Below are 144,179 nucleotides of genomic sequence, written 5' to 3'. Positions count from 1 at the left end.
AGGACTAGGCAAAGTAGACCAAGATTAAGCAGCAAAGGCGTCAACACTGGTTTGTCAGTCTAAAGATGGGATAGGTGAGGGAAAGGCACACTGGGAAAGGAGGGAACGGGTAAGTATCCAGAAAAGAGCGGAAACGACACAATTTAAGACAGTATATTCAACTGTAACAAAAAGTGCCCATCTACAAGTTAAACAAAGGCTGTTTGTGAGCAAGGATCAAAATGTCCAAGCAGGGCAGGGCAGGGCGCCCCCACAGGGCCAAAGAGCCACAACAGTCTCCTTTTAAATTGCAGGCGATGGGATAACTCGCTTCTACATCAGGTAGCAAAGTGATGAAACCACAAAAGAGCACGCTGAACCTAAAAAAAATGAACTTATATAGGTAAGAGGCAGCCTCCCCTTCCTAATCTGAGGGGGAGGTTGCACAAGTAGGCGACAGCCCCACTACCGGTGAACCACCGCCATGAGGAAATTCATGTACACACTATAAGATGAGCATGACTCCTCAAAGAAGAAAGTCTTCCGGAGCACGTAATTCAATCCGACGACCATTCTTGCGCACCAGCAATTGAAAAGGAAACCCCCAGGAATAAGGGATATTGTTAGCCCTCAAGAGATCTAGCAAAGGTTTAAGAGCTCGCCTTCGAGCGAATGTAGCACGGGAAAGATCTTGTAGGATTATCATAGAAGCACCGTCGAAGTCAATGGATGTGAAATTGCGAGCTTTCCGCATGATCTCTTCCTCTACTGTATAGTAGTGAAGACGGCAAATAATGTCCCTCGGTTTGGAAGGGTTTGGGTTGATAGGTGCCAGGGTCCTGTGTGCCCTGTCTATTTCTAAGCAGTCCAAGACAGGCTCCTCCAATATGGTACTGAATAACCCTTGCAAAGTGGGGATCAAGTCCTCTGTTTTGGTGGCTTCCGGCAATCCTCTTATCCTTATATTGTTTCTCCTATTTCTGTTTTCGATGTCGTCATGAAGGCAATACAATTGACTAATATGCTGATCTCTAACCGCACCTTGCGACAACAATTCCTCCACTTTAGCCGTGGTGTGATCTTGTATGGAGGCAATCTCTTCAACTTTTTCTTTAACAGCCCGCACGGTAGCCTTAACCGCCGACAATTCTTGCTTGTAAGATGTCTCCAGTCTTTCAATAAATCCCTCTATCTCTTGTCGCGTGGGAAGGATTTTTATGTGCTCTTTCCAGTCCCATTGATCTGTCATAAGATCTTTAATCGCTAAGCTATTTTGCTCTGGAGACGATGGGGTCTCAGAGCGAGGCAACGCATCTAGGGAGGGTGAGGTAGCAGCCTTAGCACTCTGGCATTGGGATCTTGAGCTCGACTGGGACATTTTAGCAGGCTGGGATAGGGCGGCAAAAGTACCTTGCTGTGTAATACTCTGCACTGGAGCCGGGGAGGCCCCTTTTACCGGAGATTCAGCAGGTGATCTTTGAGGCGCAGGAAAGAAAGGCGATGCCTCAGCGTTGAAATTAGGGTTAGTTACCTGCCTCTCACTGGTAGGAAGTGTGTGTGACTTTTTCATCACATTTTATTACCTTTTTTTGGGTAAGAAAAGAAATGAAAAAATGGCGAATCGGCCATTTTGACCCTTTTTTCCATTGTGTCATTCGCAGTATCAAAAAAATATTTTAATAGTACAGGCGTTTTCGGATGCGGTGATGCCTATGATGTTATATATGAATGAATATTTTTCATTTATGTATTTTTTTTTATTCTACGGAAAGGGGGGGTAATTTACATTTTAGATTTTTTAACTTTTTTATAGTCACGGCTTTTAAAGGCTTTAACGACCGTGATCGGCTTTATTGCCAGTCACGGTCATTAGCCGTGGGTCTCTGCTGTTTAAAACATGGCGCCCGCTGCACGTGCAAGCGGGCACGATGTTTACCCATCACTCCAAAGGGTTAAAGGTGTATTCTTGTTATATTAAGTTATCCCCTATCTACAGGATAGGAGATAACTATTAAATCGGCGGGGGTTCTACTGCTGGGAACGGAGACCCTGTACCCTGTGAAGCCCCCTGAAATGTGCAGCCACTCCATTTATTTCTATGGAAATTCGCTCTACCCTGCCATTTCCGAAACTCCCATAGAAATAAATAGATTGGGTACGCACATGTCGACCAGCTGCTCTGTTCATTTTGGGGGCTTCACAGGGTTACGGGGCCTCCGTTCTAATGATCAGTTGCAATCCCAGTGGTAGGACACCCATCAAGCTAATTGTCATACCCTATCAGAATACCCCTTTAAGGATGCAGCCTATTGTCCATTGGCACAGCGGTTTTTGTATTTTTCTTAATTGTTTTGATCACTGCATTTCAAAAGCCAAAAGCTTTATAATTTGTCCATAAACATTGCCATATGATGGCTGGTTTTATGCGGGGAACGTTATGTTTTTCTGTTTAAATCGTTTTTCATTTTAAACGGTTAAAGAAAGTACATTACAGTTTGATTTGTTACAGTGTCAGGCAGAATACCATTATAATCAGGTAATCAAAGGAGAATATAAGTTCCAATATAATACAATTATTCAGATAACATTCCTTATTTTATGTAAAGCATCATCCTATTCTTTATTGTGCTTCAATGAAGAAACCTTCTATTTGGTGCTTGGAGCCTGCTTCGTGTGGCTAAAAAGGTATTGTATACTGTATGTATAGTGTAGAAGAAAAAAGAAACTGGAAGATGAGGATAGAGATGAAATAAACAAAAAGATAGATAACTAGAGAGAACTTAGAAAACCTTATGGGTCCCTTATGCAAAGGATAAAATGTACATCACAACCTAATTTAGCTGTCTCAGGTGAATTTGCAAAACATTTTGAAAATTTTGGGGGGTGATAGTTTGAAAAAACAATGCAATTCTGCAATTGTTGCAATTGTTTTCAGGGTTTCATTTTAACTGTGTTGAATTCATAGAAATAATGACATTTTAAGGGCCCATGCACACGACCATATGCCCTCCGAGACATACAGTCCATGAGCGGGCCATATGTCCCGGAGCGGCATACATCGTTTGCACGGGAGTGCACAGCATCATCATAGGTTACTATGATACTGTGCTCATCGGGCCGCCCGCGGGACTATTGTCCTGCACTCATATGCGCAGGCGGCCCAATGTGCACAGTATCATAGTAACTTATGATGCTGTGCGCTCCCGTGCGCACAATGTATGCCGCTCCGGAACATATGGCCCGCTCACGGACCGTATATCTTGGAAGGCATACGGTCGTGTGCATGAGCCTTAAGTCTGTGGGTCAATATGATTATGGAGATACCACATTTATATGGTTTTGTTTTTTATTACTTAAAAAAAGAAATTTAATGCTCTTAAAAAAAGATTCCTTTGTGTCACAATATTCTGACAACCATAATTGTTTTATTTTTCTGCTGACGGAGCTGTGTGAGGTCCCATTATTGTGTAATAATCTTTTGATCTGAAAGGCAACTGTCATCCTATTAGCTCACCTAAGCTGTTAGGTTTGTCATTTATGATAAAACAGCCAACAAGATAAGGCTACTTTCACACTTGCGTTCAGAGCGGATCCGTCTGGTGTCTGCACAGACGGATCCGCTCCTATAATGCAAACGTTGGGATCCGTTCAGAACGGATCCGTCTGCATTATAGTTCAGAAAAAATTCTAAGTGTGAAAGTTAGTCAGACGGATCCATCCAGACTTTACATTGAAAGTCAATGGGGGGCGGATCCGTTTGAAATTGCACCATATTGTGTCAACTTCAAACGGATCCGTCCCCATTGACTTACATTGTACATCTGGACGGATCCGTTTGGCTCCGCACGGCCAGACGGACACCCAAACGCTGCATTCGGATGTCCGCCTGCTGAGCGGAACGGAGGCCAAGCGGAGCCATCCTGATGCATTCTGAGCGGATCCGCATCCACTCAGAATGCATTGGGGCTCTCCGGATCCGTTCGGGGCCGCTTATGAGAGCCTTTAAACGGAGCTCACAAGCTTAAACCCGAACTCTAGTGTGAAAGTAGCCTAAGTAATATAACGTATTTCCAGAACTTTTTTATCCTATAAGTAGACTGTAAAATGACATTTGATGGTGTCTGTACCCTGTAACTGTAAGTATTGTTTTGTAATTTATTCTAATGTCATAACAAAAAGTATTATTGCCGTCATCACCACCATTACCATTATTATTCTTAGACTGTCACGGAAGGAAGGGAAGAGTGCAGCCCTGGACTCCACCCGCACTCGGCTTTGTTTTTCTACCACTAGAGTGAAAGCACCGCCAGCATTAAAAAGAGACCAAAACATCAGCCAGGAAGCATAGGAACTGAGAAGTGGTCTGTGGTCACCACCTGCAGAACCACTCTTTTATTGGGGGTGTCTTGCTAATTGCCTATAATTTCCACCTGTCGTCTATCCCATTTGCACAACAGCATGTGAAATTGATTGTCACTCAGTGTTGCTTCCTAAGTGGACATTTTGATTTCACAGAAGTGTGATTGACTTGCAGTTACATTGTGTTGTTTAAGTGTTCCCTTTATTTTTTTGAGCAGTGTAGTTATTTATTCTACACAGTACTTATCATTTAAAAGATGAAAAACTATTTCAGATTTACTGTTTTTCCCACCTCCCCAAAAAATGAATAAAGGTTAATCAATAAAAGATATGTACCCCCACATGGTGGCATTGAAAAAAGTAAGCTCTAGTCTAGCATAGCTAAGACAGTGCGAAAATTAAATAAAAAAAATGGATCTTGAAATGCTATGATGAAAACATTAAAAAACAGCATTCTAAAGGCTGAAATAATGAATTTGCAATATTTGTATACAACTATAGGGTAGGCCCCCAGAGTCAGTTCTACTGGTGGGCCCTAGGTACCCCAACCGACACTGGGTTTAGGTCAGGTGATTGCTGGCCAACAATGATTCAGTGGTTATTAAACCAGGTATTGGTACCTTTGGCAGTGCGGACTGTTGCCATGTCCTGCTGGAAAAGGAAATCAGCATCTCTATAAAGCTTGTCAGCGGAGAGAAGCATGGAGAGCTCTAAAATCTGCTGGTAGATGGCTGCACTGACTTTGGACTTGATAAAACACAGTGGACCAATTCCAGCAGATGACATGGCTCCCCAAACCATTACTGTGGAAACTTCACACTGGACCTCCAGCAACTTGGAATATGTGTCTCTCCTCTGTTCCTCCGAACTCTCAGAATTTGTTTTTCAAATTTTACTTTTATCTGAAAACAGGGCTTTGGACCCCTAAGCAACAGTCGAGTTCTTTTTCCCCATAGCCGAGGCAAGACTCTTCTGACATTGTCTCTGGCACTGACTCCAGCTACAGTCCACTCCTTGTGAATCTCCCCCAAATTCTTGAATGGCCTTTTCTTGACAATCATCTCAAGGCTGCAGTTATCCTTGTGGTTTGTGCACCTTTTTCTACCACACTTTTTCCTTCCACTCAACTCTCCATTAATAGACTTGGATACAGCACTCTGTGGCTTCACTCCTTGTGAATGGTATCAATGACTGTCTTCTAGACAACTGTCAAGTTAGCACTCTTCCCCATGATTGTGTAGCCTACTGAACCAGACTGAGGGACCATTTAAAGGCTTAGGAAAGCTTTGCAGGTGTTTTGTATTGATAAGTTGATTAGAGTGTGACACCATGAGCCAACAATATTAAACTTTTTCACAATATTCTAATCATCAGCATTAAAAGAAATAGGAGTTTGAAATAGATCACTCTGTGTGTAATGAATCTATATACTGTATAAGTTTAACTTTTTATAACTTTTTTATTTAAATTACAATATTCAAATTTATTGAGATGTACCTGTAAGCAGTGGCATAGCGGTGGCGTTGTCCCGGGTGCCAAATTGTAGGGTGCGCCATGCAGCAGGCAGTATAATGAGGGTGATAGAAGCCTATGGCACCCACCCCCTCCGTTCTGCCAGGCCTGAAGCCTATGAAGCAGTAGATTGGCACAGGAGATCGCGATTACATCACCGTGACCTCCTGCACCGGGTCTCGCGAGATGACGAGATGACGCAGCGCAGGAGGGCACGGTGATGGGTTCTTGACCACCTGCGCCGGGACGCCCGAGCAAAGGCTATAAAAGACGATGAAGAGAGGTGAGTATTTTTATTTTTTTATGTAAGTACTAGGGGCCATACTGGGGGCACTATGGAGGGGGGGCAGAAGAGATACTGTACAAAGGAGGCCATTATATTTAGAAAGAATGGGGACCGTTATATATTATACAGAGGGGCCATTATATATTATAATTATACAGAGGGCCCATTATTAATGGCCCCTCTGAATAATTATAATATATAATGGCCCCCCTGTATAATTATTATATATAATGGCCCCCCTGTATAATTATAATATATACACTGCGTGCAGAATTATTAGGCAAATGAGTATTTTGACCACATCATCCTCTTTATGCATGTTGTCTTACTCCAAGCTGTATAGGCTCGAAAGCCTACTACCAATTAAGCATATTAGGTGATGTGCATCTCTGTAATGAGAAGGGGTGTGGTCTAATGACATCAACACCCTATATTAGGTGTGCATAATTATTAGGCAACTTCCTTTCCTTTGGCAAAATGGGTCAAAAGAAGGACTTGACAGGCTCAGAAAAGTCAAAAATAGTGAGATATCTTGCAGAGGGATGCAGCACTCTTAAAATTGCAAAGCTTCTGAAGCGTGATCATCGAACAATCAAGCGTTTCATTCAAAATAGTCAACAGGGTCGCAAGAAGCGTGTGGAAAAACCAAGGCGCAAAATAACTTCCCATGAACTGAGAAAAGTCAAGTGTGCAGCTGCCAAGATGCCACTTGCCACCAGTTTGGCCATATTTCAGAGCTGCAACATCACTGGAGTGCCCAAAAGCACAAGGTGTGCAATACTCAGAGACATGGCCAAGGTAAGAAAGGCTGAAAGACGACCACCACTGAACAAGACACACAAGCTTAAACGTCAAGACTGGGCCAAGAAATATCTCAAGACTGATTTTTCTAAGGTTTTATGGACTGATGAAATGAGAGTGAGTCTTGATGGGCCAGATGGATGGGCCCGTGGCTGGATTGGTAAAGGGCAGAGAGCTCCAGTCCGACTCAGACGGCAGCAAGGTGGAGGTGGAGTACTGGTTTGGGCTGGTATCATCAAAGATGAGCTTGTGGGGCCTTTTCGGGTTGAGGATGGAGTCAAGCTCAACTCCCAGTCCTACTGCCAGTTTCTGGAAGACACCTTCTTCAAGCAGTGGTACAGGAAGAAGTCTGCATCCTTCAAGAAAAACATGATTTTCATGCAGGACAATGCTCCATCACACGCGTCCAAGTACTCCACAGCGTGGCTGGCAAGAAAGGGTATAAAAGAAGAAAATCTAATGACATGGCCTCCTTGTTCACCTGATCTGAACCCCATTGAGATCCTGTGGTCCATCATCAAATGTGAGATTTACAAGGAGGGAAAACAGTACACCTCTCTGAACAGTGTCTGGGAGGCTGTGGTTGCTGCTGCACGCAATGTTGATGGTGAACAGATCAAAACACTGACAGAATCCATGGATGGCAGGCTTTTGAGTGTCCTTGCAAACAAAGGTGGCTATATTGGTCACTGATTTGTTTTTGTTTTGTTTTTGAATGTCAGAAATGTATATTTGTGAATGTTGAGATGTTATATTGGTTTCACTGGTAAAAATAAATAATTGAATTAGGTATATATTTGTTTTTTGTTGAGTTGCCTAATAATTATGCACAGTAATAGTCACCTGCACACACAGATATCCCCCTAAAATAGCTAAAACTAAAAACAAACTAAAAACTACTTCCAAAAATATTCAGCTTTGATATTAATGAGTTTTTTGGGTTCATTGAGAACATGGTTGTTTTTCAATAATAAAATTAATCCTCAAAAATACAACTTGCCTAATAATTCTGCACTCCCCGTAATGGCCCCTCTGTATAATTATTATATATAATGACCCCTCTGTATAATTATAATATATAATGGCCCCTCTGTATAATTATAATATATAATGGCCCCTCTGTATAATTATTATATATAATGACCCCTCTGTAATATTAGGATATATAATGGCCCCCTCTGTATTATATATATATATATATATATATATAATGGCCCCCCTGTATAATTATTATATATAATGACCCCCCTGTATTATTATAATATATAATGGCCCCCTCTGTATTGTTAGGATATATAATGGCCCATTATATATAATAAAAATAATTCAGAGGGGGCCATTATATATCCTAATAGTACAGAAGGACCATTATATAATATACAGAGGGGCCATTATATATAATAATAATAATAATAATAATAATAATAACTAATAATAATAAAACTCTGCAGAGACAAGACGCGGCTGAAAGAAGATATCAAGACGGTCCCATCTCCGAATGAAGACGTTGAGGAAAGTCTACATCACAGGAGATGTCACTGGATGGATGAGGTATGTGGTGCTGTATTGTACTGTATATTTTGTAGTGATGTATGTAATGTCGGAACACATATTAGTTTCACGGTAGGGTTGGATGGTGGATTGAGAATATGGCCCACCCTGCCGCATCCTGAATATGCAGTCTGGTGGTGCATGCCACAATTATTTTTGCTGTCTTATCTATTTCCTTCTACATTATAAAACTATTGTAAAGTAGAATTTGCCCTAGAGTGTGCATGCATCTGTAACAAAAGAATTGGACATTGGACCAAGAGCCATATAAGCAACAAGAAATATATAAAATACATTAAAATACCACTTTACAGTAAATATGAAACAATAAATGTATATTATTGCAATTATAATCATGCATGTATGTGTTGGATAAGGCACTGAATGGTTAAACATTGTACATTAATTCCACAGGAGAAAACAGTGTAACTACATATAATTGGTTACATAAGGGAATATCTTCTCTACACCATTCTGTGGCCCCAGGTCACAGCAAATTGCATTACAAACAAATTAACAATAATGACAGATTTGTTAAGGGAACAGTCATCCTGGGTAATGTCCTCATAGGAGAAGAGATGTATCACAAAACTGATAAATGTTGTCCCAGAGCGGTCTGTGTTTCCAGTGTCTTGAGGAAGTTACTGAATATTTGAGAAAATAGTAATTTTCCCCAAAAATTTATGTAAAGAAGACTCCCATAATAATAACATGTGCATGTGTTACCAAACAAGCATAAGCTTCTGTACGTAACTTTATAAAAGTCTGGTGATTTAAAACTTGAGAGAAGGCAGTTATTATTGTATACCTATAGATATGTTGTAAATATATAAATATAGTTCTAAACATAAGTCCCCAAATATATATATATATATATATATATATTTATATATATTTCAGAGATGAGCAAACCAGTCGAGATTCATTTTGGGTCTGGTTTGCCGATTTTATGTAAAACGAAAGTTGCTCCAATTGCCCTGAAGGTTGGTGCATAACCCCCTCTAGCCTCCTGAGACTCATATTTTTTTTTTTTTTAAGAAAACTTATCTCTTTTCATTTATTTTTAATGATTTTTTTCCCCATCCCCCCTCCCCAAGTTCTGGAACGCAATGACATCAATAGTAAGTGATGTCTGAGTGAAACTGACATACATAACTATGGGTAAACGCAGAGGGTGTGTCCGGACGCTGACTAAGATGGCCGCTTAAACGCTCGGCTCCTGCCTGCACCACAGCAATCTGGCCAGCGACTCATATTACCGGCCCCATGGAAAAGAAAACCGTTTCCCACAGGTCCGCTCCTCCTCCGCGATCCCCCTAACCGTCCACGACTCTGGAGGAGTGCTGGACATGGGTCCCCCGAATGGCTCTCCCAGCACGGCGCTCCCCGCCATTGCTCCCTCCCGCCGTCCCGGCATAGTGCTCAAACGGGAGTGCGGGAAGACCTACCTGCAGAGAGAAGCTAGCTATCTTCCATCACAGAGGCTGCCTCACTAACCAACGACCCTTCACCCCAGGAGACCGAAGTGGGGCTCTCCCCTGCGGCAAGGGAGTTTCAGCCTGCAGCATCTAGGAGGTCAGGGGACAACATAGCGGCCCTGGAAAGTGGCGTACAGCGCCAGAGCGCGGATCCAGGTACTGTGATGCCATCCCACAGACCCCAGCCTCCTCATGCCCTCATAGGAGCCCACATATGACCCTTTCAGGGGAATCCTGGTCTGAGGGTATCCTCACTGCTCTAGCCACTGAAAACTGTGGCTCCATGTTTCCTGCAGACACCTGGGCTAGCTCTACAAGCCCCCCTCCGCTGGCTGCTATGTCTCTCTCCATTGCTCCTGACCCCCCACATTCCTGGGAAGTGTACTTCAGCCAATTCCCCACAAAGGAAGACTTTCGGATGCTAATATCTGAAGTTAAGGGAGCCTGCAGGGCAGAGATCGCCGTTGTCCGCACCGATATTAAGCACATTTTCGACCGCGTGGACTCATTAGAAAATGCTCATGGTGGCACCAGGCAGTACATCTCGGCCCTTCACATGTCTGTAACATCTCAAACTGCGGCAGGGACATGGGTCGACATTTGGAGGACCTTGATAATAGGGGTCGTAGAACTAACATCAGAGTTAGAGGTCTCCCAGAGGCAACTGGGGATAAGGACCTTTTTGTCACCTTGGAAGCCATCTTTAATATGATACTTAGGGAACTGCCTTCGCATAAGATCAAATTGGATAGGGCCCACAGAGCTCTCAAACCCAAGGGCACCACTGCTCGCCCTAGAGACATAATATGTTGCGTCCACAATTACAATCTCAAGGAGGCTATCATGGCGAAGGCCCGGATCCTACGCATTTTTGAATTTGATGGGGCCCCTGTACAGCTTTTTTCTGACCTCTCATGGATAACCTTGCAAAAAAGGAGACACCCGGAGCCCCTACTCACTTTGCTGCGAGACCGCCAAATAGCCTATCGATGGGGTTTTCCATTTGCCTTGTCGGCACGTCACCAAGGAAAAACAGCTCCTTTTGAGATTTTCAGCCATTCTGTGAAATGTTGGGACTTCAGGTGCCTACCATGTCGGACTGGGAGATCGAAACCCCCGTGCCGCCGCCAACCCGCATTTGGTCTCAGGTTGCAAGGAAGCAAAGCGCAGGACCGAATGTGGGTTCATTATCATCCACGCAGACCTCCTCATCCCCAGGACATCAATCTCCAGACTGATCTCTCTAAACTAAGTAGAGGGAGATGGCCCTGATTCTGCCTTTGAGCTTCCCATGCGAGCGTAGTTATCTAATATTGCGGACAACCTGCATATTTATGTTCCTATTTGCCTTGCTCATTTTCTATTTATCCAGTGTATTATGTAGCCCTTTCATATTTCCACTCTCATGGTGCAGGCCCAACTGAGCACTAGTTGACCCTTAAAGGTCTTGTTAATTTGTGCTTGCTCAGTCAAGAGCCCCTGGAGGTTGACCTCTGACACCGTGACCCCGGAAGAGGCTATATACCCCTGGGAATCGCTGTTAATTATTAGCTTTATGTTTTTAAGTTTTGTCCTGATTTATGTTGTCTGCCCCCTCCTCTTGTTTCCTTCTTCCCTCCTAGCTACATCACACTCTTGGGCCCAAGCTCTTCTGAACCCTGGTCCCGGTGCTGGACGAGAATTTACCCGGCGAAAGGTTTTACAGCTAACAGTCGGGAGTACGCCGAATCCCACCATGTGAATATTGGTCAGCTGTATCCTTTCTACATGCCCCCTTTTTTTTTACACCATCATGGTACAGTGTGTAACCCTAAATGTCAAGGGACTCAACTCTAACGCTAAAAGGAGACTTTTGCTTTTGTAGTTGAAGTCCCTCAAGGCGGACATAGTATTCCTCCCGGAAAACCCACTTTGACGACACTTCCTCCTTTCGCTTTGCAACTCACCAATATCCTATAGCATACTCGGCTACCCACTCTCGCTGGAAGGCTGGAGTTGACATACTTATATCAGCCCACTGTCTCATCAGAATAGAATCTTCAACAATAGATCCTCAGGGGTGCTATATTATTCTGAGGGGTAAACTTGTGGGTCAGCCAATTACGCTCTGTAATTTGTATGCCCCGAATACATCTCAGATTCACTTCCGCAAGGTTTTCAGGTGTCCTGATCCATTAGTCTTGCTGGGAGGCGATTTTAACATTATTTTCTCTTACTCTATGGATAGATTGGCCCTACCAGGCAGGCCCTTACATTCCACACAGCAGCGACTTGCTAGGGACTTTCGTAAACTGATCAGGCGGTATTCCCTATATGATCTTTGGTGAGTTAATCACCCTACAGATGAGTCCTTTTCTTTTTACTCCACCCCCCATGGTACCCACACCAGAATTTTTTTTTTCTTTGGAACTATTTTCACGCCACGTGTGCTGAAGGGAGCTAATATAGGTCAAATCACTTGGTCTGACCACGGCCCTGTAATGGTCAGCATAGATCTTGGTATGGGATACACCCACCAATGTCATTGGCGCCTTAATGATACCCTCCTTAAGCGATCACTACTGCATGATGAGCTAAGGGCTCAATGAAGGGTCGGTGGGGAATGTCCGTTGTTTATGGGAGGCCCATAAGGCGGTAATGAGGGGGCACTGTATCAGCCTGGGCACAAGACTTAAACAGGACTCTGTACCTTCTGCCCAGTCTCTAAAATCACGCTTGCACACTTTAGAGGAGGCAATGTCGGTTCATCCCACCCGCCGTATGCTTGAGCTTATTGTAGACACCCAAGCCCATCTGCACAGGATAGCTCTGGGTAGGGTCGACAAGCTAATGCTATATACACGACAACGGTACTATGCATAGAGAACTAAGCCTCATGCATTGTTAGCTAAACAACTTAGAAGTCGTCCCCCACAAACAGGTCCTTGTGCAGTCAAGGGATCGGACTCTGTCTATGACTATGGAGGAGATAGAGGAGGTAATTGACCATTTACCTGAGGCCAAGTCCCCGGGGCCTGATGTTTTTTCCTAAAGTACTATAAGACTTTTAAACCGGAACTGATTCCCCATATGACAAACCTCTTTAACCGGTTCCTATCTGGTGATACGGTACCCACCGCCATGTCCCACTCATATCTCACGTTAATCCCGAAACCTGGAAAAGACCCCCTTGATTGTCAAAACTATAGACCCGTTGCACTACTTAATTCAGACCTCAAGATTTTTACTAAAATACTGGCCTCTCGTTTAAACGCCTTTCTTCCCTCATTGATCCATAAAGATCAGGTAGGCTTTGTTCCATGCCTACAAGCAGTGATAATACACGACGGAACATTGACTTGCTGGAAGTGGTTGACCACTCAGGGGAGGAAGCACTGCTTTTTAGTTTGGATGCCGAAAAAGCGTTTGACCGCCTAAGCTGGCCATTTCTGTTTGCAGCCTTAAAGGCATACGGTCTCTCTGTCCCCTTTGTTCAGACCATCCGGGGCTTATACTCCTCCCCCACAGCGACAATCAAGCTTCCACATGCCGAGTCTTGACCAATACGTATTGCCAACGGGACAAGACAGGGATGCCCCTTATCCCCCCTATTATTTGCACTGTGTATTGAACCTATAGCGGCTAAAATCAGGGCTTGCCCAGATGTCTGAGGTGTTATGGACAGGGATAAAGAGTTTAAGTTGTCCCTATATGCGGACGATGTCCTGCTCACCCTCACTAAGCTCCATACCTCCCTCCCTAACCGTCACTCCATATTACAGGAGTTTGGACGACTATCGGGGTATAAGGTCAACACCCATAAAACCGAGGCTCTCCCCCTCAATATATCTCAGGCGACCCTCAGCACTCTCAGGGCAAACTTTCCTTTCAATTGGAAGAAAGATTCCTTACATTACTTAGGTGTTAACCTTAACCCCCGTTATTCAGATCTGTACAAGCTTAATTTTCCTCTCATATATAGGGAAATTAGAGATGATTTGATCAAATATTACGGGGCAGCTCAGTTACGCTGTATCACAGCTTGGGCATCTCTGCAACCATATTCTATCTGGATGTAAATATAGAGACTCTGGCTGGCTCCCATCCACCCTAATTCTTTACTATGATCTAGTCCCTATAGCACGTCATCCCCTAGGGAACTTCTGGGGCCCATGACCAGTGTTCCTTGTAAGCTGCACAGACGCACGGCAGCGCAGCTTTCTTTATGCCTCCGCTCAGGACCTCTGCAGGCCCACTCAGTCACAAATGCCCATGTGCCATTACATAATATTTTCACATTTTTACATGTATACGCAGCGCTAGTAATGTGATAAAAACAGCCGGGCCCAGAGTGGAAGGAAGAGGGGAAAGGAGAGTGAGGGGGGAGGGACTTACATCACTGCACAGCTCCTCCAATCAGGTGGCAGCTAAGTTCCCGCCATACCCGCCCCTCTCTTCTTCATCTTCAATAGTATATTCATCCCAGCGTCAGTTTTTTCTTCACCTCGTGGCGTGCTGGGTGCCTTTGAAGAAGAGGCAGGGCAGAGCAGCAGTGACAGCCAGAGAAAGAGTGTGGCCAGCGGCCGCTGCCATGTTAGGCAGAGCCAAAGCTGTAAACAGAGCACCTCTTTAAATACTGACAGTGGGATAAAAACTACACTGTCGCTACATTACTAGTCTGTCTCATAGTGAGACAGCCAGGCCAGCCCCCACTTCAGTTCTGTGTCCTTCAGTGGAAGTTGGAGCATACAGCTGCTGAGCCTGTTATTTAGTGCGCTCCCTGGTATCTGAGCCTCGGTCAATCGCAGCCTATGGACATTTGAAGAAGATTCCCAATCCAGAGTCCACTCCTGTGGCCAGCAGCAGTCGCCAGGGTCCTCTATTCCAGGATTTGCCTGTTCTTTTATTGGAGTCTAGTTGGTAGGTTGAGGTTCCTTATTTACTTACACTTTACATTAGTAAGGCTGAGTTTACATCACCGTTATTTTGCTATTCTTGTCATCCGTTGGAAGAACAGAAAAGTAAAAAAAAAAACAGATCCTGTGCATCAGTTGCACATTTGGCCTCTGTTTATACCATTTCCATCTGAGATCCACTATCTTGCATGCGGTACTTTTAATTAAATATCTAATAATATGTTCACATGAACTTGTTGACCTTTCTAAATAAATCATTGAGGAAGGTCTTTTCCTGACACTTTTAATTACCTATATCCTGGACTTGTTGGAGTTGACTGTCTTCTCCTATCTTTTTGAAATATAGGTTGAGCGGCTTTGATGCTTGGCATCTATTCCCATGAATAACTATTGTTTTGAAATCCAATTAACTTAAACTTATTTGTTTCTGTACCTTCTAAATGGTAAATACATGGTATAACATATATATAAATCGATACATTGTTACCATAGATAACACATTATATGAATTATTGATTAACATATGTTGTAAACTAAATATACCATGCAAAGATATATATAATATAATTATGAATATATAAATTGAACCTCATACAGCAGGGGTGTGATACAGACATGAGTCCTTATCAAGTAACCTTGTTCCCTCCAGACAGACATGTTTTAGGGAGTTGGCTTACTCCTTAACAGATGGTCTCATATCTTTAGCACTAACTTCTAAATACAATGTCCATTTATGTTCCCAATTATTATTCTTTTATATAGACTGAACTTGCCATGAACTCATCTTGGCTTTTTCAGCCACATAACAAAACTTTGGTTCAGGCTGATCTTATTCTTAAAGGCAATGAGATGAGCATTCATTTTGATTATAATGTCATTAGATAATATTGTATATGTATGAAAATGCACAACATCTGGGAAGATGTTGGGTAAGTTGTTTGATAATACGGACCAATGTTTGTATATAATCCGTTTGATGTCTGAACTTAAATGAGAAAATGTGGTGACACACGGGATGCGTGTCTGCGTATGGTCAGATCTGGGATGTTTGGGTTTGAGTAAATCGGTTCTGGACAGGTGAGTGGTTCTCTCAATGTGCTCTTCCAGGACATGTTTTGGGAAACCTCTGTTGAGGAATTTATTTGACATTTCTATAACTCGAGAATTGGTTGTATTGGGATCTGACACAATACGTTTGACTCGCATGAGTTGTGAGCATGGTAAGGAGCGAATGAGCCCAGGAGGGTGTAATGAGTCTTGTCTGAGAAGACTGTTCCTGTCTGTAGGTTTTGTATAAAGATCTGTTTGTAGTGTATTTTGCTTACCATTACTAAGACATCTAGAAACGAAATCTCGGTGTCGCTGCAGGTCAAGGAGAGAGAGATGGAGTCTGTGGCCGAGTCGATGGTTCTGTGGAATGTGTACAAGTCTTCCACTGGACCCTGCCAAATACAGAAGATATCGTCAATATATCTATACCAACATTTCACGTGTTTGTAAAATAGTTCGTTCGTGTAAACAAAAGAATCTTCAAAATGGTTCATGTATAGAACTGCAAAAGTTGGTGCCACATTACAGCCCATGGCTGTCCCAGAGATTTGAAAGTAAAATTGGTCTTCAAACAAAAAATAGTTCCTTTTGAGTACGAATGATAAGAGGGAAATTATAAATTATTGTTCTGAGATAGAAAACTCTGCTTGTAGGCGGATGGTTTCTCTAACACATTCTATGCCTGCATCGGTGGGGATATTAGTGTAGAGGCTACTGACATCCATTGTTGCCAGGAGAATATTGTCACCCTCCAAGTTCAGGCATTGAATCTTATTCAGAAAATCGGTGGTGTCTTGGATAAAGGAGACACCTTGTTGCGCATAGATCCTTAAGAGGTTATCTAGCATTTTAGCTTCTGGTTGGAAGATAGACTCACAACCAGAGACTATTGGTCTGCCTGGGGGGTGATCTATATTCTTGTGAATTTTGGGCAATACGTAAATGACCGGAATGCGGGGATGGGTCGGAACAAGATAATCTGCTGCTTTTTTGTTAATGATGCCATTGTTGAGAGCGGTCTCAACTATACCAGAAAGTTCTGGGTAGGCACTGTGCCCCATACCACCAGAGCGCCTGGTAGGCATCTTCCAGCCACAGCTCCTGCCATGCTAGGAGTTCCAATTCCTTGACCCATTCCTCCCGGGGCTGCTCTCCCAGGAAGGGCATCTGCAGGGCTACTCGCTTCTGCAACCGCTGGTCTTCCGTGGGGAGTCTCTCGTCTCGCATATACTCCACAATACCCAGTACCTGGTACCAGATGCCTTTGCGGACTGCATCTCGGTCATCCATGACACCCTCATCGTACTCCACTGCTGTTTCCATTCTGGTGCTGTCAGGGTCGCTGTACTAGGACATGCATTGCCCTCAAATTGTAAAATCCATGGAATGGTGTCACCTGTAGCTGTCCTTCTGGCTGTGGGAACAATCCCGCCGCTTGCCACCAATGTAACGGATCTCCTGGCACCCTGACCGGGTACCTCCGTTGATAAACGCTCCCAGTGCCTCCCGAGGACTCAAAGCACTCCGCTCGACACTGATACCACCACAGGAACCAGGAACAGGAACAGCTCTTACAAGAGCTAGGAGTAATAGCCAGGGGAGTATACAGCGTATAGCAATCCCCACACACATGAGACGAGGCTTTATGTTGAATGCAAAACATGAACTCTTTATTGAGTGCTACCCGCCCGTATTTATGCAGGTCCCCATCTGGTGGACACACCCCTAGGGGACCAGATGGAAGACTGTGACACAGGACAGATATGCAGCAATTCAGGATACACAGACACAATACATCCCCACAATGCATCATGGTTTCCTCCTCTCTGCCCTGGAGACACCCGAGGAGTAATTCAATTATCTCTCAGGACAAAGGGAAATCGCCAATACACATGTGGCGACAACAGGACAGAAATCACCATTTAAACATACAATGTCACAACCCTTACAGTAAACACAGACATTTAACATATCCCCAGATAGCTCAAGTCTGAGTGCATATTATTAGGTGAATGGCACTCAGACAACATGAATACAATAAAATTAGCTATCTGGGTACCCTCACATAACATACAATACAACTCCACTGACAGATGGTTCTGTCACACACCTCAAAACCCCACATATCCCCATATGGCTTGGATCTGAGCGCTCAGATGCCACAAACATAGTCAAATCGCCCTGGGGTTTAAGTTTTGCATGGGCTGATGAGAGGGCCCATAATCCTGGGGCAAGAGGCTGGCAACCAGGCCCCTCCAAAACCCAGTGGCGAGGTTATTTTCGCCACAGGCATGGTGCAGGGATTATAATGTATTCTGTACAGCATGGTGTACGGATTATACTGTATATTGTACAGCATGGTGTAGGGATTATACTGTGTATTGTACAGCATGGTGCAGGGATTATACTGTATACTTTACAGCATGGTGTATGTATTATAATGTATATTATACAGACTGGTGTAGGGATTATGCTGTATACTGTACAGCATGGTGTATGAACTATACTGTATATTGTATAGCATGGTGTATGAACTATACTGTATATTGTACGGCATGGGGCAGGGATTTTATAATGCATTCTGTACTGCATGGTATAGGGATTATACAGTATATTGTACGGCATGGTGTATGGATTATAATGTGGACAGTATCCTCCAGCCGCTGGTTCAATCCATACCTGGCTATCTGCAGGATACCAGAGCAGTGCTGCAAGCATTCTATGATTTTAAATGGGAACAGCACTTCTCTTGGATCACAGCGGATGTTACATCCTTATACACGGTCATCCCTCATAATTTGGCCATGGTCTCCTTAGCTTGGTTTTTGAATGACTACTCTGATTTTTCTCCTACTTTTCAGGATTTTGTTTGTCGGGTTGTGCTCTTTCTGCTTAAACATAATGTCTTTATGTTCTCGCAACGTTACTTCTTGCAATTGACAGGAGTTTCCATGGGGGCGAAATTTTCGCCCTCCATGGCAAATATCTACATGGCATGGTGGGAATGTAATTTCTTTTTTTTCAGCAGATAATCCTTGGAGCGGCTCCCTGAGATGGTACGGCCGCTATATTGACGACCTGCTGTTTTTGTGGTCGGGCGATTCTGCGGCCGTGCCATCTTTTGGGACCTTTCTCAACAAAAATCATTGCTGTTTAAAATTTACCATTTTACATGACACTACCACCATTGCCTTCCTTGATCTCTCCTTGGAGGCTGCTTCTGCGACTCATCAAGTCCACTCCAGTACCTATCGCAAGGACATTTCAGGCAATACAACTCTCATGGCCACATCATGCCATCCTCCACATGTGGTCCACAATATCCCTAAAGGGGAATTTATTCGGGCCAAAAGAAATTGTTCTAAAGATGACAAATTAAAAATGGAGATGGAAACAGTGGCCATGAGACTTGCGGAGCGTAGGTACCCCCCTTGGACCCTAGATCGAGCAAGGGCCAATGTATTGAACAGACCCAGAGACAGACTTGTTTTTCCAGACAGAGCACAACCCGACCTATCATTGTGTATAAACAGACAATCTAATGCAGCCGCAAAATTTTTTCCCTGTTTTGTCACCAACTACAGTTTAGAATTTTCACAAATATGCGCCATAGTTAGAAAACACTTACCTGTTCTAAATTGTGATGAACAGTGGTCTGACATCAGCTCAGCAGGTGTCAGATGCATTGCACATCGCGCACCAACTATTGCGCAAAAAATCAGCCCTAGTCTTTTCACTGACAGTGATACCAGCAAAAAAGAAAAAAGTGCTTGGTTGAGACACAAAGGCACATTTAAATCCGGCCACCGCATCTGTACGTGCTGCAATTACATTAAAACAGGTTCAGCCACTCATAACTCCTTTAATAACAAACAATATGTAAATTGCAACACGAACTATGTGGTGTATTGCATTACCTGCTCTATTTGCAGTCTGCAATATATTGGATGCACAACCAATAGCTTAAAAGTTTGAATCTGTAAACACCTTTCAGACATCCCATATAGCAGAGTAAGAAATGTTTCAGCAGCCAGTTTACATTTCGCGGTTTCTCACCATGGAGATACCGCAGGCCTTTAAGTTCAGGCCCTAGAAAGGATCTATCCTCCTGCAAGAGGTGGAGACTACAAGCGAAAGCTCCTTAACAGGGAGTCCTATTGGATCTTTCGTATGGGTTCCCGAGTCCCAGCAGGGTTAAATCGCAAACATGATCTAATCCTGCATTACTGATCTTTGCTCATATATACTTTTAAAACAGTTTATGTGTTTTTTTGACTTTTTATTTCTATGTGTATCCTTGCCCCTATACTCACATGGCATTTGGATATTAGGCGGAACCCAATTAGTGTGTTCACTCCTGCTAACCCAAACCACCTGCGAGTGCTAGGAAGTTCAGCTATTTAAGTATATAGCCATTCAGCAACCAATGTGTCATGAATAAGGATCAGTATTAGAGCATCCGAAACATGTAGACCTGCTTGCCGTGTTGGATTGTTTTTATCCTGTGTCATTTTGGAATAAAAAACAACGTCTTTTTTGGAAGCTGGACATCCCGTCTTATTTTCATATAGTTTACAACTAGTGCCCCTTCCAAGCACGAAGCTTCCATCGAAAGACTGACCAGGTGAGCGCCGCCTACGGAACTTTTAAACTTCTGTGCTTCCATGGATTATAATGTGTATTACACAGCATGGTGTAGGGGTTATACTGTATATTGTACAGCATGGTGTATTAACCATACTATATACTGTACGGCATGGTGCAAGGATTATAATGTATTCTGTACAGCATGGTGTAAGGATTATACTGTATATTACACAGCATGTTTCAGGGATTCTACTATATTGTACGGTATGGTGCAGGAGTTACACTGTATGCTCTTTAATGTGACAATTATCTTAGGTTTTCCTATCGCTCACCTTTGATGGCACTGTGCCCAGCTCTCAGCTGACCCTGCTCAGCAGCTGCCATGGCTTACAGGGAACACTGCCCATGACCTGTACTAAATCTGTATAATGGACCTGCAGTAGTAAATACCGGCTGGTGGTCTCCCCCCACTCTTCCAGGACTTCCTTTCTATACCATCCACTACTCCCTGCTAGTCTTACCACTTCAGTGACAAGAATATGATTTCAGCATGGTGTTTTCCACTACGCGGACATAGTGGATCCATTTACTAGAGACCTATTGTCTTTCTCAGCTGTCCAGAAGAAATATAGCCTTCCCTCTTTGACCAATTACTTCTATCTCCAGATTAGACACTTTGCCCAATCTGTTTTCTCTGGGTTAAATGTCTCCCTCCCGATGGCATTTAAGTGCCTCTGTAGAAGAGGGGTGTATATGAGGGGTTAATATTTGAGATCTACACCATTTTGTTGAACCCTTTTCCGGAACAGATAAATAGACACTGTTATATGGTCCGCTGGGAGGAATATCTGGGAAGAACCCTACCAGATGCACAGTGGCGTCTTATATGGATATCTCAGGAGAACCAGTATAAGATACTAATGTATTGGTACCACACTCCTGATCTCCTCCAAAGACTGAACCTAGCAGTCTCGGCGGCTTGCTGGAGATGTGGGACAACCCAGGGAATGCTATATCACGTTTTCTGGGATTGCCCCTTAATGCACACCTTTTGGTCTAGAGTTAGCACCCTTCTGATTGGTCTTTTTGGCTGTAGTATACCCCCTGACCCCATATCCTTTCTACTCAATATTACACCAGAACATATAAACTTAAACTCATAATACAAGTGCTGACTGCAGCTCGCTGTCTGATTGCTCGCTTCTGGAAATGATCTGACCACCCCAAAGATCTCCGACCTATATGCTAAGGTGAAAGAAATCCGGATTTTAGAATATACGACAGCTATGTTTCAGGATAAGGTAGACCTATTCCATGCCATTTGCGATGTGTTGGACACTTATTGGGCTACTAGGCAACCCTGAGATGAGCACAAGAGAATAATATTCCCCCTTCCTCCCTCCCCACCTCCTAATGCGTCTTTGTCTGTATTGTCAAAGTTTTCTTTTTTGTTGTTACGTTCTTTATGATAGTTTTCATTTGACTTACATTGCATATGACATCTGATGCTTCATTTTTGTTTCTTCTGCTGAGTGATTTGTGCATTCTACCTTGTTCACTTCAATTTGTACAATGTGTCAATAAAAATACAATTATTAAAAAAAAACTATGGGTAAACACACATTTGACGGCTTTAACATACAGCGTGTTTAAAAACACACCGCAACAGCTCACGTCTCATGCTTTTTTATGGTCCAAAGCTTCCAAAAATTGTCACTTATCGGGGGCAGCTTATGTTTAAACACACACAGTGTTAGGGTCCATTCACACGTCCGTTTTTTCTTTCCTGATCTGTTCCGTTTTTTCAGGAACAGATCAGGACCAGATCTGGACCCATTCATTTTCAATGGGTCCTGAAAAAAATCGGACAGCACAATGTGTGCTGTCCGTTTCCGTTGTTCCGTTCCGCATGTCCGAAAAAATATAAAACATGTCCTATTCTTTTCCGCAAAAATCGGATCCTGGACCAATACAAAGTCAATGGATCCGCAAAAAACGGAAGACATTCGTATGTCATTACGTATGTCATCCGTTTTATGCGGATTCCGTTCCTGGAAATTAGGCTTCCTCCCCAGTATTAAATGTGACCAGTGCGGCCCCCCTCCCTCTATATTCATTGGTGGCCAGTGCGGCAGTGCGGATTCCCAGTAAGTTTTCTACAGATCTGATTTTTCACTTCGTGAAAAACTCAGATCCGACAGTATATTCTAACACAGAGGCGTTCCCATGGTGATGGGGACGCTTCTAGTTAGAATATACTGAGAACGGTGTACATGACTGCCCCCTGCTGCCTGGCAACACCCGATCTCTTACAGGGGGCTGTGATCTGCACAACTAACCCCTCAGGTGCTGCGCCTGAGGGGTTAATTGTGCATATCATAGCCCCCTATAAGAGATCAGGGGCTGCCAGGCAGCAGGGGGCAGACCCCCCTCCCTCCCCAGTATTAAATGTGCCCAGTGCGGCCTCACCTCTCCCCCCCCCCATCATCGGTGGCCAGTGCGGATTCCCAGTATTAATAAATGTGCCCAGTGCGGTCTCACCTCTCCCCCCCCCCCCCATCATCGGTGGCCAGTGCGGATTCCCAGTATTAATAAACGTGACCAGTGCGGTCTCACGTCTTTCCCCCCCCCCCATCATTGGTGGCAGCGGAGAGTACCGATCGGAGTCCCAGTTTAAATCGCTGGGGCTCCGATCGGTTACCATGGCAGCCAAGACGCTATTGCAGTCTTGGCTGCCATGGTTAATTAGCAATAAATACAAGCATTATACTTACCTGCGACTGCGAGCTGCGATGTGTGTCCGGCCGGGAGCTCCTCCTACTTGTAAGTGACAGGTCTGTGCTAAAAGCAATGCGCCGCACAGACCTTTCACTTACAAGTAGGAGGAGCTCCCGGCCGGTCAGACATCGCAGCTCGCAGTCGCAGGTAAGTATAATGCTTGTATTTATGGCTAAGTAACCATGGCAGCCAAGACTGCAATAGCGTCTTGGCTGCCATGGTAACCGATCGGAGCCCCAGCGATTTAAACTGGGACTCCGATCGGTACTCTCCGCTGCCACCAATGATGGGGGGGGGGAAAGAGGTGAGACCGCACTGGGCACATTTATTAATACTGGGAATCCGCACTGGCCACCGATGATGGGGGGGCGGGGGGAGAGGTGAGACCGCACTGGGCACATTTATTAATACTGGGAATCCGCACTGGCCACCAATGATGGGGGGGGGGGGGAGAGGTGAGACCGCACTGGGCACATTTATTAATACTGGGAATCCGCACTGCCACCAATGATGGGGGGGGGGAAGAGGTGAGGCCGCACTGGTCACATCCGCACTGGCCACCAATGAATATAGAGGGGGGGGCCGCACTAGTCACATTTAATACAGGGGAGGGAGGGGGTCTGCCCCCTCCTGCCTGGCAGCACCTGATCTCTCACAGGGGGCTATGATTCGCACAATAATTGTGCGGATCACAGCCCCCTGTAAGAGATCGGGTGCTGCCAGGCAGCAGGGGGCAGTCATGTACACCGTTCTCAGTATATTCTAACTAGAAGCGTCCCCATCACCATGGGAACGCCTCTGTGTTAGAATATACTGTCGATTTTGAGTTTTCACATGTTTCCGTTTTTTGCGGATCCGCAAAAAACGGATGACATACGAAAACATTTTCAGGAACAACGGATCCGCAAAAAACGGACCGAAAATCGGGATGTAGAAAAATACGGACGTGTGAATGTAGCCTTATGAGATTAAGAAAAATTAAAAAGAGGCTTGGGGAAATGTGATGGTTGGCAAGTGGCATAAGTGACATGATGCAGGCAGCAGCAGCCACATGATGGTAGTTAGGCAGACAGCAACAGTGTCAAGATGGGTCACCGGCAGCAAGGTGATGTGTATTCATCCCAATCAGCCTGAGCTATGAAAATATGTCGGGATTGATTCAATAATGATGTATGTATGCTGCTTAATAAAAATTGATTCCCCCCCCCCCAAAAAAAACATTTCAACCGTGTGGAAACTGTATACACGTAAATAGATGATTGAGGCATTAGTGACATGATGCAACAGTGGCAAGATGGGCACCGCCGGCGAAACAAGGTCTATTCATTCTAAATCAGCCTTAGCCATGAGAAAATGTTGGTATTGATGCAGTAATCATGTATGTATGCTGCTTAACCCCTTAGTGACCAGCCTGTTTTGGGCTTTACTGACCAAGTGTTTTTCTTCCTTTTTTATTTTTCCGTTTATATAGCTTTATGAGGGCTTGTTTGTTGCGGGAAAAGTTTTCGTTTTTAATGGTGCCATTTTTGGGTACACATAACTTTCTGAATAACTTTTATTAAAGAGGACCTGTCACCACTCCTGACATGCCTGTTTTAATAGCTTAATTCATTCCCCATGTAATAATAATTCTGGAGCATCTATTCTTATGACTCTACATTGTGCCATTCCTTTATTATTTCTACAAAATATTATGAATGAATTGCTATTAGCCTTCAGTAAGGGTACAGAGGGGTGGTAACCAGTTGGGGGTGTGTACCTGCACAGTCTGAAAATGGCAGCACTGATTGAGGGAGTCTGTGCAGGTACACCCCCCCCCCCCCCACTTGTTACCTCCCCTCTGTACCCTTACTGAAGGCGAATAGCAATTAATTCATAACTTTTATTAGAAATAATAAAGGAATGGTGCAACATAGAGTCATAAGAATAGATGCTCCAGAATTTTTATTACACAGAGAATGCATATAGTAACTCTTTATAAAAGGGAGATGAGAAAAACAGAAATACTGCCAATATGGCGTTAATTTTTAGGTATAAATAACTAAAGATGGCCTTGCGGTTCGCCCGGCGGTCGTTTTGCGGCGAACTTTGCTCATTCGTGGTTCGCCGAACGGGCGAACATATGGCGATGTCCACCAGCGCCATATTCTTTTACATTGTGAAGAACTTTGACCCATGACCCATGACACCAGGTGGTACAGGACAGCCAATTGAGACGTTTCAGCACATGGACATACCCCGTACCTTATAAATAAACCTGATCTGGCCGCCATTTTACATTCAGTCTTTTGCCAGTGTAGGGAGAGGTTGCTGTGTGGAGCAGAGACAGACTGTTAGGGACACCAAACGCTAGCTAATAGGGCCACAAAAGTCCTTTTAAGGACTGTTATAGGTGTGCTATCGATAGGTGTGACTTACTGAGGGGTGTAATATACTTATAACATACTTTCTAACATAAAAAGTATATTATAGTGCATTTGTATTGTGCAGCAGTTGTGTGCGGTTCTACTACGATACAGCAGATAAATAGAGTGCCAAACGCTATTGGAACAAATAATTTCTACTGGTGTGATATACCAGTTGCCCCCAAAAAAAATCTGATTGAAGCAGGGGTATTATATACCAATAATATACTTTCTGTATAGTGCATTTGGGTAGTGTAGCATTTGTTTTTGGTTTAGCTACGTTACCTCAGCTACACCGAGTGACAAACGCCATTGGAACAAATCATTTCTACTGGTGTCATATACCAGTTGCCCCCCCAAAAAATTGATTGAAGCAGGGGTGTTATATACCAATTATATACTTTCTATATAGTGTAGTTGGTTAGTGCAGCATTTGTTTGCGGTTTAGCTGCGTTAGCTCATCTACAGATAGAGACAAACGCCATTGGAACAAATAATTTCTATTGGTGTGAAATACCAGTTGCCCCCCAAAAAACTGATGAAACAGGGGTGTTATATACCAATTATATACTTTCTATATAGTGCAGTTGGGTAGTGCAGCATTTGTTTGCGGTTTAGCTGCGTTAGCTCAGCTACAGATAGTGACAAACGACATTGGAACAAATTATTTCTACTGGTGTTATATACCAGTTGCCCCCCAAAAAAACTGATTGAAGCAGGGGTGTTATATACCTTCTTCCACAAATACTGCTCTTCTATAGGGACTTTGGTCACAGGGTCATTTTGAAAATGACAGGCAGAGGAAGAGGCAGGCCATTCCACAGGGGTGGTAGGGGTCGGGCAGGTGCACCAAGCCGGATCCTAAGTGGGAAGTTGCAGAATGTGCGTGCGATTACGTCAAAGGACGCACCAGACTTGGTTGAGTGGCTCACTCAGCCTTCCGCTTCTGCACCCTCCTCATCCTCTCTATCTGCACCCTCCTCCCTCTCTGCTGTGTGCACCCCCAAAGACATCACCACCACCACCATTTCCCCTCCGCTCGAGTCAGAGGAATTATTTTCCCATCCATTACAAGACCTTACCGATGCGCAGCCATTACTGGCTTTGGGTAAGGAAGAGGAGATAGCAACAGTTGCCACCCAGCAGTCTGACGACAGTACCCAGATCAGCCCAAGAGGGTGGTCCCTGCTGTTTCTGCCTACTATGAGATCTCTAATGTCAGTGGTGGTGAAGGGGACGATGATGATGTGTCTATGGACGTCACGTGGGTGTCCACAAGAGAGGAAGAGGAGGGGAGTTCAAATAGAGAAACAGAGCAGCAGATAGGGAGGAGAAGGAGGAGAAGCAGGCAGAACTTACAGTGCACAGAAGGCAAAAAGCAGACTGCTAATGTATCTAGAACGAGCCATCCACCATGCATGGTCACATCTGGTGCTCCCAGGATGCCGGCACATGGCGTGTCCGCTGCTGACAATAGTGTTGCCATCTGCAGCCTGTGCTGTCAAGGCATAAGTCGCGGTAAGCCCAACACTCACCTAGGGACGACCGCCTTAAGAAGGCACCTGGCCTCCCATCACCGAGCCCAGTGGGAGCAACACCGCCATAACCCACAAAGACACACTCCTGGTGCTCCACATTCTGCCTCTTCTCCTTCCCCTTCTCCTCTCTCCTCCCATTTGTCCTCCACTCCACCTTTCACCGTGCCGTCGCCTCGTTCATCTGGCAAAAGGCAGGCTTCCGTGGCCCAAATATTCGAGCGAAAAAAGATGATGACGCCGGATAACCCTCTTGCCCAAGGGTTGACCGCAGGCTTGCCGGAACTGCTAGTCCGCCATTAGCACACTGCAATGGAAGGTTTCCCGGAAGGAAATATTTCTCCCAGAAGGGCATCCCGGAGCTATATGGCCACGTTCAGCGGCAAGTGAATGTATCTCTGGCACACAGTGTCGGTGCCAAGATACACCTGACCACAGACACGTGGTCTAGCAAACACGGGCAGGGAAGGTACATAACTTTTACTGCCCACTGGGTGAACCTTCTGACGGCCGTCAAGCATGCAACGTGGCACCCGTGTGGATTTGGTGTTACTGCCACGGATTGCATGCAGGCCTGCCTCTTCTTCTCCTCCTCCTACTCTATCTCCTCCTCGGCTGACTCCTCCTGTTTCACTACTACCGCCTCTTCTGCTGCGCCCCCCAAGCTCCCCAGAACCTATTCGACGTGCCAGGTGAGACGTTGCCATGATGTTTTGCCTGGAAGCCAAAAACCACACTGGTCCTGCACTCCTTTCAGCTTTGCGGTCACAGACTGATCAGTGGCTAACCCCGCTCAATTTGACAGTTGGTAAAGTGGTGTGCGACAACGGTGCCAATTTGCTGAGCGCGCTGAAACGAGGCAAAATGACATCGTACCTTACGCCTTCTTTCTGGAGCTTGCATTGCGTCATGTCATTGATCAAGCTGTCGAGGAGCAGGGGCAGGAAGATGAGGAAGTTGCAATGCTGGATGAATACCCAGGGGGGGCTACTCCATTTGAGACAAGTCAACAGGAGTCTGAAGAGGAGTCAGAGGAGGATGGTGCTGGGGCGGAGTAGGAGCAAGAAGAGCATGCTTTAAACGTTTCTGGGATCCCTAGTGTTGTCCGTGGCTGGGTGGAGACCGAGGACGACATTATCCTGGATGATGAGCAGGAGCCACGCCACTCCAGCGCTTCCAGTTTAGTGCAAATGGGGGCCTTCATGCTCCAGTGTTTGAAGAGGGACCCCTGTATAAAAAGCATATAGGCCAAAGATTAGTACTGGGTGGCAACGTATTTAGACCCCCAGTACAAACACAAAATGGCGGACATGTTACCACCATCACAGAGGGCTGTCAGAATGCAGCACTTCTAGGCTTTGCTTCGAGAAATGCTGAATTCTCATTTTGCGGGTGCTGGCAGAGGAATTTCCACTCACAGAGAAACAGTTGTGGGTACCAATCCAACAGCGCATGCAAGAAGAGGGCATTTTCAAGATGTGTTGTTCACTTCGGATATGAGATCATTCTTGCAGCCAACCCATCGACAGCCGCCCTCCGGATCCAGCCTCACGGAACACCTAGACCGACAGGTGTCCGACTACATCGGGTTAACGGCTGATGTGGAGGCTCTGAGAAGCGAGGAACCCCTGGACTACTGGGTGTGCAGGCTTGACCTGCGGCCAGAGCTGGCACAATTTTCCATGGAACTGTTGGCTTGCCCCTCATCCAGTGTCCTGTCCGAAAGGACGTTCAGCGCAGCAGGGGGGATCGTGACCGATAAGCGCACTCGCCTAGCTCACGACAGTGTGGACTACCTCACATTTCTAAAAATGAATGAGGCATGGATCTCTGAGGAATTCAACACCTGTGACGACCATGTTTAATTGAATTTCCTCATGCCAGCCCACAAATATCCGCCAGAACACAGAACAAATATTGGTCCCTGTCTACAGCGGCATAAAAGGCCTTTTCTGTCTGTTAAATGCCTTTTGGGCCTAGGAGGAATTAAACACCTGTGACGACCATGTGTTTCAACTTCTCATTAAGGGTTTTTTCAAGAGGGGGGATTTCGTTAGCCATGTTTTAAATCCAATTTTATATTTTTAGTTCTTTTAAACATATGTATTTGACCTGTATTTGTACTGGCCTGCAGTAAAATTTATATCCATTGACTGTGTAATATACCTCCGGCCACATAATCACTTGATCTTTTCTGTCATGTGAATGCCTAATGTTTGGGGCCTGTAGTCCAGTGGCCTACAGTAAAATGTTTATCCATTGACCGCATAATGTACCTCAAACCACATAATCAGAATTTCTTTTATGTCAGGTGAATGCCTAATTTTTAAGGCCCGTACTCCTGTGGCCTAAAATAAAAAATTTCTAGGCTCCAACAGGGCACATTTCAGAGAATTTAAGACTCATAAAATTGCCCCATGATTAAGATACCTATTTTTAGTTGGAATTTTTGTCATTTATCCCCCTCTAGTATGTCACTGTCCATGTTGTGGGACTATTTGTACACTTCTACTAAGTATTTGGTGGCTGCAAATATAAGCTGAAGGTTTTTCAGGTTCGCCTGCCATTAAAGTGAATGGGGCTCGCCGCGAACTTGTGGTTTGCGAACATTTGATCGCATTCACACGATCTCGTTCGCAAACCGTCCCGGCCGATGTTCGTCCATAACTATAAATAACATAATATCTTTATTCTCTGGGTCAGTACGATTACAGCGATACCAAATACATATCGTTTTTTTTCTGTTTTACTACTTTTGTTCAATAAAACCCCCTTTTTTAAAAGAAATAAAATCTTTTTGCATCACCGCTTCCAAAGACCCATAACTTTTTATTTTTCTTTCTATGGAGTTGTGTGAGGGCTTGATTTTTGAGGGACGACTTGTAGTTTCATTGGTATCATTTTGGAGTAAATCACGCTTTTTGATCGCCTGTTATTAAGTTTTTTTTAGTGACAACTAAGTATAAATGAGCAATTCTGTCATTAAAAAAATATATATAATTTTACGGCGTTCACCGTAGGGGATAATTTACATGATATTTATGTAGTGTGGGTCATTACGAACACAGCGATACCAAACATATGAAGGAGATTTTTTTGCAGTTTTTGGAAAAAATGCGTATTTTTATTTTTACTGGAATTTTTTTTATTTAATAAATTCGGGTTTTTTTTACTTGTTTTTTTACCACTTAATATTTCCACAAGGGGACTATAACAGACAACATTCTGATTGATTTTAAAATGCAATGCACTATCACTATAATGCATTTTGGAAACTACTCAAGGCTGGTTTGGTACATACATCAGACCCCAGCCAGCCTCCACACACATCCGCACCTCGCGATCACATTTTCGGGGTGCCGATGAGAGACAGAGGGAGTCCGCTCCTTCTGTCAGTGCTTTACTTGCGGTGGGAGGCATTCCTATTGCCTCCCACTCCTGCCGGTCTGGGCTGTTAGAGCAGGACCGCAATGCTTAGACCACTTAAGCCCCTTAGTGACCACCATAAAAAAAAGCATATGGGTGGTCACTAAGGGGTTAAAGAAATGTAACCCCCCTTGCCCCCCAAAAATGTTTTAAATTTTCAACCGTGTGGAAGCTAAATACACGTAAACTGACGATTGAGAGGCATTAGTAGCATGATGCAGGCAGCAGCAACCACATGATGGTCGGCAAACAGACAGCAACAATGGCAAGATGCGGCACCAACAGCAAGGTGAGTTCTATTAATCCGGAATCAACCTTAGCTGTGAGAAAATGTCATTATTGATGCAGTAATCATGTATATGTGCTGCTTAATGAAATTCAACCCCCTCCAAAAAAGTTTAAATTTCAACCGTGTGGAAGGGAATACGTGTAAACAGACGATTTAGGCATTAGTGGCATGATGCAGGCCGCAGCATGCAGCCGTACAGAACGTGATGGTAAGCAGACAGACAGACAACAGTGGCAAGATGGGGCACCGCCAGCAAGGAGAGATCTATTCATCGGAATCAGCCTGAGCGGTGAGAAAATGTCAGTATTGATGCAGTAATTATGTACATATGCTGCTTAATGAAATTGAATTCCCCACCCCAAAATAAAAAAATTTAATTGTGTGGAAAGTGAACACACGTAAATGGATGATTTAGGCATTAGTGGCATGATGCAGGCCGCCAGCAAGGCGAATTCTATTCATGGGAATCAGCCGAAGAGATGTGAAAATCCTCCTGAATCCAGGCTTGGTTCACTTTATACACTTGCAGAGGACAACTTGGTCCGTTTGGGTGTCACCACGACCCCTGCGGTGCTAAAAACCCTCTACGAGATCACACTGGAGGCAGGGCAAGAAAGAAGAAAGAGAGTGCGCTGTGCCAGTTCAGGCCACTGTTCCAGTCTACCTGCCCAGAAATCCATGGGGTGAGGGAATAGGGTATGCGACAGTGACTCTGTGGGGGAAGAAGAGGGGCCTCCCTTTCAGACACGCTGGCGGTAGGTGTCTGCTCGTCATAAGCTACGGCAAGCTGCATACACATTGTTTCCTGCTATTAACGTAATTTGTCCTCCCTTTCTGCAAGAGGAAAACATTTCCCCAATTTGCCTGGTAGCGAGGGTCTAAAATCATGGCTATCCATTAATCATCGGACTGCTTGATGTCAAGGATACGCCTGTCACTGTGCAAGCAAGAAAGTCTACAGGTCGTCATTCTGGCCTGTGTGCCCCAGGAGCTAGTTCTTTTTTTATAATGATTATCATTATTTATTATTATTTATTATTAAAGCGCCATTCATTCCATGAAAAGGGGTGCACATACATAATACAGACAATTTCAATAAGCATGAACAAGACGAGTGCAGAGGGAAGGGGTAGATATATTTATATTGCAACACAGTGAGGGGAATGGTCAGGGAAAACAGGTATTTTCCTCCCAGCGTGTGCTGCTGGGCTGATTTGTAGCCAGGTGGGGTCAAATACCGGACTGGATTTTAATTGCTAGTCCGGGTTTTTGGCAGCACCTGGCTGTCCTTAAATAGGCAGCTGGGCTCAGCAGCAGGATCTCTGTTGGGATCTAAGGCTTGGTGCCAGGTTGGAGGCCTGAGACCCATGGGCTGAGGAAACAGGCCCCCTAAAGCCTGCCGTGGACTGCTGGAGGCAGAACTGACATCAAGGTGACTTGTATTATATGAACTTTCCAATTTGTGTGAAGTAACACCAAGATGTACTTTCCATTGTGTGTGAAGTAAACACCAAGACTGCAAAGTAACACATTGTTTTGTGCATTTGCCTCAAGTGTAAATAAACACTGAAGTTTTAGGTTAAGAACTTGTCTTTTGCCTCTGTACTGCGTCTGCTTACCCTATCTACTAAAGCGAAACCCCACAATATATATATATATCCTCATTATATATATATATATATATCTATATATATATATATATATATATATATATATAAAGAAAAAATGGCAGCACCAATTCACAAAAATATACCGCGGGTGCTATGTCCAAGGGTGTAATTCCTTACCCCAGAGTAATAGTAGAAAAACGGACAGCACATCCAGTGGAAAATCGTGGTTTAATAGCCCATGTGGGACAGTGAAGCAACGTTTCGGCTCGGACACAGAGCCTTTCTCAAGCATAAAACATAAGTGAAATACAGAGTATAAATAGCCAAACATGATTAAGGGGTGGAGCATACAATATACATGGTAATTACAATAAAAACACAATATCATAATACAGATCATTATAAAGTGACATACTATCATGTATGGTGATAATCACAAGAAACATAATTATATGTGGAATTAATAAAATAGTGTTCCTATATTACATAAAAACAAGAAATCCCGTAAGTGATACCATGTCACCATCAGAATTCTGAGAAGCTCTGACAGACGTCCTTCAGAACCTCCTCCTTGAGGTTCCTTTTGTTTTGCTTTCATTTTCTCATCTCGTTAGCCTTTCTCAGCTGTCATGTAGTTGCACTGATTGCATCCCTTTAAATCCCTTCCCATACTGCATCACTTTGCGGTTTATACAACTTCCTGGAGTGGATGCATGCTGGATGCTACTACTGAGTCTTCTACAGATAAGTTTGTTCATTCATTTGTATTTTCCTGTTTGACTGGATCTCAGGTGACCCTGACTCCCTCCGTATCAAGTGTAGGGAGCCGGTGGTCGTGTCCCCTCACTATTATAGGGTGTTCAGGTGTTATACAGTCGAGGTACGAGGATATGCGATCTTCTACCATTGAGAATTTTGCATAGGCTGAGCAGTCAAGGAGAGAGCCAGGTCTGTTGCAGGGCTTCCCCTTTTGTTCCTTAGTTTGGGATCCAGTCAGTCGGATCTTCCTTTTGTGTCTTCTAGTTTGCTGTACACCTTCCGTGACATACCAATGATCATCAGCTGCTGTGTATAATCATATTCAAATTAAAATATCATCAGGTGGAGTAAAGGATAGGATCAAAACATTCCCATCAGATACATCATCGGTCCACATGCAATCGATTGCCAAACTTGGCGTGTAACAACTCACAGTGCGCAAGCACCAGGTTGTGTCCTGATTGTATGATCTCATGCCGTAGCCGGAGTAGGCGTATTGTGAGCCTCCTCCCTTTACAGACATAACAAGACAGGTCGCTGAATCCAACCTTCCAACGCACATGCCCACATGGTAACATGTCAGGAAGCGCCATATTGAATATTGGCAAACTGCCCCAAGTTGTATAACTATTATAGTTACGGCCGGTAAGAAGCAAAATAAAGGAAGGGGAACCCCTTGTCAAAAGGGCACACCATCCCAATAGTGGGCATGCAATGAAAGCCCGACAGGCACTGCCGTGCCGATCGCGCAATTATGCACCGCCCCATACACGCCTCAGAATCAATTTTTAGTAACATGTCTATTTTTTTGGATAAAATCCTGCGTAATCTCTTACTACATCAGCATGTGAGTTTATTATAGATCTTCTCAATATCATTCTGAGGCACAACTATTTTCTTTTCCAGGATGTATTTTACAAACAAATAAGGGGTGTAGCTATGGGGGTCGAACGTAGCACCCACTTATGCTAATATATTCATGAGATGTTTTGAGGAGGATGTCGTCTATGTGTCCCACCACCGCAGCAATATACTGCGGTGGTGGAGATACATCGACAACATCTTCCTCATTTGGACTGGACATTGCTCCAAATTGTTGGATTTTCAGTGTTATTTGAACAGTGTTAACAAGGAGTTACAATTTACCCTGGTACACTCAGACACTGAGATCCAATTTCTCGATACTTCTGTCAAATATCATGATGGACAACTACATACATCTTTATTTACTAAACCGACAGACAAGAATACCCTCTTACATTTTGATAGTAGTCATCCATGTAATATGGTCAAACACCTTCCTTTCTCTAAATTTTTGAGAGCTAAAAGGATTGTCTCTGACCCTGATGCACTTGATGACACACTTGATATCATGGTCAATAAGTTTATACGTAGGGGTTATCCCCCCAAGCAATTGTCGTCACAAATTGATAAGGTACATGCGATTGATAGAAGTAAAATACTGAGGAGGAAGGATGTTAAGGGGTCTCAAACCAGGATTCCATTCATTTCTAGATACACTGAACACAGCAGTGAGATCAATCGTGTCATCAAGAAACATTGGGGTATTTTGTGAGGTTGTCTGCCTCAAATTCCGGAATTCAGGTCCCCTCCTTTGTTTTCCTTTCGAAGAAAAAGAAAAATGTGCGTGACCAGTTAGTGAGAGCTGACATTGGTCCTGGTCCTAAATTATCACAGAGCACCTTGACCCAGCGTAGTCAGGGCTGTTTCCCATGTCTCAGCTGTGTTAATTGTAGATACATTTGCAAGGGCAGATACTTCATACATCCAAACACTGATGTGAGGTATTTGATACCCTTTTACCTCACGTGTAATTCTAATTACGTGATTTATGTCTTAAGCTGCCCTTGTAAACTATTGTATGTGGGAGAGACCTCAACTGATTTGAAAACTCGCCTCAATAACCATCGATCTACCATTAGGAAAAAAGTCAGGATTTGCCCGTTCCCAAACATTTTGTGGAGTTGAATCATCCAGAGAAAGTACTAAAATGTTGGATTATTGATTATATTCCTTTACCTAGACGAGGGGGTAACAGAAATTTGCTAATAAGGAAGAAGGAGTTGTTCTGGATACACACATTGAATACTTTAAGACCAAGTGGTCTAAACATTGATTATAATCTGGGGTTGGTTTGCCCTATAATGTCCCTGTTTTTATGTTCTGTTTTTCCTGTAGTGGTGATTGCTTTTTGAACATAAGTGATTATATAAAAATATACTTAAGATTTTTTCTTTTCCTTTCTCATAGAATCTTGGATTAATGATGTTGAGTAATTTGGAGAAGATACGAACATGCCCTACTGAATAACATTGTGATCCCATGCCATCATTATACAAAACTGTTTTTATGTTTCCTGTGCCATTGTCCCGGTTGTGCCTTGATATAATTTCCTCACTGTATCCCAGTAGTTGTCAGGAGAACCCTGGTGTTGGCTATGGTGGTAGGCGTGTATGGGGCGGTGCATAATTGCGTGATCGGCACGGCAGTGCCTGTCGGACTTTCATTGCATGCCCACTATTGGGATGGTGTGTCCTTTTGACAAGGGGTTCCCTTTCCTTTATTTTGCTTCTTACCGGCCGTAACTATAATAGTTATACAACTTGGGGCAGTTTGTCAATATCCAATATGGCACTTCCTGACATGTTAGCATGTGGGCATGCGCGTTGGAAGGTTGGATTCAGCGACCTGTCTTGTTATGTCTGTAAAGGGAGGAGGCTCACGATACGCCTACTCCGGCTACGGCATGAGATCATACAATCAGGACGCAACCTGGCGCTTGCGCACTGTGAGTTGTTACACGCCAAGTTTGGCAATCGATTGCATGTGGACCGATGATGTATCTGATGGGTATGTTTTGAACCTATCCTTTACTCCACCTGATGATATTTTAATTTGAATATGATTATACACAGCAGCTGATGACCATTGGTATCACTTACAGGATTTCTTGATTTTATGTAATATAGGAACACTATTTGATTAATTCCACATATAATTATGTTTCTTGTGACACCATACATGATAGTATGTCACTTTATAATGATCTGTATTATGATATTGTGTTTTTATTGTAATTACCATGTATATTGTATGCTCCACCCCTTAATCATGTTTGGCTATTTATACTCTGTATTTCACTTGTGTTTTATGCTTGAGAAAGGCTCTGTGTCCGAGCCGAAACGTTGCTTCACTGTCCCACATGGGCTATTAAACCACGATTTTCCACTGGATATGCTGTCCGTTTTTCTACTATATATATACACACTCACCTAAAGAATTATTAGGAACACCATACTAATACGGTGTTGGACCCCCTTTTGCCTTCAGAACTGCCTTAATTCTACGTGGCATTGATTCAACAAGGTGCTGATAGCATTCTTTAGAAATGTTGGCCCATATTGATAGGATAGCATCTTGCAGTTGATGGAGATTTGAGGGATGCACATCCAGGGCACGAAGCTCCCGTTCCACCACATCCCAAAGATGCTCTATTGGGTTGAGATCTGGTGACTGTGGGGGCCATTTTAGTACAGTGAACTCATTATCATGTTCAAGAAACCAATTTGAAATGATTCGAGCTTTGTGACATGGTGCATTATCCTGCTGGAAGTAGCCATCAGAAGATGGATACATGTTCTCATTCTGTTTACGCCAAATTCGGACTCATCAGACCAGGCAACATTTTTCCAGTCTTCAACAGTCCAATTTTGGTGAGCTCGTGCAAATTGTAGCCCATCCGGTGGGGTCTTCTGCTGTTGTAGCCCATCCGCCTCAAGGTTGTGCGTGTTGTGGCTTCACAAATGCTTTGCTTATTTCAGTCAACGTTGCTCTTCTATCAGCTTGAATCAGTCGGTCCATTCTCCTCTGACCTCTAGCATCCACAAGGCATTTTTGCCCACAGGACTGCCGCATACTGGATGTTTTTCCCTTTTCACACCATTCTTTGTAAACCCTAGAAATGGTTGTGCGTGAAAATCCCAGTAACTGAGTAGATTGTGAAATACTCAGACCGGCCCGTCTGGCACCAACAACCATGCCACGTTCAAAATTGCTTAAATCACCTTTCTTTCCCATTCTGACATTCAGTTTGGAGTTCAGGAGATTGTCTTGACCAGGACCACACCCCTAAATGCATTGAAGCAACTGCCATGTGATTGGTTGACTAGATAATTGCATTAATGAGAAATAGAACAGGTGTTCCTAATAATTCTTTAGGTGAGTGTGTATATATATATATATATATATATATATATATACATATACATACAGTGGATATAAAAAGTCTACACCCCCTGTCAAAATGTCAGGTTTCTGTGATGTAAAAAAATGAGACAAAGATAAATCATTTCAGAACTTTTTCCACCTTTAATGTGACCTATAAACTGTACACCTCAATTTAAAAACAAACTGAAATCTTTTAGGTAGAGGGAAGAAAAAATATAAAAATAAAATAATATGGTTGCATAAGTGTGCACACCCTTAAGCTAATACTTTGTTGAAGCACCTTTTGATTTTATTACAGCACTCAGTCTTTTTGGGTATGAGTGTCACGGATGATATGCAGATAGCTGGAAGTTATGGATAAACATCCGACTGGCTTGATCCCAAACTAAGGAGCATAAAGGTGACCCCTGGAAAACCCTAAGAGCTCACCCTGACTGCTAAGCTCATACAAAGGTCTCAGAGGTAGACAATTGCATGCCCTCGTACCTAGACTGTGTGACACCTGAAAACCCTACAATAGTGAGGGGACACGACCACCGCCTCCCTGCACTTAATACGGAGGGAGTCAGGGTCACCTAGAATCAAGCCATCAAGTAAACACAATACAAGAAAGGACTTATCTGAACAAGCAGTAACAGAAGTCTCCAGCAGTGATCACTTCAATCCAGGAAGTAATATAAACCGCAAAGTGAGGCAGTATGGGAGGGAAAATTAGGGGAGGCAATTAGTGTGAATAGGTGACAGCTGGGAGAAGGAAAGGAGATGAAAAAGTGAAACCAAAACAAAGAACATCATGCAAGGTACAGAAGAACGTCTGCCAGACCTTCTCAGAGAGCTGGCGGTGACAATAAGTCTATCAGCATGGCACATTTTGACTTGGCAAGATTTGCCCACTTTTCTTTGCAAAAATACTCCAAATCTGTCAGATTGCGAGGGCATCTCCTGTGCACAGCCCTCTTCAGATCACCCCACAGATTTTCAATCGGATTCAGGTCTGGGCTCTTGCTGGGCCATTCCAAAACTTTTATCCTGGTGAAGCCATTCCTTTGTTGATTTGGATGTATGCTTTGGGTAGTTGTCATGCTGAAAGATGAAGTTCCTCTTCATGTTCAGCTTTTTAGCAGAAGCCTGAAGGTTTTGTGCCAATATTGACTGGTATTTGGAACTGCTCATAATTCCCTCTAGCTTAACTAAGGCCCCGGTTCCAGCTGAAGAAAAACAGCCCCAAAGCATGATGCTGCCACCACCATGCTTCACTGTGGGTATGGTGTTCTTTTGGTGATGTGCAGTGTTGTTTTTGCGCCAAACATATCTTTTGGAATTATGGCCAAAAAGTTCAACCTTGGTTTCATCAGACCATAACACCTTTTCCCACATGCTTTTGGGAGACTTTAGATGTGTTTTTGCAAAATGTAGCCTGGCTTGGATGTTTTTCTTTGTAAGAAAAGGCTTTCATCTTGCCACTCTACCCCATAGCCCAGACATATGAAGAATACTGGAGATTGTTGTCACATGTACCACACACCCAGTACTTGCCAGATATTCCTGCAGCTCCTGTAATGTTGCTGTAGGCCTCTTGGTAGCCTCCCAGACCAGTTTTCTTCTCGTCTTTTCATCAATTTTGGAGGGACGTCCAGTTCTTGGTAATGTCACTGTTGTGCCATATTTTCTCCACTTGATGATGACTGTCTTCACTGTGTTCCATGGTATATCTAATGCCTTTGAAATTCTCTTGTACCCTTCTCCTGACTGATACCTTTTAACAATGAGATCCCTCTGATGCTTTGGAAGCTCTCTGTGGACCATGGCTTTTGCTGTGGGATGCGACTAAGAAAATATTGGGAAAAACCAACTAGAGCAGCTGAACTTTATTTGGGGTTAATCAGAGGCACTTTAAAGGATGGCAGGTGTATGCTGACTCCTATTTAACATGATTTTGAATGTGATTGCTTAATTCTGAACACAGCTACACCCCCAGTTATAAGAGCGTGTGCACACTTTTGCAACCACATTATTTTAGTTTTTTTGTTTTCTTCCCTCCACCTAAACGATTTTAGTTTGTTTTTCAATTGAGTAGTACAGTTTATAGGTCACATTAAAGGTGGAAAAAGTTCTGAAATGATTTATCTGTCACGGGTAGAGTCACGGGAATCAAGATAGAGAGGAGGTGCACCCCCTGAGCTACCACCCGGTCCCCTGTCCCTGCCTACTTTCATCGCCTGCCCTAGGTGATGGAGCGCAACTGGGCGACAGTCCCTAACCTACTAAGTGCAAGCAGAGAGAAAGAGACAGCAGGGAAGAGGACAGCCACTGAGAAGTAACAATAAGCGGACAAGAGGTAGAACAAAAACGGAAGGCGAGGCGGGTCAACTAGCTGAGGTCAGTCCAGGAGGTCACGTCAGAACAAGGGAAGAGGCAAAGACAAATCCGTAAACAAGCCAAGGTCAAAATCCGAGAGGTAGCGTCAAGGTACAGGGAGCAGGCAGAAGAGGTGTCAAGAGGCGGATTGAGGTTCAATTCCAGAGGTAGCTTAATAACAATAAAGTACACAGCCTATAGGACGAAAATCACAGGCAACCTGTAGCCAGCAGGCTGCCTGTATTTATAGTGGGCAGTGAGTGTCATGTGACGTGGCCAGCGTCACATAACCGACAGACAGACAAGTCGGGCACCGAGTGATCAGCTCGGTGCTCAAGGCAGACCTAGGAGCAGGGAGCCTCCCAGCTAGCAAAGCCGCCCTGGGAACGAGGCCAAACACAGATCCTCGCTCCCGAAGCTAAGCAGCAGGTCTGCGGCTGATGGGAGACCGAGTGCGCCTTCGGCGCCCCGTTACAGTACCCCCCCCCCCTTTTTATGAGGGGCCACCAGACCCAAGGATTGTGGATGAGGTATCTCAGGGTGTTCCCGGTGAAATTTAGTAATTAACCTGGAAGCATGCATCCTAGACATAGGTATCCAGGACCTCTCCTCAGGTCCAAAACCTTTCCAGTAGACCAGGTATTGAAAGGAATTTCTAATCTTTCTTACATCTATTATTTTAGAAATAATGAATTCCTCCTGACCCTCAAGGTGGAGGAGGAACCACTGGTGACAAATATTTCTTAAGTAACGACTTATGGAACACATCATGTATATGGAGGGAGTCGGGTAGCTTAAGTCTAAAAGATACTGGGTTAATAAGCTCAATAATATTGTATGGTCCAATGAAACGCGGCAAGAATTTCTTAGAACATTGTTTCAAAGCAAGATTTTTAGTCGACAACCACACCTTATCGCCAAGTACAAAATTTACGAACCTGTGCCCAGACTGTGCACAGTCTAGAGGTAAAAGAATCTGCCTGCAGGTTGAGTGAGGATACAGAGGGATTAGAACTGAAGCGAGGATGTAAACCAGTTACAAAAAAAAGGAGACACCCCCGTGGAAGAATTAACCCGATTGTTGATGGCGAATTCTGCCAACGGGAGGTATCTCACCCATAGGAGTTGTTTATGCGATACATAGCACCTTAGACAAAGCTCCACTGCCTGATTTAACCGTTCCGTCTGCCCATTGGTCTGTGGATGGAAAGCAGACGAAAGTGACAAAGAGATGTTGCATCTTCTTCAAAAAGCCCTCCAAAAGCTAGAAACAAACTGAACGCCTCTATCAGAGACGATATTCTCAGGGACACCATGCAGACGTACCACATGTTCAATGAACAAGGATGCTAAGGTCTTTGCATCAGGGAGCTTACTTAAAGGAACAAAGTGCACCATCTTGTTAAAACGGTCAACCACTACCCACACCACTGACTTCCCTTCAGAGAGGGGCAGATCAGATATAAAATCCATGGAGATGTGAGACCATGGCTTACAGGGAATGGGTAGTGGTTGTAGTTCACCAGCGGGATGTGTTCTTGGGGTCTTAGACTAGGAACAAACATCGCAAGCTAAAACATAAGACCGTACATCTTTAGACAAAGTGGGCCACCAGAAAGACCTCAGCAGCAATTCCTAAGTGGCAGCAATACCTGGATGACCACAGAGCACGGAGTCATGACATTCACCCAATAATTGAACATGAAATCATTCAGGAACAAACATCTTATCTGCCGGTGTTTGTGGAGGAGCAAGTTGCTGAGCCTGTTGAATCTCAGAGGAAAGATCCGCAGAAACTGCTGCCACAAAAATGTTTGTTGGCAAGATGGGTTTCAGGGGGGTATCAGGAGGTTGGACGGCATTAAAACTCCGGGACAACGCATCTGCCTTAACATTTTTACTTCCTGGTCTGAAAGTAACAGAAAAGTTAAAACGAGTAAAAAACAGGGCCCATCTGGCTTGTCTAGGATTAAGGCGTTTGGCCGCCTCAAGAAACACTAAGTTCTTATGATCAGTGAGAACAGTAATACGGTGTCTAGCCCCTTCTAAAAAATGCCTCCACTCCTCAAATGCCCATTTAATGGCCAGTAACTCGCGGTTTCCAATATCGTAATTTCTCTCCGAAGGAGAGAACTTGCGAGAGAAGAAGGCGCATGGCCTTAAATTAGTAAGGTTAGAGGACCCCTGTGAAAGGATGGCCCCCACACCATCCTCTGATGCATCAACCTCCACCACAAAAGGTTCCTCGGTATCGGGCTGAACCAAGACTGTAGCCATTTGGAAACAATTTTTTTGGGGTATCAAAGGCTCGACAGGCCTCCAACGACCAGTTAACCAAATCCGAACCTTTTTTAGTTAGATCCGTGAGGGGTTTGGCAATAACAGAAAAATTCTTTATGAATTTACGGTAAAAATTGGCGAATCCTAAAAAACGTTGGAGTGCCTTTAAGGAGGATGGTCTTACCCAGTCTTGGATAGCCTGAACCTTATTGGGATCCATTTTAAATGAATGAGGAGTAAGAATATAGCCAAGATAGGGGATCTCTTTAACTCCAAATACACATTTCTCTAATTTAACAGACAAATGGTTCTCCCTGAGGATTTTAAGAACCAGTCTGATGTGAGACACATGAGAATCCCAGTCAGGTGAAAAGACAAGAATATCATGGAGATAAACAATCATAACTTTGCCAATAAGTTCTCTAAAAATATCATTCATGAAATTCTGAAACACAGCTGGGGCATTGAAAAGACCGAATGGCATAACCAGATACTTAAAGTGTCCCTCTGGACTATTAAAAGCAGTTTTCCACTCATCTCCCTCCTTAATACAAACTAGGTTATAAGCTCCTCTCAAATCAAATTTAGAAAACCAAGAAGCACCCAAAATCTGGTTAAACAAATCAGGAATCAACGGGATGGAATACTAATTCCTAATAGCAATTTTATTCAAATTTCTGTAGTCAAGGCAGGGCCTGAGACCACTGTCTTTCTTTTTATCGAAAAAGAATCCTGCTCCCAGGGGAGAGGTGGAGGGCCTAATATGTCCCTTCTTGAGACTCTCCTGGATGTAGTCTTTCATGGACTTGCGCTCAGGACCGGACAGACTATAAATCCGTCCTTTAGGAAATTTGGACTCAGGTATCAAGTCAATAACACAGTCATAAGACCTATAGGGAGGGAGAGTATCTGTCTCAGTGGTGGAAAAAAAATCTGAAAAATCAGCAATAAAATGAGGAATATCTGATGAGACCCCAGCTTGAACTACGGTTAAGCAAGAATTACAGTTAGGCCCCCATCTCTCTAACTCGCCCAAACTCCAGTTAGTGACCGGATTGTGTTGCTGAAGCCAGAGCATACCAAGGACTACCTGAACTGGAAGATTCTCTAAAACAAAGAAGGAACATTTCTCAGAGTGGCAGATCCCTACAGATAGGGTAACCTCCGGAGTACGGAGTTTTACTGTGCCCCCTAGCAGGGGGGTAGAATCGATGGCGACAACCTGGATCGGGGTGGGTAATTCTAGTATAGGAATTCCCATCTGATCAACAAATTTTTAATCAATAAAACTAAAAACTGACCCTGAATCCACAAAGGCATTTTCTGACCCCTTTAAGACCCCAAAGGCAATAGAAACCGGCAGCAATAGTTTACTTCTTACCACCTCCGGGAGTACCTTGTCCTTGAATCCCTTAGACTTGGATGATTTTCCAGAAGGCGGAACTTTAGGACACTGACGGATCCAGTGTTCGGGATCCCCACAATAAAAACAAGAGCCGTGACGACGACGTAGTTCTCTTCGCGTCATCCCGAGTTGCATGGGCTCGTCCGAGTGGGCTTCCATCCTGGGTTCAAGGGGGGGAGTCTCAGGTTGAAGAAGGGTATGAGGAGAAAACAAATGCTACCGCTGTCTCTCTCTGATCCGTCTATCTAGTCTGATGTCTAGCGTCATGGTCTCCTCTAAAGAGTCAGGACAGGGATAACAAACCAACATATCCTTTAACTTTTCAGTCAAGTCTGCCCTAAATTGACATTTGAGCGCTGGATCGTTCCAGCTCGAAGGAACACACCACTTGTGAAACTGCGTACAATAATCCTCCACGGGACGATTTCCCTGAGTGAGGGCCTTAAAATTGGATTCTGCCACAGAGGCTCAGTCAGGTTCATCATAAAGAACCCCTAACGCCTGGAAAAAGAGGTCCACAGAGCTAAGACAAGGGGAATCTGGTGGTAAAGAAAAGGCCCATTCCTGGGGGTCCCCTTGAAGCAAGGAAATTATAATACCAACCCTCTGTGGGTCAGGGCCGGAGGAGTGGGCCCGTAGTCGAAAATAAAGTTTACAGATTTCCTTGAAAACTAAAAAACTTCAGCGGTCACCCGAAAACCGATCGGGCAACTTAATGTGAGGTTCCACCTGAACGGTGGCGGGAGCAAGAATAGGGGGAGTTTGGACGGTCTCCTGAACTTGTAGTCTCTCCCCAAGTTCCTGTACTATTTGAGCAAGACCCTGCACATGTTTGAAAATCCTGCACATGTGGTCCATTGCTAACAGCAATCCCCAGCACATATGCATACAATGGAGGATGCCCACAGCGAACCACATGTATCACAAGGACATCCTAAACAGGATAGCCAAATGTGCATATTTAATTATCTCTTTTAACTTTTATATGATTTTTTGTACTTTTCTCACCCCCTTCCTAAACTTTTAAGGCTGAAAACCCTCTCTGAGATGACACTGGAGCTTGGGCAGGAAAGAACAGAGAGAGCATACTGGGACACTGTTCTAGCCTGCCTGCTCAGAAGTTCATACGGTAAAGGGAACATGGTGAGCACCAGAGAAAGGCCAGAGTCGAGGTAGGACTGAACCTGGGCGTTGGGGCGGTAGGTCTCTGTTTGCTGATTGGCCTCAGCCTGACACGATATGTGAAAGAAATGTTTAATCATGTGGATGAGACTGAACTAGCTGCTGTGGCTTCTGCTGCTTGTGGCAGCAGAGATGGAGGGAGATGCGTGGCCTCCCTTTTGGTAGGAAGAAAACATTGCCCCATTTTTCTTTGATAGCAATGGTCTAAAAGCATGGCTATCCAGTAATCATGAGACTGCTTCATGTGAATTATACGCCTGTGAGTGTATATGTAAGCAAGTATATAGCTTTCTATTCTGGGCAGCATGCCCAAGAACTAGTTTTTTGCCTCCACTGAGATGATTGGGTGTGGTGGCAGGTGTCATTATCATCATCCTCCTCCACCTCCTTCAATGGCAGTTCCTCAACCTCACAGAGACAATTGCAAGGAGCGGCCCACATTCTCCATCACATGTGAGTACAAGCAAGGATGGCTTTTTGGGAGAAATAATACCGGCTAGTTATCTTCTATCGAAGCTGAGCACACACCATCAGATCCCTAAAGGAAGCAGACTCTAATAAATGGTGCAGCAGTGACTGTACCGCTAGCAACTTGGCAGGGTTGGAGTAAAGCTTATGCACTGGATTGCTGGGCTTGTAGAGTTGTTTACTGGCCACACATTCCATTATTGATGGCTGGCGACGGAGTGGAGGAGTCTGAGCGGGAAAAGCAATTGAAGATGATGATCATGACAGGGCAATGCTATTGTCTTCTGGTAGTGTTGGAAAAAACTGTCTGATGGGAGATATGCATAAAAAGCTATTAGCAGCCAAGGTCAGCACATTTTGGGCCGGCTGCACCCACAGTATCAGTGACATCACTAGTTCTCAAAGCAGACCCGATCTTGGCAGTTCATTGGGAGGTTCTGGCCGTATGTTGCCTCTGCTCTTTATTGCTGCCACTGCCACCACCCTCCTCCTCGGATGTTACCTCCTGTTAAGTAACCCGATCCGGCTCCCAAGTCCAGTCCTCAGCCTACCCGTCACTTTTATCTGACTATGATATATCATGATGGGCTCCTTGGCCTCCCTACTATGTACTTGCCCAGAGTGCTACTGTCGCTATCACTGGGCCCACCACCAATACCATGGCTGCTATTACCACCACCAATACCATACCACTATTACCACCACCAACACCAACACAGTTATGCATGGGGTCCACTGCATCCCCCTTAACCACCTTCTCAGGGACGTCCAAATGCTGACTGCTCTCACAAAAGTCATCAATAGGGAGACTCTCTTGACTATGTGCCATAGGGTGTGGTGGGGTTTTGCTGCCTCTTAGGAAAAAAGAAGACTCTCCACTAGGAGGGGGAAGTGAAGACAGAGAGGACACCACTGAAAGGCTTCTCTGGGGCTGCAAGGAGGAATGATGTGACCCCTGGCTTCAAGGCACAATTTTAGACTCAGAAGTGACCTCCACGTCATCCTGCCGCTGGCATCATGGTGGCTCAGTGTTTACCACTGGTGCCTCACAGTGCTGGGGTACTAGGTTTGAATCCAACCGTGGACAACATCTGCATGAAGTTTGTATGTTCTCCCTGTGTCTTTGTGGGTTTCCTCCCACACTTCAGACATACTAACAGGGAACTTAGATTGTGAGCTCCATCAGCAAGCAATGATAATGTAAAGGGAGAATATTAATTACCAATATTTATGTAAATATCAGTAATTAATATTCATAAATGGGAGGAGCCGTCTACCGATGACTCCGCCTATTTATACCTTTATATTAATAACACTTTCACTTTGCCTCACGCTAATCACTAAACTAGCTGCATGCGCCTTACTGAACTAACTATCGCTAATAACCACACGTTACACAGATAGTTACAAATAAAACAAGATATTTATTAATACCTACAGTACACTACGCACGCAATACACTAACAACACAGTACTATAAATACAGCACTAAACTACACTACAGGGTTCCCAAATTCCACCCACAAAGCTATCTAATACAGTACACACACACATATATTAGCAGCCCACCCCACCTGGTTCTAATCCTTTCCCTAGGGGAATAACGAGGGTTAACGGTGGCGCTGCAGGGGTGAATGCAGGCCACAGAAAGAGAAATACAGTCAGGGGTACAGAATAGGGAGCAGGGATGCTCCTGCAGGGTTTGGGTAGGGGATTGATGGTAACTGAAGGGTAGGGATACAGCAATGCAAGGGTTAATACCCTGCAAGTGAATGCTGGGGTACAGGGGAATAGTAGGGGTTAATGGTAGGAACCGGGGTACAGGGATAAGGGTATATCAGGGAGAGTGGGTAGAGGTAGGGGTGATCGTTGGTGGTGGGGTACAGCAGGAATAGTGGGGGTTAGGATCAGGGAGAGGGATGGTCGTGGTGGGGTGGTGGAGAGGGTAGATCGTTGGTGGGATAGGGGTATGGGACACAGGGTAAAATAAGGGTTAATCGTTGGTGGGATAATGGTATGGGCACAGGGTAAAATAAGGGTTAATCATTGGTGGAATAGTGGTACTCAGCCCTCCAGGTATGCTCGTTGTCCAGGGGTGATCCTCTTCAAGCGGGGGGGGGGGGGGGGGGGGCGGCTCGGCTCTCTCCCCTAGTGCCGGGGCCGCCGGATATTTATGTCCGGCCGCCCGCACTGCCCACACTGTGGCGCGCGGGCGCACGCCACCATCAGGTGCACGTGGGCCAGCGCAGTGCTGCTTCCTGACAGGCGGGAGAATCCTTTGATCTCCCGCCTGTAACACTTCCCATTCCGGACAGTGCGATAGTAATTGCGCTGCCGGAATGCGCATAATAGAAGGAGGGGAGATAATTGATGCAAAGGACTCATTGATACATTAACCAGATGGCATCAGTGTGAATGCTTGGGGCACATTCACACTGATACCTCTGGTTTTAGGTGGTAAGGGGACATCATATATAATATATATGTATATGGATGCTTGGGGCACATCCATACACATGTATACACCATATGGACAGGATTTTGGGCTATGAGGGGACACATAGGGGATACATATATATATATACACCTAAAGGAACATATAAGGGGGCACAATTTCCCACAGGGGCCGCAATGAGTCCCTGTGGACCACTAAGGGCAGATGTGCGCAGATGCTGGGCACATCAACCTATAATGTGGCTATTTCACCCACAATTTCACCCACTTTTCCTTCAATGATAATGTTGCACTTTTCCGAAGCTACAGGTTGAACTGTGGCCTACTAATATTTCTAGCTGGTGCTGCTACTACCCACATTCTGGCTCTGGGAGGACAAGGCCTGGGTCTTTCATTTTTAACGCTTCTGTATTCCAGATATTTTATTATAAGGCCTAATGTAAACTCTTCCTAAATGATTATATAATATTATTATAAGGCCTAATATAAACATATTTCCTAATAGAAAAATTATGGAATGGTTACAGCAAAATTACAAGTGTTTTTTGTAACGTAAAAAAATGTAAAGACAGAGGCACAATAAAATTTCCTTCCGTTACTTCAAAAGCAGTCAATGCAACTGTTGACAATTTACATTGGGGATAATGCAATATTGGAGCTGGTAAGACTTCTGGCTACATAGTTTCAGAAAAGACCTTTCTCTACTCTAAAATAGGCATTGAAAAACTTGTAATACGATTATTCTCCCACCCATACCAACAATATAACGATGCAGAAAAGGCAGTCATATTACTGTCTACAGTGTAATTTGCGTTTACTTTCACTGGCATAAAAAGGCTTTTGCTATAATGCAACGTGTTTAATAACACTAGACAAATATAATCCACTGAAAACAAATTTGCAATTGCTTAGCAGCAGAATGCTGATGTAGAAACTTGCAGTTTTTGGAAAGGATAGCTGTTTCTCTGTTCAAATAAGAAATTTTTATTTATTTATTTCTTGCAGGAGGCTGGTTTTGTAGCGCAGAGAGGATCTGCAGCAGCTGTATTACTGTATTAATCACTGTGCCCCAGCCCCTCACTCCCTCCAAATGCTTTCCCTGATCAAAGTATCTAGTATTCTACACAATTATTACTTCCTATTCTTTCCCTACACTATCCCTGTTACACTAGAAGAGATGCTTACTTGTGACTCTATACTGTTTAAGATCATTTTCTGTCAGACTCTGCATACACCCACCCTCATTAACTGCTCAACCCAGAATGACCTTTTGCACAGGTATCTCCCTGCGGTTTTGCCTGCCAACATGTGCAGTGAAATGGTGCTGCGCTTGTCCATTTGGCAGACAAATTTTTCTAAAATTCGTAACAAATCCAGTTAGTTATGAATTGATTTGCTCATCCTTAGTCTGAAGCAAAGACAGGAGGGACCGGCTTCTGTTTTCTGCTTTTTTGGTGCTAGGGATTCAAGAGCTATGTGTGCTTTGTTGACTAAATGTGTACATACAGAACATGTAGATATAATACAGCAGCAGCTTGTGGGTGACAGCTTTGTGCAGCTATTAAGAACTGTTGCAATCTGCTGTAAAAACGAGATTGTCACTTTTCAATTCACAAGACCAGACTATATAGCCCTTTGTAAGCAGGATTTTGATTCCATAACAATTAAAATTTTATCAGACCAGGCGCAGTCTATAAAATTCAAGTAAAGGAGAAACATTGTAAGATTGCATTTTACACACTGCAAGATGCGGACGCATTAAAATGTTGTCCCAAAGGATTTATGGGAACCCTGCTTTTTATGCCCACTACAGTGGCGTAACTAGAAATGACAGGGCCCACAGCAAATTTTTGAATGGGCCCCCTGCCCCAGAAACTTCTTCGCAACCTCCAACTCCCATGCAAAGCCCCACTGCTGTGGATAATCAAGATCGCTCTCTCAGATAAAGCCTGGCCGTCGCGTTGTCCATTTCCTCTGTATATAAATGAATTGTATAATACTGTTAAAGATGCACTGGCAAAGAAGCTGCTTCCCCTATAGCTACGCCCTTGGCCCACTATATGTAGCTCAAACTGTGCATGGTTTGGAGGGATTCCGTGGTGATGAATACAAGAATGGCGTGGGGCTTGCCAGGTTATTTAGGGGACCTTTTAGAAGAGCCATGCCTCTATTTAGAAAATGTTTAGAATTAGTGAAACCTCGCGTAAAGAATGCAGTTAGAAACATTGCTATAGATGCAGATACATCCGTCTCGACTGCTGTTATGAATAACCTCAACAATCCACCGTAAGAGCAGGAAGGCTCTGGACGAGTTTATATCACGAAATTACACTGTAAAAAAAAAAGGTGAGCAGCCAGTGCCCTAATGAGAGGAGAGTGCAGAAAAGACGGCACGGTCAGAAATCAGTAAGACCCGCTACTGAGGACATCTAATCTATATCATGGCATTCAAACATGACGGATCTGTAGAACGTACCAAATCTGAAATGGATATTTTGGACCTTACATCCACACAAATGAGTATTGAAAAATCTCTCTTTGTAGTAGTTTTAGGGTGTTATCGCAGGTCTGGCAGACAGTACTCCTCTGGGATTTTTCTGGAAGCAAAGAATATTATTATGATCTCACTAACACCCTTTTGTACATAAACTAACAGATTGTTAAACTGGATAATACTGTTTTTGTTAATGGTTCACATGTTGGCTCTATTAATTATTCTATAGCAACTCTTTAGGTGGACATTACGCTTGGTGATCTCCTTATTTCACAGTTGGGTAATCTACTGTATATAGTTATGTACATTAAAACTATTTAAAATCACAGCTCGCAGACCCTATCATCACAACTTATAGCAGACCTGTTCTATAAGGACACGGCAGGACAGCATCATAGAAGAACTCTTGATGGTAACAACTTAGGATTCATAAAATTCCCAAGCAGCCGGCCCAAACATCCGAAAGCAGGTTCCAGCCCAGCACTCTAGAGCAGCTGCAAGCAATCATATGCAGAGGCTAGTGGGGTCATTTATTAAAACCGGCATTTTATACATTGGTCTTAATAGTCCTTGAGGCGCTTAAGTTATGCAGAGGCGTCGGCCTTTACATAACTTTGGCGCATCCATCACCAGCCTAAATTTACGCCAGCTCCCTTGCTAGCGTAAATTTTGAAAATTTTCTATGCCTAAAACAGGCGTACAAAATTATATATGAGAAGGTCCCTAGACCTGGCGTGAGTGGGGAAAAGTTGCAGATTCGTCCTCAATGACCCAGTCCTCCCCTGCATAATGGAAATGGGACGGATCCGTTTTGCCGCCCATAGACTACTATTATGACGGAATGAATAACGGAATGCCTCTAAAGGCATTCCGTTATGCATTCCATCACAGAATTGTGTTATGGTCCGTGGTAACGGAATCCATAGAGCAATTCACCTTTTACCACCAAGTGTGAACGAATTTCATGAGCGGAAATTCGCTCATGTCTAGTAATGACATCACAGTAAGCACTAGATGTTTACCTTTCTTGCAGCAGCCATGATGCATCATTCGTCAGTCAGGGGTGGAGCTACGCACATCAACAGGTGATTGCGTGTTTAGAGGGGGCAGTGTATGGTCCAAAAACAAGCTTTTGTGCAGATTGAAATACTGCCGCAGGATACAGTATTTTGGGATGCGCATAAAAAACAATAGTCCTTACACTTTTCTGATAGGATGGCCCTTTGAACTTGGAGAGTACCTATGCCCAGCGATTGTGGCCGTCAATGCATAGCTGCTTCATAGGGCTCATGCACACGGCCGTTGCACGGCCCGCATACGGCAGGTCCGCAATACACGGGCATCGGCTGTGTGCATCCCGCATCACAGACCCATTCACTTTTATGGGTCCGCAATCCGGGAGATGCGGAACGGAGGCACGGATCGGAAGCCCACGGAAGCACTACGGAGTGCTTCCGTGGGTTTACTGTACGTGCCTCTGCACCGCAAAAAAGTAGTACATGCACTACTTTTTTCCGGTGTGGACAGATCACGGACCCATGGGTCTGGATCTATCTGCGGCAGCCGCAATGATGTTGCTGTGCATTGGGGACCGCAAATTGCGGTCCCCAATGCACGGAACGGCCACACAACGGCCATGTGCATGAGCCCTTAGCCACAGCATTGTAGGTTCAGATCAGTTTAGAGTCTGCACCATCCCCCCTTGTGCAGCCAATTGTTATTCAGGAGCAGACTATAGCCCTGCTATATATGTATTTAAACTACAGAGGCTTCACTATTGTGACAGGGAACTAAAGGGGCTGCACTATTGTGTGGAGGCACTAACGGTGCAGTGTGATTTTTGTTTATTATGTACTATATGCTTGAGGGTGTGGCACCTTCAAGTGTGAACCCGCTCCTATTTTATCTTGGGAGTAGCATTCTTGTCCTTCCTATCAAACAAGCTGCCTTGATTAGGTGGTACATATAGGTGTGTCTGCTTCGCCTCTCATTGGCTGCTGTATGCACATAGAGGTGACTAGATGCAGCACACCATATGTGCATAGTCTGCACTTCTGAACATAGATGCCCAATGGCATAGGTAGGTTTAGCGTAGTACCTGCCTGAGACCACCTGAGACTACCTTGGCACTGGGTAGGCGGGCACTGTTTTGATCAAAATATATTGACTAAGGGCTCTTTCACACTTGCGTTGTTCTTTTCCGGCATAGCGTTCCGTCGTCGGGGCTCTATGCCGGAAAAATCCTGATCAGGATTATCCCAATGCATTCTGAATGGAGAGAAATCCGTTCAGGGTGCGTCAGGATGTCTTCAGTTCCGGAACGGAACGTTTTTTGGCCGGAGAAAATACCACAGCATGCTGCGCTTTTTGCTCCGGCCAAAAATCCTGAACACTTGCCGCAAGGCCGGATCCGGAATTAATGCCCATTGAAAGGTATTAATCCGGATCCGGCCTTAAGCTAAACGTCGTTTCGGCGCATTACCGGATACGACGTTTAGCTTTTTCTGAATGGTTACCATGGCTGCCAGGACGCTAAAGTCCTGTTTGCCATGGTAAAGTGTAGTGGGGAGCGGGGGAGCAGTATACTTACCGTCCGTGCGGCTCCCGGGGCGCTTCAGAGTGACGTCAGGGCGCCCCACGCGCATGGATCACGTGATCGCATGGATCACGTCATCCATGCGCATGGATCACGTCATCCATGTGCATGGGGCGCTCTGACGTCATTCTGGAGCGCCCCGGGAGCCGCACGGACTGTAAGTATACTGCTCCCCCGCTCCCCACTACTACTATGGCAGCCAGGACTTTAATAGCGTCCTGGCTGCCATAGTAACACTGAACGCATTTTGAAGACGGAGTGCCCGCGGTGTTAAGGATCCGGCGGGCACTTCCGGCAAATGGAGTACACGACGGATCCGGACAACGCAAGTGTGAAAGAGCCCTAAGAGTCTCAAATTTTATTACATCAGAATGAGGACTTAGTCCATATTTAATGCTTGCTTCTATTTTGTTAGTGCACTATTATCTTTTTTTTTGTGATTTATTTTTATGAATGTAGCCAGCGACATCCGCATATTTATTTATCACTTCGTGCAGGATGTTTTTATCTTTGTTTATCTTTTTTTTCTGTGATTTTTGTTTATGTACGTACTAACGGGGCAGCACTATTGTATGGAAGCACTAATGGAGCTGCAGTATCATGATGAAAACAGTAAGGCCTCTTTCACACGGGCGTCATGTTTTTTGCCCGGATAAGATGCGAGTGCGTTGCGGGAAAATGCGCGATTGTTCCGCACGAGTGCAAAACATTGTAATGCGTTTTGCACACGCGTGAGAAAAATCGGCATGTTTGGTACCCAAACCCGAACTTCTTCACAGAAGTTCGGGTTTGGGTTAGGTGTTCTGTAGATTGTATTATTTTCCCTTATAACATGGTTATAAGGGAAAATAATAGCATTCTTAATACAGAATGCATAGTACAATAGGGCTGGAGGGGTTAAAAAAAAAAATAATAATAATAATTTAACTCACCTTAATCCACTTGATCGCGCATCCCGGCTTCTCTTCTGTCTTCTTCTTTGCTGTGCACAGGAATAGGACCTTTGATGACGTCACTGTGCTCATCACATGGTCCAATCACATGGTTCATCACCATGGTGAGGGACCATGTGATTGGATCATGTGATGTGACGTCACCACAGGTCCTTAGCCGGCAGCTCAACATTACAGAAGAAGACAGAGATCCGCAACTACGAGATCAAGTGGACTCGGTGAGTTAATTTTTTTATATTTTTAACCCCTCCATCACTATTTTACTTTGCATTCTGTATTCAGAATGCTATTATTTTCCCTTATAACCTCCAAGGAAAATAATACAGATCGGGTCCCTGGCCCGATCGTCAGCTAGCAACCATGCATAAAAATCGCACCGCATCCGCACTTGCTTGCGGATGCTTGCGATTTTCACGCGGTCCCATTCACTTCAGAATATAGAGCATGCTGCGATTTTCACGCAACGCACAAGTGATGCGTGAAAATCACCGCTCGTGTGCACAGCCCCATAGAAATGAATGGGTCAGGATTCAGTGCGGGTGCAATGCGTTCAACTCACGCATTGCACCTGTCCGGAAAACTCGCCCGTGTGAAAGGGGCCTAAAGGGCTCATTCTGTGAGGGAGACTAATGTAAGGGGGTACTAAAGGAGCATCATTACTGTGGGGGGCACTAAGGGAGCATAACTACTGTGAAGATGGCACTAGGGGGATAACTACTGTGTGGGGACTGGGCAGGTTTGGGCGACTATAGCATTAGGCGGAGTTAGAGGTGTGACTCAATTTTAAAAATGGAATCGGTATACTACGTGTGCTGTTGATATTGTTCCTCCTTGGGCTCTTCAAAAGTTATGAGCTATGCCTGTGCATTACATTCCATACTATAGGTGCCAGTTTCCCAGTACCTAAACCCCAACAGAATAAACAAACTAATGCCACACTTCCACATAAAATTTGAATACATCTTTATTGTAACATGATTAAAAAAGAAGTAAAAACTTTGTATATGCAGTTAAATAGTAACATAGTATATCAGGCCGAAAAAAGACATCTGTCCATCCAGTTCGGCCTGTTATCCTGTAAGTTGATCCAGAGGAAGGCAAAAAAAAACAACTCTGAGGTAGAAGCCAATTTTCCCCACTTAAGGGGGAAAAAATTCCTTCCCGACTCCAATCAGGCAATCAGAATAACTCCCTGGATCAACGACCCCTCTCTAGTAGCTATAGCCTGTAATATTATTACACTCCAGAAATTCATCCAGGCCCCTCTTGAATTCTTTTATTGTACTCACCATCACCACCTCCTCAGGCAGAGAGTTCCATAGTCTCACTGCTCTTACCATAAAGAATCCTCTTCTATGTTTGTGTACAAACCTTGTTTCCTCCAGACACAGAGGATGTCCCCTCGTCACAGTACTGGGGATAAATAGATGATGGGAGAGATCTCTGTACCGCCCCTGATATATTTATACATAGTTATTAGATCTCCCCTCAGTCGTCTTTTTTCTAAAGTGAATAACCCTAATTTTGATAATCTTTCAGGGTACTGTAGTTGCCACTTTCCAGTTATTACTTTAGTTGTCCTCCTCTGAACCCTCTCCAGCTCTGCTATGTCTCTTGTTCACAGGAGCATGTGTGGTCTGACTAGTGATTTGTAAAGTGGTAGGACTATGTTCTCATCACGGGCATCTATGCCCCTTTTGATGCAACCCATTATCTTATTGGCCTTGGCAGCAGCTGCCTGACACTGGTTTCTACAGCTTAGTTTACTAAAATCCCTAGGTCCTTTTCCATGTCAGTGTTACCCAGTGTTTTACCATTTAGTATGTACGGGTGATTTGCATTATTCCTTCTTATGTGCATAACCTTACATTTGTCAGTGTTAAACCTCATCTGCCACTTCTCTGCCCAAGCCTCCAATCTATCCAGATCCCTCTGTAGTAGTATACTGTCCCCTTCAGTGTTAATTACTTTACACAGTTTAGGGTCATCTGCAAAATTGATAATAAATATATTGAAGAGAATAGGGCCCAATACTGACCCCTGAGGTACTCCGCTAGTGACAGTGACCCAATCTGAGGGTCCATTCACACGTCCGTTGTTTCTTTCCTGATCTGTTCCGTTTTTTGCGGAACAGATCTGGACCAGATCTGTACCCATTCATTTTTAATGGGTCCTGAAAAAAATCAGCTCAATGTCAGATTTTTTTTCAGGACCCATTGAAAATGAATGGGTACAGATCTGGTCCAGATCTGTTCCGCAAAAAATGGAACAGATCAGGAAAGAAACAACGGACGTGTGAATGGACCCTAAGTGTGTATCATTAATAACCACCCTCTGTTTTCTATCATTGAGACAGTTACTTACCCACATACAGACGTTTTCTTCCAGTCCGAGCATTCTCATTTTATATACTAACCTTTTATGCGGTACAGTGTCAAATGCTTTGGAGAGGTCCAGATACACGACATCCATTGATCTGTCGCTGTCAAGTCTAGAACTTACCTCCTCATAGAAATTGAATAAATTAGTTTGACATGACCGTTCCCTCATGAAGCCATGCTGATATGGCGTTATTTGCTTGTTTTCATTGAGATCCTCCAAGATAGCATCTCTTAGAAAACCTTCAAACTATTTACCCACAACAGATGTTAAACTTACCGGCCTATAGTTTCCGGGGTCTGTTTTTGCACCCTTTTTGAATATTGGCACCACATTTGCTATGCGCCAATCCTGTGGAACACTCCCTGTCAGTATAGAGTCTGTAAATATCAGAAATAAGGGTTTGGCTATGACATTACTTAATTCTCTTAGGATACAGGGGTGTATGCCACTGTTGTACTTCTTCCTGGGTCAGGCAGGGAACTTTTAATGGGGAATTTACTTTTACATTATGCATTTCATCTGACAGTTTATTTTCCTCAATGAATACAGTGGAGAAAAAAATATTTAATAGCTTTGCTTTCTCCTCGTCGCTCTCTGCAACTCCCCCCTCATTGCTCTGTAGAGGGCCGACACCTTCAGATTTATACTTTTTACCATTTATATAATTGAAGAACATTTTAGGGTTAGTTTTGCTCTCTTTGGCAATTAATCTCTCGGTCTCTAGTTTGGCCGCTTTTATTTGTTTTTTACATATTCTATTTTTTTCCTTATAGTTTTTCAGTGCTTCCTCGCTACCCTCCTGTTTTAGTGATTTAAATGCTTTCTTTTTGTCATTTTTTGCTTTCTTTACAGTTCTATTTATCCACATTGGTTTCTTCTTGCTCCTTAACCTTTTATTCCCATACGGTATGTACCTCTCACAATTAGATTTTAGGATGCTTTTAAAAAATATCCCATTTTGTGGCTGTATTTTTATTTTTGAGGACTTTGTCCCAGTTAGTTAGGCCTGTGGCCTCTCTTAGTTGGTTAAAGTTTGCTTTTTTGAAGTTTGGTATTTTTGTTCCTCCCTGTAGAAACTCTCTTTTGAATGATAATTGGAAGGTTATTACTTTATGGTCACTATTTCCCAGGTGTCCCCCGACCTGCACATCTGTTGTTCTGTCAGGTCTATTGGTTAATACTAAGTCCAGTATGGCCGTCCCTCTAGTCGGGTCCTGAACCAGTTGGGAAAGGTATTTGTCTTTGGTTATTGCCAAGAACCTGTTTCCTTCATGAGATGTACAGCTTTCAGTTTCCCAGTCTATATCTGGGTAGTTGAAGTCCCCCATATTAACCACCTCCGGACCGCCTAACGCAGGATCGCGTTCCGGAGGTGGCAGCCCTGCGCAGAGTCACGCATATATGCGTCATCTCGCGATGGGCGAGATTTCCTGTGAACGCGCGCACACAGGCGCGCGCGCTCACAGGAACGGAAGGTAAGAGAGTTGATCTCCAGCCTGCCAGCGGCGATCGTTCGCTGGCAGGCTGGAGATGTGTTTTTTTTAACCCCTAACAGGTATATTAGACGCTGTTTTGATAACAGCGTCTAATATACCTGCTACCTGGTCCTCTGGTGGTCCCATTTGTTTGGATCGACCACCAGAGGACACAGGTAGCTCAGTAAAGTCCCACCAAGCACCACTACACTACACTACACCCCCCCCCCCGTCACTTATTAACCCCTTATTAGCCCCTGATCACCCCTGATCACCCCATATAGACTCCCTGATCACCCCCCTGTCATTGATCACCCCCCTGTCATTGATTACCCCCCTGTAAAGCTCCATTCAGATGTCCGCATGATTTTTACGGATCCACTGATAGATGGATCGGATCCGCAAAACGCATCCGGACGTCTGAATGAAGCCTTACAGGGGCGTGATCAATGACTGTGGTGATCACCCCATATAGACTCCCTGATCACCCCCCCTGTCATTGATTACACCCCTGTCATTGATCAACCCCCTGTAAAGCTCCATTCAGACGTCCGCATGATTTTTACGGATCCACTGATAGATGGATCGGATCCGCAAAACGCATCCGGACGTCTGAATGAAGCCTTACAGGGGCGTGATCAATGACTGTGGTGATCACCCCATATAGACTCCCTGATCACCCCCCTGTAAAGCTCCATTCAGATGTCCGCATGATTTTTACGGATGCACTGATAGATGGATCCGATCCGCAAAACGCATCCGGACGTCTGAATGAAGCCTTACAGGGGCATGATCAATGACTGTGGTGATCACCCCATATAGACTCCCTGATCACCCCCCTGTAAAGCTCCATTCAGATGTCCGCATGATTTTTACGGATGCACTGATAGATGGATCCGATCCGCAAAACGCATCCGGACGTCTGAATGAAGCCTTACAGGGGCGTGATCAATGACTGTGGTGATCACCCCATATAGACTCCCTGATCACCCCCCTGTCATTGATCACCCCCCTGTAAAGCTCCATTCAGATGTCCGCATGATTTTTACGGATGCACTGATAGATGGATCCGATCCGCAAAACGCATCCGGACGTCTGAATGAAGCCTTACAGGGGCATGATCAATGACTGTGGTGATCACCCCATATAGACTCCCTGATCACCCCCCTGTCATTGATTACACCCCTGTCATTGATCACCCCCCTGTAAAGCTCCATTCAGATGTCCGCATGATTTTTACGGATCCACTGATAGATGGATCGGATCCGCAAAACGCATCCGGACGTCTGAATGAAGCCTTACAGGGGAGTGATCAATGACTGTGGTGATCACCCCATATAGACTCCCTGATCACCCCCCTGTCATTGATTACCCCCCTGTAAAGCTCCATTCAGATGTCCGCATGATTTTTACGGATGCACTGATAGATGGATCGGATCCGCAAAACGCATCCGGACGTCTGAATGAAGCCTTACAGGGGCGTGATCAATGACTGTGGTGATCACCCCATATAGACTCCCTGATCAACCCCCCTGTCATTGATCAACCCCCCTGTCATTGATCAACCCCCCTGTCATTGATCAACCCCCCTGTCATTGATCAACCCCCCTGTCATTGATCAACCCCCCTGTCATTGATCACCCCCCTGTCATTGATCACCCCTCTGTAAGGCTCCATTCAGATATTTTTTTGGCCCAAGTTAGCAGAATTTTTTTTTTTTTTTCTTACAAAGTCTCATATTCCACTAACTTGTGTCAAAAAATAAAATCTCACATGAACTCACCCTACCCCTCACGGAATCCAAATGCGTAAAATTTTTTAGACATTTATATTCCAGACTTCTTCTCACGCTTTAGGGCCCCTAGAATGCCAGGGCAGTATAAATACCCCACATGTGACCCCATTTCGGAAAGAAGACACCCCCAGGTATTCCGTGAGGGGCATATTGAGTCCATGAAAGATTGAAATTTTTGTCCCAAGTTAGCGGAACGGGAGACTTTGTGAGAAAAAAAATTAAAAATATCAATTTCCGCTAACTTGTGCCAAAAAAAAAAAATTTCTATGAACTCGCCATGCCCCTCATTGAATACCTTGGGGTGTCTTCTTTCCAAAATGGGGTCACATGTGGGGTATTTATACTGCTCTGGCATTCTAGGGGCCCCAAAGCGTGAGAAGAAGTCTGGTATCCAAATGTCTAAAAATGCCCTCCTAAAAGGAATTTGGGCACCTTTGCGCATCTAGGCTGCAAAAAAGTGTCACACATCTGGTATCGCCGTACTCAGGAGAAGTTGGGGAATGTGTTTTGGGGTGTCATTTTACATATACCCATGCTGGGTGAGAGAAATATCTTGGTCAAATGCCAACTTTGTATAAAAAAATGGGAAAAGTTGTCTTTTGCCAAGATATTTCTCTCACCCAGCATGGGTATATGTAAAATGACACCCCAAAACACATTCCCCAACTTCTCCTGAATACGGCGATACCACATGTGTGACACTTTTTTGCAGCCTAGGTGGGCAAAGGGGCCCATATTCCAAAGAGCACCTTTAGGATTTCACAGGTCATTTACCTACTTACCACACATTAGGGCCCCTGGAAAATGCCAGGGCAGTATAACTACCCCACAAGTGACCCCATTTTGGAAAGAAGACACCCCAAGGTATTCCGTGAGGGGCATGGCGAGTTCCTAGAATTTTTTATTTTTTGTCACAAGTTAGTGGAAAATGATGATTTTTTTTTTGATTTTTTTTTTCATACAAAGTCTCATATTCCACTAACTTGTGACAAAAAATAAAAAGTTCCATGAACTCACTATGCCCATCAGCGAATACCTTGGGGTCTCTTCTTTCCAAAATGGGGTCACTTGTGGGGTAGTTATACTGCCCTGGCATTCTAGGGGCCCAAATGTGTGGTAAGGAGTTTGAAATCAAATTCTGTAAAAAATGACCTGTGAAATCCGAAAGGTGCTCTTTTGAATATGGGCCCCTTTGCCCACCTAGGCTGCAAAAAAGTGTCACACATCTGGTATCTCCGTAATCGGGAGAAGTTGGGGAATGTGTTTTGGGGTGTCATTTTACATATACCCATGCTGGGTGAGAGAAATATCTTGGCAAAAGACAACTTTTCCCATTTTTTTATACAAAGTTGGCATTTGACCAAGATATTTATCTCACCCAGCATGGGTATATGTAAAAAGACACCCCAAAACACATTCCTCAACTTCTCCTGAATACAGAGATACCAGATGTGTGACACTTTTTTGCAGCCTAGGTGGGCAAAGGGGCCCACATTCCAAAGAGCACCTTTCGGATTTCACAGGTCATTTACCTACTTACCACACATTTGGGCCCCTAGAATGCCAGGGCAGTATAACTACCCCACAAGTGACCCCATTTTGGAAAGAAGAGACCCCAAGGTATTCGCTGATGGGCATAGTGAGTTCATGGAAGTTTTTATTTTTTGTCACAAGTTTGTGGAATATGAGACTTTGTATGAAAAAAAAAATAAAAAAAAAAATCATCATTTTCCACTAACTTGTGACAAAAAATAAAAAATTCTAGGAACTCGCCATGCCCCTCACGGAATACCTTGGGGTGTCTTCTTTCCAAAATGGGGTCACTTGTGGGGTAGTTATACTGCCCTGGTATTCTAGGGGCCCAAATGTGTGGTAAGGAGTTTGAAATCAAATTCAGGAAAAAATGAGGAGTGAAATCCGAAAGGTGCTCTTTGGAATATGGGCCCCTTTGCCCACCTAGGCTGCAAAAAAGTGTCACACATCTGGTATCCCCGTACTCAGGAGAAGTTGAGGAATGTGTTTTGGGGTGTCTTTTTACATATACCCATGCTGGGTGAGATAAATATCTTGGTCAAATGACAACTTTGTATAAAAAAATGGGAAAAGTTGTCTTTTGCCAAGATATTTCTCTCACCCAGCATGGGTATATATAAAATGACACCCCAAAACACATTCCCCACCTTCTCCTGAGTACGGAGATACCAGATGTGTGACACTTTTTTGCAGCCTAGGTGGGCAAAGGGGCCCATATTCCAAAGAGCACCTTTCGGATTTCACTGGTCATTTTTTACAGAATTTGATTTCAAACTCCTTACCACACATTTGGGCCCCTAGAATGCCAGGGCAGTATAACTTCCCCACAAGTGACCCCATTTTGGAAAGAAGAGACCCCAAGGTATTCGCTGATGGGCATAGTGAGTTCATAGAACTTTTTATTTTTTGTCACAAGTTAGTGGAATATGAGACTTTGTAAGAAAAAAAAAAAAAAATCATAATTTTCCGCTAACTTGTGACAAAAAATAAAAAGTTCTATGAACTCACTATGCCCATCAGCGAATACCTTAGGGTGTGTACTTTCAGAAATGGGGTCATTTGTGGGGTGTTTGTACTGTCTGGGCATTGTAGAACCTCAGGAAACATGACAGGTGCTCAGAAAGTCAGAGCTGCTTCAAAAAGCGGAAATTCACATTTTTGTACCATAGTTTGTAAACGCTATAACTTTTACCCAAACCATTTTTTTTTTACCCAAACATTTTTTTTTTATCAAAGACATGTAGAACTATAAATTTAGAGCAAAATTTCTATATGAATTTTTTTTGCAAAATTTTACAACTGAAAGTGAAAAATGTCATTTTTTTGCAAAAAAATCGTTAAATTTCGATTAATAACAAAAAAAGTAAAAATGTCAGCAGCAATGAAATACCACCAAATGAAAGCTCTATTAGTGAGAAGAAAAGGAGGTAAAATTCATTTGGGTGGTAAGTTGCATGACCGAGCAATAAACGGTGAAAGTAGTGTAGGTCAGAAGTGTAAAAAGTGGCCTGGTCTTTCAGGGTGTTTAAGCACTGGGGGCTGAAGTGGTTAACCACCTCATTAAGATTTGCCGCCTTGTCTATCTCGTGACATAGGCGTGACATATCACCAAAAGCTGCTATCCAAGAACCTGGTCCATTATATTAGATGATATTTCTGATCATAATACATAGCAGCTCACATTGTATAAGGAGGGACATGACGCTGCACAATCCAAGATTTAACATGTATTAGGATAAATAACTCCATAAATCATATACACTGCGTGCAGAATTATTAGGCAAATGAGTATTTTGACCACATCATCCTCTTTATGCATGTTGCCTTACTCCAAGCTGTATAGGCTCGAAAGCCTACTACCAATTAAGCATATTAGGTGATGTGCATCTCTGTAATGAGAAGGGGTGTGGTCTAATGACATCAACACCCTATATTAGGTGTGCATAATTATTAGGCAACTTCCTTTCCTTTGGCAAAATGGGTCAAAAGAAGGACTTGACAGGCTCAGAAAAGTCAAAAATAGTGAGATATCTTCCAGAGGGATGCAGCACTCTTAAAATTGCAAAGCTTCTGAAGCGTGATCATCGAACAATCAAGCGTTTCATTCAAAATAGTCAACAGGGTCGCAAGAAGCGTGTTGAAAAACCAAGGCGCAAAATAACTGCCCATGAACTGAGAAAAGTCAAGCGTGCAGCTGCCAAGATGCCACTTGCCACCAGTTTGGCCATATTTCAGAGCTGCAACATCACTGGAGTGCCCAAAAGCACAAGGTGTGCAATACTCAGAGACATGGCCAAGGTAAGAAAGGCTGAAAGATGACCACCACTGAACAAGACACACAAGCTGAAACGTCAAGACTGGGCCAAGAAATATCTCAAGACTGATTTTTCTAAGGTTTTATGGACTGATGAAATGAGAGTGAGTCTTGATGGGCCAGATGGATGGGCCCGTGGCTGGATTGGTAAAGGGCAGAGAGCTCCAGTCCGACTCAGACGCCAGCAAGGTGGAGGTGGAGTACTGGTTTGGGCTGGTATCATCAAAGATGAGCTTGTGGGGCCTTTTCGGGTTGAGGATGGAGTCAAGCTCAACTCCCAGTCCTACTGCCAGTTTCTGGAAGATACCTTCTTCAAGCAGTGGTACAGGAAGAAGTCTGCATCCTTCAACATGATTTTCATGCAGGACAATGCTCCATCACACGCGTCCAAGTACTCCACAGCGTGGCTGGCAAGAAAGGGTATAAAAGAAGAAAATCTAATGACATGGCCTCCTTGTTCACCTGATCTGAACCCCATTGAGAACCTGTGGTCCATCATCAAATGTGAGATTTACAAGGAGGGAAAACCGGACACGAATAGCAATAGCGGACACGAATAGGCATTTCTATAGGGGTGCCGGCCGTGTACTGCGGATCCGCAATACACTATGGACAAGTGAATGGACCCTTAGAGTGGGCATCTTCATGTTACTCTTCAGGTTACATACAGTGTCTTGCAAAAGTATTCACCCCCCTTGACTTTTTTCGCATCTTGGTGCCTCACAACCTGGAATTAACATGGATTGTTTGAGGATTTGTATCATTTAATTTACAGAACATGCCCACAACTTTGAAGATTTTTTTTATTTTTTATTGTGAAACAAACAACAAATAGGATAAAATAACAGAAACAGTCAATGTGCATAACTATTCACCCCCCTAAAGTCAATACTTTGTAGAGCCACCTTTTGCGGAAATCACAGCTCCAAGTTGCTTTAAGTCTCTATGAGCTTGCCACATCTTACCACTGGGATTTTTGCCCATTCCTCATTGCAAAACTGCTCCAGCTCCTTCAAGTTGGATGGTTTGCGCTTGTGAACAGCAATCTTTAAGTCTGACCACAGATTTGCTCCAGACATAGCGTTTTCTTTGATGGCCGAAAAGGTCAGTGAGTTTTGGTGGGCGGCTGTCTCTTGGCAGGTTTGCTGTTGTGCCATGTTCTTTCCATTTGGTTATGATAGATTTGATAGTGCTCTTGGGGATCATCAAAGATTTGGATATTTTTTTATAACCTAACCCTGACTTGTACTTCTCAACAACATTGTCCCTTACTTGTTTGGAGAGTTCCTTTGTCTTCATGGGAGTGTTTGGTTAGTGATGCCTCTTGCTTAGGTGTTGCAGCCTCTGGGGCCTTTCATAAAAGGTGTGTATATATAATGACAGATCATGTGACACTTAGATTGCACACAAGTAGACATCATTTAACTAATTATGCGACTTCTGAAGGTAATTGTTTGCACCAGAGCTTTTTATGGGCTTCCTAACAAAGGGGGTGAATACATACGCACATGCCAATTTTTTGTTTTCTATTTCTAAACAATAGTTTTATTTATATATTTTTCTCATTTCACTTCACCAACTTAGACTATTGTGTTCTGATCCATCACATAAAATTCAGATTAACAAACATTGAACTTAAGGCTGTAATGTACCAAAATTCGAAAAAAGTCAAGGCACTTTTACAAGGCACTGTGTATAGGTTTAGATACCTCCCAAAATTTGAATCCCCATTCACAGAGCGCTGTGAGGCTCACCCCTGAACCAGCCAAAAACCAGCCACAAGACTTCCCACAGTGCCATTTCATAGCACATTTCCAAAAGATGATTCACATGGAAAGATTGCAGAAAAACTGAACAGTTGGGAGGCATGGACATGGTCCACTATAGACCCTAAAATAAATAAGGCTTGGGGAATATTTCAGTTAGTGGATTTTCCAATTACACACTATTTATTTCTCATCTCGAATATTTAGACAGAAAGTTATCAGTTCTTTGGTTCCATTAGAAAACACAAGAAACATTATAGGTGACACTGTCCTGCTGGACTTCAGTTATCATACTTCTATGTACAGTATGCAGCAGGTCCATAGACCGGTTGCATGGACATTTAATCATACAACTTACTTTTCACTATCAATGCCTGAGATCAGGGCCAATTTCATGTTTATGCTGAGTCAATTCTGTAGAAGGATGCAAAAAGTAATACTTTGTCTATGGGTTCATGCACACATGCATATCGCAAGCTGCGAGTTGTATGGAGCTGTAATATGGCCCCCATCAGTCTCCGGACACTTCTGTACCTCTGTCTGCCTATAGAGGCACACACAGGCTTTTTTATATACAAAAAAAAGGATTATTGTGCCCAGTTCCGTCAGACACTGTATTACACAGGTATTCTATCCTAGAGGCATTGATTTTAAGGGATAATATCTCCACAATACTGTGCTATATAGAGACACAATATGGCAGGGTAGCTGTAGGAGTTCTGTGCATATGAGGAGGAAGCTTTATTGTACAGTTTTCCATAAACACATGTGTAAGAAGACTCTAAGAAATGCACTTCTAAATTGTTTGTGGCACAGTGGATAAAGAACAGGGTTGATAGCTGAATTTATCCAAAGAAGCCAAAAAGTGACATCATACCAATAGGAATCAATACAATAGCCATGACAGGCAGCACGGATACTCATGAGAAATGTATAGGGGGCCCAACAGATGCCAAAAACACACACTAAAATTGCTAGAGACTGAGCGACCTTCTTGTCCCGGGAGAGTTTTATGACATGTAAGTCCCCACTATGCACACCTTCATTTTGTTTACTAGATGAGCGGGTTCGGCCTCCTGATTGTTGCTTTCTCTGCATAGGGGACTTATAGTCCTGCTGTCCATTTGACTTTCCATTAGCTAGAATGAAATTAGTTGCTATAATGTATGAACTGACATTGTTCTCCTTCTTTCCTGCCAATTGAGCCAAGGAATGTCTTTTCTTCCGGCTGCGTTTAGTGATGTTCCAGTAGAGGCTCAGATTAAAGAATGAAATACTGATAAAGGGGAGGGCAAAACCAATGGATGACGCCACCAGAAGAAAGTACCATGTATAATGAAATTCAGCAATGCAGAGGTCTTCAGGAATATTACTGTAACCAACAATGTTTTCCCATAAAAGAATGGCTGGGCTGTATAGGAGGAATGATAGTATCCAGACAATGAGCATCTTAAAAACAGTCTGACTGTGCCTCTTCTGTAAGGAACGATATAATACCTGACAAAGAAGCAGCATAGAATTCACCCTTTTTTCAGTTTTACTAAGAGTTCTAAAATGAATGTATGATACCCTGACCTGTAACTTTTTCTCAGTCATCCTCTGAGTCTAGCTGTTTGGGTAAGGGCATCACACTGTTTTTGATACTCTAGTTCTAATTAATTAATCTAATCTAATTACATGAAGAAGTCTAAAATTAGCTAATAAAAATAAAGTATGCATGTCCCCTCAAGGTGGCAGTTGTTGCAATGATTCCTAACCATGTACATTGTTAATTGAATAAGCCCCTGAATATTGGAAGCCTAGTTTTTCTAGCCCTTTAAACAATAAGCCTCCAATTGGTTGGCTTACTTTGCACCAGAATTGTGCACCAAAATCCTGGTGCAATTTTGGTACACAGTCTTGGCAAGCCCTTTTTCCCTTTAAGCCATGCCACCCTGATGCCACGTGAAATGTGTCAATTTAAAGGGGTCCTCATGATAGGTCATTAATATGAGATAGGCAGGGGTCCAACTCAGCTGCTTAAAGAAGCTGCGCGCTCACTGGAGCTCCAGTGAGTGCCGTGGCCGCTTCATGGATTACCAAGCACAGCACAGTACATTGGATAGCAGCTGTGCATGGTGCTGCAGCACAGCCCTATTTAACTTAAATGGGACTGAGCTGCACCCAGGCTATGTGACCAATGACCGTGATGTCACAAGGCCTAGGAAAATGCCTATGTACTAACTGAGCACTGTGGCCTCTTCATACAGCTGATCGGTGGGGTGCTGAGAGTTGGACCCACACCAATCTGATATTAATATTAATGACCTACCCTGAGGATAGGCCATTAATATAAAAATCCCAGAGAACCCCTTTAAGCCAGAATTCAAGTGCATTTTCATTTGTAAATGGACCCCAATAAAGCATGTGAAGAATCACATTGCTATGGTCTGATGTAGTTTAGTTGTCCCGAACATGCAAAACTGAATGAGTTACAAACAAAACGTTCACAGCCCAAAATATATTTTTTTTAAAAAAATCTAAAAATATAATATAACATCCTGATGGATCATGGATAAGTGATAAATGGAGTGGTTTCTGAAAAAAGCAAAACAAAATAACATCCTTTTTTCTAGGCCTGAACACATTTTAAAGTGGATCTATCACCACACAATGCTGCCTTGTTTGTAGGCAATTATAAGTTTGGTGTATTCATAAGGGGACAGCGCCCCCATCTTTTCAGCAGCGATTGAAATGGCTGCCATGAAGAGCAGGGAGAGATGATGAAGTACTATCTCTACATGGAGAAGCGCATAAGCTGAATAGAAAATTTTCTCAGCAAATTTGGAGGAAGCAATTGGGGAATCTTCGGATTTTGTGCCAATTGGCTTGCAGATTTGCCTGTACACACTGTCTAAAGCAGGGATGCACAACCTGCGTCCCAGGGGCCACATGTGGCCCTCAATACCATTCTGTGCGGCCCCAACCATCTGGTAACAGATATGTATTTCTATATCTTGTGGCTGCTCACATGTATTTTTCATGTATTCTCCCATTAGTTGGGAGTACTAGAAGTGTAACTAGACATTTATGATATCTACTGTATGTTCAATATGCAAAAAATATAGTATTTCAGTTGGTAGTACCTCTTTAAGTTTTATTTTCGGCCCTTGGAATTTGTTTAGGCTGACAATGTGGCCCCCAACCAGAAAAGGTTGTGCACCCCTGGTCTAAAGTAAATAAAAATCAGTATTCTTACCTTTCCAATGTTCTGCTACCATCTTGTTAACACTATCCTGTTCTCTTGCCAGTCTCTATAGCCTGGCCTCCAGCAATGATGCGTCGAGACATGTAAGCAATCACAAGCTGCAGTGGTTACATGTCAAAATGACATGTTGTTACTAGAGTGTAGGCAACTAAGACTAGGGGGGACTAGGCAAGTATTAAGCAAGGGAGCGGCAAAAGATTGGGAAGGTCCGCACTTGTGGATTTTGCTGCAACAAATCCACCAAAACAGGTGAGTAATTTTTTTTGGCTTTTACACCATGCTCGCCCCATGACTATTTTCTGAGAACCCCTTTAACCCCTTCCCGACCAGCGCCGTAATACTATGTCGCACTGATCGGGCGGGTGCAGGAGCTGCGCCTGCACGATCAGCTGCAGGGGACCAGCTGTTCCCATTAGCCGGACCCCTGCTGTATGCGCCGGCATCAGAGAAAACACCAATCCCGGTGCATTAACCCTCACTATGTCGCTGTCAGCGCTGACCGCGGAATGTGAGGAGTGTGTGGAGGGAGGGAGCTCCCTCCCCTTCCCCATTGGGTCCCCGCGCTGCTGTGACGGGGACCCGATGGCAGGGAAGGCAGCCCAATGCCTTCCACAGGCACCGGGGCTGCCTTCCATGTAAGCCTGTGAGATCCAGCCCATTGGATCTCACAGGCATGAAGCTACAGTGTGTAATACACTTACAGCCAATGCAGTATTGTAGAAATATTATAATCCATTGTACAGGGGTCAGACCCCCAAAAGTTGTGGGGAAAAAAAGTTAAAAAAAAAGTTAAAATTAAGTTTTTCATAATAAAAAAATATATAAAAGTTTCAAGTAAAAAAAAAGCATTTTTTTTGCATAATAATTTTTTTTTTTTTTACATAATACATATTAGGTATGTAATCGACCGGCTCTATAAAAATATCACATGATCCACCCTGCCCAGTGAATGCAGTAACACAAAAACTAGATTTAATTCTGTTCAAAAATAAATATTATACACATATTAGGTATCGTCACGTCCGTAACAACCTGCTCTGTAAAAATATCACATTATATGCCCCCTCAGGTGAATACTGTAAAAAATATTTTTTTTAAACTACGCCAAAACAGCCTTGTAATACCAAGCGATCAAAAAGTGTTATGTACCCTAAAATGGTAACAATGAAAAGGTCACCTCATCCTGCAAAAAATGAGCCCCCACATAAGACAATCACTCAAACAATAAAAACCAATGGCGCCCATAAACCAATCCATCAAAATCTGCGCTGCAAAAGCCATATGGCACTCCTTCTGTTCTGAGTCCTGCACATGGCCCCCACAGCAGTTTACCGCCACATATGGGGTGTTGCCGTATTCAGGAGAAAATGGGTAACAAATTATGGGTGATTTTTCTGTAGGGGTGAGTCAGGGTCTCTTCAAATATACAGTATATTTGAAGAGACCCTGACTTACCCCTACAGTGGAAACCCTCAAAAAGTGACACCATTTTGGAAACTACACCCTTCAAAGAATATATTAAGGGGGGTGCTGAGTACTTTGACCCGCTAAGCGTTTTACGGAATTTGAAAACACTTGGCTGTAAAAATGAAAAGTTTAATTTCTTCCAATAAAATGTTGTATTAGCCCCAAATTTTTCATTTTCACAAGGGGTAACATGAGAAAAATCACCCATAATTTGTTACCCATTTTCTCCTGAATACGGCAACACCCCATATGTGGCGGTAAACTGCTGTGGGGGCACATGGCAGGACTCAGAACAGAAGGAGTGTGATATGGCTTTTGCAGCGCAGATTTTGATGGATTGGTTTATGGGCGCCATTGGTTTTGGTTATGGGCGCCAGTGACTCACCTAAAGAATTATTAGGAACACCTGTTCTATTTCTCATTAATGCAATTATCTAGTCAACCAATCACATGGCAGTTACTTCAATGCATTTAGGGTTGTGGTCCTGGTCAAGACAATCTCCTGAACTCCAAACTGAATGTCAGAATGGGAAAGAAAGGTGATTTAAGCAATTTTGAGCGTGGCATGGTTGTTGGTGCCAGACGGGCCGGTCTGAGTATTTCACAATCTGCTCAGTTACTGGGATTTTCACGCACAACCATTTCTAGGGTTTACAAAGAATGGTGTGAAAAGGGAAAAACATCCAGTATGCGGCAGTCCTGTGGGCAAAAATGCCTTGTGGATGCTAGAGGTCAGAGGAGAATGGGCCGACTGATTCAAGCTGATAGAAGAGCAACGTTGACTGAAATAACCACTCGTTACAACCGAGGTATGCAGCAAAGCATTTGTGAAGCCACAACACGCACAACCTTGAGGCGGATGGGCTACAACAGCAGAAGACCCCACCGGGTACCACTCATCTCCACTACAAATAGGAAAAAGAGGCGATAATTTGCACGAGCTCACCAAAATTGGACTGTTGAAGGCTGGAAAAATGTTGCCTGGTCTGGTGAGTCTCGATTTCTGTTGAGACATTCAAATGGTAGAGTCCGAATTTGCCGTAAACAGAATCAGAACATGAATCCATCCTCTGATGGCTACTTCCAGCAGGATAATGCACCATGTCACAAAGCTCGAATCATTTCAAATTGGTTTCTTGAACATGACAATGAGTTCACTGTACTAAAATGGCCTCCACAGTCACCAGATCTCAACCCAATAGAGCATCTTTGGGATGTGGTGGAACGGGAGCTTCGTGCCCTGGAAGTGCATCCCTCAAATCTCCATCAACTGCAAGATGCTATCCTATCAATATGGGCCAACATTTCTAAAGAATGCTATCAGCACCTTGTTGAATCAATGCCACATAGAATTAAGGCAGTTCTGAAGGCAAAAGGGGGTCCAACACCATATTAGTATGGTGTTCCTAATAATTCTTTAGGTGAGTGTAAAATGGTGCCCAAAAACTATTCTAGCAAAATCTGACTCCAAAATCCATATGGCGCTCCTTTCCTTCTGACCACTGCCACGTGCCCATAGAGCAGTTTACCACCACATATAGGGTATTTCTGTAAACTGCAGAATCAGAGTAAAATTATTACCATGAAAAATCTGCATAAAAAATGAAATTTTGAAATTTCACCTCAATTTTCCTTTAATTCTTGTGGAACACCTAAAGGGTTAACAAAGTTTGTAGCATCAGTTTTGAATAATTTGAGGGGTGTAGTTTCTAAAATGGGGTCATTTATGGGTGGTTTCCATTATGTAAGCCCCTGAAAAGCACTGTCGTGAAGTACAATCTCACAGGAAACAATCTCAAAATGGCCTGGATAAGTAAAAGTGTTCTAAAGTTATTACCACATTAAGTGACACATGTAGGATTTGCAAAAATTGGCCTGGGCAGGAAGGAGAAAACTGTCCCGTGGTAGAAAGGGTTAAGCTCAAATAGTTAGTTATACACATAGGCGGTGCTACCTTGGCAATCAGTCTATCTCTTCCAGTCTGTCTTTTTTTCTTTCAATTTTGTTGCAGCAAGTTATTTTTGTGTGTGTGTATGTATATATATACATATATACACACATACAGTATATATATCCAATCTGATGCATATACACATAGATACAGTGCCTCAATGAATTAACTATAGTATGTTACATATGTTAACAAATACCATATTAGTGTTACCTAGTACCATAACATGTTATGCATCAATTTATTTTTACCAATTAATGCAAACATCCATTCAACTATCCATTTATTATTGCGTTTCCTAATAAATTATCATATTCACCCAAGAAAAGTAATCTGTAACACATAAGTAATACTTACAGCCATCGTGACACAAAGGAATCTGTCATAACTTATTAAAGCAACATTAAATGCTGATGCAGTGCACATTGTATAGTCAACTACTAACCATAATTTACATAAAAATCTTCCAAAAATCCACTTTCCTGTCAGCATATAAGGAACATACAAAGGGATGGCAACTGCTCCTGGCAACAAAGAAGATACAAATGAACACCACTATTAATACTTCTAATATGTGATCTCCAAAACCTATTTAAGAGTAAGCATACTGCCAAGTAGGGTAGATGCGCCAAAACATAATCACACCTTTCTTGTGAAAATCTAGCCCTCTAACCTAAGAAATGTTTCTTTTAATTTTTATGCAAAGAAGGTTTTTTTGTAAGTGGAAAACACTCCATCTGGTGAACATGGCTTCCTCTGCAGTATAGCTACTGGCTCTCAAATCTCAGAGACTGTCAATTAAGATAAAGGCCTATCTTTTGCTGTGCAGAGGCACGGATTGGAAGCCCACAGACCATAAAAGACAGAACATGTCTTGTCTTATGTTTTGCCGTATGTTGTGCATCATGGACCCATTCAAGTCAACGGGTCCGCACCGCGGCACGGAGTTCACATAGCCAGTGCCTGTGTTTTGCGGACCCGCTGTTTGTGGTACGCAACACAGGGACGACGGCCATACGGTCATCTAAATAGGGCCTAAAGGTATGGTTTGTCTCAGGGTACCTAACCCTAACTACTTCACTAGTATTTCATGTTGTAGTACAGCATATGTGTGTTCCAGTGACTGCCTGTGTATAGTTTGCGGTACATTTGTAAATGCACCACATGTAAATGACTACAATACAAAAAAAAATTAATCCAACATCTGATAATCCATCAGTTTCATAAATACAGTAAACCTAAAATAAAATAAAAAAGATTATCATTATGAATTTCAAAATATGAGCAGAGACCAAAAGATATCAGTTGAAAACACAATTGCATAAATTAGAGATGACCGAATATCTTGAAATTCATTTTGTGTGCAATTCGACAATTTTTTTTTTTTTATTGTGTCCGCATTGATTTTACATGATGAGTGACACTGACATATATACCTAAGGGGTAAACGCATAGTTGACGGTATTAACAAACAGCGTGTTCAAAAACACACAGCACCATCTCATGTGTTATGCTTTTCCATATCAGAAACCTTCCAAAAATTGTCCTTATTGGAGGCACACACTGTATTATGGTAAACAAAACAGTGGCTGGTTGGACCAAGAATCCGACAAATTAGGCCTTTCATACACACACACTAACGTCATAAGAAACAGTGGCTTGTTCTGCATAAGCATTCAAAAATTATTCGTTAACAGGGAAAGAATGCCTACTGTTTTTATACACACATGATAACTGTCCGAAGTAATTTAGGCTTGTTCTGAAGTTGAACAAGCCTAGAAAATACTCCTTTTTAATTTGGTGCAGCAGCAGCACAGTGTGGATGTAAAAAGGAGCGACTCACATTCTCCGCCACATGACAGTACAAGTCTTCATCTTTTGGGTTCATTTTTAATGGAATAATAAATATTACAGAATTATTAGGATATTATTTTTTAGGCTGAAATCATGCATGCAGTTGTAGAAGCAGCTTTTGCTGTATATAGAACAAAAATATGCAATAAACACTACACCTAACTGTATGTGTGATTCCAGCCTTGGCCAGACATAATTTTTTATTATATACTCATTATAAACTGCACTAATATGTGAATACATAAATAGGCACGAAAGTATACATGTTTGGTTTATTTTCATTAAAAATAAGCACTCTTCATTTGACATTTAGGCCTGGCTACTATATACTGTAGTAGGCAGTAAGTATTTGTTCACACACAGGTTTGTTACATAAATTTCTGAAATATTAATTTCATACTGTACATCTAAATGGGATCCATCTAAAGAGACCACCTTGCTGTGTTAGATGAGCACAAATGATTTTGAGCAAAATATATTTGTTAAGTACTGTATTTTCCTGCGTATAAGACTACTTTTTAACACATGAAAATCTTCTCAAAAGTCGGATGTGTCTTATACGCCGGGTGTCATCTTATATGCCGGTATACGGAGTGCTGAAACGTACTTCCTAGCCAGACTGGAGAAGCTGTCCTTCGCCAGCTTCAGGGACAGTCGCCCTCTAGCTGAGCCACCGTGCGCTGCATCCCGGCCAGCCGCTCCTGAAGCAGCCCCCTCTCCCTGCCCTCAGTGGTTTTCTCATGCCGGCAGTATCGCATTGCATATTACCGCTCAGATCGTCTTGAAGACAGGGAGGGCTGGGCAGGCAGGAAGAGCTGACCCACCCAATCCAAGCAGGCTTTGTATGCAGTGTGCACAGAAAATACCGGTACATCGCTTGCCTGGTTGTTGTATACTGGGTTGGATTGGCGATTCTGAGGGAAGGCAGGGGGAAGCAGGAGCATCTGCACTTCAGCCAATTCTAATGTTGGAACGGCGGATCTCTAATGAAGTTTGGTGTGCATCTTATCTGTGGTGAAAAAAACTGAGTCTATCTGGGGAGCAGATACATGTGGTGGTGAATACAGTACAGCACCAGTATCTGTACATACAGTACAGCACCAGTATCTGTACTGGTTCATACAGTACAGCACCAGTCCATACAGTACAGTATACAAATGGCTAACAGTCAATACCCCATCATGGCTCTACCAGCAAGAAGAAAGAAATATGAAGCCAGTTGTAAACTTTGTCATGGAACATAATAACTGCGCAGCTGCAAGACAATATGGAGTAACAGAAAAGATGGTTAGCGACTGAAAAGCAAATGAAAAAGCATTAAAGAGGATGCCAAGGGGTAAGTGTGGATTAAGAAGAGGCACCCCACATTGGCCAGAACTCGAAAAAAATGTAGCAGACCTGGTGAATGAGCATCGCCAAAACGGTTATGTAGTGACACAAAATAAAATATGTTTGTTTGCACTTCAGTGGGCCAAATCTAACCCAGATCACAGCAACAGATTTAAGGCCACTGTATCCTGGTATACAAGATTCTTGGAAAGGCATAATATGGTACTGAGGCAAAAGACGAAAATTGCACAACAATTACCTGCAGATCTTGATGCCAAAGTAAATAGCGTTGGCAGGGTAGTCTTATACAGCGAGTATACCCCAAACCCTATATTTTAACTGGAAAAGTTGGGGGTCGTCTTATACGCTGGAAAATACAGTACCTCATTCATTTATATAGTGAATACAGCATTATTTCATATATTCAATGTTTGCAGAGTACTGTTGCATTGTGTTTGGTTTCTATATCATGTGCATAGACTTTGGCTTGCCCCTTTCAGATGCATAGAACAGATTGCAGAAATTTCTGTATCAAAATTCGTTCTGTGTGAATATACCCTAACACAGCACAAATTAGTAGGTTCCTTGAACACCATGTATATACAGTAGTAGGTCAGTTAAAACCATGTATAAATTAAAAACTATCTTTTGTGGTTCATAATTTTGAGGATTTCTTTAATCAATGCATTCATTCTTGTTTACATTCAGAAGCTAAAAAACTATTGTGTCCCAATCCTGTGATTGTGGTAGATTTAAAGTAGACAAATTTCTCTCCTATACTGTACTCATGACTAATAGCTCGTACATGCACTGAAATATTGCAGCCTAAAGGGAATGTATCACCTACTGTATATTTTTACTAGTTCAAACATATTCCATTTTTCTAATCTGCTTTTAGTTTTCTGATTGCAAATTTTTTAAATATGCTTTACAACAGCCACATGGACCATAGGCACAACAGAGTGGAACTGACCTCATTGACTTCTATGGGAGAGTGTTTGAGACATGCTTTGTGACCTGTGCAGATGCCATTGTGCAGAGAGGGTAGTAGATAAGCAGTGCCCAACGCCTATTGTAAATTGCAATTCCTGCATTATCTATAAATAGGTGTTATTTGTCATTTTAATCATGTCCTTAAAAGTGATCTGTACAGAACCGGAAGTTTCAGTCTGTCAGTAGGCTTATAGGAGTTCTCAGGGCCACAGATATTGAGGATCCTCAGGATAGGTCATCAATATCAGATCGGTGGGCGTCTCACACCCAGAACCCTCACCAATCCACTGTTTTGGGCAGCTGCAGTGCTGGAAACTATAAAGTGTGAGGAGCGGAAGCAGAAGGCTCTGTACACAGTGTAGTTTCTGGCGTTGGTGTACTTTGATTGGCAGCTGAGCTATTGTACCCAGGCACAGCTACTACAACATGGATGGAGCTGTGCTCCATACACAGTATAATTTCTAGTGCTGTGGCTGCCCGAAACAGTTGCCGCACCCCCTGATTTGATATTGATGACCTATCCTTAAGATAGAAGAAAAATAAATGCAGCAGAACTCTGCAAACCAAATAAAGTACAATAATACCATAGTAATAGAAAATATTCTGGTTATAATGCTACGCTTTTTTTTTTAAATTTGAGATTCTTCGCAAATACATTTTGTACAAAATTATTTGGGCCCGTCTGCCAAACGTCAAGGTGATCTCTGTAAGATGGGAACCTAACACTAAATCCTACCTGTTATGTGCCATAATGGCCACCATAAAATTCAGGGAGTGCAGGTTCCACATGCATGCTGGGTCCACTCTGCTTTTTACCATTTTTTGTACCATAACAGCCTCCATTAAATCCAGGGAATGCAGGTACCAACATGCATGCTAAGCCCACTCTATACCTCTCCTGGTGCCAGACAGCTTCCAATTAATGCAATGAGAGAGCAGGCTACAGATTTAGGGCTCATGCACACGACCGTGTGCGGTCCCCAATGCACGGCAACATCCGTGCGGCGGCCGCTGACAGAGCCAGACCCATTCAACTTGGATGGGTCTGTGATCTGTCCGCACCGCAAAAAAATTGTGCATGCACTACTTTTTTGCGGTGCGGAGGCACAGACATAAAATTCACGGAAGCACTCCGTAGTGCTTCCGTTCCGTGCCTCTGTTCCGCATCTCCCGGATTGCGGACACATTGAAGTGAATGGGTCCGCGATCTGTGATGTGGGATGCACATGGCCGGTGCCCGTGTATTGCGGACCCGCCGTATGCGGGCCCCAATACGGCCACGGGCAGCACACAGTCGTGTGCATGAGCCCTTATACTTACACTGATTAAAATCAGCCTATGGGGCAGACAGGCTAGTCAGGGGTGCAAGACCAACTGGAGCCAACCACACCTCCAGCTCCAGTACAACTGCAAAAAAAGGGGGTCAGTCAGCACATTCCAATGCGCAGGTGCACACTGCCATGGTTAGAAGATAGGTCATCAATATATGTAGCCCAGACAACCCCTTTAATGGGCAGTACAAAAACTGCAGGATTTCAGTATTTAAAAAAAATATATATATTTATATATATACAGTACAGACCAAAAGTTTGGACACGCCTTCTCATTCAAAGAGTTTTCTTTATTTTCATGACTATGAAAATTGTAGCTTCACACTGAAGGCATCAAAACTATAAATTAACACATGTGGAATTATATACATAACAAACAAGTGTGAAACAACTGAAAATATGTCATATTCTAGGTTCTTCAAAGTAGCCACCTTTTGCTTTGATTACTGCTTTGCACACTCTTGGCATTCTCTTGATGAGCTTTAAGAGGTAGTCCCCTGAAATGGTTTTCACTTCACAGGTGTGCCCTGTCAGGTTTAATAAGTGGGATTTCTTGCTTTATAAATGGGGTTGGGACCATCAGTTGCGTTGAGGAGAAGTCAGGTGGATACACAGCTGATAGTCCTACTGAATAGACTGTTAGAATTTGTATTATGGCAAGAAAAAAGCAGCTAAGTAAAGAAAAACGAGTGGCCATCATTACTTTAAGAAATGCAGGTCAGTCAGTCAGACAAAAAATTGGGAAAACTTTGAAAGTAAGGGCTATTTGACCATGAAGGAGAGTGATGGGGTGCTGCGCCAGATGACCTGGCCTCCACAGTCACCGGACCTGAACCCAATCGAGATGGTTTGGGGTGAGCTGGACCGCAGAGTGAAGGCAAAAGGGCCAACAAGTGCTAAGCATCTCTGGGAACTCCTTCAAGACTGTTGGAAGACCATTTCAGGGGACCACCTCTTGAAGCTCATCAAGAGAATGCCAAGAGTGTGCAAAGCAGTAATCAAAGCAAAAGGTGGCTACTTTGAAGAACCTAGAATATGACATATTTTCAGTTGTTTCACACTTGTTTGTTATGTATATAATTCCACATGTGTTAATTCATAGTTTTGATGCCTTCATAGTCATGAAAATAAAGAAAACTCTTTGAATGAGAAGCTGTGTCCAAACTTTTGGTCTGTACTGTATATATAAATAGTGCCATGGAAAATGAAAAAAATCACCAAAATCCTAATAAAATGTTGTTTTAATATAAAAACTTGTTTTAAGCAACAGGTCATTTTCTGATGACACATTCCCTTTAATATTTGTAGTGAATAGCACAGTTCACTCACAGCAAGCAATCATATAACTTAATAATGGTGAAGAAGTGGAAAACATACTATACGATAAGGTTGCGAACTGTTCATTACACAGGTATTAAGCTTTACACGGGACTAGACCTGTATGTACTAACAATAGATTGAAACAAAGACTTACCCAATAAGAAATCACAGATGGCCAAATTCAGGAGAAAGAAGTTGCTTTGAGTTCTCAGTCTCTTATCTAAAATGAAAGCTAACATTACCAGAATATTACCAAGAACTGTGAGCACAATAAGCAAAGATATAAGCACAATGATAATGACTCTGATGTTTTCTGAATACAGCAATTCCATGCTGACAGTGTTATTCATGCCAAAGAAATCTATGCCTGTGCTATTGTTTAGTGCAATAGCTGACATTCTGGAATGAGTGTATAACTGATATATATTTTCATATATATATACTGTATAATGTTCTTGTCAGAAAGAAGTTGACGTCTTTAAGCCTAATTATTTACAATAATGTTTTTGAAAACCAAGAAGTAAAGGTCAGTGAAGGAAGAATGCCCTTATATCTTGCATTTCATATGCTCAGACTCAGGCAGGCATTGATGTGTATAAATCATAGTTTATAGCTTGCTACAGAGACTTATGTCTATATGAAAAAACTCTCCCCTGGGTGCTGGCAAACTGTAAAGTCAATCCCATAGCAATTATTTCATAATTTATGAAATTCAACATTTGGGAATAAAGTGTTTTTAACAGCTGTTGTCTTTTTGCTTTTACGTGATAAATTCTTATTTCCTATGTATGCCTAATTAATATGCATACTTTTATTCGGCTTTATTGTATTTTTTTGAGGATTAGGCTTCTTCACTTTTTAAAATGCATATGAAAACCACCATGCCCTTTGAGTGCTTTTAATGGCAATGTTTTCATTTTTGGTGGCATTTCTTTCTTTTTTGACAACAAACTTTGCATACAGTAATACTACAGTAGAATGTAAGAAATGTTGTACAATAATTTTATTTATTTTTTCGTTTATATTATTGTTTATTTTTTTTGTTACTATATGAAACAATAATAATAGGGCTTTAGACCCTTTAAGAATACATAAAAAAATATTCATATGCATCAAGAGGGGTACGCAGACCCCGACAATGTCGGATACAATAGCACAAAATAAAACATTAAACAATGGGATATCACCAAGGCCATCCTGAGGCCGAACACCATTAAGAAATATGCCGTTATGTAGTCAGATTGAGAAACATAGCTATACATTAGCAGTACTGAAGGTGAAACGCTACTAGGATTATACTCAGATTTCAGTTATTCAGTTTTTTTTTTATATATCCTGTAACCGCAACCTCCCTAGTCTACCCTTCAACTGTTCAGTAAGATACCATTCTGTTAATGTGAAAGGCTGTATAATACTACTAATTTCGTCATCTGACATGTACTTTACAATAAAACATCTCCATAGCTTTGTGCATGATCCGTAGTTGTGAATCTCTCCATACCTCATTGACAATAAGTTTCCGCACTTTCAACCACCCCTTCAAAATTGCCTGGGAAACATTGTCTACTTCCAATTGCTCTTTCCACTGGTTAAAATCTCCCATTTTGTTGAATTGTGAGTCTTCCCTCCTCAGCCCATGGTAAAGAAGGGAAACGGAAGTTCTACCACCACCCAAACCCAGGATCTTGTCTAGGACGTTCTGTCTAATTTCTTTATGTACCAAAACCAGATTAGAGTTGATGGCCGCCTTCACTTGTGCATATTGGATTGTCTGGAATGCATTTAAAGAGTATTTCTCTATAATTTCGTTCTTGTGCAGCCATCTCGGTTCAGAGGTGTGTAGCAAATGTTTAACCTGAGTGATCCCCTTACTCTTCCATTCCCTAAATAGACTATTAGTGTGACCTAAAGAAAATTCTGGGTTATCCCATAAAGGAAGATGTTTAGATATCCTCCTCAAAATTCGCCACGTTGCTATAGTGTCTTTGAAGAGGATAGATGATTTTATGTGAGCAAGGATGCAGGACAGCCTAGCATGAAGCAGAGCCGCCACCGACCACGGAGCACAGAACTGACTCTCTAAAGATAGTGCAGAATAGTAACTGGTTCCGTTTATCCAGTCTGCAATATGTCTGGCCATACACGCTAGGTTGTATCTCCTTACATCGGGGAAAGCTATACCTCCTAAATCCGTAGGAGCTATCAACTTTTGGAGACCTATCCTGGGACGTTTACCATGCCATAGAAACGTAGTAAATGCCGCCATTAATTTATTGGTATCCCCATGTTTTAAGAGCAGGGAGATTGTTTGCAGCGGATATTATAGCTTGGGCATTGACATCATTTTTAGCAAATGATTACGACCCATTAATGATAAAGGGAGATTATGCCAGTGTTGCAGTTCCCTAATGATCTTGGTAATCAAGGGATCATAATTCAGTCTATATATGGATTCCATGCTTCTACCTATTTTAATTCCTAAATAAGTAATAAAGGTTTTGGCGATTGGTATCCCTTCCACTGTGTCCCTCAGATTTCTATTTGTGTTACTATTTAAGAGAAGAATTTCACTCTTGGCACTGTTCACTTTAAGACCTGAACACAAGCCGAAATTCAACAATGTTTGAAGGACTTTAGGCAGATCTGATACAGGATCGTCCATAAATAACACTATGTCATCTGCGAACAGCGCCAAGCGCATATTATATGAGCCAACTACCAATCCCTTGAAAATTGCAGAAGAGTTGAGATATCTTGCCAAAGGTTCTATCGCAAGGTCAAACAAAAGGGGAGACAACGGGCATCCCTGCCTGGTTCCCCTCTGCAATGTGAACCTGGGGGACATAAAACTGGCAATATAGACTCTAGCAGTTGGATTAGAATAGATCCCTGCCAAAATGGAACGGAAGCTACCTCTAAAGCCCATGGCGTCTAAAACTTGATTAAGCCATCACCAACTGATGCTATCAAATGCTTTTTCCGTGTCAAGCGTAACAATAGCTGGGTTTTTGTCTTTGTATTTCAAAGTTTTCGCTACCGAGAGGGTCAAGAACACCTTTCTAATATTTATTACCCCAGACCTCCCCTTGATAAATCCCACTTGTAACGTCGAGACCAGCGAGGGAAGGATATCTGCCACTCTATTTGCCAAAATCTTAGACAGCAATTTCATGTCCTGATTGATAAGGGAAATGGGCCTATATGAAGAAGGGTCCTCTGGGTCCTTGCCCTTCTTATGTATGAGAGTTATTAGTGCTGTATTCATATGATCTGGTATATGCTGTCCCCCTACAATAGAAGAATAAACTGTAGTCAGTGTAGGCGCTATCTGAGTGCATAAGGCCTTAAAAAAATATGACGTATAACGGTCCGGACCTGGAGCTTTGCCCGAGGGGAACGATTTTATGGTAGACTGTATCTCTGTCGCTGTGATTGGTGCATTAAGCATATTCAGTTGTTCCTCCGAGACTTTCGGCAGAGATAAGGTCTCCAAGAAACCTTTTCCTGACTCCATTTCCCCTCCTACTTTCATAAAATCTAGCAAAGTAATCCCCCAGAAGATCAGTAATTTGCTTGGGACTTTGCACTCTTGTGCCATCGCATCTATGAAGACTATGAATATGAGTCATTCACCTCTTCCCCTTTGCCAGAGATGCCAACAATTTTCCTGATTTATGCCAAATTTATGTAAGTCAATGTCCAGCTTAGTTTTTTTAAACCTTTCAAGTTTATCTGCCCACCCTTCAAAATCCGTCTGAGCCAGGACCCACTTCTCTTTATTTTCAGGTGTTCTATCTAGTATATATTTTCCATACGCCTGTCTCAAGGACTCACTAGCTGTCTGGAAACGATCCCGTGCTATTTTTTTTATAAACGACACGTAAGCTATCAAACGGCCTCTTAGGACCGCCTTCCCAATATAGCGTCGGCGAATGAACATGTTCCAAGTTGTCATTGAAATACTCCATCCACCAGCCTTGTAATAGTTTCAGAAAATTCTCATCTAACAGGAGAAAGTTTGGGAACCTCCAGACATAATCCTGTCCCCTAAGATATTGGTTCATCAGGTCTAAAAGCACAGGGGCGTGATCGGAAATCACTAGATCTTCAATATTTACCCTAGACACCTTCCCTAATATTCCTGGCGAAAGAAACAAATAATCTATTCTCGACCAACTATCATGCCCATGGGAGTAATGTGTAAACTCTCTGCCCTGCGGGTGCTGAAGTCTCCAACTATCCTTTAAACTAGAAGACTCGACAAAATTTGATAGGGTCCATACTTATTCTTAATGCCATCATTTCTTCTATCCTCATGAGCATTCATTACTAGGTTAAAGTCGCCCCCTACAATCTTGAAAGGATGAGGGTGACTTGATATCTTACATCTAACCCCGTCTAAAAAGCCCTTTTGATCCTTATTAGGAGCGTAAATATTATAAATGCTGTAATCTCCAATGGGACCTGATAAATGGATATGCAACATTCTGCCCTCAGTATCGGAGGCTGTAGCATGGATCATATGAGGGAGATGACGTCCCATCAGAATTAATACTCCTGCCTTTTTTCCTACTGCTTCTGAGCCATACACAGCCCCCACCCAGAGCTTCTCCATTCTATGGAAATCTTCCTTCGTAAGATGGGTCTCCTGCAGTAGCGCCACATCTGCTTTTAGCCGTTTGAGATGCCTTAAGATTTTCATACGCTTATTGGGGAGCGTAACCCCTTCACATTCCAAGAAATGACTTTCATAAAGCGCCACTGCAGGATGACCTATAGCCCTTGCTGAACTGCCAGCAATAGAAGGAGAGAAGAAAAAACTAAGGGGATGCCTCCCAGGGCAGCATCTCCTTAATCTTAGCAAATTCCCAATGAGCCTACCTCTAAGATCTATGGTAAATTTCCCAGCAAAAAAATAAAAAAACTGTGTTAACTTTAAAAATATTCTGAGAATATCAACCTTAATAAACACATTATCCTAACTATTTTGTAATGTGACTTTTCCTTTTTTCTGGTATACACGGCGTCGTCTCACCACTAGTTAAATTATAGATTCAGGAGTCCTCCATGACCCATTTCAGATGATACATAAAAGCATCCACTCAACTCATGGGGTCGTGTGTTGCTGTCTAGCCGCAAACCTCTGTTCTCTCGGAGAACCCTGGGTAGACGAGGCAGAATCTGGTGGCATGCGATTCCATTGGTGGTGAAGAACTGCCGAATCTTCCGGGGTCTTTTGTCTTGCTCCACGTTGCAATGTTATTTCTTCATCGTGGCAATGTAGGTAACTCTCAGCTTCCTTCGGGTCAGTGAATTGACGTGTCGTGCCGTCACTTTGTTTTATTTTGACAGTTGCTGGGTACATTAGTTGAAATTTGATCCCGTTTCTGTGCAGTCCAGAACATACAATACTGAAGGCTCTGCGTGGTTTCTGCCGAGTAGTCAGCAAATACAAGTGCTTTGTTACCGCGTATGAACAACGGCTCACGTCTTAGCCTATAAGCCCTCAGAATGTCCTCCTTATCTGAGTAATCTAGATATTTGCAAATGACTTGGCGGGGTCTCTGATTTGTTGTCATAGAGGATGGCGCCATGGGCTCTCTCTGGGGCCCCACACGATGTGCTCTCTCAAATCTCCGCTTCCCACCGATGCCCAGGGCCTGGGGTAGATCACTTTCAAAGAGGCGTTGCAGATCTTGCGGTGGCACCGATTCTGGTATCCCAACCAGTCTTAAATTGCTCCTCCTGGACCTATTTTCCAGGTCTTCTACTTTCTCCTGCAAACGGTTGGCTAACTGAAATAAGTCCTTGTGTTTAGCTGCTGCATCTGCAGAATCTTCCTCTACACACACCACCCTCTGTTCGATTTCCACAAATCTATGATTGTGTAGCGACACCTCCTCCTGCAGCTTGTTCAGCGCCACTTGAATTGTGGAGGACAGTTAAGGCAATGAGATCAGGGGCAAGCGGTTTGGCTACCTCAATAGCCAGTTGTTTTATATCGACACTGTTCCCCACTGAGTCAAACATATCTGACTGGGTATTTACCGGTGAGTTTTCCAGCATTCTCTGTTCTCCTTGTAGCGCCGCTGATGCCGGGGTGAGCGCCATTTTGGAAAGCGCGCTGTCTTTCTCAGGAGCTGTGTGGCTGGAGGATTTGGATCTGTGCCCGCTCCGAAGCAAATACCGCTCTATACGCCTCCCGGAATCGGTCAGTATGGTCCTTTACTCTTGTGAACACAAGAGGAGTTAGTGGAGCGGGTCTGTTTTTTCTAGCGGTGAGGAGCCGAGCCTGCCGTGTCCTCACATACCAGCACAGGAACCGGAAGTTGTGCAATAAGTTTTTAGAGGGAAAAACAGCTCTGACAGCTCTCTCTCCTGACTCTCACATACATGCTAGTTTTGGCTGAGTGTGTATGTCTTTTCAATAGGGGGAGAGGAGACGTGTTCGACCAATAATAGTTTAATGTGTATGAGGAACCCTAAGACTTAAAATTATGTTGTTTGATTGAAATATGTAGACGGGAGGACATCATTTGGAGTAGAATAGGGCATCACACAGGAAAGTGACTACAATCATTTTACATCACACAAATCACACATTCTTATGTCACTGAACTTAAGGTGGCCATGCACTGTCAATAGCTGACAGCCTAATGATCTCTCCTGATTCCCTTCTGACTCCCACATACACAATCGGTTCAGCCGAGTGTGCATATGTTGTCAATGGGGAGAGAGGAGATTGCTGCTACCAGAGACTTTTCGTGGCATCTTCATTACTGGGAGAAGAAAAGGATTAGGTGAAAATACAGTTTGCCCGATCCTCTTGTCCTCCAACATTATCTCTCAGGGAAGAGGTGGGAGCTCCCCATATACATTAGACGGTCGGAACAAATCTGCCAGGGTTTGGCCGACTATAGACTAATGTGTAAGAGGATCATTAAGTATTAAGTACAGTTTACATATTTATTCATGGTCAAATATATTTATTCATTATTATCAGAATCTAAATTTACATTTCTGAGACATTTTTATTAAAGCATCTCTAAAGCTTTTATGGCACAAAGGATAGATAATAGGATTCACTGAAGAATTGATCCATAACATCCAGCTTGTAACTTGGTTCCAGTAAGATTCAACACAGGTATCATGACAAGCCGCACGGATAGTCTGGAGAAATATGTATGGCGCCCAACAAATCCCAAATACACAGACCAGAATTGTGAGAGACTTAGCAACTTTCTTATCCCTGGAGAGCTTCATAGATTGGATGCTGCTCTGTGAGGAGGAGATGCCAATGGATGACTGAGATACACTGTTCTTTGATTCAGGTCTTCTTTCGTTTAATTTTCCAGATCTAAATATAACTGGCAGTCCTGGAGACATCCCACTATGACCTGGTGTGAACATTTCAGGTTTCTTCCTACTCCTCTTTCTAATATTCCAGTATATACTGAAATTAAAGATTACAATGCCTATCAATGGAAGAAAGAAATCAAAGGTTGATGCACCAAATAGAAAATGCCAACTATAATAATATCCAGCAACACACATGCCTTCAGGAATGAGAGGGTCACCATTAACATATTCCCATAAAATAATAGCTGGACTGTATAGAAGAAAGGCTAGTATCCAAACCAAGGCCATCTTAACTGCAGTCTGACTATGATTCCTCTGTTGGGAGCGATATACCACCTAAAACAAAAAGGGGACAACCAGATCAGAACCAGTTTTCTTGTTACCTTATCCTTATTAATGCACATTTTCTTACACAAAGTAGAAATAATAATAATCATCATCTTTATTTACATCTTTATTTAGTGCAACCAAGAAGCCTGTTGGTTTGGGAAGAAAGCAGCCATGTTTTTTTTTTTCACCTAGACAACCCCTTTTTAAGTCTTTTCTTATAGAATTCTCCTGCACTGTGAGTTTATACAGAATACAACTACATTCCATTAGGGTCCGTATTTATCCGGAACGGGTGCGGACTCATTCATTCTCTATGGGGCAGGAATGGATGCGGTGCGGACCCATTCATTCTCTATGGGGCAGGAATGGATGCGGACAGCACACAGTGTGCTGTCCGCATCCGCATTTCCGGAGTGCGGCCCCGAACTTCCGGTCTGCGGCTCCAGAAAAAAAATAGAACATGTCTTTTTCTTGTCCACAATTGCGGACAAGAATAGGCAGTTCTATAGGCCGGGTGTATTGTGGATCCGCAATACACTACGGACGTGTGAATGGACGCTTATACTGTACTAGATTGTAGTTACTTGCACAGTGGCTGACCAGGAGTGGAGCTGAGCAGAAGATGCCTGACAGAGCAACAGTAAATGATTGTGTAGGAAGCAATAAAAAAAATTATAATAATAAATAAATAAAAGAAGTTGTGGAGAACATTAAAAAGCCATACCAAAAACCTAGAAGTCTTGCAAGGAAAGTGAGAGGACTAATTTACTAATTCTGTCTAAAATGCACGATAAATAAGTCACAGTGGCACATACTGTATACTAACTTTGGTGCAAGGCTAGACACTTTAGTCTAAATTTACATTGCCTTTTGGTTGGCTTATTGTACTCTAAAATTTTGGCTCACATTGTAGCATCATATGTCATACCGTTTTCCACTAAGCCAAAGCTCCTTATCGAGAGAGGCACAGTGGATTTTTTTGGCATGTTTGCTTCATAAATAAGTCAAAAACTGGATGCAACACTATGCGCCAGAAATGTGCCACAAGGTCTAGGCACAATCACATTAAAACTTTTAAATTTGCCCCAGTGTATTTATTGTAGAATAAGGTATTCTAAAGAGGGTAACATATTAAAGGGGTTATCCAATATTAATACCCCCCAAAGTGGTCAATCCATGGTGGTTCTAATACTTAGGGAGAGTGCTCATCTTTGTTTCATTTTCTGATCCATCAGAAGATCAGAAAAAAACAGGATCCTGTAAAAAAAAAATATCTTGTGCATCAGTTACGCACAAAATCCATTATTTTACAAAATCCTGTAAAAAAAAAAAAAAAAAAAAGATCCTGTTGCACATTTTGCACCCATTTTAGCCATTTCCGTCTAAGATGCCTTTTTTTAGATGAAAAAAAAAGTAATGCATGCAGTACTTCTTTTTCTGTCTAAAATAACGGATCTCTGATGGAAATGGCTCAAATGGATGCCAAATGTGCATAACTGATGCACAAGATCCGTTTTCTTTTTTACAGGATACTGTTTTCTTTTGTTTGTTTTTTCCTGTTCTCCTGACTGATTGGAAGAACGGAAAATGAATCGGAGCGGTGAACTCCACCTTACCCGGTCCCTGCCGTTGGGTTCAGTGTCTGTTGCTCCTGGGCCGGGTCTTCCTCTCCCTGCAGTGCTGAAAACAACATCTGTCTACATGGGGACATGTGACCACTCCAGCCAATCATAGTCTTCAGCGGTGACCGTGACCTGTTCCCCTTGTGTCACGACAACTGGTGACTTGATGCAAGGGGAGCAGGTCTCCCCATCGATGGATGTTGCTTTCAGCGCTGCAGGGAGAGGAAGAGCCGACCCAGGAGCAATAGAGACTGAGCCTAGCTGCAAGGACCAGGTAAGTATGATCACCACCACGGGTTGGCCACTCTGGGAGGTCTTAGTTAATCTTGGATAACCCCTTTAAGACTGTGGTCCCTGAAGTTACAATATTAATTGGTTCCGACCATTGCATGTTGAAACCATTGTAACTTGAGTAATTGGTTTCAAAGCCCCAAAAATGTCATCCAAGATACTGTAAAAGAAAATTAAGATTTAAGAAAAATTTAAGAAAAATAAGCAGAAACTAAGGCAGACAAAACAAGTCCTTACATATAACAGTCAGAAATAGCTGCTAACTATCAACTAATACTGCTATTTTTACTGAGGCCACTGTATCTTGAGGGACCTCTGTACATGTTACTGTAATTGAATATCCTGGAGGAGAGCTATATTTAGTATTAGAAGGAGATCTTCAGCACAATCAGGTTGCAGAGGTTTGCTAAGGAATGATGTCATTCAATATTATATTCATATAAGATTCATATTCATATTTTTGGTGGTAACACCAGGAAAACCCGTCAGCACTACTTTGGAAAAGATTATGGTCATGTTAATAAGCCCCACAACCTATTCTTTCTTTAATCTGTGCGTGGACACTTCAACATTGAACTCTGGTATTTTTCAGACAGGTTAGAAAAATAAAATCAAGGTTATGAAACACATAAAGATATGGGAAAACATGATACAAGTGAAATATAAAGCACGTACAGCCATAGTGATGGAAATGAACCGGTCATAACTGATGAGAACAATATTAAAAACTGAAGCCGTGCACATAAGGTTGTCAGCTACCAACCAGACTTTGCAAAGAACATCTCCAAGAGTCCACTTCCCAGTCAAGATGTATGAAGCACTCACTGGAATACAGAATGCACCTTAAAAATAAAAAATAAAGATGGCAAACAATGTACCATGCATGCAGAAAAATGGCTGTATAAAATACAAAATAATAATAACCATCCAGCATAATGTCTTTCCTATAGTTCCATATTGATATTGGTTTTTAAATGACTGCAGATTTGCCTAGTCTCTGAACTCCAGCATATCAATGGATTCTAGCTGTGCAATAATGGTGTAATGGTAGTTAACAGGGTATATACATATTTCAATGTTAATACCTGCAATAAAGAATGCATGCACCTATTAATTGTGTTGCATCACATGCTAGCAGAGAAAGATTAAAGGGGTTGTACAGCATCAGTAGGTCATCAATATCTGACCGATGGGGGTCCAACTCCATTGTTTCGGAATTCACTTGAATGGAGCAAGCACTTGCAATTACACTGTGCCACCGCTAAATCAAGACAAGTAGTGTATTCTTGAAGACAAAGTAGCGCTAGAATGAGCACCACCTCCTCTTCAAACAGCTGATCGGCAAGGGTGCATCAATCAGATATTGATGACCTATCCAGAGCATACTGGCTGCACAACCATTTTGAGACCGGAGTGTAAAACCTACAATTACAATTTACACAGGTATGTAGACCCTATTTAATAAAATGTACCAGTTTCTGGCACAATTTTCACCACAAAACGGTCGTACATGGTTTGCACCACATTTATCAAGTGTTTTAGACACTTTATAATCTATGTACAACTTGCCTAACAAGTAGGCATGGCTTAATTGTATCTCCATGTGCCAAAATTTTGGAGTAAAACTAAGCCAACTTGTAGATGACATAAACTTAGACTAGACGGTCTCAAGGTGGGCCAGCCAGCATCAGCTACTGCAACAAATCTGAGTTTACACTGTCTTATATGTAGATAGTATTAGTAATCTGTCCCTGCTTCTGCCATCCATATCATCCATTTACAATACCAGAAGCAGATACATGTGGTATAGAAACCACACTTGATGCTGCTGGAGAAATATTCTACTTGGTCCATCAGGTTGAGGAAATTTACTCCTCAAATAAAATAGACATATTTAGTGTGAGCATTAGTTTAATGGTGCCTACTTCCCTGGTGTCTCCTCATTTAGTGGCAAAAATAGCACGGTTCTGAAACTTGGACAAAATTTTGGTGGACAGATATATTTTTTTATGGACACAATTCTGGCTTAAATCTGGGGAGGTTTACAATACACCAAATTTAAGGTTGAATCATAAATTTGTCTAGGACTGCTGCAATGCCACTGCCACAGAGGACCCCCAGAAATGGCAGATGGGTTAATGTAGGTTCTGGAAGTCTTAGAGTGGTGGATAGAAGACATGTCCCACAGTCGGTGGTTCTCCATAATTCATTTGCAGCACTCTCAGAATGTAAGGACAACATGGATATGGACTCAAGCACAGAGGGTGAGAAACCATCGACTCCTATGTCTAATGTATGCAACAAAAAAGATAAAGTGAAGTCTCAAAGGATGCAGCTGTTGCTGGGTGATTCAATCATAAGAAGTGTGGAGCTTAAAGAAAATGGTTTTGTGAGATGTCTCCCTGGGGCTACTGCTAGAAGAGATAGAAGACGTATTATTAATATTGTTAAGCAAGCAAAGCAGGAAGGGGACGTGGATGTTCTTGTCCATCTAGGGACAAATGACCTGGCTTGCAATGAAGTGTCAGAGGTGAAAAAATCTTTTATCACACTTGGTAATGACGTACAGGATTTTGCATCCACCATTTCATTTTCTGAAGTTCTGCCTGTGCATAATGTTCAGAATGATAGGCAGAGGCGCATAAAGGAGTTCAACATATGGCTTGGTAAATGGTGTCAAGAGCAAGGATTTGGCTTTGTTTCTCATGATAGCTCTACTTGGAATAGAAAGGAACTGTACAAAAAAGATGGTTTGCATCTTTCTCTCAAAGGAACAAATGTACTTAGTGAACAACTCCAAGAATTTGCGAAAGAGTATTTAAACTAGGAAGGGGGGGCAAAAGAGTGAAAATAAAAGAGTCCAATTGCCCCCCGAAACAATGCCAGAACAAGCCAGAAGCACTGAGGTTAAGAAATGATAAGCTCAGAGTCCTGTCTACAAATGCTCGCAGTTTAGGTAAAAAAATCAATGAACTTGGGTCAATAATGGCATCTGAGAATGTAGATTTAGTGGCTGTTACGGAGACATGGTTTAATGAAAGAAATGACTGGGACATAACCATACCAGGGTACTCTTTATACAGAAGAGACAGAGAAGGCAAGAAAGGAGGAGGAGTGGCCCTGTATGTGAAAGATAGCATTAAATCTAACCTAATACAAGTTGGTGAGGCCAACATAGAGTCAGTTTGGGTTACGTTGCAGTTTGCTAACCATGCAGTAACTCGTATAGGTGTGATATATAGACCACCTGGTCAAGTTAAAGAACTAGATGATCTACTAGTTGAAGAAATAGCTAAAATGACAATGAAAGGAGAAGTTATCATTATGGGAGATTTCAATCTTCCAGATATAAACTGGAAAACCAAAATAGCAAGTTCTACCAGGAGTACAGATATTCTAAATTCCCTACTGGGGTTATCTCTACAACAAGTGGTTGAGGAGCCAACCCGGAGGGAGGCCATTATGGATTTGGTATTCACAAACGGGGATTCGGTATATGATGTCATTGTAGGCGAAACCTTGGGATCTAGTGATCACCAGTCAGTGTGGTTTAATATAAGAACTGTGAAAGAGTCCCACCACACAAAAACAAAAGTTTTAGATTTTAGAAAAACAGACTTTTCAAAAATGAAATTAGTCATAAATGAGTCCTTATCAGACTGGAACGGATTACATGGAGTCCAGGAGAAATGGGACTACTTAAAAGGTGCATTATTGAAGGCAACAGAAAATTGCATTAGACTTGTCAGTAAAAGCAAAAAAAGGAGGAGACCAATGTGGTACTCAGCAGAAGTGGCCCAAATCATTAAAAATAAAAAGCTAGCATTTTGTAATTATAAAAAAACCCAGAGCAATGAAGATAAGGAAATCTACAAGATTAGGCAGAGAGAGGCCAAGCAAGTTATAAGAACTTCTAAAGCGCAGGCAGAAGAAAAACTAGCTCAGTCTATGAAAAAAGGGGATAAGACATTCTTCAGATATATAAATGAAAAAAGGAAATTAAAACAAGGAATAACTAAATTAAAAACAAAGGACGGAAGGTATGTAGAAGAGAATAAAGGGCTAGCCGACTGCCTTAATGAATACTTCTGTTCAGTTTTTACAAAAGAAAAAGGAGAAGGACCTCCACTAGAAAGAATGACTATTAAATCGTTTGATGCATGTATCTTTACAGAGGAAGATGTTCTAAGTTTGCTGTCTAAGGTGAAGACAGATAAGTCACAGGGGCCTGATGAGATACACCCAAAATTATTAAAAGAGCTTAGTGGTGAGCTGGCAAAACCGTTAACAGATTTATTTAACCAATCATTAGTAACAGGAGTCGTCCCGGAAGATTGGAAATTGGCAAATGTCGTGCCCATTCACAAGAAAGGTAGTAGGGAGGAATCGAGCAACTATAGACCAGTGAGTCTGACATCAATAGTAGGCAAATTAATGGAAACCCTATTAAAGGATAGGATTGTGGAACATCTAAAATCCCATGGATTGCAAGATGAAAAACAACATGGGTTTACTTCAGGGAGATCATGTCAAACAAATCTTATAGATTTTTTTGACTGGGTGAATAAAATAATAGACGGTGGAGGTGCAGTAGACATCGCATATCTAGATTTTAGTAAGGCTTTTGACACTGTCCCACATAGAAGACTTATCAATAAACTGCAGTCATTGAGCATGGACTCCCATATTGTTGAGTGGATTAGGCAGTGGCTGAGTGACAGACAACAGAGGGTTGTAGTCAATGGAGAACATTCAAAACAAGGTAATGTTACCAGTGGGGTTCCACAGGGATCTGTACTGGGACCGATTTTGTTTAATATCTTCATAAGTGATATTGCAAAAGGCCTCGCTGGTAAGGTTTGTCTTTTTGCTGATGACACAAAGATATGTAACAGGGTTGATGTTCCTGGAGGGAAACGCCAAATGGAAAAGGATTTAGGAAAACTAGAAGAATGGTCAGAACTCTGGAAACTGAAATTTAATGTGGATAAGTGCAAGATAATGCACCTGGGGCGTAAAAACCCAAGGGCAGAATATAGAATATTTGACACAGTCCTGACCTCAGTATCTGAGGAAAGGGATTTAGGAGTAATTATTTCAGAAGACTTAAAGGTGGGAAGACAATGTAATAGAGCAGCACGAAATGCCAGCAGAATGCTTGGATGTATAGGGAGAGGTATAAGCAGTAGAAAGAGTGAAGTGCTTATGCCGCTGTACAGAACACTGGTGAGACCTCACTTGGAGTATTGTGCGCAGTACTGGAGGCCATATCTCCAGAAGGATATAGATACTCTAGAGAGAGTTCAGAGAAGAGCTACTAAACTAGTACATGGATTGCAGGATAAAACTTACCAGGAAAGGTTAAAGGACCTTAATATGTATAGCTTGGAAGAAAGAAGAGACAGAGGGGATATGATAGAAACTTTTAAATACATAAAGGGAATGAACTCGGTAAAGGAAGAGAGCATATTTAAAAGAAGAAAAACTACCACAAGAGGACACAGTTTTAAATTAGAGGGGCAAAGGTTTAAAAGTAATATAAGGAAGTATTACTTTACTGAGAGAGTAGTGGATGCATGGAATAGCCTTCCTGCAGAAGTGGTAGCTGCAAATACAGTGAAGGGGTTTAAGCATGCATGGGATAGGCATAAGGCCATCCTTCATATAAGATAGGGCCGGGGGCTATCCATAGTATTCAGTATATTGGGCAGACTAGATGGGCCAAATGGTTCTTATCTGCCGACACATTCTATGTTTCTATGTTTCTATGTTTCTAATATTAAGGCTGGGATTTGTATTTTTAGACAGTGCAAAGTTTGACAGAATTAGTAAATCTTCCCCAGGTAGGTTCATTGATCTTTATAAATGCATATAGTAGCTAGGGGAAAATGTGGAAAAATCCTGAAAGAACAGCAATGAGGAACTAAGGGGGAGAATTATCAAAACTGGTGTAAAGGAAAACTGGCTGAGTTGCCCATAGCCAGTGGCGTAACTACAGGGGAAGCAGCTGCTTCGGGGGCCCGGGCTGACAAGTCCCCCATCCCCCATACCTCAGTGTACAGTCCCCCTACATCTCAGTGTACAGTCCTCCCCATACCTCAGTGTACAGTCCCCCCCCATACCTCAATGTACAGTCCCCCCATACCTCAATGTACAGTCCCCCCCACATCTCAGTGTACAGTCCCCACCATACCTCAGTGTACAGTCCCCCCACATCTCAGTGTACAGTCCCCCCCACATCTCAGTGTACAGTCCCCCCACATCTCAGTGTACAGTCCCCCCCACATCTCAGCGTACAGTCCCCCCACATCTCAGCGTACAGTCCCCCCCATCTCAGCGTACAGTCCCCCCCACACCTCTGTGTACAGTCCCCCCCACATCTCAGCGTACAGTCCCCCCCATCTCAGCATACAGTCCCCCCCACACCTCTGTGTACAGTCCCCCCCCACATCTCAGCGTACAGTCCCCCCTCCCACATCTCAGCGTACAGTCCCCCCCACATCTCAGTTCAAAATAAGTTACTACATGAGTAGGTTCCGCATACTTCTCCCGCGCTGCTGACACTCGCGAACTCCATGATCCATGTGAAAAAGCACGTTACTCTCCTGTTTCTGATCCACATGATCTGGGAGTGCCACGTGATGTTGTGACGTCAGTAGGTCCTTGCCAAGTATAGTATTTAGCCATTGCCGTAGGACATGTGAATGGAGCACTGATGTAGATGCGGGGGTCACAGAAAACCAGAGCCCCCCGCCTTTCCTGTACTGCTTCTGGGGAACTACAAGTCCCAGAATATTAGTTCTTGCGATAGGTGTAAATCCATTAAAACCTGGCTACTTGTAGGCTTCCCTTATGTATGGAGACAGTGAGCTGTGGTTATTAGGGGCTCAGACCATTGGGACAGTCGGTGTCAGCCCTGCAGCAATACATACAGGGGTCATACTGTGCTGTACATACAATGTAGTGTGACGTCATATTCACCTCTTCGGTTATATTACACAGGAAAGCACAATTCTGCAGCAACCCCCCTCCCCCCTTCCCCCAGCCCTTGGCTATGCTGCCCTGGTCTGTGCCCCCCTGGCACCTGAGTTGCGAAGTGCGTGGGATGAGGGGCCCCATACAAAAAATTGCTGTGGGGCCCAGTCACTTCTAGTTATGCCCCTGCCCATAGCAACTAATCAGATTCTACCTTTCATTTTCCAAAAGAGCTCTGAAAAATGAAAGGTGGAAACTGATTGATTGCTATGGGCAACTCATCCAGTTTTCCTTTACAGCAGTTTTGAAAAATTTCCCCCTAAATGTTAGCTTAAGCCTTTAAATCATTAGTGCACACTGGGGCAGATTTACTAATACCGCCATATATTTTGACAGTTCAGATTAGACAGTCTAAAAATGTGTCATATTTATCAGTGATAAGCAGTGGTGTAACTAGAACTGACTAGGCCTCCCTCCCCGTCCCCCCAGCAACCATCACTCCTGGCTGCCTGGCCTGGTTCTCTCAGACCAGGCCAGGCATCCGCTCTGTCCGTTTCCTACTTGTATATACCGTATGTCATGTCACTGTATATACTTACACTGCATATGATGTCATAGTATAATACTGTTAAGGGGCCCTGACAATAAAATCTCAGTCCTCCTCCTGGGCAGACCCCTTCAGAATTTTGGCTCTGTAGCACCTGCTTTCCCTGCTTCTACGCTACACTCCTGGTGATGTGTTTTGCACCTTTACAGAGTCTAATCTAACTTTATACCATCTATAAGTTGTCTTACTTTACACCAGAATTGTGCATTAAAATGTTACCCCTTTTTTTGTGCATCTTAAGTTATCCCTCTTTTATGGCTTACTACACCCTTTTCCCGCTAAGCCATTATCCATTTTGTAACAAGGGCTCTAAAAGTGTCTAATCCACCTAATATGTTAGTATGTACACCAGTTGTTGTTTTTTTTGGGCAGAAATTGCGCTAAAATTCTATAAATCTCCTCCAAAGTGCTTGCTTATATGAAAATCAAGCACATCACGTAAAGGCTCATACAGATGTAGCAGGGTTAACACACAAACTCTTAACTAAAATTTCTTAACTCATCACGTTATCTTTAAACAAAAGCCATTGAAAAGCAATTGAAGGTGTTTGCTTAACGCATTTAGTTTAGATAACACGTCTCATAAAGCATGTGTGTTAACTCTACTACATCTGTATGCTGCAGCTGTTTTGTGTTCTGGCCACTGCCACACAAGCTGGCAAAGAGTCAGTCAGGTCAGTGGTATGTAACCTGTGGCCCTCCAGCTGTTGTTAACCTACAACTTCCAGCATACCCTGACAACCAACCAACATCATGTCATGAGATTTGTAGTGAGCCACAAGCTACACCCCATTGTTCTAAGGCATGATGGCGCATGAGTAAAAATAGTTTTTGTATTAGTATAGAACAAACCCCAACAATAATATGCTAATAAATAATTATCAAACAGTTTGAGCTGCAGTTAAAACATAGTAATAGAAAAAGTATAAAATCCTGCCGTAAAACAGGATCTCACCGCACAAACAAATCACAAAAGACTTACCTATGAAAAAGTCACAGATAGCCAGATTGAGAAGGAAGAAGTTACTCTGGTTTCTAAGTCTTTTGTCAATAATAAAGGCTAAAATGACAAGAGTGTTACCAAGAACAGTGATTGATGTGATCAGAGGTATGAAAATGTATGAGAAAATCTGTGCGCCTTCAGAAACAGAGTCCTTGTCATCCTCGGAAGATCCGTTAGTACTAATGTTATTGGGGACTCTGAACAGGTAGAAAACCTCCATTTTACAATAAATGAACATGCTTGCTGTTTATATGTGGCTAGCCATTAGTTCTTCCTGAGGCTGGATCCAGCTGAGGACATTCTTAGCAGTACTGCATTATACGCCGTCCACAGCTACATAATAATAAACCATGATGGTCTACTTCATTTATATAATGTTATAATGGTGGGTGGGGACTTCTGATGTGGCCATACATCATATTCATAATGTCACTGTATTCCGAATATCTATTATGATTGCTCATTTTAATATTGTCAATTCATAAAACATACATTTTAATATATTATTCAGATTTCTGTTGCTTTCTGTGTATATAAATGAAAAGAAACATAAAACAAGATAAAATATGCTGAAATATGCATTCCTTAGAGGCGTTTAATAACATGACCAGATATTTCCCTTGAGTGCTGTACTGTCATATTACCGTCATTATTATAATTATAGCAACAGCAGTCATTTTACAGTGTTGTGTGTGTGAAATTACTTGTCATGAGCTTCTTTTTCTTCAGGCAAGATTGACAAATCCCCTGATACAGTAGGCAAACCTCATCCGATGCATCACCTATGGGATATTATTACGAACCCACCAGGGCTGTTTTTCTATCCCAAGACGTTAGGGCTATTATTCAATTATTCTATGGATGCCACTGGCACTATTAACCCACTAGTCAAGTGAGACAATAATTATTGTCAGCCAGAGACCTGGATGATTTTACTTACCGTATTACCAATTGCACATCAAGAAAGTCTTTATTAAGTCACTAGAAGGCAGGGGTATTATTATTATTATCAACCACTACTCACCAGGGCTCATTAGTGGTTGATATTACGCAAAAGTTTGTCAAATCACAAACCTAAAGTGTAACCGTCATTTTGGTTTATTTTTAATACAATGTAGGGAATGGGATGTTAAACATTTTTTTTAATATACTTCATTAGGTAACAATGTTTCTATGTACTAGAGAACAAGGTGCAAAAGGCTAACAGTGTTGCTGAGGAAAGTCTGTCTTCCATGTTTGGCCTCATGCACACGACCATTCACTTCAATGGGGTCACAAAAGATACAGACAGCACTCCATGTGCTGCCTGAATCCGTTGCTCCATTCCGTCTCCCCACCAAAAAAATAGAACATGCCCTATTCTTGTCCGTTTTACGGACAAGAATAGGCATTTTTTATAATGGGTGGCCCATTCTGCACATTCCGTTCCCGCCATCCGTGTTTTGCACGTCCGCAATTTGCGAACCGCAAAACGGCGGCGCAGTTGTGTGCATGTAGCCTTTTACTGAGCACTGAAGACACTTTTGTGTAATATACAGAGGCTCCCAGTCTGCCTCTTATCACAGCCTCAGTCCCTGACTATGGACATGTACCCTAACTATCACTGTCCATCACTCTGACTTCTTACACACAGGAGTCTTCAGCACTCAGTAAAATGCTGAAGACAGACGCTCCTTAGCAATGCTCAGAGTTTTGGTATGAAGAGCCTTTAATGCCTTTTAGACCCTTCAATGCAATGAGATTAATAACTTGCATGGTAAATGTATTAATTCCTGAGCTCGACCTAGTGGTAGTTGCAGGCTGCCAGCTAGCTTTGTAATAGAAGAGAAGAGGGAGATATATCTATGTATTTTTGCTAGTTTTATGGTCTAAATACATTGAGAAATATGGTGTTTAGAATCAGTGCCAAATAACTGAAGCACCTATTCCACTTTTTCTGACATAAAAGTCGGTTAAAGTGGGTGAGGCCAAAGGCAACTTTTTTATTAGTATTTAATTCAAATTTCTTCCACCTGTAAAAACACGTAAATTTGTCAGAAATATGGGTCATTGCACGTTCTACATTTACTGGGAGTGACTGACAAATGTACACTGGGAATCTATATAGAAGGGGCACATACAAAATTTTGCTATGGGGCCCTATGATATCTGTGTATGCTCCTGCCTAAGACAATTCAATACTTAAAGGGGTTTTCCCAGAGTTTTTTTTTTTTTTTACACAGATTATCTATCATCTGGGTAGGTCATCAGAATCTGATTGGTGGGGGTCCAACACCTGGGACCCCGGTTAATCAGCTGTGGCTTTCTCTCTGCTCACCAAGCACATCATCATACATTGTATAGCGGCTGTGCTTGGTAACGTAGCTCACCCATATTCACATCAATGGGGATAAGCTGTGCCTAGGCGATGTGACTGATGAAGTGATGTCACATGGCCTAAGAAAAGCTGGAGAAGGCAGCGGCGCTCTCAAACTGCTGATAGGTGGAGGGCCAAGGTGTCCAACCCCCACCGATCAGATACTGGTGAGCTATCCAGAGGATAGGTCATCATTATAAAACTCTTGAAAATCTCTTTAAAAATAAATATTGTATTTTTTTTTATATGATGATTTTAAAGTGTTTTGGTACACTGTCTTGATCATTTTCTGGTAAGGCACTAGTTATACGTAGAACTTTACTGCCATTTCTCGCACTCATGAAACATGCTCTTCGATTTGACTGCCCCTTTGTCTCATCCCTGTTGCCTGTGCCTCAAAAATCTGTTTCTGACTATCCACTGTTGAACTATTTCACAAGCTGTGTGTGATTCCTTGCTAACCTGGTCTGTAATACTATATATATTTGTCAATCATTGCCGAGTGAACTTTTGCTTAGTTTCTTTACGCATAAAGGGGTACTCCAGCCAGAAGTATTTGTCAGCTATCCACTACGACAGTTAATAAATGCTTCTGTCTGCAATTTCCGCTTTAAAGGCTATGGACACCTCTGCACTGATTTTTTTAACTGATCATTTCTTCCTAAATGCGAAATAAAGTATATCTCTGAGCAGTATGAAAAGATCTCACACACAGGCAGAATCAGTGTCTGTGTGCGTATAGGGGAAAGGAGATCATGCATGGGGTTACATTAAAGGGATCCTGTCACCAACTTTATGCTCACCGTAATGAGGGCAGCATAAAGTAGTGACAGAAATGCTGATTTCAGCGGTGTGTTACACATCAGTTAAAGGTAAGTGGTTGCCGAGAACCAGCATCATAATAATTGCAGCCCAGGCCTTGAGAAGAGTCAAATCTACCCAAGAGTCCTGGTTATTCATAATCTCCTGCTCTCCCCGTCCATCTGCTGATGATTGGCAGTTCTCTCCTAGAGAGAAAGGGAGAAAACTAGGTAGAAGATGTCAGTCATCACCAGGTGGGCAGGGAGAGCAGGAATTCATGAATAACCAGGACTCTTCTCAGGTGGCCGGGACTCTTTTCCAGGTGTAGTCTGGAACGATTGTGATGTTGGTTCTCGGCAACCACTTACTTGTAACTTATAAATGACAGACCGCTGAAATCAACTCACCCGTCTCTACTTTATTCTGCCGTTAGTATGGGCAGCATAAAGTTAATGACAGGTTCCCTTTAACTGGGTAAATCAGTACAGGAATGAATCTGTGATGACAGCTAAATGGCTAGTGAAGGCAGCAGCATCCTGGACACATAGACCTCACACACAGCATACTGGATGTTACAGTGACCCACATGAGAAAAGTCTAAGATGGAGTGCAGTGGGGCACTGATAATGAATGAAGGACTAAAGATTACAGATTGAAACTTAATGGTTACCTTGAGTTACAAAAGTTACACTAACATATGTAAAACAAAAAAACATTTATTTGCATCTATATCCTTTGGTAGATTACTATTCACCATAAAAGAGGAAAAATAAAAATCTATAGTTGAAAAGTTAAAATTAATATTGAAATATGACATTGATTATACATTAATATAACAAATGCATGAAGATGAAAAACATGTATAATAAAAATCATTTATTTTTTAATTTTGCCAATAAATACAATCTAGAAAGTGTTACCACAATATATATATATAATGAAACTGCTCTTTCATACATCCACAATAAACACATTTAATGTAACACTGCAGGCAATGATCGGTTTTCCTATAAGCCTACCAGATAGGTGATAAATGTATGATCACTAGGAAAAACCTCTTGGGGCACGTTTATTAAGACCGGTGTTTTAGGCACTGGTCTTAATAACCCCTGCGCTGGCGGTGGATCTGCCGAAGTTATGTAGAGGCGCATGACTTTGACGCATCAACCGCCAGTCTAAATCTATGCCAGCTGCCTTGCTGGTGTAGATTTATAACATTTTCTAGGCCTAAAACAGGCGTCGAAAATGATAAATGAGATAGGCCTGATGGCCTGCCCCCTTCTCCGGCCCTTTTTTTTTAGACCATGGCGTGAGCGGGGAAAAGTCACAGATTGCGGCGCAAATAAAAACTGGCATATATCTAATAGTAAATGACCCCCCCCCCCCCTCTTCTCTTTAAAACAGGGTTTCTAGCATGAAAACCTTTATAAGTACAAATAAAAGCATGTTACTGAAGATATCTCTTTTCTTTTTATTATATCCAGCCAAATATTTGTAAAGTAGCAACTCCCTTGTGCGTCATTTTCTGTTTTATGGTAAGGTTTAGCAATATATTTGTTATTTCACTCATAGTTTATTTGTGAAGTCTATAACAACCATCAACTTGATAGCACAATTGTGCAAGCCAAATCAGCCTTGTGAAGCAACAATATGAACCCAATTTTTTTTTTATTGCTAATTATAATATGCAATATAATAATAATTTCTGAGCACCCCATCCATCCCTGAGAAGTCTCTGCTACAGAACTGAATAGAGGAATGAGAAAAACTGCAAATGTAAAAATAAAATAAATTTAAAATAAAATCCTCAATCGATCCAGCTTCCTCAGGATAGGTCATCAATATCAGATAGGTGGGGGGGGGGGGGAACAACTGCCAGCACCCCCGACAATTAGTTGTTTGAAAAGAACGCAGCACTCATACGAGCGCTGCCTTCTCTTCACTGTTTACCTGCTCGCTGTCAACATTGCAGAGGTGAGCAGTGTAATACAACTCCGCCCTCCCCTTCGCTTCATTGAAATGGCTTCTTCTTATTCACTTGAATAGAAATGAGCAGTCCAATGGAAGTGAATGGGATGGCGTAGCTGTAATTACATCTGCTCACTATCGACATTGCAGCGGCAAGCATGTGTAATTACAACAGCAGAGAAGAGAACACTGTGCTAGTACTGCATTCTCTTCAAACAGCTAATCAGCTGAGGTGTCGGCAGTCGGCCCCCTGCCAATCTGATCCATTCCCGGTTGGACCCCCACCGACAGGGGCGTAGCTAAAGGCTCATTGGCCCTGGTGCAAGAGTTCAGCTTGGGCCCCCTACTTTGTGGCAAGGGACAGGGAAACACATAGCCTTCGTGCCACCTGAGGCAAAAATTGAAACAGCACCCCCCCCTCAATCCAAATTCTTGACCTAAACCCTTCCCTTCAGCCAGAGGTGTAACTTGACCAGCATGTACTTTCTATAATACCAGTGTCCTCTTATATGGCACAAGGGTCTTTGGGCCCCATCAGGCTCCTGGGCCCGGTAGCGACTGCTACCTCTTCACCCTCTATAGCTACGCCCCTGCCCACCGATCAGTTAGTTATACTCTACCCTGTGGATAGGTTTTCAATATAAAAAAGCAGACAACTCCTTTAACTAACTGGTTCGTAATGTTTAAGGTCAATTGGCAAGGGAAATCTCAAAATGGAGAATACAAGATAGTGGGCAAAAATAATTATATAGTAACAGTCATCCAACTACACCCAGAACCAACTTTTATAATTTTGGATGAACATTTCCTTTAACTTCAATTTTCTTTAAAGCAGACATGTAAAGTGATTTCTGCTGCCCTGAGTTCTGGGTACGATAGAGACTGAGCGTTGTGATATATAGGTTTATATGATCCGTGGAAGGATGTCTGAGTAAAAACTGACAGGACTCCTTGAAGAGACAATGAGTCCTGATTACCCCTCCCACACACAGTGATTGACACCCTGCTCTTCACACACTTGTACATGTCAGTCATCTTGTGTGGGCAGAGTAATCAGGACTCTCGCTGTCTCTCCTATAAGTCTTGTCTATCCTAGAAGTCCTCTTTTTACTAAGAAATCCTACTCCAGTCATATAAAGCTACATGTCTCAGAGCTATCATAGCCTGCTCTCAGATGGGGCAGCAGAACTCTCCTGACAGGTTTTGTGTTAATGACTATTTTCAATGTCATAGGTTAAGCAAAGAAAAGGAAGACACCTTTATCAAGTTTGAATCAAAATGTTGAAAATTTGAGCAATTATTTCTTAGGATAGTGTAACGGTCACGTACACACACACACACAGGGGGGGAGGGAAGTGACCACTGTGCTCCACCCTTACCCCTGGCCCTGCCTACTTGCCTCGCGAGTCCTAATGACAGGGGACAACTGGACGGCAATCCCTAACTTGGAATAAGTGCAGGGATGACAGACAGACAAACAACAGGACGTGAACGGACCGAGTCAATACCAGGAAAGCTACAAAGTACAAAGGATTAAGCAAAGAATGGTCAGGAGAAGCCGGGGTCAAATACCAGGAGAGCAGAGAAGTACAAGAGGAGTCCTAAGAGAGTAGTCAGGTGGGAGCCGAGGTCACAATACCAGGACGGATGCGCAGTACAGGAGGATCAGGCAAAAGGATGGTCAAGGAACAGGATCAGGTAAGTATTCAGCAGTCCAACAGATTAACCTAGAAAATTAACAGGCAACCTGTAGCCAGCAGGCTGCCTGTATTTATAGTGGGGAGTGAGGGTCATGTGACGTGGCCAGCGTCACATGACCGACAGACCAACCAGTCGAGCACCGAGTGATCAGCTCGGCGCTCAAGGCAGACTTAGGAGCAGGGAGCCACCCAGCTAGTAAAGCCGCCCTGGGAATGAGGTCAAACACAGAACCTCATTCCCAAAGCTAAGCAACAGGTCTGCGGGCGATGGGGGACAGAGTGCACCTTCGGAACCCCGTGACAGATAGATTAATGTTCTATTCACTTCTTATTTTCTTTAGTATGTTTGTTCTTTTCAGCATGCCTTCCAGAATCTTCCTAAAATGATAAAACGGACAGTGTGAATTAACATTAGCTATAGAAACAATAGTTACCCTACAACTTTGTTACATGTTCAAGAGAATTGTACATCAAAGAAGTCTTTTAATTTAGCAAGCTTTTATCTATTCTATAGTAATCTTTCCAAAATGGCAATCACTCAATAAGTATGTTTTTATTGTAAAACATACAAAAAATAAAATGCAATAATGCAGTCACATGTCATTTATGGTAATGAATCTTTATGATTTGTTTCATTTGTTAAAAATTAATGCAGCATCAATTTTGTTCTTCATCAATTTTGTTCTTCATAAAAAAAAAAACCTATGTATAGTCATCCATTAAAGTGGTTCATCCAAGTTTTGAAGTTATCCCCTTCCCTTATCCACGGATTGGTGAGGGTCTGACCAACAAGACCACCATCGATCCTAAGAATGTTGATCCCATTTCCCATCCTGATGGAGCGGAAGGTTAAACATGCACACCGCCACTGCTGTCATCTCTAGAGATGAGCGAAGGGGGCTTCAGGATATTACATCTGGTACTGTTACCTTGTAACCAAAGCCAAGTTCAGTTTCAAGTTTTAAAGTGGTTTTCCATTACCAAAGTTATTCATCAAAGTCACACGCGATTTCGCAAATAACTAGCTTCGGCTCATCGGAGCCCATACATTCTAATACTGTATTGAGACGGATCTCCGTACAGTATTAATCCGAAGTTATAAATGAAGCGACTTTGGATGTAACATCTGAAGCTCGCTTCGCTCATCACTAGTCATCTCTATGGGACTGCCAAAAACAGGATTAGGCTACTTTCACACTGGCTTTCCGTTTGTGAGATCCGTTTCAGGGTTTTCACAAGCGGTCCAAAACGGATCAGTTTTGCCCTAATGCATTCTAAATGGATAAGGATCCGCTCAGTTTGCCTCAGTTCCGTCTCCATTCCGCTTTGGTGTCCGTCTGACGAAACTGAGCTAAACGTTCTGACATACAATGTATGTCAATGGGGACGGATCTGTTTTCTATGACACAATCTGGCACAATTTAAAACGGATCTGTCCTCCATTGACTTTGAATGGTTTTCAAAACGGATCCGTCTTGGCTATATTAAAGATAATACAAACGGATCCGTTCTGAACGGATGCAGACGGTTGTATTATGTGAACGGATCCGTCTGTGCAGATCAATGACGGATCCGCACCAAACGCGAGTGTGAAAGTAGCCTTACCATTCCTAGGATCATGGGGTCCCAGCAGTTGGACCCCCACCAATCAGTTATTCCCTTTCCCGTGGATAGGGGATAACTTCAAAACTTGGCACAACCCCTATAAAAGTCATGCAAAATACACACACAATTCATGTGAGCTTAAAGACCACTTTAAATCGGTTCTTCACTTTGGACAACTCCTACTTGTTCGAAGGGTTCCTTAACAATAAGCAATTCATAAAGTGTACCCCTGCTCTAGTCCCTCAAAACTCAGTTTTTATCTTTGGGGAAGGTAAGTGTTTAGTTTCCTTACAGCACCACCACAGGGGAAATTCAGCATTACAACGTGCTCATTCAAATTAATGGGATGTCTGTGTAATGCAGGACAGGACAAGTCCTCCACAAAAAGAGACATTCTTTGTAGCTGCTCTGAGCTCTAGAAATGAGGTTCCAGAACAGGGGTTCCCCTGTGTTAACTCAGAATTTACTAAATAGAAAATATGAGTTTTTTTAAACCAGACACCCCATTTAAGCAATAATAAAAACAAAACAAAAAAAATGCTAATTATTGCTAGATGAAACCCTTCCCCCATTCTACATGGGTAAAAGGGTTTCAGGGAAACTCCATTCGACCAAATGTTCTTCACAGATGAGCACTAATCTACATAATATATTATTCTGAATCATAATGATCACAAAACTGAAAGCTTAATCAAAGCAAAAGGCCATTCTCAAAATTAACATTTTTGTTTCCTTTAGCTGACACAATATTACGCAGAAGTACACTTTAGCTCCGAACTAGAACAATGATCGGGAGTAATAAAGTAGATTTCTAAACCTATTAACATTTAGGACCTAAATAAATTCTTTAGCACCAGAAACTCATTTAAGATTTAGAAATCAGTTTTCCCCCCCAAGAAACTCATCCTAAACTTAACACCTACAGCAGAGTTTGTGTAGTGATGCTCCACCAGTATGTTTCGTGCACAGTTATTGATATGTTTAAAGCGATCTGGTCCAAGAAGGATACCTCCATACCATCGTGACACAACTACCATTACATCTCTGGCATCCAGGATCTGGAAAACAGCACAATGGATAAGTGTAGCAAAGATGTGACGGCATGTAAAGACTCATCTATTCCAGTGCATATACATTTCGTACCATAGTGTTATAAACAAAGGTGTGTTCACATTTGGTCATCCCAACTCCCATTCACCAGCTGGACTGCCATACCATTTTTTTCTTTTTTTAATTTTCATAGAACAGAGTAGTACACAATATTATTTCATGCAGAGGCATACATTAAAAAAACACATAGTGGACTACACAGATTTGTACAAATTTTTTTTTGCAATGTATTATCATGGGTGACACATTCCAGTCCAATTACCTGCATAAGATGAAGAAGTCTTTTACCGGCTGCTGTTTCCCCGTCATCCTCACAGTCTTGTATAAACGTATTTGTCTTCTTAGTATATATCCTGTTGGAAGGGAGTGAACTGTGTAACAAACGACAGACAATCTACTGCACATTAAGTCTTAATGTTTTTATAATCCTATTTTTCAGGGAAAAATCTGTGTTGTCTAGCCCTTTTCTGGATTGTGTTAGAAGGTAATAGTCACACATCAGTGTCCATTTGATGTCAGTGTTTTATACATGAAGATGTCCGTGAAGGGTCTCTTTTTGGTCGGCTGGTGCCCTGGTTTTTGATGTAGCATCCATATTCCACATGTACTGCCTGCCTAAAAAGGGGATTTCGAGAGAATCTTTTACCAGTGGTCAGTGTTCAGACGTGACTCGCTTCACATACTGTATATCAGTTGTGTTCGGCCAGCTATCTCACGCCGGGAGCCGGACACAACTGATTTATCTGTAGTGCACTGATCCGGTGTCTATCCACTGATAGTGCTAGACAGAAAAACTGAGCATGTCTGCTGCTATTTGGCATCCGGCAACTTATGTTCCGGATGAATATGAATGATCCCATTGTAAACTATGGGATCAGTTCTAGTTTCAGTTCCTCACCGGCTTTTTCTACTTCACATGAGAGGGGAACTGAATTAGATCACCAGACACATGTGAAGGGGACCTTAGTGGCTTTCATGGACCCTTTGACTTCTATGGCATGTTTGGTCAGCAACACACACCAAAGTAGTGAAAGCCTTTGTGGTTTTATCACTGACCCACAGTCAGTGGAAAAACAAGAATACGGGAATAAACACATAGGGGGACATTTACCATGACTGGCGATTTAGACGCTGGTCTCAGTACATGTCCGCTGCCACTTGACGCGCCGGCCTCTACATAACTTAGGCACTTTACTGGCAGCCGTGCAACTTGCTTAAAGCTATGCCAGCTCCCTTGCTGGCATAGTTTTAAGTAACTGTCTGCACCAAAAACAGGTGTAGAAAAGAATGACTCAGACGGGCCTACCAGCCCACCCCCTTCCCCACCTGCACCACCTTTTCACGGAAATGGCGAAAAAAAGAAGTAAGCGGTGTACACAGGGAAAAAGGCGCATATTTTGCCGCAAAACACTTTCGCAACAACATTTGCACCTTAAATATGCCAAAAAGTGGCCTATATATTTTCTAATAAATGACCCCCCATAGACTTTCAGTTAACACTTGGAGCCAGTGTTTTTACCGCAAAAAAAAAATGCACCAAAAACACATAGGCAATAAAACTGCTAAATTGCACAGAAACAAATAAAAAAAATGTGTGTTAGTGAGCAGCATTTTACTCACGTGCGCCGTGGCCGCCGGTCGCTCCTTCTTCTCATAGGTCTGTGCGGCGCATTGCTAATGCTATAAGAATTAGCAATCCGCCGCACAGACAGAAGGAGCGCCCGGCGGCCACAGCGCACGTGAGTAAAATGCTGCTCACTAACATACCATCGTAGCCAGGACTTCAGTAGCGTGACTCCTGGCTGCCATGGTAACCGATCGGAGCCCCAGCATTACACTGCTGGGACTCCGATCGGAACTGCCCACTGCCACCAATGATGGGGGGGGGAGGAGGGGGACCCTGTGGGATATGGCCGGCACATTCATTGGTGGCGCAGTGGCCACAGTCCCTCCCCTCCTCCTCCTACTCTGTCCTCATTGGTGGTCAGCGGCAGCCGCGCACAGTGGGGAGGGAGGGACTCCCTCCTTCTCCCTCCACTGTGCCGGCCGGCTCAGGAGAAAATGGTGCGCGCAGAGAGCGCGATCATATCGCGGTCCGCGATATGGCGAAAATCCATATCGTGGCCCAAATTTATATCGCATATCGCCTATATCGCCTATACCGCCCACCCCTAGGTATTCCCATTAAAAACATTTCTGGCGTATCCCCAGGATATGTTGTAAATGTACAATATATGTGGGTCCCACCTTTGGAACCCACATCCATCTCTCTAAAATGGGTTCCCACAAGTGGATCTCGCAAGTTACAGAAAAACTGTAGCTCACTGTGCTACACTTTCTGTACCTCCCGTTCATTTGTATGAGAGCTGCATAGCACAGCCTCTGGATAACCCCCTGTAAGCATTGAAACTAAGATTATGTATATATATATACACTGCGTGCAGAATTATTAGGCAAATGAGTATTTTGACCACATCATCCTCTTTATGCATGTTGTCTTACTCCAAGCTGTATAGGCTCGAAAGCCTACTACCAATTAAGCATATTAGGTGATGTGCATCTCTGTAATGAGAAGGGGTGTGGTCTAATGACATCGACACCCTATATTAGGTGTGCATAATTATCAGGCAACTTCCTTTCCTTTGGCAAAATGGGTCAAAAGAAGGACTTGACAGGCTCAGAAAAGTCAAAAATAGTGAGATATCTTGCAGAGGGATGCAGCACTCTTAAAATTGCAAAGCTTCTGAAGCGTGATCATCGAACAATCAAGCGTTTCATTCAAAATAGTCAACAGGGTCGCAAGAAGCGTGTGGAAAAACCAAGGCGCAAAATAACTGCCCATGAACTGAGAAAAGTCAAGCGTGCAGCTGCCAAGATGCCACTTGCCACCAGTTTGGCCATATTTCAGAGCTGCAACATCACTGGAGTGCCCAAAAGCACAAGGTGTGCAATACTCAGAGACATGGCCAAGGTAAGAAAGGCTGAAAGACGACCACCACTGAACAAGACACACAAGCTGAAACGTCAAGACTGGGCCAAGAAATATCTCAAGACTGATTTTTCTAAGGTTTTATGGACTGATGAAATGAGAGTGAGTCTTGATGGACCAGATGGATAGGCCCGTGGCTGGATTGGTAAAGGGCAGAGAGCTCCAGTCCGACTCAGACGCCAGCAAGGTGGAGGTGGAGTACTGGTTTGGGCTGGTATCATCAAAGATGAGCTTGTGGGGCCTTTTCGGGTTGAGGATGGAGTCAAGCTCAACTCCCAGTCCTACTGCCAGTTTCTGGAAGACACCTTCTTCAAGCAGTGGTACAGGAAGAAGTCTGCATCCTTCAAGAAAAACATGATTTTCATGCAGGACAATGCTCCATCACACGCGTCCAAGTACTCCACAGCGTGGCTGGCAAGAAAGGGTATAAAAGAAGAAAATCTAATGACATGGCCTCCTTGTTCACCTGATCTGAACCCCATTGAGAACCTGTGGTCCATCATCAAATGTGAGATTTACAAGGAGGGAAAACAGTACACCTCTCTGAACAGTGTCTGGGAGGCTGTGGTTGCTGCTGCACGCAATGTTGATGGTGAACAGATCAAAACACTGACAGAATCCATGGATGGCAGGCTTTTGAGTGTCCTTGCAAAGAAAGGTGGCTATATTGGTCACTGATTTGTTTTTGTTTTGTTTTTGAATGTCAGAAATGTATATTTGTGAATGTTGAGATGTTATATTGGTTTCACTGGTAAAAATAAATAATTGAAATGGGTATATATTTGTTTTTTGTTAAGTTGCCTAATAATTATGCACAGTAATAGTCACCTGCACACACAGATATCCCCCTAAAATAGCTAAAACTAAAAACAAACTAAAAACTACTTCCAAAAATATTCAGCTTTGATATTAATGAGTTTTTTGGGTTCATTGAGAACATGGTTGTTGTTCAATAATAAAATTAATCCTCAAAAATACAACTTGCCTAATAATTCTGCACTCCCTGTATATATATATATATATATATATAAACACTGCTCAAAAAAATAAAGGGAACACTTAAACAACACAATGTAACTCCAAGTCAATCACACTTCTGTGAAATCAAACTGTCCACTTAGGAAGCAACACTGAGTGACAATCAATTTCATATGCTGTTGTGCAAATGGGATAGACAACAGGTGGAAATTATAGGCAATTAGCAAGACACCCCCAATAAAGGAGTGGTTCTGCAGGTGGTGACCACAGACCACTTCTCAGTTCCTATGCTTCCTGGCTGATGTTTTGGTCACTTTTGAATGCTGGCGGTGATTTCACTCTAGTGGTAGCATGAGACGGACTCAAGTGGCTCAGGTAGTGCAGCTTATCCAGGATGGCACATCAATGCGAGCTGTGGCAAGAAGGTTTGCTCTGTCTGTCAGCGTAGTGTCCAGAGCATGGAGGCGCTACCAGGAGACAGGCCAGTACATCAGGAGACGTGGAAGAGGCCGTAGGAGGGCAACAACCCAGCAGCAGGACCGCTACCTCCGCCTTTGTGCAAGGAGGAACAGGAGGAGCACTGCCAGAGCCCTGCAAAATGACCTCCAGCAGGCCACAAATGTGCATGTGTCTGCTCAAACGGTCAGAAACAGACTCCATGAGGGTGATATGAGGGCCCGACGTCCACAGGTGGGGGTTGTGCTTACAGCCCAACACCGTGCAGGACGTTTGGCATTTGCCAGAGAACACCAAGATTGGCAAATTCGTCACTGGCGCCCTGTGCTCTTCACAGATGAAAGCAGGTTCACACTGAGCACATGTGACAGACGTGACAGAGTCTGGAGACGCCGTGGAGAACGTTCTGCTGCCTGCAACATCCTCCAGCATGACCGGTTTGGCATTGGGTTAGTAATGGTGTGGGGTGGCATTTCTTTGGAGGGCCGCACAGCCCTCCATGTGCTCGCCAGAGGTAGCCTGACTGCCATTAGGTACCGAGATGAGATCCTCAGACCCCTTGTGAGACCATATGCTGGTGCGGGTTCCTCCTAATGCAACACGATGCTAGACCTCATGTGGCTGGAGTGTGTCAGCAGTTCCTGCAAGACAAAGGCATTGATGCTATGGACTGGCCCGCCCGTTCCCCAGACCTGAATCCAATTGAGCACATCTGGGACATCATGTCTCACTCTATCCACCAACGTCACGTTGCACCACAGACTGTCCAGGAGTTGGCAGATGCTTTAGTCCAGGTCTGGGAGGAGATCCCTCAGGAGACCGTCCGCCACCTCATCAGGAGCATGCACAGGCGTTGTAGGGAGGTCATACAGGCACGTGGAGGCCACACACACTACTGAGCCTCATTTTGACTTGTTTTAAGGACATTACATCAAAGTTGGATCAGCCTGTAGTGTGTTTTTCCACTTTAATTTTGAGTGTGACTCCAAATCCAGACCTCCATGGATTGAAAAATTTGATTTCCATTTTTTTATTTTTGTGTGATTTTGTTGTCAGCACATTCAACTATGTAAAGAACAAAGTATTTCAGAAGAATATTTAATTAATTCAGATCTAGGATGTGTAATTTTTGTGTTCCCTTTATTTTTTTGAGCAGTGTATATATATATATATATATATATATATATACATATATATACATACACACACACATACACACACACACACACACACACACATAGGGCTGCAGCTATAGATTATTTTAGTACAAAAAAAAATAATAATAATTAAAATAACGTTTTCCTTTATAAAAACTTATCAGCCCCCTAATGCCATCAGCTGCCCCCCCCCCCCCAGTGCCATCAGCCTCCCCCCTAGTGCCATCAGCTGCCCCCCCCAGTGCCATCAGCGTTTCCCCCATGCCATCTTCTTCACGAGCTGCACTGGGACCTGATGTCACACAGAGTCCGGTCATAGTGCACACTTACATGCACTATGTCCTGACGATGTGTCAGGATCCAGTGCAGCGCGATGCGGGCCGGCAGGTGCCACGGAGCGGTGAGTAATAACAAGCGCTTCACTCACGCTCTGTGATCACATGACACAAACGAATCCTCGAGGCAAAAAAATTTGTATTGAGGATTTTTTGTGTTGAGTTACTCGATTTAATCGAGTAATCGTTTCAGCCCTACACACAAACCACATAGTATACCTTTTATGGTATAGTATACCCTTTATTAGAAAACTATAGTCTGCTGGACTTTCGTATATGGTTGAAACCACCCTAGCCGGACAGAAGCCAAAAGGACCCACATTTAGCCTCTCTCTGGTGAATAGAGACCTACAGAAACATTAATGTGTATGCCAGGATTTTTTCCTGGTTAATGTTAGACTAAGGGCTTGTTCACACGAATGTATGTGTTCCGTTTCCCTATTGCGGACCGCATATGCGGATCCGCAATACACGGAGACCGTTCCGTGTGAATTCCGCATCACGGATGCGGAACCATTCACTTCAATGGGTCCGCAAATCCAGAGATGCGGAACGGTGCGGACTGGAAGCAAGGAACGGAACGCTACGGAATCACTACGGAGTGCTTCCATGGAGTTACGTTCCGTACTTTCATTCTGCAAAAAGATAGAACTTGCTTTATCTTTTTGCGGAACGGAAGGATGCGAATGGGTCTGGATCCGTCCCGGAGCCTGCACGAACGTTCTCCGTGCATTGGGGACCGCAAATTGCGGTGCCCAATGCACGGAACGGAACACATACGATCGTGTGAACAAGCCCTAAGTGCACAAGAACAGTGTTCATTTAGCCAAACATATCATTTTTAAGTTCACGACTGGTCGTGCATTTTAATGGCACCAATATACCGTACCAGCTTAAATGTATGACAACCTACCTGTATGCATAAATGTTATGAGTTGCACTAGCGATTTTCTTATTCTCATACAATACGCTCAGCACTTCTTTCACCTGAAATATTCCAATACTGTTAAAAATCTAAAGCCTGATAGAGAGAGATATACATCTATCTTTCTATCTACAGTTGCAAGAAAAAGTATGTGAACCCTTTGGAATTATATGGATTTCTGCACAAATTGGTCATAAAATGTGATCTGATCTTTATCTAAGTCACAACAATAGACAATCACAGTCTGCTTAAACTAATAACACACAAAGAATTAAATGTTACCATGTTTTTATTGAACACACCATGTAAACATTCACAGTGCAGATGGAAAAAGTATGTGAACCCTTGGATTTAATAACTGGTTGAACCTCCTTTGGCAGCAATAACTTCAACCAAATGTTATCTGTAGTTGTAGATCAGACATGCACAACGATCAGGAGTAATTCTTGACCATTCCTCAGTTCAGCAATATTCTTGGGATGTCTGGTGTGAATTGCTTTCTTGAGGTCATGCCACAGCATCTCAATCAGGTTGAGGTCAGGACTCTGACTGGGCCACTCCAGAAGGCGTATTTTCTTCAGTTTAAGCAATTCTGTTGTTGATTTACTTCTATGCTTTGGGTCGTTGTCCTGTTGCAACACCCATCTTCTGTTGAGCTTCAGCTGGTGGACAGATGGCCTTAAGTTCTCCTGCAAAATGTCTTGATAAACTTGGGAATTAATTTTTTCTTCGATGATAGCAATCTGTCCAGGCCCTGACGCAGCAAAACAGCCCCAAACCATGATGCCCCCACCACCATACTTCACAGTTGGGATGAGGTTTTGATGTTGGTATGCTGTGCCTCTTTTTCTCCACACATAGTGTTGTGTGTTTCTTCCAAAAAACTCAACTTTGGTTTCATCTGTCCACAGAATATTTTGCCAGTACTGCTGTGGAACATCCAGGTGCTCTTGTGCAAACTGTAAACATGCAGCAATTTTTTTTTTGGACAGCAGTGGCTTCCTCTGTGGTATCCTCCCATGAAATCCATTTTTGTTTAGTGTTTTACGTATCGTAGATTCGCTAACAGCCATGTTAGCATATGCCAGAGACTTTTGTAAGTCTTTAGCTGACACTCTAGGATTCTACTTCACCTCATTGAGCAGTCTGCGCTGTCCTTTTGCAGTCATCTTTAACGGACGGCCACTCCTAGGGAGAGTAGCAGCAGTGCTGAACTTTCTCCATTTATAGACAATTTGTCTTACCGTGGACTGATGAACAGCAAGGCTTTTGGAGATACTTTTATAACCCTTTCCAGCTTTATGCAAGTCAACAATTCTTAATCGTAGGTCTTCTGAGAGCTCTTTTGTGCGAGGCATCATTCACATCAGGCAATGCCTCTTGTGAAAAGCAAACCCAGAACTGGTGTGTGTTTTTTATAGGGCAGGGCAGCTGTAACCAACACCTCCAATCTCATCTCATTAATTGGACTCCATTTGGCTGACACCTCACTAGGATAAGCTCTTGGACATGTCATTAGTCTAGGGGTTCACATACTTTTTCCACCTGCACTGTGAATGTTTACATGGTGTGTTCAATAAAAACATGTTAACATTTAATTCTTTGTGTGTTATTAGTTTAAGCAGACTGTGATTGTCTATTGTTGTGACTTAGATGAAGATCAGATCATATTTTATGACCAATTTGTGCATAAATCAATATAATTCCAAAGGGTTCACATAATTTTTCTTGCAACTGTATCTATCTTTCGTTACTACAGATTATCAAATGGGAAATCAAGTCTGGCCATCACTTTGGAAAAGCTGGACAACCCATAGCTCTATAACATGCTGCCTGCAGATTGTACTGCTTTTGATAGCGACAGGTTCTCTTCAAGGGCTAATTCACATACATTTTTATCTGTGTGTAATATCCTAGTCTAAGGGTACTATTACACTGCCCAGAACGACCACGGATCAATCATAAACATGTAGATCACAGCTCATTTGTATCAGACTATTACACTAGTTGATGCAAAATATATGGAGGTTTCTCCTCCATTCAGCTGTATTGAATATTATGCCAGTGGCACAACACTGAATCTTCTGGGATTGAGGCAGGGAGTAAACACTAGACTCCACTGACCCATATGGATTTATTTGTACTGATTATGCGGCGGTCTGACTCTGGGGATCCCTACTGGCTGTGAGCACATTGCAGCACTGAAGGATAAATATAGCTTCCTCTGCCATTTACCTGACCCTATAATTATAATACATGGTTCAGTTCACATTAACATGTTTATGAATAGATGCATGTAAAGTTGGATGCTGTAAAAATAAAAGTGCAGCATGCATCATCGAGTGCTGATGTGCCGCTACAAATTCCTCAAAGAAGTTTCTCATAGATCAATATTGGAGAGATGTGTGTTTTATATGGTTTCTTGAAATCTCTGCAGGATTTAAAAAAACGAATAGGAACATGTTTGTGGAACTCTATACAGATGAAAATATCCCCTTTTTTTTCTAATTAAAGCGTTTATTGGGTTTTATACAATTGTCGAAAATACAAATTCTAAAGAGAATAAAGCAAAAATTACACAGCATCCGGAATTGCAACACAAAGCAATAGTTAAACACGGCAGAAGTCGAAAAAAAGACATCATAAATCGGTACTATAACATGTTCATATCGAGCACTTCAATTAGAGACAAGACTGCATCAAAAATATCCCTTTTTTTAATGAAAATCTAGTTTTTTCTTAAAGAGGACCCGTCGCCTCTCCTGTCATGTCTGTTTTAGTAAGTACTTGCATTCCCCATGTAATACCAATTCTGGAGCATCCATATTTAAGGCTCTATGTTGTGCCATTCCTTTATTATTTGTACAAGAAGTTATGAATGAATTGCCACCAGCTTGCAGTAAAGGTCCAGATGGGTGTTACTAGTTGGGTGTGTGTACCTGCACAGACAGACACCAGCAGCACTGACTGGACAGAGTCAGACACACCCACTACCGATAACACCTAGCAGTACCTTTACTGCAGACTGCTGGCAATTTATTTGTAAGCTTCTAGCAGGAATAATACAGAAATGACACAACATACAGTCATAAGAATAGATGCTCCAGAGTTGTTATTACATGGGGAATGCAAGTAGTTACTAAAACTGAGATGTCAGGAGAGGTGACAGTTCCTTTTTAAGATCATGTGAAAGTAAAAAAAGGGCATGCTGCTGATGTATGGGCTTTATTTTATATCAACGGAAAATGCAAATGTGATCGCACACTACATCCAGCACTCTGCCATGCCTCCGTGGCGATCTCCTTTGAGTCATGCACACCTGACCAGTCAATCTGTCCTGGAGGCTGGTTTTAAAGTCAGTATAAAACTGAGTGATTATATAGAACCTACCAGTAGCCATTTGGCTCCAGGAGAAGTATATGGTGGGCTCAGCATGCATGTTGGTACTTGCATCCCTGGATCCGATGAAAGCTGTAATGGCACCGGACGGGGTTAAAAGCAGAGTGTGCTTGGCTTGCATGCTGACCTGCATTCCCTGGACTTTATGTGGCTGTCATGGCCCATAAACAGGTAGGAACTAGTGTTAGGGACCACTCAAATGAGACGACCTTGACGCGGTGAGTGGCTTATTACGCTTTGGCCAAAATGTACACCAATGTCTCATCCAGCATGGAGGCAGGGCAGAGTGCTGGATGTAGTGTGCGATCACATTTGCATTTTCCATTTGTATATGTATTTCGCCATAGTGATGTGCACCTACATACGGGTTGTGCGGACTCAACCCCCCACATTTTTTATTTTATATCAGTCTGTTTTTCTATAATTTTAATAGCACAGTGTGGAACGTTCTAACTTTACATTCATTTTCTACATTGCTGTTCCCATAACATAGAGATGATCTGCAGCAACTGCAGCTGCCCGCTGACTATGTGAATAATCATCAGGACTGCGGCGTTCTGAACCATCCACACAGTGCTCACTGATCGTACTTACTTGGCCTGGACTGTGCACAGGAGCCAAGTGTGCCTGAAATGTACTCCTCCGCTCACTAATCGGTTCTCCATGGAAAATTGATGGAACTTCCTTACCAAGTCCTAAAAAAAAACAATTAGACAAAATAAAAGTAAACAGTAATGAGTTTTCCAGGACTCCAGCTTTGTGATATTCAGAAATGTTAGGCAAAGAATCCAACAACAGCTGATTCTTCTGCCATTTTTTTTTTTTTTTTTACCATGGATTAGGTTAGCAAAAAAAAATTCTTGAATATCAAATACTGCAGTTACAATGTGCACATGACCTATCGGCCCTAGACTGTTATTTTCCTGTTGTCAACAATATACCGGTAATAATTACCTTCTAAAGTGTCAAAGGATCCATCAATAACGGAACACGTTAACAAGTCATCTAGACGTAATTCAGAGCTAGAGGCAATATCATCAGCAGTCTCCGTTTCTTCGGTTGTGGCTTTTGAACTCGGGCCTGCAAGGACATGGTGAACATTTGTGTTTTGTCTCATGCAGAAACATCTACTGGATTATATCAAATAAACTTGTTCCTGCTGTCTGCCAGTCTGCAGGATCCCCTGCATGTTCCTGTAGAAATCTTATAGAGAATGTAGCAGTTTATTTCCTGCTGATTTGTTCCATTGTCGGCTGAGGGGGTCCTAATGCAGAACGGACAGGGGGAAGATCCTCAGTCAAGAACATTGTTACAAACCTGGAACTGATGTTTTAGATTTCTCTTCAAGAAATTCTCTTATCTTTTCCACCCATTGGTAAAGGATGTTCTCACCAAGATTTTGCCTAGAATTGTTTAAAAGTAAATAAAGAAAGAAATAATCATGCTTTCACTGTGGTCTGGACAGGATTCAGGAAACACCATGGGCCAGATTTATCATTAGCTCAGGTCAGAATAATGGAGTGAAAAAGTCCCCAAAAAAGTCCCAAACGCTAAAACTGCGCACAAATTTGCGACTTTTTTCTGCTCTGCACTATGCTCGCCAGTTTTCTGAAAGTGGGTGTGTTTTCTTATGTAAATGAATCTCTAGACAGATTTACTATTGGGATTATTTAAAAAGTCGCAAAAAAGTCGCAATTTCACTCTAGTGAGGACCATGCTTATCTTATGAGACTTTTTAATAGAACATGCGACTTTTTCATAAAAACGTGCGACTTTTTCGTAAAGATGTGCGACTTTTGTAAAGCTGCTTACTGACGGATAAACTGCTACCGTCAAACCACATTTATTACAGTCTTAAAGGGCCGATCATAAATCTGACTTGGCCAAAACTGACTTTAGCCATATGTGAAAGTGGAGTGAGCTGTCAGAGTCATGATAAATCTGCCCCCATGTGTTTTGCAATAATGTTCTTAAAACATTTGCTGGATTAAAGGGACTAAAGTGCAGAGCATTGATAGAAGCGGGAGTGGGCATCCATTCTTTTAGATTTTTAAGACCCTGTGAACCCACTGCCATCAAATTCTAATGCACTAAAAAACCCTATAAAACTTTTTTGGGATCATCAAATGTCAGATTAAAAAGGTTTAATTCTGACATTCTACACGATCTTATAGAAAGAATAGCACAACTTTTCCTTTGTTTTTAACATTTCCCTGCCAAGGTCGTATCTCATATGTCCTTGTAGGGTGGCATTTCATTAGCCACAGGCATATTTTATACGTTCCTGCTACTGGTGGCTGGATCTCAGGCTGTGTAGCAGACAGACATATCAGCCAGGGCTTGTTTTAAAGCTGCCAAGCTAAGCTTTAAAACAAGTTCAAAATCATATTGTCACAGTAACTCCCAAGTAACCGCCATTAGAAGTGGGTCTTAGTGAGAGCTGCACATACCTGTAGCTCTCACACTTGACCTGATTTCTAAAAGTTGCATCATCTATACTGATGCAGGGCAGCTAGCATCATGTCTGGTTTTAAAGCTTAGGTTGTCAGCTTTAAAACAAGACCAGGTCGCATTTCTAGCTGCTACAGAGCCTGAGATATTCCAAGTTAAAGCAGTCCTCCCCTCTTTAGATGGCTGTGATCTCAGCCAGTGTGAAAGAGGAGAGAGGGGTCAGTGGGGTGTGTGCTGACAAGCTGCAGGAGGAGAGGAGAAAAACAGATCCTTCTCTCTTCCTGTCTAACTGTATATGTCCCCCCGTGGCGGAGAAGGGTTAACATGGGCCTCTGTTAATGTTATCAATCCCCTTCCCCCATCAATTAGAGAGCATACTTGTTCTTTGATTGTCACATATGAGGGGAGTCTTTTATTTTAAAATGAGTAGACAAGTGCTTGCGCATCTAACCAACCCTCTGTACCTAATTAGTCCATTTACTGATGACATGACCCAGACATTTACCAGCATCTGGATCACAAAAGTCAATAGGTCACTCAAAATGCTCACACCAGTATCAATAAAGTTCACATTTTACAATGTCCCTATACTGTCCACACCCAATATTTAAAGAGGAGCTGTCACCTCTCCTGACATCTCTATTTTAGTAGCTACTTGCATTCCCCATGTAATGATAATTCTGAACCATCTTTTCTATTGTAGCAAAATAAATTGCCAGCAGTCTGCAGTAAAGGTACTGCTGGGTGTTACGAGTAGTGGGTGTTTCTGACTCTGTCCGGTCAGTGATGCTGGTGTCCATCTGTACAGGGACACACCCCCAACTGGTAACACCCATCTGTACCTTTACTGCAAGCTGCTGGCAATTCATTCATAATTTCTAGTAGAAATAGCAAAGGAATGGCACAACATAGAGCCATAAGAATAGATGTTCCAGAACTGGTATTACATTGGGAATGGAAGTAGTTACTACAACAGACAAGATAAGACTAGGAAGATATAGGTGACTCTGCTGTGAAAATATGTCACACTGCAACACTATGTGTAGTTGATGACTGTCTACCCTATAGACACCTAATATAACTGGTGTTTGAACAATAATGAATAACACAATGAAACATTGACATATTTTGCAGCATCACTGATCCAGCAATGGTGGAAATGAAAGTGCAAAAGCACAACTGAATCATCAGAAGAGAGAAGTGTTGGATTTTTATCCAGGGTTGCTCTGTATATACAGTCGTGGCCTAAAGCTTTGACACTTGACACAGATTTTGGTTTTCATAAAGCTTGCTGCTTCATTGTTTTTTAGATCTTTTAGTCAGACGTTTTTATTGTACGCTGAAGTATAATTATAAACTTTTGACAAATTTTGACAAATTCATCAATTTATGCAAAGACTCAATAATTCCAGTGATGACTCTTCCTCTTTGAGATTTCTGCAATTCACCTGGTATGTTAAGTTATCAGCTTCTGAGCCAAATCCTGACTAATGGCAACCCATTCTTGCCAAATGAGCGCTTGGAGGTTATCACAATTTCTGTGTTTTTGTTTGTCCACCCGCTTTTTGATGATTGGCTACAAGTTCTCAATGGGATTAAGATCTGTGGAGTTTCCTGGCCATGGACCCAAAGTTTCAATGTTTTGTTCATTGAGTCACTTCGTTATAACCCTTGCCTTGTGACATGGTGCTCCATTATACTGGAAAAATCATTGTTCATTGCCGAATTGCTCCTAGATCGTTGGGAGAAGTTGCTCTTGGAAGATGTTTTGACCCAATTTTTTATTAATGGCAATGCTCTTAGGCACAATTGTTAGTGAACCCACTACCTTGAATGAAAAGCTTGCTCAGGAATGGCAGCAGGCAGGTGTGAGTTCATCTACACGCACAGTGAGGCTAAGGCTTTTTAAGGATGGCCTGGTATCAAGAAGGGCAGCAAAGTGGCCAGTTCTCCCCAAGAAAAACAACAAGGATAGACTAACATTCTGCAGAAAGTACAGGAATTGGACAGCAAAGGACTGGGTAAATGTTATTTTCTCTGATGAAGCCCCCTTCAGACTGTTTGGGACATCTAAAAAACTAATGGTCTAGGGAAGTACAAGTAAGCGCTCCCATGAGTCCTGTGTCATGCCATCCTGAGACCATTCATGTGTAGGGTTGTTTCTCATCCAAGGGAGTGGGCTCACTTCTATAAGAACACTGCCATGAATAAAGAATGGTATGATATCCAACATGCCAGCATGAATTGCAGAAGTCTTAAAAAAGAAGAGTCAACACTGGAAATATCTGCAGAAACTTGATGTATTTGTCAATAAAAGTTAACCTGTTAGTGACTGCCAATTCGCCTTTTTGTCACGGTCACTAACAAGCTTTAGGCAGTCGCCTTTTTAAGTTGGTCTAGTCTATGCACTGAACAGGTCTTAGAAGCATGGGAGAGTTGGGGTCAGCTCTCACATGAGAGCCAGACTCCTGCTCTAATGGCCCAGATCAGCATAAACACCAATCCGAGCCATTTAAACCCTTAGATGCAGCTGTCAATAGCGACCGTTGCATATGAGCGGTTTAGCGGGAGGGTGCTCTCTCTGTCTACCATCATCATCCAGCAAATGCAATTGTGTGGGTGCCGATGTCTTTGCATGGCAGCCTGGGGAGTCAGGGCGTAGCTAGAAATGACTGGGCCCCATAGCAAAAAAAATTATGGGCCCCCTCTCCCAGATCTCCCACCCCCACATACCTATTGGACCTCCCACCCCTTCCAGAGCTCCCACCCAAACACCCCTCCAGGACCTCCAACCCCAAGTGTCGTCCACAGATCCCCCTTCAGTGTCGTCCACAGATCCGCCCTTCAGTGTCGTCCACAGATCCCCCCTTCAGTGTCGTCCACAGATCCCCCCTTCAGTGTCGTCCACAGATCCCCCCTTCAGTGTCGTCCACAGATCCCCTCCTTCAGTGTCGTCCACAGATCCCCCCTTCAGTGTCGTCCACAGATCCCCCCTTCAGTGTCGTCCACAGATCCCCCCCTTCAGTGTCGTCCACAGATCCCCCCCTTCAGTGTCCTCCACAGATCCCCCCCTTCAGTGTCCTCCACAGATCCCCCCCTTCAGTGTCCTCCACAGATCCCCCCCTTCAGTGTCCTCCACAGATATCCCCCCCACCCAGCCCCGCTTCCTAGCTAATTTATTCACTGCACTTGCCTCTGTGAAATTGAAGAGAAGTGCTGTAATCTCGCACAGGCGCACTGGCAGAGGCCAGGAAGACGGTGCATGTGCACTTCGATGCCTCTGCCAGTGCGCCTGTGCGAGATTACAGCACTTCTATTCAATTTCACAGAGGCAAGTGCAGTGAATAAATTAGCTAGGAGGCGGCGCTGGGCGGGGAGATTGCAGGCACAGGCAACATCGCTTTGCTGCCTGTGCCGTTCGCAGCACTCCCTGCGCTGATAGAGTTCGGTCACTGCGCGGGCCGCATGACACGGCTTCATTTGGCCCGAGGGCCGTAGGTTGGGCATCACTGTACTATACTGTATATGTGTGATGTAACTCTGTTGAGTTCTAATGTCGGCTGAAGGATCATTCAGCCAACAGTTATCTCTCCCTATCCTCCCATACATATGCATTGTTAGCTTGGCCAAGAATGCATAAGTAGCAAATGAGGAGAGGGGAGAACAAAACGATTGGACAGTTGAAATCCAATGTTCCCGATACTTATTTCTCCCAACATCAGTCATTAGGGGAAAGTCAAGAGGCTGCATACACATTAGATGGTTGGCCTAACGCATGGAAATTGGCAGATTCAGCTGAAAGATTTAATGTGATGGCCACATTCAAAGGCTAATGTGAATACAGCCTTACATCACTGGTTTATCATTTATGATACATATGGAAATCACAATATAAGCACAATCTTTAGATCCGCTTTAAAAATGACATTAGGTGATTGCATAACCAATAAAACCCTAATATAACATTAGTGGTAATATAAGAAGTGGAATCTGATTGTAACGGTGAGGCATTTTCAGCATCTGCTTTGTGACCTGGAAGTCGTCGGTAAAATACTGGCTTCACTTAAAGCAGTATGTATTCGATAAAGGTCCTGTGCCTGCATGGTATTGATAGAACCTAGGCTGCGTACACCAGATATGTGATTTATCTGCCTCAAGGTGGCAGAACAGACATGGAAATGAGCAGATATGCATCGCATTATAACATTTCACTCTTTGTAGGAACCATCAGAGCAGGGTACAAAGATGAAGTGATACAGCTACTGTATTCTGTCAGTGGAATATATACAGAGGGAGTGTACATTAGTGCAGTATATGACATTCTCTCATTTTGCAAATCTGATTGTTAGGATGACTTCCATGTTACCAGCGTATGGGAATCCACAGTCCCACTAATGCAGATCTGCTTCATGAACAATATTATAGGTATCGTTGACTGTTAATTTGGGCATAAAACATGGATACCAGGCTCTCATAGTAGTAAGTATTCTGACTATAAAGGGAACTCTAAGGACACCATAGTGTAGTGATAATACATGCTGATCTCTGTGGTCTGTCCCTTATGTGGATTTGTATATTGTTTTTTAACTTACATGTACATGTTATACTCTGCAGCTCCGCTCACAGAGTGGCCAGCCCACAGGTACGCCCCCGTTCCGGCCCCCTCTCCACCGCCTACCTCATCTTCTGTTCGTGCGGCAGTGCGTCCCGGGCCCGCCTGCTCCAGTCCTGACCTGACTACTCCTTCTCTGGCTTCCCCCCAGCCAGGCCCGAGCCGCGGACTGCCCAAGCCCCGCCCACTACACTGGCTGCCTGTCTGTGTTAATAAAAAAAAAAAACGGAATGCGGTCCGGACGGGCCCCCAGTGGCGTAGGGCCCCATAGCCACTGCTATGGTTGCTATGGCGATCCCTACGCCACTGCTGGGGACCTAATGGAGGCTGTATTAGGCTGACAGTATAATACACTGTGCTGCATAAGCAGTACAGTATATTATAGAAGTGATCAAAAGATCGCCTGTCAAAGTCCCTGGGTGGGACGAGTAAATGATTACATTAAAAAAGTTAAATAATGTTTCATTAAATAAAATCGCCAAGTTAAAAAATTAACATTGTTTCACTGAATAAAAAGGTTTTCAATTGGAAAAATTTCAAAAATAAAATCCGGATGACATATTTGGCATCACCACATCAGTAACGACCTGCATTTATCATATAATTTATCTTGTACAGTGAATGGTGTAACAAAAAGTGTTATGTACCCAAAAATGATACAGTACAAGTAGTCACACAAAAATAAAGCCTTCGCTAAGGTCTGTAGAATGAAAATTAAAAAAGTTATGGGTCTTGGGATGCGGTGATACAAACACATTTAGTTTTTAAAAAAAAACAAGGCTTTCATTGTGCAAAAGTAGTAAAACGGAAAAAAAAAAAAAAATATGAGGGTCATTTACTATACTGAAATACGCCTAAATTAGGTGTCTATCAGGCGCAGATGGCAACGCAATGGTTAGTTGCGCTATCTGCGACTTCACCCCGCCAGGACTAAAATTGTGGGCGTGGCGTGGGCGGGTCGGCAGGCCTGACTCATTCACCATTTTCTACGCCTGTTTTAGGCAGGTTCCACCTCCAGCGTCTATAACTCCGGTCTTAATAAATGTGCCCCTATACATATGTACTGGTATGGCTGTCACAAAATGAACTCTGCAACATTTATAACGTAAAAACTCAGTAGCGGTATTGCTGTCTTTTTTCTCACCTCCCCCCAAAAAATATTTAATAAAAGTTTTTAGTTTTTTTTAATTTGCAAAAGACACGGAAAAAAAAAATCATATACATACATAAGTAAGAAATATATAGACCACATAACATATCTCATAATTCATCAAGTCACTAACAGAATAAACCCATCTGCACATTTTCCTATCACATCACATCAGTATTTCCTTTTCCTTCCCCGTTTCTCCCTCCCTTTGCGATGCGTCTCGGATGAAAGAAGGATCTTGGGGGATAATTCCTTAAAACTTCCAGCTGGACCAAATCTCACTCCATTTTTCCACACTACTCCTTTGCCTATAGATGATATTTTCATATCTTTTCACCTTATTAACTAAGTTTAACTACAAATTAAACTTAGGGATATTTTGTGAAAACCACTCTTGAGTAATCAGCAGTCTAGCCAGGAACACTATTTAATAAAAGTTAGGCCTCTTGCAAACGGCCATAGTGCTCCCGTGGCCGTATCGCGGGCCGCATACGGTGGTTCCGCAATACATGGGGCACCGGCCGTGTGCATTCCGCATCATGGATGCGGACCCGTTCACTTGAATGGATCCGCAAATCCGGAGATGCGGTGCGAAACTGAAGCATGGAACGGAACCCCACGGAAGCACTACGGAGTGCTTCCGTGAGGTTCCGTTCCGTGCTTCTGTTCCGCCAAAAAATTAGCTTGTTCAATCTTTTTGCGGAACGGACGGATCGCGGACCCCATTCAAGTGAATGGGACCGCGATCCGCATGCGGTTGCCCCACGGTTGGTGCCTGTACATTGCGGACCGCAAATTGCGGTCCGCAGCACGCGCGCAGCCAGCCACATGGTCGTGTGCAAGAGGCCTTAATCAGTAAGTTAAGTGTACTCAAATGGTGCCATTAAAACTACAAAATTGTCAAGAAAAAAAAAACAAGCTCATATGGCTACACTGACGGAAAAATAAAAGTTACAGCTCTTGGAATGTGATGATGAAAAATGTGAAAAAAAATGCTTGGTCACTAAGGGATTAAAAAACAACTTATGAAATGCTTATAACTAGGGATGAGAAAACACCTGGAAGTTCGCCCGAACTTCGGCTCAAAGTTCGGGTTCGGGACCCGAACTTGACCCCAAAGCCCATTGAAGTCACGAACTATGGGGCACTAAAATGCCTGTAAAATAGTCATAGTAAGGACTAGAGAGCTGCAAAAGAAAGCAAAATGGGGGTAAGAGCAGGACAATTGCCCTGCAAACAAATGTGGATAGGGAAATGACATAAAATAACATAGAATAGTAAAAAATAAAAATATAAATAATCTTGAACTAGGAGGCGGAGGTCAAAGTGGAGTAGGAGGTTGAGGAGGCGGTGGACGTGACGGTGTAGGTAGAAGCGCTGGTGGTGGTGGATGAGGAGGTAGCCAACACTGTTTTTGTTGTTTTTTTTATTTGGGAAGATCCCAAAACATTGGGAAATAGAAAAGAGAATGCAAAGAGAAAGTGCGCTGGAGTCTAACAATGGCTGGGTGCGGCCGGTATACTTGTCTATTCAGCACAAGGTACGGACAAGTCCTGTGGGATCCATGCCTGGTTCATTTTAATGAACGTGTGCTTGTCCACGTTGGCTGTGGACAGGCGGCTGCGCTTGTCTGTGATCACCGCCCCTTCCGTGATAAACACACGTTCGGACCATACACTGGTCGCAGGGCAGGACAGCACCTCCAAGGCTTAAAGGGCAAGCTCAGGCCATGTGCCCAATTTGGAGACCCAGAAGTTGAATGGGGCAGACCCATCAGTCACTACGTGTAGTTGTGTGCACACGTACTGTTCCACCATGTTGCTGAAATACTGCCTCCTGCAAACACGTTACGTATCAGCTGGTGGTGCTGGTTGTGGCGTGCTGACAAAGCTTTTCTACATTTCGGCCATGCTAACCCTCCCTTCTGAGGTACTGACAGGGCCCCAGCTGCATTGGCGACTTCTTCCTCCTCCTCTGCCTTCGCTTGTGCTTCCACTGAGCCCCCGCTGTCAGGTGGGAATGCCATCAGCAGCGCACTAACCAGCGTGTGCTTGTACTCGCGCATCTTCCAATCATGCTCCAGTGACAGAATTAAGGATAGCACGTTGTCCTTATAGCGGGAATCCAGCAGGGTGGCCAGCGAGTAATCAGCACTGGTTAGAATGTGGGCAACTTAGAGGTCATTGCAGCATGTAGTCGTTCATGTGTGCCAGGCTGCCCAGTGGCAACGACAAGCTGTCCTCTGTGGGAGGTTTATTGTCTGTGTCCTCTGTATCCCCCCAGCCACCCTCCAGTGATGCCCATGAGCTTCTTTGGGTGCCACCCTGCTGTGAACACGGTTCCTCCTCATCATCATCCTCCTCCTCCTTATCATCCAGAACTGTGCCCTGGCTGGACAGTTGTGTACCTGGCCTCTGTTGGTGCAGGAACCCACCCTCCGAGCCACTTGTGAATGACTGGTCTGATAACCATGGAAATGATCCCTCACCTTTTCAAGGAGACATAGAAGTGGGATAGTAACGCTGAGGGCGGCGTCATCGGCCATGTTGGTGGAGTACGCGAAACGCCCGTGCGTGCCTAGCTGAAACTCCACTATCGCCTGCTGCCCGCACTTTCTGCAGCAGCTCTGACATATCGGGGTAATTTTTCAGGAACCTCTGCATTACTAAATTCAGCACATGAGCCAGGCAAGGGATGTGCGTCAAACCGGCTAGGCCCAGAGCTGCTACGAGATTTCGCCCGGTATCGCACACCACCAGGCTTGGCTTGAGGCTCAGTGGCACCAACCACTCATTGTTCTGTTGTTCCATGCCTGTCCACAGCTCCTCCGCGGTGTGGGTTTTTTCCCCCAAACAGAAAACAGCCTGCTGTCATTTCCCCCTGGCTGTGCTGAAGTTAGTGGTGAAGGTGTTACGCTGACCGGATGAGGAGGTGGTAGAGGAGGCAACAGGAGGCAAAGAGAAACCTCCTGCAATCCTCGGTGGCAGAAGGACATGCGCCAAACTGCTATCCACCTCAGGACCAGCCGCCACTGCATTTACCCAGGTGCAGTTAGGGAGATATAACGTCCCTGCCTGTGCTTACTGGTCCACGTATCGGTGGTTATGTAGACCTTGCCACAGATGGCGTTGTGCAGTGCACACCTTGGTAGTGCAGGGCTCGTCTGGAAAAGTAGTGGCGGATGGAAATCATGTACTGTGGGACAGCCACCGCCATAAGGTTTTTAAAAGTTTCTGTCTCCACCAGACGGAATGACAGCATTTCAAAGGCCAGGAATTTTGAAATGCTGGCATTCAGGGCCAGGGATCGCGGGTGGGTAGGGGGGTACTTCCTCTTTCTCTCCAGTGTTTGGGAGATGGACAGATGAACGCCTCCATGGGACAGTGTGGAGATGCTTGGTGATGGAGGTGATGGTGCTGCTGCCACATCCTCTGTTTGCAGGGTGGCAGGTGCCACTGTCACTCCAGAGGGGGAATAAGAGGCCGAGACTGCAGTAGATGAGGGAGCAGGAGGAGCCTGGGATCTTTCGTGGTTTTTGAGGTGTCTACTCCACTGCAGCTCGTGCTTTGCATTTAGATGTCTGGTCATGCACGTGGTGCTCAGGTTTAGAACATTTAGGCTGAGTTCACACGGGCGTTGCGGGAACACGCACGATTTTTCCGCGCGAGTGCAAAACATTGTAATGCGTTTTGCACTCGCGTGAGAAAAATCGCGCATGTTTGGTACCCAAACCCAAACTTCTTCACAGAAGTTCGGGCTTGGGATCGGTGTTCTGTAGATTGTATTATTTTCCCTTATAACGTGGTTATAAGGGAAAATAATAGCATTCTGAATACAGAATGCATAGTAAAATAGCGCTGGAGGGGTTAAAAATAATAATAATAATAATAATTTAACTCGCCTTAGTCCACTTGATCGCGCAGCCCGGCTTCTCGTCTGTCTCCTTTGTTGAACAGGACCTGTGGTGAGCATTCATTACAGGAACAGGACCTGTGGTGACGTCACTCCGGTGATCACATGATCCCTCACCATGGTGATGGATCATGTGATGACCGGAGTGACGTCACCACAGGTCCTGTTCCTGTAATGAATGCTCACCACAGGTCCTGTTCAACAAAGGAGACAGACGAGAAGCCGGGCTGCGCGATCAAGTGGACTAAGGTGAGTTAAATTTTTTAATTAATTTTTTTTAACCCCTCCAGCGCTATTTTACTATGCATTCTGTATTCAGAATGCTATTATTTTTTCTTATAACCATGTTATAAGGGGAAATAATAATGATCGGGTCTCCATCCCGATCGTCTCCTAGCAACCGTGCATGAAAATCGCACCGCATCCGCACATGCTTGCGATTTTCACGCAACCCCATTCACTTCTATGGGGCCTGCGTTGCGTGAAAAACGCAGAATATAGAGCATGCTGCGATTTTCACGCAACGCACAAGTGATGCGTGAAAATCACCGTTCATGTGAACAGCCCCATAGAAATGAATGGGTCCAGATTCAGTGCGGGTGCAATACGTTCACCTACCGCATTGCACCCGCGCGGAAATCTCGCCCGTGTGAACGCAGCCTTATGCTTCGCTTTAGGCTCTGATTGCACAGCGTAAAAAACACTTGCGTCTTGTCGTCAGCACATTGTCTGAAGAACTGCCACGCCAGGGAACTCCTTGGAGCTGGCTTTGGTGTGCTCAGTCCCTGGGTGCTGTGGGCAGTAGCAGGCGTACTGGCTAGGGGACAGCCACTTTGCTTTTGCACCTTGCTCCCTCTTTTGCTATGCGGCTGGCGCTGTGTGACCACCACATCTTCCTCCAAACTGCACACGTCACTCGCATGACCTTGATTCCATGTGGGGTCTAGGACCTCATCATCCTCCACATCATCTTCCACCCACTTTTCACCCCGGTCCTCCTTGCCGGTCTGCACACTGCAGCAAGCCGCATCAGTTGGCACCTGTGTTTCGTCATCATCAGAGACGTGCTGCAGTGGTCCTCCCATGTCCACATCCTGAAACATAAGTGGTTGGGCATCGGTGCACTCAATTTCTTCCACTTCTGGGGCAGGGCTATGTGGACGGCCCACGGAAACCCTGCCAGCAGAGTCATCAAAAAGCATAAGAGACTGCTGCATGACTTGGGGCTCAGACTGCTTGGCTGTTTAGGGGGTGAGTTGAAAGACAGATGCCCATGGGCTGCAGGTGCCAACTCTGCGCTTTCAGCAGGGGACCGGGTGGGTGACAATGTGAAGGAACTGGAGGCACTGTCAGCCACGCAATCTACTACCGCCTCTACTTGTTTTGGCCTCACCATTCGTACACCAGTATTCGGGCCTACAAAATAACGCTAAACGTCCTGTCGCCTACGTGCAACTGAGGAAGGTGTTTCATTTAAGCGTGTAGCTGGCACAGATGAACCACGTCCTCTCCCTGCAACAGGAGCTCCACCAACACCAGCAGCACCACGACCAGGGCCACGTCCCTTATTTGATGCTCTCCTCATTCTTTGAGGTCACCCACCGAACTAACAGACAGATTAACAATATTAACCCCTTCCCGACCTATGACGTACTACTACATCATGGGAACCACTGCGTTCCCGCAATTTGATGTAATAGTACGTCATGGTGATCGCGCGGGCACCCCTGCTGTATCCGCCGGCATCACTGTAAAAGCCGGATTGTGTCGGGTGAGTGAGCGCATCGAGTCCCCACGCTGCTGTGGCGGGGACCCAATGCATGACAAGGCAGCCCGATGCCGTTCAGAGGCTGCCCAATGCCTTGCACGGCATCGGGGACTGCCTTCTACGGGTGCCGAGGAGATCCAGCCTCAGGCTGGGTCTCCTAGGCAACCTGTTAGTGTATGACTCAGTGTCATACACTAACAGGCAATCCATTACAATACAGATGTATTGTATTGCAGAGGGGATCAGACCCCCAAAAGTGAACATCAGAAATAAAGTAAAGTAAAGAAAAAAGGTTACAAAAAAAGTCTTTTTAATAAAATTAATAAAGTAATAAAATTAATAAAGTAACAAAATTTAAAAAAAACGCCCCTTTCCCCTTATTTTATAATAAAAAACAGAAAGAAAAAAAACCCCACACATATTAGGTATCGCCACTTCCGTAATGACCGGCTCTATAAATATATCACATGATCCACTCTGTCCAATAAACACCATAAAAAAAATTAAAAAAAATGGTGTAAAAAAAAAGCCATTTTTGTCACCTTACATCACAAAAAGTGCAACACCAAGCGATCAAAAAGGCGTATGTCCCACAAAATGGTATCAATAAAACCGACACCTCATCCCGCAAAAAATCAGCCCCTACCTAAGACAATCGCCCAAAAAATAAAAAACTATAGCTCTCAGAACAGACACTAAAACATATTTTTTTTTGTTTCAAAACTGCTATTATTGTGCTAAAGTAAAATACAGAAAAAAAATACATATTAGGTATCGCCACGTCCGTAACAACCAGCTCTATAAAAATATCACATGACCTAACCCCTCAGGTGAACACTGTAAAAAATAAACCAAAAAATAAAAAACTGTAAAAAATAAATTTTTGTCAATTACATCACAAAAATTGCAACAGCAAGTGATCAAAAAGGCGTATGCCCCCCAAAATAGTACCAGTCACCTCATCCCGCAAGAAATGAGACCCTACCTAAGAGAATCGGTCAAAAAATAAAAAAGCTATCACTCGCAGACAATGGAGACACTAAAATATGATTATATTTTGCTTCAAAACTGCTATTATTTTGCTAAAGTGAAAAAAAATTAAAAAAAGTATACATATTAGGTATCGCCACGTCCATAACATTTAGCTCTATAAAAATATCACATGACCTAACCACTCAGATGAACACCGTAAAAAAAAAAAAAATATTTAAAAAAGCGCCATTTTTGTCACATTACATCACAAAAATTGCAACAGCAAGTGATCAAAAACGCGTATGCCCCCCAAAATAGTACCAATCAGACCTTCACCTCATCCCACAATAAGACTCTACCTAAGAGAATTGGTCAAAAAATAAAAAAGCTATGGCTCTCAGACTATGGATAAACTAAAATATCATTATTTCGGTTTCAAAAATGCTATTATTGTATAAAACTTAAATAAATAAGAAAAAGTAGACATATTAGGTATTGCCACATCCGTAACGATCTGCTCTATAAAAAAAGTCACATGACCTAATCCCTCAGGTAAACGCTGTAAAAATAAATAAATAAAAACTGCGCCAAAACAACCAATTTTTTGGTCACCTTGCCACATAGAGTGTAATAATGAATGATCAAAAAATCATATGTACCGAAAAATGGTACCAAAAAAAAAAAAAGTCAACTCTTCCTGCAAAAAACGAGCCCCTGCACAAGACGATCGGCAGAAAAAAAAAAAAAAGGGCGTTCAGAAAATGGAGATACAAAAACCTAATTTTTGTTTTTGTTTTCACTTTGTGGTCACTTTTTTGAGTTTCTACTGTAGGGGTGGATCAGGGGAGCTTCAAATGGGACATGGCATCCAAAAACCAGTTCAGCTAAATCTGCCTTCCAAATACCATATGGCGTTCCTTTCCTACTGCGCCCTGCCGTGTGCCCGTACAGCAGTTTATGATCACATGTGGGCTGTTTCTGTAAACCGCAGAATCAGGGTAATAAATATTGAGTTTTATTTGGCTTTTAACTCTTGCTTTGCTACTGGAAAAGATGGATTCAAATGTAAAATCTGCCAAAAAAGTGAAATTCTGAAATTTCATCTCCATTTTCCATACATTCTTGTGGAATACCTAAAGAGTTAACAAAGTTTGTAAAATCAGTTTTGTATACCTTGAGGGGTGTAGTTTCTAAAATGGGGTCAGTTTTGGGTGGTTTCTAGATTCGCTTCCAAACTTCTAAGCCTTCTAACGTCCCCAAAAAATAAAATGTCATTTTCAAAATGATCCAAACATGAAGTAGACATATGGGGAATGTAAAGTAATAACTATTTTGGAGGTATTACTATCTATTATAAAAGTAGAGAAATAGAAATTTGGAAATTTGCTAATTTTTCAAAATTTTTGGTAAATTTTGTATTTTTTTTATGAATAAAAATTATATTTTTTTACTCATTTTTACCACTGTCATGAAGTACAATATGTGACGAGAAAACAATCTCAGAATGGCCTGTATAAGTAAAAGCGTTTTAAAGTTATTACCACATAAAGTGACATGTCAGATTTGAAAAAATGGCCTGGGCAGGAAGGTAAAAACAGGCCCGGGGTTGAAAGGGTTAATTTCCCTTTCACATATGGAATCCAGGTGTACCTCACACAAAAAATGGGTATAGGTCACCCACCGAACTAACAGACAGATTACCTTTTATATTTTTGTGTCAGGGGTACAAAGATGGTGGATTGCACCCACAAAAAAATGGCTATAGGTCACCCACAGAATTAACAGAATTTAAATCAGATCATTTATATGTATATACACTAGTGAGTCAGGGCAGAGGACTCCTTATAAATAACCCAGCAGCGGCCCCCCCTGGGTTGTCACCCTAGGGAGTGTGAGATTGAAATAATGTTAGCGCGGGTGTGAGATTTTGTATATCTGAGCTTTATTAAATGCCCGAACACCGAACTCAAACTTTTCAGGCAAAGTTCGGGTTCGGGTTCAGGTCCAGGTACCCAAATTCGCAAAGTTCGGTACGGACCCGAAATTTACAGTTCGGGTTCGCTCAACACTACTTATAACTACTTCAGTATACCATAGAAACATCTGACAAAAATATCTAATAACATTGGAGCAGCAAACTTCGTGAAAACTAAAAATTTGTGTCAGTCTCAAACCTTTTGGCCACGACTGTATATTCCTTAAAAATACAACAATCCAGCATCCCATGAGTCACATGGATGTGTTTAAAAAAAAAAAAAGTTATAACATTTTTAACTTACACGTAAATTTCCTCTAGACTATTTGATAGTGTCAAACGATCTTCACCCCGAAGCCATGGAGCACTGTGTGGGAACATGCACAATATGGAGAAAGCAGAACAATATGAGGCAGGTAAATATGTGTTTCTTTGTCAAGTAAATATGTAATACTCTCTAAATTAGGCCAGTTTCACACTTGCGTTGTGGCTTTTCGGATTTAAGATCCAGCAGAGACTGTCAAATACAGCAGAGGATCTTAATACATCCGGATGCATCAGTTTCGGACAGACCTGGTTGTATTAAATCTAAACTGAAGAAACCGTATCCGATATGAAAATCATTGTCAGTGGGCGCTGGATACGTTTTTTGTTTTATTTTGCTAAAAAAAAAAAAAAAAGACGGATCCGACACCATTGATTTACATTGATTTTCATGCCAAATTGTTCCGTTTCGTAGACCGGACACAAAACCGCAGCTTGCAGCAGTTTTGTGTCCAGTCAAAAAACACTACAAAACAGATCAGAATGCACCCTGATCGGTTTTGTCCCCATTGACAATGAATAATGACAAAATTGATCCTTTTTGGCCACAACGCAAGTGTGAAATAAGGCCTTTATTTAGATATCAACTAAAGGTATAACCAATTAAAGGGAACCTGTCAACAAGATCATGCTCCAAAGAGCTGCCAAATTTTAGAGAACACATACCTTTAAAGGGGTTGTGATGACCTCAGAATACTCAGGATTAGGGTTGTCACGATACCAAAAGTTTTTTAAAAAAATCACAGAAAAAAATATAATAATGCACTAACTCAATAGATGTAAGCATTATATATGGACTAAGCCCTTATTCTGAGACTCTTAGCCAATATATTTTGATCAAAACACATCTGTGCCCACCTACCCCTGCCAAGGTGGTCTCAGTCAGGCAGGTCCTGCTCTAACCCTACCTATGCCGTTGGGCATCTATGTTCAGGAGAGCAGACCCTGCACATTTAAGCCCCTTTCACACGGGCGAGTATTCCGCGCGGGTGCAATGCGTGAGTTGAACGCATTGCACCCGCACTGAATCCTGACCCATTCACTTCTATGGGGCTGTGCACACGAGAGGTGATTTTCACGCATCACTTGTGCGTTGCGTGAAAATCGCAGCATGCTCTATATTCACGCAGGCCCCATAGAAATGAATGGGACCGCGTGAAAATCGCAAGCATCCGCAAGCAAGTGCGGATGCGGTGCGATTTTCACGCATGGTTGCTAGGCGACGATAGGGCTGGGGACCCGATCATTATTATTTTCCCTTATAATATGGTTATAAGGGAAAATAATAGCATTCTGAATACAGAATGCATAGTACAATAGTGATGGAGGGGTTAAAAATAAAAATAAATTAACTCACCACTTGATCGCGTAGTTGCGGATCTCTGTTTTCTTCTGTAATGTTGAGCTGCCGGCTAAGGACCTGTGGTGACGTCACATCACATGATCCAATCACATGGTCCCTCACCATGGTGATGAACCATGTGATTGGACCATGTGATGAGCACAGTGACGTCATCAAAGGTCCTATACCTGTGCACAGCAAAGAAGACGACAGAAGAGATGCCGGCTGCTGTGCGATCAAGTGGATTAAGGTGAGTTAAATTATTATTATTATTTTTTTAACCCCTCCAGCCCTATTGTACTATGCATTCTGTATTAAGAATGCTATTATTTTCCCTTATAACCACGTTATAAGGGAAAATAATAAAATCTACAGAACACCTAACCCAAACCCGAACTTCTGTGAAGAAGTTCGGGTTTGGGTACCAAACATGCCGATTTTTCTCACGCGCGTGCAAAACGCATTACAATGTTTTGCACTCGCGCGGAAAAATCACACATTTTCCCGCAACGCACCCGCATCTTATCCGGGCAAAAAACATGACGCCTGTGTGAAAGAGGCCTAAGTGTGCTGCTCCTAGTTGCATCTATATGTACCACCTAATCAAGGCGGTCTGTTTGATAGGAAGGGCAAAAGTGCCCAGGAATGCTACTCCCAAGATAAAATAGGAGCGCATTCACACTTAAAAGTGCCACTCCCGCAAGCATATACCGTACTACAAAATAAACAAAAATCACAAAAAAGAGATAAAAAACAAGGATAAACGCATCCTGCATGATATGATAAATAAATATGCGGATGTCCCTGGCTACATTTATGAAAAAACTCACAGAAAAAAATAATATAATAATGCACTAACAAAATAGATGCAAGCATTATATATGGACAAAGTCCTCACTCTGATAAAATCTGAGACTCTTAGCCAATATATTTTGATCAAAACACATCTGTGCCTACCTATCTCTTTTCTGTGATTTTTGTTTATTTTAAACCAAAATTTTGATTAGATTTGAAAAAAGTATTGTGATACTCGATACCATTCGATACCACGCAAAAAAAAAAACACCAAAAAAGCCATGTGCATTCCGCATTTTATGGAACGTCCGGCCCATAATCGATCGTTTGTATCAAACGTTAGTTATCTTCATTGGTGGCGCAGTGGCCACAGCCCCTCCCCATCTCCGCCCCTCTCTCTCCTCATTGGTGGCAGCGGCACAGTGGGGAGGGGGAGACTCCTTCTCTCCTGTGCTGCTGAGGAGAAAGTGCGCCATGTTCTCTAATAGTAGGCTGCGCAGTAGTATCGGTAAAAGGCAAATCCCGGTATCGAATCGATACAAAAGTATCGATTGGGTATCGATAATTCGATACCCGATGCAACTCTACTCAGGATTAGAGTTGTTGCGATACCAAATTTTTGATTCGGTTTCGATACCATGAAAAAGTATTGCGATACTCGATACCATTCGATACCACGCGAAAAAAATAAACAAAAAAAGCCACGTGCATTCCTCATTTTTAAAAATGGCGAATCGCGCAGTTTTTATTTTATTTTTTCTGTTCCGGCATTCACCACCTAGATTTTTTTTTTATATTTTAATAGTTTGGACTTTTCTGACGTGGCGATGTAATATGTTTATTTATATATTTTATATGTGAAATTGGGAAAAGGGGGGTGATTTATACTTCATATTTTAGTGTTTTTTTTTTTTTCACTTTTTATTTAATAACTATTTCCCCCCTTAGGGGCTAGAACCTGGGATCTTTCATCCCTTTTCCTATTCACCCTGATAGATCTCTATCAGGGTGAATAGGACTCCACACTGTCCCTGCTGCTCTGTGCTTTGTGCACACAGCATCAGGGATGTTACCATGGCAACCAGTCCTGGCTGCCATGGTAACCGATCGGAGCCCCAGGCTTACACAGCTGGGGCTCCGATCAGAAGCTGCCACTGCACCACCAATGAGGGGGAGTGGAGAGGTCCCTGTGGCCACTGCCACCAATGATTTTAATACTGGAGGGTTGAGAGGGGCCGGCGCACTGTGCCACCAATGATTTTAATGGGATGGGGGGATTGAAGGGGGGGGGGCACACTGCACCACCAATGATTTTACCCCTTTATACAGGAGGCGGGTACTAGCAGATCAGCGGCAGTTAACTGCCGCTGATCGCAGCTCCCTGTCAGGGGCAGGGTGCCGGCAATGCGATTCTGCTGCCGGCACCCGCCTCCTGTATGTGTTAAAGACTGACTACTGTATATAAGTCCAGACTTTCACTATTAGGCCACACAGAGCGGCGCCCAGCGATGTCTCAGCACTCACCATTTAGTCCTGGGCGCCGCTCCGTTCGCCCGCAGTGCCCCATTACTGTCTCCTCTCCTGCTCCACATGCTGCTGATTACTATCGGAGCGATGGGAGGAGACATCAGCTTCACTAGTGGGCGTTCCTTCTCCCTGGCTGTAGCGCTGTCCAATCGCAGCGCAGGGAAAAGGAACGCCCACTAGTGAAGCTGATATCTCCTCCCATCGCTCCGATAGTAATCCTATCATTGGGGGCGCAGTGCGCCCGCCCCTCTCTTCTCATTGCCGCCCCTCCTCCACCCCCTCTCTTCTCATTGCCGCCCCTCCTCCACCCCCTCTCTTCTCATTGCCGCCCCTCCTCCACCCCCTCTCTTCTCATTGCCGCCCCTCCTCCACCCCCTCTCTTCTCATTGCCGCCCCTCCTCCCCCCCCTCTCTTCTCATTGCCGCCCCTCCTCCGCCCCTCTCTTCTCATTGCCGCCCCTCCTCCGCCCCCTCTCTTCTCATTGCCGCCCCTCCTCCGCCCCTCTCTTCTCATTGCCGCCCCTCCTCCGCCCCTCTCTTCTCATTGGTGGCAGCGGCAGCAGCACAGGGGGGAGGGAGGACAGCTTCCTTCTCCCCGTGCTGCTGAGAGAGAACATGAGCGCGCCGATAGCAGCGCGCTCATGTTCAGAGATACTAGACTGCGCAGAAGCGCAGCCCAGTATCGAAAAAACGGAAATCCCGGTATCGTATCGATACCGGGACAAAAGTATCGATTGGGTATCGAAATTTCGATACCCGCAACAACCCTACTCAGGATAGGTCATCAGTATGTGATTGGTGGGGGTCCCATGGCCGGCACCCCCACAGTCAGCTATTTCAAGGGGCTGCAGCGATCCAGTGAACGCTATGGCCTCCACACACTTTACCAAGCACAGCAAGTACATTGTATAGCAGCTGTGCTTGGTATTGCAGCTCTGCCCCATTCACTTGAACGGAAACGAGCTGTGCCTAGGCCACGTGACCGATAAGCGTAACATCGCTAGCCTAGGAAAAGGTTTCATCGGACCACCATAGTCTCTTTAAACAGTAACATATCCATTTTGCATACTAAACATGCTAGGATACATGCCAGATCTAAGTATGGGTTAAACGGCTTGTCCGAGATTTTGATCCTCAGGATAGGTCATCTATATCAGATCAGTGGGGGTCAGACTCCGGGAACCCCTGGTCTAGGTGAGTCCCATTCAAGTGAATAGGCCTGGGCTGTAATACTGATCACTGCCACTATCCAATGGACGGCGCTGTGCTTGGTATACTGCAAGGAAGCTGCGGAGCTCACTGGAGGACACGGCCTCCTCAAACAGCTGATCGGCGGGGGTAGCGGGTGTCAGAGGATAGGTCATCAATATTAAACACCTGGAAAACTCCCTTAATAATAAGGCTGCAGAACTTACTTTAGTTGATACAGAGGAGGAGCTGCAGATGGGTATTCTGGAGGAAGTATCGCCTAGCAAAAAAACCATTTAGGAGACATATCAGAAGATGCTCCCACTGGTACACAAAACCCATGTACCTAATCTGGTATGGGTTATGTTGGAGGAAGCAGAATAGCAATGACTACCTGCAAACAAAGTGTCCACTCAGGATGTTCCAGAGAGTTGGAGATTTTTATACAAAATATCCTTGCGGCTTCATCTATTACACACCAGTCATCCCCATAGATAGAAGAGAGGGCTTCAATTTCATCAATCTAAAAAACAGATAAACGTTATACCATGTACACAATCAATCTATAGAAAAAAGAGGGATTTTATAAGTAAAATTTGAGGATAATCAGTGCTAAGGGTTCATGGCCACGAACGTGTGCAGCCTACACCCGCAAACAGAGGGTCCACAATATACGGGCACTAGTTCGGACTGAATCTTGCAGATTGTGGACCCATTCAAGTGAATGGGTCCACATCCGCAAATGGCGGCCACACGGTGCAGGCCTGGGGCGCATGCATGAGCCCTAAGGGTAAATACCCATAGATTATCTTCACTGGGGCCAGGGCTGCGTGAAAAACGCAGAATATAGAACATGCTGCGTTTTTCACGCAACGCAGAACTGATGCCCCTGAAAAAAAAAAACACTCCTGTACACAGAGCCATTGAAATGAATGGGTCAGGATTCAGTGCGGGTGCTATGTGTTCACGTCACGCATTGCGCCAACGCGGAAAACTCGCTCGGGTGAAAGGGGCCTAAGAATTCCGCTACCATGGACCATAACGGAAATCTTAGATAACTTGAACCTTGTATGCCAAACTTGAAAACACAAGTTCGCTCATCCCTAGTCCTCAATACATTCTCTCTTGTTATGATCAGCAGTGATGGTCAGTTCGCCAGCAAACACATGCGGGCTGCCGTCTTTAGTAAGGTAGACTCACCCGTCCAGCGATGCACAGGTAAGCCCTTACCTGTGACGGGAGCCGGTCTGAAATCCAATGCAGAGTCTACCTTACTAAAGACGGCAGCCCGCATGTGTTCGCTGGCGAACTGACCATCACTGATGATCAAACCCTGATTTTGGCTTCAAAAACTGCATCAAAAAGCCTGCATGTGTGGCAGCACGCCGAGCCGGATAGCCAAATTGTCATCAGCAGTAGCCAGCTCAGGCTGGGCACAAGCAATAAACGTGAACCCGGCCTCACTGCACATAGTGGAGGAGGTCGATCGGCGCAGTTTTACAAGCTGGTGAACATAGCGCACACTGTGCTGCTGACTATCAGCTTTCTCCCTATACACAGCATCATCCGTGGCGCAAGCCACGGCTCATGAAGACGATGGCTCGCACATCATGGAGTGGACTGCAGTGCGCAGGTTGCGCTGGAGTTGTCCGGTCATATATACCGATGACCGATCATCAAGATAGGTCATCAATATCTGGTTGGCCGCGGATCATCTGCTTGAAGATGGGGATCTGTGAGAGAGCTGCTTCCTCGTCATTACACGTCGTCTCATCAGTGTAATGACAAGTCCTCGCTCCATTCCAGTACGTGAAATTAGACTACGCTACTGCTCCACAGGAGAAGACGGGCAGTGTAATGAACAGGAAGCGGCGCTCCCGGAAAAAGCTTTTGAGCAAAACTCAAGTTGGGCCGGTAGCTGTGAGAAGTTCTGTGGATCAGATGGGGCCGCAAAAAATGCGGACACCACACCATGTGCTGTCCGCATCCGCATTTCTGTTCCACAGCCCCGCAAAAAAAGATAGAACATGTCCTTTTCTTGTCCATTTGTCGGACAAGGACAGCAATTGTTACAATGGGACCGCTAAAAAAATTGATGCAATACGGATGTCATCCGTTTTCTTTGCGGATCTGTGTTTTGCGCACCGCAAAATACATACGATCGTGTGCATGAGCCCATAAAGTGTAAGGTTCTGCGTTTTCAGTTGGCTCACAATCACAGATAGAAATCACGGATTGAACCCGGACTGCGTGGAAGCTGCAAACTGCGCAACGCACACAGCGGGTATCCTTGTTCTGCAGATCTGTCATTTGCAGACAGCAAAACCCATACGGTCGCCCGAATGAACCCAAACACTGAGGTGTACCATAAAAATCAGGTAGCCATAGCGGAGTGGGGGGGGGTTGTCCACATGAGGCAGCAGGAACCCTGCCTAGCACTGGTCAGGTAAATGCCATCCCTGTTACTTTCCCTAGTCATTGCCATTAGGAGTTTAGTCAGGTAGTGGTAAAAACCGCAGTGTGTAAACACAACCTCATAACTTGCACATTTCCCAAACAACCTCGCTGTTCACGAGAGCGATCAGAGTAAAGTGTGAGCTACCTCCATGACTACATTAGATCTGTACATATCATGTAGTAAGCATGTGTACACTCACTTGGCTTTGTAAGTTTTCCCCTTCCGTGTCAGCCATGGAGCTCTCATGTGTTTCCTGTAAAGGGCTGCGGCAGTGCAATGAGTTCACCACTAGATGGCGCTTGGCACTAGGATTCAGCCAGAAGCCCGTTGTACAGTATGCAGGCGCCGCACACTATATGCATGTAGTATAGGGATCCCTTCAGAGACAATTCTAACGCCAAAAATCCCGGGAGGGGCAGTTTGGAAAGTGGAAATGGCACTTTGACAGTTGCATTTTTCTCCTCAACGCATTTGCTATTGCCGCATCCATAAAGACCCACACTATACAATTACCACGCGAGGGGAACGCTGTAAAAAAAAAAAAAAAACAATGCCAGAATTGCAGTTTTTGGCTTATTTGCCACTAAAAAAAAAAAATGAATAAAAGCAATCAAAAAATGTTATGTACCCCAAATGATACCAATGAAAAGTACTGTATGTGTCGTTCCACAGAAACCAAGGCCTCGCAAATCTCCATAAAACGAAAAAAGAAAAAAGTTCCGGGTCTTTTTTTTTTTTTTAAAGGGGTGTTTATTGTGCAAAAGTAGTAAAAAAAACGATATGTAGTTGGTATCGATGTAATCGTAGTGCCCCAGAAAATGAAGTCATCATGTTATTTATAATGAAAAATGAACGCTGCAAAATTTAGAAGGTAAAAACTCAGTGGCGGTATTTCCGTTTTTTCTCACCCCCCCCATAAAGAGTTTACAAGAATTCTTTTTGGTGGCTCCCCGGAGCACCCAGATGTGCGGCTTGACATGTCACAGCACATTTTTCACAGCCTTCTGAATGAATTAGCTAAGGCCTGTTTCGCACTGGCGTGACTCGTTCTGGCTATTTCCGCAGGGGAACAGCCTGCCTGGTCCGTAACTACAGTGTACACCCATGAGCTGCCGGAAGTCCGTCCGGCCCCATTCACTATAATGCGGATCATCGTAGATCCCGCAGCAGCACGGCAAATATGCAGAGAGGCGGCCGGACAAAAATCGCTCAGCTATCCTCGGAATTCCCATAGAGATTAATGAAGCAACCGCATGCATGCCCGACCGGCCACTTCGTTGTTTTCAGGCGGTGTTGCATAGCGGCAGACCATGCGACTGCTATGGGGCCCAGGGCAAGAGGGGGCCCAGTCTTAGGCTACTTTCACACTAGCGGATCTGTGCTGCTGCTAGTGCACCGTGCCGCCTGAAGTCCGCTCCGGCTCCATTCACTATAATGGGGGCAACGTGAACGCATAGCACCCGCACTGAATCCTGACCCATTCATTTCAATAGGTCTGTGTACATGAGCGTTGTTTTTCACGCATCAGTTCTGCGTTGTGTGAAAAACGCAGCATGTTCTATATTCTGCGTTTTTCACGCAGCCCTGGACCCATAGAAGTGAATGGGGCTTCAGTGAAAAACACATTGCATCCGCAAGCAAGTGCGGATACAATGCATTTTTCACTGATAGTTGCTAAGAGATGTTGTTTGTAAACCTTCAGTTTTTTATTACGCGCGTGAAAAACGCATCAAAACGCATTGCACCCACGCGGAAAAAAATGAACAACTGAACGCAATCGCAGACAAAACTGACTGAACTTGCTTGCAAAATACTGGGTAAATAAAAGAGTCCCTTCAATCAAAGAATGGGAGAATCAAGTTAAATGTGTGGTTAAGTGTGAACAATACAGTATTGGCTCCCGCAGAAAAAAAGAGATTTTTGCTAGGCAATGGAGGAGGTGGTTGGAGTAGTCGGTGATGGGGGAGGGGGGGGGTGGAGACTGGGGGGGAGGTTGTGGGGATGGGGAGATGGAAGGTTACTGTGGGAAGTGGAGAGGGAGGAATGAGGAGGTTTTTTGGTGTGTATTTTATTTATTTTTTCTTTCTCCCTTTCTTCTTTTTCTCCCGGAGGTGAAGGGGAGGTTGGGTGGGGATGAGAAAATAAAATGATTGTTAAATACTGGAATTTAAGGAATATTTTGTATTGTAAGGTATGTCCTTTGGAAAAATAAAGAATATTTATAAAAAATAAAAAAAAAACTTGCTTGCAAAATGCACCTTGAACACATCCGGACCAAATCCGTCACGCTCATGTGAAAGAGGCCTAAAGGATCAACTTTTAGCAAATGAGGCAGTGAAAAAGGGTTTAGGCAGAAACCCCTGTGTCCTGTGTGGGGGGCCTGGTTTGGTCCTTGCCATGGGGCCCTTATCTCTCTATGTACACCCCAGTCTCCATATTTTCCTGTTTAGGCTAGTATGACAGAGATGCAGCGGCTCTGGCCGGCTGTTTCGGTAGAGTACAATCTGCAGGAGTTTTCTGCATCTGGCATTGCTGGATACCGCTGCCAGACCCTATGGACTATGGTCCGGCAGAGATCCAGACACAGATCAGCAAATATGCCGAGAATAGGCCAGATAAAAACCGCTACATAAGGGCTCATGCACACGACCGTTGGTGTTTTTGCGGTCTGCAAATTGCAGATCCGCAAAACACGGATACCGATCGTGTTGATTCCGTATTTTGCAGAATGGAACAGCCGGCCCTAGTAGAACAGTCCTATCCTTGTCTGTAATGCGGACAATAATAGGACATGTTCTGTTGTTTTGCGGAACGGCCATGCAGATATGGAATGCACATGAAGTCATTTCTGTTTTTTTTGCGTTCCCATAGAAGTTAATGGTTCCATACGGGCCTCAAAAAAACAACAAAAAAACGAACGGACGGACAAAAAATACGTTTGTGTGCATGAACCCGAAAGCAGTTTTTGTCCTAGCATTCTCTGCTGGCCACATATGTGAAACAAGCCTTAAGGCTACATGCACACGAACGTTGTTTTTTTCCGTGTCTGTTCCGTTTTTTTTGCAGATAGGATGCGGACCCATTTTTTTCAATGGGTCCGCAAAAAATGCGGACAGCACACCGTGTGCTGTCTGCATCAGTATGTCCGTTCCGTAGCCCCGCAAAAAAAATACATGTCCGTTTTAGGCATTGTAACAATGGATCCACAAAAAAAAACGATGGCATACGGATGTCATTGTTTATAT

The 144,179-nt window shown here is 43.3% G+C and overlaps 3 protein-coding genes across 3 annotated transcripts; all 3 read right to left on the bottom strand.

Moving 5' to 3' along the window:
- Nucleotides 1-65,744: 65,744 nt before the first annotated feature.
- On the bottom strand, nucleotides 65,745-78,893 carry LOC121002444 (histamine H3 receptor-like). Its single transcript, XM_040433900.1, has 3 exons — nucleotides 78,650-78,893; nucleotides 72,026-72,192; nucleotides 65,745-66,500 (listed from the first exon to the last, which is right to left on the bottom strand). Exons 1-3 carry the CDS (start codon nucleotides 78,891-78,893, stop codon nucleotides 65,745-65,747), a joined length of 1,167 nt encoding a protein of 388 aa, XP_040289834.1.
- Nucleotides 78,894-83,825: 4,932 nt separating this feature from the next.
- On the bottom strand, nucleotides 83,826-96,902 carry LOC121002443 (histamine H3 receptor-like). Its single transcript, XM_040433899.1, has 4 exons — nucleotides 96,662-96,902; nucleotides 88,773-88,939; nucleotides 85,512-86,190; nucleotides 83,826-84,418 (listed from the first exon to the last, which is right to left on the bottom strand). Exons 1-4 carry the CDS (start codon nucleotides 96,900-96,902, stop codon nucleotides 83,826-83,828), a joined length of 1,680 nt encoding a protein of 559 aa, XP_040289833.1.
- Nucleotides 96,903-102,406: 5,504 nt separating this feature from the next.
- On the bottom strand, nucleotides 102,407-141,194 carry IMPACT (impact RWD domain protein). Its single transcript, XM_040433073.1, has 12 exons — nucleotides 141,134-141,194; nucleotides 138,871-138,999; nucleotides 138,704-138,756; nucleotides 133,606-133,668; nucleotides 117,779-117,864; nucleotides 117,416-117,541; nucleotides 117,056-117,156; nucleotides 113,051-113,124; nucleotides 106,485-106,575; nucleotides 106,036-106,170; nucleotides 103,816-103,885; nucleotides 102,407-103,120 (listed from the first exon to the last, which is right to left on the bottom strand). Exons 1-11 carry the CDS (start codon nucleotides 141,167-141,169, stop codon nucleotides 103,829-103,831), a joined length of 951 nt encoding a protein of 316 aa, XP_040289007.1. The 5' UTR covers nucleotides 141,170-141,194; the 3' UTR covers nucleotides 102,407-103,120; nucleotides 103,816-103,828.
- Nucleotides 141,195-144,179: the final 2,985 nt, after the last annotated feature.

The sequence above is a fragment of the Bufo bufo genome, chromosome 5 (genome assembly GCF_905171765.1).
Source record: "Bufo bufo chromosome 5, aBufBuf1.1, whole genome shotgun sequence".
NCBI lineage: Eukaryota > Metazoa > Chordata > Amphibia > Anura > Bufonidae > Bufo > Bufo bufo.
Note: the sequence above shows the minus strand (reverse complement) of the source record. Positions and strands in the feature narration are given on the sequence as shown.

Excerpts from the sequence above, each read along its gene's own strand:
- LOC121002444 (XM_040433900.1), bottom strand. The coding sequence starts at position 78,893 with ATGTCAGCTATTGCACTAAACAATAGCACAGGCATAGATTTCTTTGGC. Across the intron at positions 72,193-78,649 it reads CATCTGTGATTTCTTATTGG|GAGCAGTTGCCATCCCTTTG; the intron begins GTAAGTCTTTGT and ends CTTTGTTGCCAG. Across the intron at positions 66,501-72,025 it reads TCCTTTGTGTCACGATGGCT|GTATTATATCGTTCCTTACA; the intron begins GTAAGTATTACT and ends CTTCTTTGTCAG.
- LOC121002443 (XM_040433899.1), bottom strand. The coding sequence starts at position 96,902 with ATGGAGGTTTTCTACCTGTTCAGAGTCCCCAATAACATTAGTACTAAC. Across the intron at positions 88,940-96,661 it reads TATCTGTGACTTTTTCATAG|GTGCATTCTGTATTCCAGTG; the intron begins GTAAGTCTTTTG and ends TTTATTTTTAAG. Across the intron at positions 86,191-88,772 it reads TCATTTCCATCACTATGGCT|GTGGTATATCGCTCCCAACA; the intron begins GTACGTGCTTTA and ends TTTTTGTTTTAG.
- IMPACT (XM_040433073.1), bottom strand. The coding sequence starts at position 141,169 with ATGGCTGACACGGAAGGGGAAAACTTACAAAGCCAA. Across the intron at positions 139,000-141,133 it reads GGGAAAACTTACAAAGCCAA|ATTGATGAAATTGAAGCCCT; the intron begins GTGAGTGTACAC and ends TCTGTTTTTTAG. Across the intron at positions 117,865-133,605 it reads AGTCTAGAGGAAATTTACGT|GCAAAATCTTGGTGAGAACA; the intron begins GTAAGTTAAAAA and ends AAACAATTCTAG.